General features: G+C 56.6%; 8 protein-coding genes across 12 annotated transcripts; 6 read left to right on the top strand and 2 right to left on the bottom strand.

Annotated features, from left to right (window-relative positions):
* Nucleotides 1-9,897: 9,897 nt before the first annotated feature.
* Nucleotides 9,898-14,279, bottom strand: LOC114064067 (green-sensitive opsin). Of its 2 annotated transcripts, none has more exons than XM_027896766.1 (5): nt 13,838-14,242; nt 11,950-12,118; nt 11,444-11,609; nt 11,102-11,341; nt 9,898-10,051 (listed from the first exon to the last, which is right to left on the bottom strand). In XM_027896766.1, exons 1-5 carry the CDS (start codon nt 14,196-14,198, stop codon nt 9,944-9,946), a joined length of 1,044 nt encoding a protein of 347 aa, XP_027752567.1. In that variant the 5' UTR covers nt 14,199-14,242; the 3' UTR covers nt 9,898-9,943. The 2 variants fall into 2 exon arrangements, with proteins under 2 accessions (XP_027752567.1, XP_027752566.1); XM_027896765.1 differs by lacking the exon at nt 9,898-10,051 and adding an exon at nt 10,703-10,927 and having other exon boundaries at nt 13,838-14,279.
* Nucleotides 14,280-21,122: 6,843 nt separating this feature from the next.
* MLN (motilin) lies at nt 21,123-29,128 on the top strand. The gene is made up of 8 exons (XM_027896825.1): nt 21,123-21,460; nt 22,268-22,437; nt 22,542-22,633; nt 23,599-23,994; nt 25,885-26,010; nt 27,394-27,510; nt 28,125-28,233; nt 28,992-29,128. The coding sequence occupies exons 5-8, from the start codon at nt 25,894-25,896 to the stop codon at nt 28,997-28,999; spliced, it is 351 nt and encodes a 116-aa protein (XP_027752626.1). The 5' UTR covers nt 21,123-21,460; nt 22,268-22,437; nt 22,542-22,633; nt 23,599-23,994; nt 25,885-25,893; the 3' UTR covers nt 29,000-29,128.
* A 3,720-nt stretch (nt 29,129-32,848) lies between these two features.
* On the top strand, nt 32,849-44,572 carry LEMD2 (LEM domain containing 2). 2 transcript variants are annotated; one of them, XM_027896803.1, is made up of 9 exons: nt 32,849-34,330; nt 35,487-35,527; nt 36,440-36,518; nt 37,727-37,803; nt 38,453-38,532; nt 40,774-40,919; nt 41,918-42,019; nt 42,101-42,203; nt 42,516-44,572. In XM_027896803.1, the coding sequence occupies exons 1-9, from the start codon at nt 32,878-32,880 to the stop codon at nt 42,664-42,666; spliced, it is 2,232 nt and encodes a 743-aa protein (XP_027752604.1). In that variant the 5' UTR covers nt 32,849-32,877; the 3' UTR covers nt 42,667-44,572. The 2 variants fall into 2 exon arrangements, with proteins under 2 accessions (XP_027752604.1, XP_027752605.1); XM_027896804.1 differs by having other exon boundaries at nt 32,850-34,330; nt 36,443-36,518.
* A 3,827-nt stretch (nt 44,573-48,399) lies between these two features.
* IP6K3 (inositol hexakisphosphate kinase 3) lies at nt 48,400-56,166 on the top strand. The gene is made up of 5 exons (XM_027896805.1): nt 48,400-48,595; nt 52,181-52,304; nt 53,278-53,450; nt 54,072-54,247; nt 54,699-56,166. Exons 1-5 carry the CDS (start codon nt 48,400-48,402, stop codon nt 55,146-55,148), a joined length of 1,119 nt encoding a protein of 372 aa, XP_027752606.1. The 3' UTR covers nt 55,149-56,166.
* A 1,141-nt stretch (nt 56,167-57,307) lies between these two features.
* LOC114064086 (ubiquinol-cytochrome-c reductase complex assembly factor 2) lies at nt 57,308-60,734 on the top strand. Its single transcript, XM_027896807.1, has 4 exons — nt 57,308-57,475; nt 59,430-59,504; nt 59,781-59,850; nt 60,556-60,734. Exons 1-4 carry the CDS (start codon nt 57,338-57,340, stop codon nt 60,648-60,650), a joined length of 378 nt encoding a protein of 125 aa, XP_027752608.1. The 5' UTR covers nt 57,308-57,337; the 3' UTR covers nt 60,651-60,734.
* Nucleotides 60,735-61,745: 1,011 nt separating this feature from the next.
* ITPR3 (inositol 1,4,5-trisphosphate receptor type 3) lies at nt 61,746-97,688 on the bottom strand. Of its 2 annotated transcripts, XM_027896802.1 has the most exons (58): nt 97,273-97,361; nt 91,647-91,717; nt 88,650-88,771; nt 86,070-86,156; nt 85,822-85,980; nt 85,615-85,713; nt 85,425-85,508; nt 84,140-84,286; nt 83,938-84,033; nt 82,839-82,889; nt 82,165-82,307; nt 81,916-82,015; nt 81,486-81,646; nt 80,689-80,830; nt 80,326-80,487; nt 80,044-80,216; nt 79,715-79,834; nt 79,402-79,584; nt 79,066-79,317; nt 78,670-78,814; nt 78,359-78,506; nt 77,864-78,060; nt 77,635-77,764; nt 77,319-77,376; nt 76,949-77,114; nt 76,643-76,807; nt 76,390-76,458; nt 75,869-75,994; nt 75,599-75,721; nt 75,216-75,416; nt 74,627-74,878; nt 74,416-74,541; nt 73,995-74,120; nt 73,759-73,879; nt 72,859-73,043; nt 72,583-72,731; nt 72,381-72,489; nt 72,155-72,245; nt 71,765-71,934; nt 71,062-71,236; nt 70,805-70,989; nt 70,255-70,455; nt 69,973-70,083; nt 69,493-69,588; nt 69,177-69,278; nt 68,828-68,914; nt 68,140-68,250; nt 67,539-67,731; nt 67,101-67,226; nt 66,427-66,599; nt 66,171-66,335; nt 65,497-65,683; nt 64,985-65,080; nt 64,493-64,617; nt 64,103-64,268; nt 63,492-63,652; nt 62,858-63,019; nt 61,746-62,607 (listed from the first exon to the last, which is right to left on the bottom strand). In XM_027896802.1, the coding sequence occupies exons 1-58, from the start codon at nt 97,359-97,361 to the stop codon at nt 62,539-62,541; spliced, it is 7,989 nt and encodes a 2,662-aa protein (XP_027752603.1). In that variant the 3' UTR covers nt 61,746-62,538. The 2 variants fall into 2 exon arrangements, with proteins under 2 accessions (XP_027752603.1, XP_027752601.1); XM_027896800.1 differs by having other exon boundaries at nt 70,805-71,236; nt 97,273-97,688.
* Nucleotides 97,689-112,839: 15,151 nt separating this feature from the next.
* On the top strand, nt 112,840-132,899 carry BAK1 (BCL2 antagonist/killer 1). 2 transcript variants are annotated; one of them, XR_003572681.1, is made up of 8 exons: nt 112,840-112,934; nt 116,216-116,335; nt 117,092-117,227; nt 117,345-117,488; nt 119,218-119,398; nt 119,513-120,605; nt 122,149-122,153; nt 132,885-132,899. XR_003572681.1 is itself a non-coding variant. In XM_027896778.1 (6 exons), exons 2-6 carry the CDS (start codon nt 116,248-116,250, stop codon nt 119,612-119,614), a joined length of 651 nt encoding a protein of 216 aa, XP_027752579.1. In that variant the 5' UTR covers nt 112,840-112,934; nt 116,216-116,247; the 3' UTR covers nt 119,615-120,841. The 2 variants fall into 2 exon arrangements, 1 of the variants encoding a protein (XP_027752579.1); XM_027896778.1 differs by lacking the exons at nt 122,149-122,153; nt 132,885-132,899 and having other exon boundaries at nt 119,513-120,841.
* Nucleotides 128,798-132,653, top strand: TSPO2 (translocator protein 2). Its single transcript, XM_027896780.1, has 4 exons — nt 128,798-128,846; nt 129,892-130,098; nt 130,380-130,518; nt 131,337-132,653. The coding sequence occupies exons 2-4, from the start codon at nt 129,926-129,928 to the stop codon at nt 131,517-131,519; spliced, it is 495 nt and encodes a 164-aa protein (XP_027752581.1). The 5' UTR covers nt 128,798-128,846; nt 129,892-129,925; the 3' UTR covers nt 131,520-132,653.
* Nucleotides 132,900-134,487: the final 1,588 nt, after the last annotated feature.

The raw sequence follows: 134,487 nt of genomic DNA, 5'->3' as shown, positions 1-134,487 counted from the left end.
ACAGGGGGTCTGTTCATTCCCAAGGGTGTTGGAGCGAGTGCTGGTGCTTTCCAGATGGGCTGGGGCAGGGCTGGGGCAATGGGGTTCCTGTTGCACAAACATGTGAAAGAAGAAAACTGGGCTAAAACAGACAGATTTTTTAAATAGCTTTGGGTGTGCAGCACTTGTGGAAACCTGCTCTGGTTTGGGAACCAACACAGGAGCCGAGGACAGTGAGTCCAGCCCCAGCTCTCCAGCAGGGGAGCTTGCTCTGCATCTCCCTTCATCCAGAAAAACATCCCTAAAATGAGGCTGGAGGAGAGAGAAAGGGAAAACAAGAAAGAGAAGCTCCTGCTTCAAGGCGCCTCTGATTGTTACCAAACTTCTTGCAAACACAGAACAACAAAGAGGTGAAACGTGGAGATAATTAAGGACATAATTGCACACACACAACTGCTTAATTAAGCTTTTCCTCTTTAGACCTGACAGAATCTGCTTACAAGGTGCAAGCACGAGGGGAGGCTGCCCATATGCTGGGCCATCTGCACCGCGGGCGGGAGGCAGCGGAGGAGGAGGAAGAGGAGGAGGAGGAGAAGGCAAGGCCTGCCTGTGAAGAAAGGAGCATCACAATCCTGCTCTGGTCCTGTGCCAGTGGCTGTCCCTTGGTCCCTGCATGTGCCCACCTGGTGTGCACTGTCTGCTTTTTGAGACTGAAAAGCTCAGAGCCCTCCCTGCTCCAGCTCCTCTCCCCTTTCACCCTGCAGCATTCTCCATTCTCCATCGTGGGCTGTGGGGGGAGGACAGTGAGTGAAGATTAAGAAATGAAAGAGAAAGGGAGGGAGACACCTGACCCGAGCTCCTCCTTTCTGAATTCCAATTAAAGCCATAATGCTGTTGGGAACAAGACGTGGAGATTATGAACATGTTATTTATATTGATTCATCCCCCAGCCCTCCAGACTTGTGGAAAATAATTAGGGCTGACATTGCTAATGCTGGAGCCAAGTGTTGGTATCATCTCATGAAAATGGTGAGCCCTGGCTCTGCTGGGCAGACACTGCCTGGGAGCAAATACCTGCAGCTCGTGCCCTGCACGGCTCCCAGAGCTGCTGCAGCTGATGGTGACGCCAGCACGATCTGTGGCCATGGGATAGGAACTCTGGGACCCCCCACTGCCCCCAGCCCCACTCAGCTGCAGGAGCTGGGTGCCCATGGGGCTGCAGGAGCCCCCTGGCCCAGCCCCACATCTCATTCCCCCCCATGTCCCACCCAGCACTGCGCAGCCTGGGCACAGCTCCCCAGGCAGCTCTGCCTTCCCTTTGCCATCTCGTAGTTTGATTGAATTCATTCCTTAACATGGTTTACAGCGAGGCAGGACACGTGTCCCCGGACTCAGGAGGGGAATTATGGCCGAGCCTGGGGCTGGGATACACAGCTCTGGATTCAGCCACGTGCTGTCCCTGGTAGGGGATATTTGCTGCGCTGGAAGTGGCTCCCTGGGGACAGCCCCTCTCCTGCGCTGATGGGGAGGGGCTGAGCTGCACCTGCAGCTTCTCCTGACGGGGAGGATGCCGTCCCTCGAGCTGCTCCAGCGCTCCCAGATAAAACCCTGTCAGCTCTCCCGCTCGGGGACATCCGTTTGTGTCACCATCACTCTCGCTGTGCTGTAACTCAGCCCCTTCGGAGGAGCCACCAGCACGTGCCTTGTCCCTGCGTCTGGGGTGTCACAACTCACTGTCCACCCCATCCTGGGCTGATGACACAGCTGAGAATCCAGCTTTGGGACCGCTGGGATGACCACCCCGTGGAGCAGCACGTGGGAAATGAGGGTTCCAGCCCAGGCTTTGCAAGGCAAAGCTGGTGGGATCAGGGGAGCAATTCAATTAGGCACCCACTCCTGGGGGTGGGTGGGTGGGGGAGAGAGGTTGGGTGAGTTGTGCAGAGACTGAGGGGCTCCTGAGATGCTCCTTTGGGCTCAGGGGGAGATCATGCAGGACCTGTGCAGGTAGACCCCAGTGATTTGGCCCTTGCCCCTCAGTGCCCCCGGGCAGGCCCTGCAGGCAGCGGGGCTGGGTGGGTGTTCCCGGGTCCTGGGCTGTGTTCCCAGAGCTGCCATCCCTCATCCCACCGGGTTAGCTGTGTCCCCCCCACCCCTGCTCTGATTGCTCTGTTTATTGCTGTAAATTATTGAAGGCACAAGGGCTGACTCAGCACCGGAGGCTGCAGGAAATTTTTGCACATCCATCAAAGCGCCCGTCCCGCTCCTGCCTGCGCTCGTCCCCGGCCGTGTCACCTTGTGCTGAGCTCCCCGGGGCTGGCACTGGATGAGGTGGCTGCACCAGGGACTTGCACCTCTCTCTGGGGCTGCCCAAAGCGGGGCAGAGCTTCGTGCCTGGCTCAGCTCTGGCTGTGCTGTGGTTGATGTGGGCTGGGATGATCTGGAGCCATCCTGGGGTGCTGGGGCTGTGCAGGATGAGCTGGGAAGCTGGAGTGGCTGACTGCATGGTGGGGTGTTGCTGCTGGGTGGGGAGAAGGGGTAAAATCCTGAATTATTTGTGCAGGAAGAGGGGGAAGCCTTGACTCGCAAGGGGAGGTCTCTGCTGGTGCGACCCCCTTCCCCAAGGGCTTGATTTTTGGGGGTGCCAAGAGCTCAGGCCATGGTGTGTCAGGATGGGGCTGCCCAGCACCCTTGACGAGAAATGGTTTTCTTGAGCCAGCTGCCAAAAATCCTTCAGTGTCCTGGGGAATGTGCTGGTCCCATCCTGGCAGCCACCTGTGTGTTCTCGCCCTGGAAGTTTTCTTTGTGCGTTTGTTCCACTTTAATTCATTGCTGTGGCGTGGGGACCTGCTAATGAAGGGTTGAAGATGGATTGGGCTGGGCTGTTACACGGGCTCACAGGATGGTTAATTACCCTGGGAAGCTCGAGTGCAATGAATACTTCATAAAGCCAAAGCCAACAGTGAATTATTCATTATCCATTTATCAGGGACAGCTGAGATAAACCCTTTGGGACAGGGACTGAGCGGGGGTTCCTCCTCCCAGCCCTCAGCAGGCTGCTCATCGTTCCCATGGTGTGGGATCCCTGGGGACAGGGTGAGATGGGGGGTTGGAGACAGTGGGAGAGGATGAGCAGGACAGGTTGTCAGGAGCAAAATGCCGTGTGTTCCCTGCAAGGACCAGCGCAGTCCCCCCAGACTCGAGCCCAGGGTGGCAGCTTGGCTGCTGGGGGGGTACCCAGGGTGCAGGAGGGGAGCAGAGGCAGGCACGGAGCCAAGTACCAGGCACAGAGGTGTTTTACCTACACGTGGCTGGTTTGCTTGGCACATCCCACCCAGGGAGAAATTCAGCTCGGTCCTGAGCTCAATTTGCGTTGTGCCCAAGGAGAGAAAGCCGGGGAAGAGGAGGTGCGGGGAAAGGCGGAGCTCGGGGAAAGCCGTGTCTGCAGATACCTGCCCGGGGGTGGCCGGGATGGCTGGAAGGGTCTGAGCAGGGACAGGGCTGTCGCATCCCGGCTGCCGCAAGAAACAGGCTCTGCTGCCACCTACCTCTGCCGGCAGCGCGGGGGGGCTGCGGGGCTGCCCTTCTGCTCGGGGAGTCCCAAAGCATCCCGAGCCGAGGCTGAAACGGGGCTGGGAGCTTGCAGGGGAGCACTCGTGCTTCTCCCTCCAACCTCTGCGGCGGCAGCAGCTCTGCAATGTCCCGGTCCTTCCCCTCCCACGGTCCACGCCATTCCCCTGCTTTCTGTGCTCCATTTGTAGTTCTGTGTTATTCCCCCGAAAACTCTGCTCCTGCTGATGTTCTCTAGACCTTAAAGAATATTTAACCATCTGGTAAATTATTTATCCCTCGGAGGTTTGGTGCGCTCGGGGCAGCTCAGGGGCCTCCTGGAGAATTAACTAGAGCCATAAATCAAAGAGACATTTGAGACATTTCCCATTCCCGGGCTGGTGGTGGCCGGGCCCCGAAATGCCACTCTCAGGGTGGGAGCCACTTGCTGCTGTTACTTGTTTAAGAGCTTGTTAAATGTAGAAGTTAAATAGACCCCAGGAAGCAGATGAGACACACCAATTGCTGGCTAAGGGGGGAACTGGGAGGCTGCCACCCCCTAATACTCCTCTGGAAGGTGTTTTTTTCAGGCTTTGCAAAGCACCACCATCAATCCAAGCACGGGGGCTGTGTCTGGAGCTGTGCCCAGGGCATGGGGACTGGATGAGGCCCTGCTGTGGGTGGCAGAGGGGACACTGGTCCCTTGGGGGGCTGTTGGCAGTGCAAGGGGTGTAAAGGGCTGGTGGCATTTTCCTGCTGTCTCACAGACCAGGTGTGGTGGGGATGGACAAAGGTCTCTGCACCCCATTGGGATGCTCAGGCCCTTTGGAGAGGCTGCCTGTGCTTCCCAGGGCTCTGGTGGCCAAGGGGCAGTGGCACTTTCTTTCCTGGGTGTCCTGACAGCCATGGGAAAGGGTTTGGAAGAAAAGGAGGTACAGGGAGGACAAACCCAGCAAGGTTTTTTTGCCCACAGCTCAGATCCCTGCTGTGTCAGCTTTCCCTCTGCCACCAAACCCTGCTGTTCCCCCTGGACCCTCTTGGTCAGGTTTTAGCGTGCTTTGTCCTTGGAGTAAATCCCAGGCCCATCCCAAGGGACGTGGTGGTGCCTGGGACAAGCCCAGCAGCACTGGGGTCCCTGGGGGTGATGAAAACTTTCCCTCCCCCAGGACCAGGACAGTGTCTGAGGGATAACAATCCCCAGGCCCCTTCCCTAATAAATTAATTCATTTGGCTCTCTGATGATGCAGAGCTGCAGCCAGGCCCCTGAGAGGGGGTTTCCCCTCCTCCCAGGCTGCCCCCAGCCCTGTTCCACCTGCCTGGCTCAGCCCTGCTGGTTTTTCCCCCCAGAAATGAGAATTTTGGTTTATCACGTCTGCCTGGCGGGCAGCAGGAGCTGCCAGCGAGCTGGGGGAAAGCACAAGGTAATAGAGGTATTTATTAAAGCAGGGAGGAAATTTATATGCTATTCCTGTTTCTTCAGCTCTCAGTCATCGCCGAGGGGAGAGGAGGAGTGGGCAGCCTGCGCAGGAAATCGCCACAAGTCTGTTTTCTGCCCATTTGTCAGTCTGATGAACAAGAAAAATACAGGCGGGCTGGGTGAAGGAGAAATGCAGAGTGTGGAGGAGGCTGGTGCTGCTCCAGGGCCAGGAGCATCCCCAGGAGCAGGGGGATCCCCCTGGAGCATGGGGAACCCACCCTGGATCCCCCTGGAGCAGGGGAACCCACCCTGGATCCCCCTGGAGCATGGGGAAGCCACCCTGGATCCCCCTGGAGCTGGGGAAGCCACCCTGGATCCCCCTGGAGCTGGGGGGCTGCTGCCACTGAGGGGCTGGGGGTCCTGAGCCTCCCGTGTTGGTGGCAGTGAACTGTGAATGGGAGGGTGGGGACGAGGGGGGGAGCTGGGACAAAGGGCTGTGGGGAGGAGAAAAGGGGCTCTGGAGGGGCCAGGCTGGAGCAGAGCCCTGGCAGATGGAGGAGGACAATCTCTGTGCCATCACCTCAATGCATCCCCCCCTTGGCCAGGCCCTCCCAGCTGCTGGACTCTCAGGAATGTTTGCCATCTCCCAGAGAAGAGCACTGGGGAGTAAAAGCCCACCTAGTATTAAGTGGTAATAATTCCCTGCTTTATTTGCAGTTATCCTCCTACATGTGAGAGGCTGGGTTTTTGCTGACACTTTCTTGCTGGGAATTGAATGCTGCCTGAATCATCCATCCAGGGCCATTTGTTCATAAAAGTAAGGAATTGCTGTTTGAATCCTTTTATTGCTGCTAACGTGACACAGGCAGGGTGATGGATTCGGGGAGGCTTTGCATGGGCTGGGGATGGCCATGCTGGGAAGTGACACAAATGTGGGAGTCTGTGCATCCCCTGGGGAAGGCAAACAAACTGCCTGGGTCTCCCTGGGCTGCTGGGGTTGAGCACTGTGCCCCTGGCTCTGGGGGGCTGGAATTTTGGCCTCTTCCAAGGTGTAACCTCAGCAGCTTTTCCTGAGGGGCAGCTTCTCCCTGTGGGACCAGGGTCTGTGCATCCCAGAGAGGGACTGGGCTGGAGGGCACAGAGGGAAGGGGAGAGTGTCTAATTTGAATCTTCTTGTTTTCCAGAGCTGCTGGTGTGGCTGGACAAGATGTTTTTCCTTTGGCAGAGACAAAGAGGCAGAGCCAGACCCTCCAGCATCTGGTGCAGCCTCTGCACTGATGGGATAAAAACGTCCTGGGAGAAAGGCCAGGCAGTGCTGTTCCAGCCTGGAGGGATCAGCCCTGGCAGGGTGGGGTGTGAATGGCACAGCACCGGCCTGGGACCCCCCCTTGCACCCCAGCCCACCCCGTTTGGGTGCAGGGTTGGTGCCCCACCCCCTGTTTGGGTGGGGGTCTCGATGTGTGCCCAGTGGCTGAGGGTCAAGGAACAGCCCCTCCCTGAGATCTCCCTCCTCATCCCCACGGATGCTCCAAATCAGGATGTTATTAACTCCAAGCTGCTTTTCCCTGATTGCTGCTTGCACAAACGATAACTGATTTAAAATGAATTGAGCCAATTACTGCAGTTTTCCTGAAACAGATGACGGCAGTGCTGGGGTGAGGAGGAGCGATCCCAGCTGCAGAGAGGAGAGGCAGACACTGAAATGCCCTTTGGGCCCAAATTTCCAGCTGTCTCTGTTTCCTGGTGAAGTCTGGCTGCTTTCCTCAGTTGCATCTGAATTTAGGTGGGAGCAAGCCCAGGCCAGTGGTGCTGCAGCAGGTGATGGCACCTGCTCTGAGGGGGTGATACTGGGATGTATTTGTGGAAAAGTGGAAAGAAATAACTCCAGGATGATTGTTCAAGGATGGGACTCTGGGTTTGGGGATCTCCTGGTTCCTTAGGGACAGAGCAGGTGGGGATTGTCCAAGGGCTCCTGAAGGACAGCTCCTGCCCCAGCTTATTTACCAAATGGATATTTCATAGATAGGCTGGGGCTGGTTGGCTGTGCCCAGATCCAATCTGAAGTTCATCAAATTTTAAACAGCTAGTTGTCACTGGCTGTCTTGCCCTTGCAATATGAAGAGCTTTAGTGAGAAGAAAGCATAATGAAGGTGGATTAAAGCTTAACTGTGTGAAAATTAGTTAAGGAATCTCGAAATCAGGCTCAAAGAATTGTTTAAGTTGGAAATACCCTCTAAGATCATCAAGTCCAACCCTTAATCCAGCACTGCCAGGTCCATCACTAAGCCATGTCCCCAGGTCACTTCAGCCTGCCTGGTTTCAAGCTGCCCACACAGCTGGGCTGGTGCCTGGGCTCTGCCCCACTCAGGGTAGTGGGACCAAGCTCAAGCTCTTCCCTGTACCCATTGTGCCCCCCAGTTTGGCTGCAGTCCCCCAGCCTGGGCTTTCCCTGTGCCAGGCAGGATAATCCCCGTGGATGCAGCCCCTCTGAAAGCCTTGCAAGTTGATATTAGATGAGATGTTGCAAAATCAATTAGTGAGAAACCCTGTGGGCAAAGAGCACAATTGGATCGTTTTATTACGTTGCCATCTGAGCAGTAAAAGTACAGAGACACACATGGCTAAGCCCATCTGAAACACGGGGCCAGGAATCCGGACTCCTGCTGCCTCCTTCTTAATCTCCCATTACGTGATCTATCTTCTGATTGCTTTTGTCAGCTCTCCAAATTTAATAACTGGACAAACCATCTTCTCCAATTGTTCGCATATAAATAAGTGTTGGATCGATGAAGAACATCTTTAAAAGCCCCTGGGATTTGAAAAATGAGGGGAGCAGGGCCTGGGAGGCAGATCCCAGAGAATTATGGCTTTGCACTGCCAAAAAGCAGCGTTGGAAACAAGGATGGGGGGGACAGGAAAGAGAAACCCTGGAATGAGGTGCTGTCTGGGGTGGAAGGGTTGGATCAGCGAGGGCTGAATGAGGTTTTTGGTTGTCTGGTGGCTGCTCCTCCCCTGCCCCCCATGGTTTGGAGAAACCAGTGCTGAGCTTGGGTGCTTTGGGTTTTTGTAGGGATTTGGTTGAGGAGAAGGGAGTGCCATCATCATCCTCAGTGGCTGCTGCAGAGGGGCTGAAGGCAGAGCAGAGCAGTCACTCTCTTAGGACAGGTTTATCTTTCTATTCCCATCCACAGCTCCCACCCCAGACAAAGCAGCTGCTCCTTTGCATCCTGGACAGCTCCAACCTGCCTGCACCTGAGAGCATCAGCATCCCAGAATCACTGAGGCTGGAAAAGACCTCCAGGATCACCAAATCCAGCCTGTGACAGATCCCTACCTTGTCACCCAGGCCAGAGCGCTGAGTGCCACGTCCAGTTGTTCCTTGAACACCTCCAGGTAAGGGGACTCCATCTCCACTCCACCATAACTGGTCCCACTCAGGCCACTGTGCTGTGTGGACAGCACCCACCCTGGGCAGGCTCCTGGCAGCAGGATGGATGCACCACGGAGGCACAGCTGGGATCAGTTCCCGGGGTGTCACAGGTAGTGACACACCTGGTGGGGCAGCAGGGTGGGCAGTGCCAGGGGGATCCTGGCACCACTGCCGGTGTTTGCCACAGCACCACGGGCTGACTCTGCTCCCTGTGCCTCCTGCCTGCAGGAATTTGGCTGCAGAGCCTCAGCCCACACACCCAGGTGGTCCCTGGCTCCCCGGAGCTGCCTGTTAGGGATCACAGGCTGCTGTTCTCCTCCTCCAGGGTCCTGTGGATTCCTCGTGGGTTCTTCCAGCATCACTTGGCAAAATTCAGCAGCCCTTGGCTACAGCTGCAGCATTTGAAATGATCAAACCCAGGGAGGGCTCCACGGCCAGGTCTGTGCTGAGCTCCTGGAACGTGCTGCGCTCGGGAGTCTGCGGGGGGAGATAAGCGGTGCCGGGGGGCTCCTCCACGCACAGCGCCTTCAATCGCTCGCCATAAAACAGCCCTGGTGCCTCTGTCCTCAAAGAGCTGCAGGAAATGGGCTCGGTGCTTTGTAGGGAAGGAAAAGAGGCTCCTGAGACTGGGAGAGTGGCTGTGAATTATTCAGCAGGTGGTGCAGGAGGGGTGTGAGACCCATTCCTGTGCTGACCCAGCAGCGGGGCCTGGCTGGCAGCCCCCAGTTTGGGTGGTGCAGGTCCAGTCCTGCAGGGTGTGGAGGCAGGAGGGTGTCTGGAGAGCCAGGGCTGGGGGCTGCACCCCTTCCCCTCCCCAGGGCTCGGTGCTTTGGTGGTTTTGTATCCCTGTGTTCCCATCGCAGGGACAAGCCTTGGGCTTCCCACTGCTTTTGGTTGCTTTGGATCAAAAAAGGAGGAATGACACCTGAGAGGGGCAGGTGTGAGCTGAGCAGGGAGGGGTGGAGGGCAAGGGCCTGGCAGGGATGGGACTCAGGATTGCTCTCCAGCCGCTCCATAACGAATTCACTGACGCAGGGAACGATTTTTCCCTGACTCTGCCAATTCCGTAACGGCGCTGACTGGAAGGGCCCCGCAGGGAGGGGAACTTGAACTCTGCAAAAAGCTCTTTGCTGAAGTTTTATTTAAGGCTACGTGGGGAAATCTTAAATATTAAAGGATGAAAGCCAGTGGCTGTTGGTGGGCTGGGCAGTGGGGGCTGTGGGGCAGCAGCAGCACCAGCTGTGCCCTGTTCCTGTCTCTTTTTGCCTCCAAACCCCTTTGGTGCTCCAGCTAATGAGGCTGTCACCTTGTGGGGATGGTCTCTGCTCTCCCCTCTGATCTGGGCTGGTCTGACCCACAGATCCCCCTTCCATGGCTTTTGGGACAGCTCTGGGCTTGTGTCCCCACCAGCAGCGTCGCATTTCCCCAGCTGGCCACCAGCATCTTGTCACCACAGCCCAAGAGAAAGGACAAGGACTGAGCGTCTGTGGTTTTCTCTGTGCTGCTTCTGTTTATTTCTGATTTTTTAATCCCTACTTCTTTTCTGTAGAGGTCCTTGTGCTGACACAGTATTATTTATTTATAAAATATGTACAGGAAAGCGCTCGGGTACCAGCCCCACCCTCCAAGGTTGGCCGTGCGTGTCCAGCGGGAGCAGAGGTGGAAGGTGGTTTCTCTGCCTCGGAGTTGGGAGGAGGAGGAGAAAGGGAAGGGCTGAGAAAAGATAGAGACTTCAAAGTGTGTGAGCAAATATTTACAGGTTCCAAGGCAAAAAAAATATATCTACAGCGTTGTCTTGGGGATAGAGGGAGTAGGGCTGGAGGCGAAGCTCGTGGCTCCGTTTGTTCTGCTGATTTATGGGATGGTGGGAATCGATTCCCGGCGGCGGGAGCGCGGCTCTGGCACACCCCGGGCTCGGGCCTGGCCCAGGGGCACCCGGGGCCACCCTGGGCGTGGGGTCCTGCTCCCAGGGGCTTCGGATGGCGCTTTGTCAGAATCCTTTGGTGCTTGCAAATGAGGGCTGGATGCTCCTGGGGCGCTCCCTTGAGCCCAGGGAAGGAGGAGGGTGGGGAGCACATTTCAGGGAGGGAAATGTGGCAGTTTGGGGTTTCTCACTGACCGCTGCTCTTTGAACACGATTTGAACGAAGGAGGGGGGGGCTGGGCTGGGGGCAGGTGGGGACAGTCCCCTAAGGTGACCTGCCCTGGCAGCTGGGGCAGGGCCCTGGGGTCCCCCTGTGACAGTGGGGCGGAGCTCAGAGTGCCCCGTGGGTGCAGGGGGGGGTCTGCACGGGGGTCGCTACGGCAGGACGTGCACAGCCAAATTCTTGTGCAGGGGAGGGGGTCGGGGCACGAGTGGGTGTGTGGCTGTTTGTTTTAGTCCCCGAGCTCGGCAGGTCAAACCCAGTTCAAACTGTCCATGGTCTATGCAGGTGATACTTGGCTGGAGGAGACAGAGGAGACCTCGGTTTTGCTCTGGGATACGGCGGAGGAGGTTTCGTCATCCCCAAAGGGGTTCTTGCCGCAGCAGATCGTGGTGATCATGCAGTTACGGAACTGAGGAGGGGAGAGAAATGAGAACGTGGGACCAAGAGCCTCCCCCTGAACTGGCTGCTGCCCCCAGAGTGAGATTCAACCCCTTCTGGGGAGGAGCAGTGTGACAGGGGTGACCCTAGATGTGCTGGTCAGCCCAGGGCAGAGGCTCACCCTGCGTGCCATGGGGCATCTCACCTGTTTGTTCATGAGGACGTAGATGATGGGGTTGTAAAGGGAGGAGCTCTTGGAGAAGAAAGCAGGCACTGCCATCAGCGTGGCCGTGAATTCCGCTCCCTTGTTGGTGAAGATCCAGAAAGCCACCACAGCGTAGGGTGTCCAGGCCAGCATGAAACCCATCACCATGAGGATCACCATCCGTGTCACCTCCTTCTCTGCCTTCTGGGTCGTGGCTGATTCCTGCTGCTGGGCAGCTGCCTGTGGGCACAGCGGGAGGTGAGGGGCTCCTGCAGCGTTCCAGCCCTGCCCCACCGCCCTCCTCCTGCCGAGCTGGCCCCATCAGTCCCCTCCCAACGTTACCTCTCGGACTTTGCAAACGAGGCGCCCGTAGGAGGCGAAAATGATGATGACGGGGATGAAGAAGTGGACGATGAACATGTAGAGGACGAAGGACTCGTTGTGGAATTCGGGGTTGTGGGTGTAGTAGTCGGGCCCGCAGGAACACTGCATCCCCTCCGGTATGTACCTGTCAGGGAGAAAAGCTGGCATCTGCAGCTGGACCTTCCCTGGGGTAACAGAGGGCTCAGCCTCACACCAGACTCCCTGAGGATGGGGGATGCTGGAAGAGTGGCACGTGTGGGCTGGGTGGGCTCCTCTGTGCCCCGTGCCCAGGCCTTGCTGGCTCTGCAGCCCACGGCTCCTGCAGGGCCGGCACCAGCCGTGCCAGTGTGCTGCCCTTGGGCTCGTTGTGGCACTCCCTGCCTCCCACAGGGAGCGGGATATTTTATTTCCCTCTGCCAGGGCTGGGCACTGCGGATGGAGGGATGCTGAGAGCTGCTGCTGCTGCTGAGCATCCTCCCACTCACCTGGACCAGCCGAAGAGGGGAGGAGCGGCGCAGGAGAGGGCCATTATCCAGGTGAAAGCGATGCCCAGCATGGCGTGGCTGGAGGAGAAGCGGAAGTTGCCCATGGGTTTGCAGATGACGACGTAACGCTCTATGGCCAGGACCACCAGGGACCACAGGGCCACCTCTCCTGCAGGAGGGAGGGGAAGAACTCAGAGCCCCTCCGAGTTTCATCTTCCCCTTGTGGTTGTGGAGAAGAGCAGAGGGAACCAAGGGGCTGGGGATCAGCATGGGATAATCAGCATCCCAACAGGTAACTGGGGATCTCCCGCCCCTAAGTGCAGAGGCTCTGGGAGCTGAGGGGTGTGTGCCCCACAGTGAGACACTGGTGGCAGAGGAGGGATCATCGTGGGGGTTTAATAAATGAAAAATCAAGGGGGTGAGTCCCACCTGGGCATGAGGAAGCACAATTTCCAGTGAGGATGCCAGATGCCTCCAAACCTGTTGATCCCTTTAAATGTGTATTTCCTGAGCCTTCCGCTGGCGCTGCATCAGGGGGAGGGGTGTGGGGGCTGTGTGGGTGGGCATGCATGCACATGTATTTATGAGGGATAATTAAACTTCGGGGGATTGGGAGCATTTAGTGGTGCTGTAAGCCTGCTAATGCCCCCAGCTGTGATAATCTGCTGATAACTACACCCTGTGCTGGGATTCGCTGGAGACCTGCTGCTCGCACGGAGACTGCTTCCCATCCAACTTTCTTCCCTGTGAACAGGAGTCTCCTCCTTCTCCAAGAGATGCAAACACTGGAGAGGCAAATCACGCTGCCCGGGAGCCCCCAGGCTCACTCAGCAGAAATGGTGCAGACCTGTGTGATCATCTGACCCCAAGACTAAACCCTTCCTTGGCTTGGATCGCTGCCTTTGCCTGTCAGAATATCCGTATTTTTTAAGTGTAGGTATTTTCAGATCAGCATCATTGTGGGAAATCGCCCCAGTTTAGAGGGAAGAAAGCAAAATCCTTGTGGTGGTTCAGGATCTCGGTAACAAGGACTGTTTGCTGTTGCAGATCCATCACGAGGTGATGTGTGGGCCTGGCTGGCTGTGTGGGCACCGGGTGCCAAGTGAATTCTCCCTGTTTTCCACAGGGCTTTCTGCAGGGGCGAAGTGTTGGTGGCACTTGTGTCCCTGAGAAATGCCATAAGGAAGCTCCCAAGGGCACCCAAATTTGGTGCAACTAGGACAGAGCTGAGCCCCTGCTGCAGAGCCTGGGAACCACCCTGGGTCCTCCTCCCCCTCCACTGCTGTTCTCTCTGGCTAAGAGCTGCTCTGTCTTCCTTCTGCCTCCAGATGAGCTGTGAGCCCTCTCCATGCCTGTACCTTCTCCATGGGGTTCCCTTCCAGAGGGATATCTCTGCCCGCTCTGAACCCTCCATTTTTGCCGAAAAGGGAAGGCTTTTGGTGAGGAAATAATCATACAATCATTAAGGTTGGAAAAGACCTCTAAGAGGATCAAGTCCAGCCCTGTGCCTGGTCTGAGATGTTTGGCATTGGTTCAGGGATGTGGTGTGGTCATGCCTGGGGGGTCTCTGAGAGCCACCTTGGTGTGAGACCCATCAGTGCACTGACCAGTGTGGCCAGGTGACCCCAGCTTGGATCCTGCAGCCAGCAATCCCTTCCCAGGGTTCCTTTCCTTGCCGCTGCCTGGCTAGTGATGGGGTGGGAGCTTCTTGGGATCAGGGTCAAACATGCATAAACCTGTTTTCCTCCCCCATTTTAGGCGCAGGGAAGCAGTGCCTGCACGGCGAGCTCTGCCCCGCACAGCGATGCGGGACGGCACGATACAGGGCAGGAACTGGGCTCCCAAAGCCCTGAAGGAGCAAGCCCCAGGTCCCCAGCCCAGCCCTTACCTCCCAGCGTGGCGAAGAAGCCCTCCACGGCACAGCCGGTGGGGCCGAAGATGAAGTAGCCGTTCCAGGCGGTGGAGAAGGTGACGGTGAAGCCAAAGCAGGCCATGAAGAGATCAGCCACCGCCAGGTTGACCAGGATGTAGTTGAGCGGCTGCCGGAGCTTCTTGTGTTTGAAGGTGACCAGGAGGGTGAGGAAGTTGATGGGAAAGCCGGTGGAGATGAGGAAGAAGATGTAGACGCACACGACGCGGTATTTCCAGGGCTCGGCCAGGTAGTACTGGGGGTGCTCGAAGGGGCTTCGCACCACCCCCGTCTTGTTGGACATAGGCACGTAAAAATTGACACCCTCCGTCCCGTTCATCCTGCCCACCCCGCGGGAGCTGCTCTCTCTTTGGGGTTTTCTCTAATCAACTTCGCTTCAACCCCAATTAACAAGAAAAAAGGGAAGCCCCACCCCCCCCCAACGCTGAAAGATACCCCAGTAAAGGATCGCCCCCCCAGCCCAAGAAATGAAGGAGTTGGGGCCGGCGGGAGCTGAGGGGACGGGAGGTGGTGGCTGCCCCTGTGCCGTGCCGGGGGCTGGCGCTGCCCACGGGCCAGGGAGGTTTTATACCCTTGGGCCTCCTGGAGGGAGCGCGGGGGGGGCCTGACGAGGGGCTCGGCTAACTTTGTGTGACAAGGGCAACGGGATTGAGAGGGGTTGATGGTTTAAGCACCCTCTAAGCAGCCAGTTGGCCCCAAAACCTGCATTAAAGAGTATTAATTGCCATTAAGTGTTTAATATTGTTTAAGGAGTTGGGGGGAGGAAGGATGGGGTGGGGAGCCCTTGGGAAGAGGAGCAAAGGTGGGAGAAGCGGTGGGGAATTTGGGAGCGGCCATTTTGGGTGACTGATGTGGAAATGGGGCCGTTCTGGAGTCCAAAGTGTATCACAGGCTTTGGGGTGTCCCTGAGTGGCTGAAGGACCCCATGAGAAGATTTGGGGACCGGGGATTGCCCAGTTCTGCCCCACTGGCCTTGAGGAGATCACTGGGGGAAGACTGGATTGAGCTCTGTGGGTCTGAGTCGTTGGCTTAGCTCTGTGTTTTGGGTGCCTGGTTCAGTCTGGGGGCTGCTGATGTGGATACATGTCCCCATCAGTGAGCAAATCCAGGCTCTGCTGGCAGGGCCAGGGGCCACCTCTGTGAGAGGAGATGGGCAAAGGCAGGAGGGGAAACCACTTCCCATCCCAAAGGCTGCAGTCTTGGTAAACGCAGCGTTTTGGGGCAGGTCTTGGTTGTGTTACCCTAAACCACACCCTGGTTGTGCCAGAGGGCAAAGAACTTCGCAATGATGTCCTGAATTCCCTCCAGAGAGGGTGCAGAGAGACCAGCCCAACCTGGGAGAGCAAGTGGGATGGAAAGAAGCTTCTCCCAGTCTCTCAGTGCTGAATATGGAGTGTGGGATCCCCATTCCAGGACACACGAGACTGTGAAACCTTCCCAGTAGGATCAGTGCCAGCTTGGAGCACCAGTGCTCCATCTCATCCAAGCTCTTCCCCACTTCTTCCTTCTGGGTCATGGGTGCTCCTTCTCCAGGGGACCTGCCTAAGGCGCCTTAGGAAGCTCTTCCATTAATCCCTGACATCTGGGGCGTTAACTCCTGATCGGATAACGGGGTAAGCTCTCAGCCTCCTCCTCACCACTGCCCTCCACAAGACACGGTGCGTGGAAAAAGTCCCCGCTGTCCTGCAGGATGAGCGAGGCCCTCCTGCCAGCCTGGAGCCTCTCCGAGCTGGGGCGTGGGAGCGGAAGGCTCAGGAGGGTGGGATGGATGGTGCCCTAATCGCTGATCCGCCTGCAGAGATCCAACAGCAGCACAACTAGGACACGGCCAGAGGAAGTGGGTCACACCAGCCTCAGGTGCCCTGGGACGAGGACTGCCCTTGGGATGGCTGTGCCTCTTGGAACTATCTCACCCCATGTCCTGTGAAACCACCGGTCATGAAACTCCTGGTTTAGGTCTTCCCTGAGGGGGAGAGCTTCTTGTGGAGAAGTCCCATGGCCTTACTGCCCATAAAGCCACTTCATGCCTCTCCTGGCCATAGTCAGGCTTCTGGATGCAAAAAATGGGGCACGTTGTTGCAGAATTAGTTGAATTATCAAAGGAGAACCCAGAAAAGCTAATCCACATAAACAGCTGTGCATCCATCTCAATTCCAGTGTGTCCCTCCCAACTTCCATGGGAGAAAGCAACTCTCTTCAGCTACAATACTTCACTGTGATGGCCCATCTTCAGAAGACTCAGACCTTGCAGTTAGCACCAGGAGCACCTGAAAGCTCTGGTGTTTCTCCAAGGTTTTGCATGTGGACACAAGTATCTCATGGGATTGTTAGTTTTCCCTCCCATCTCTGAGACTTCCTGTCACCTCTGTGTGTGTCCTGACTTTGCCTAAAGAGTTGAGAGTTGTACAAGGAAAGTACAGGTAAGGGGGGCACTGACAGGTCTGGGTGCTGGGGGAAAGGATCAGCAGTACTTTCTGCAGAGGGACTTTTCCTGGCTCCCCAGACCCTCTCCACTCTCCTAAACATGAGGTGTGGTCCAGGTTTGGCTTCATGCATGGTCCCCAGGAACGTTTCACAGAGAGACAACTGCCAACAGACTGTCAGCAAGATCCAGACCAGGATGTCTGCCCTTTTTGGGAGGTGCCGATGGGGCAGGTAAGCCTGAGTCACCCCTGCAGTGCCACCAGGGCTGTCCCTTTGCAGGTGTCCTCGTGGACTCCCCTGTGCCTGAGCCGAGTCCAGGGTGTGGATCAGTGCCCCGAGGTGGGTGGATTTAGAGCTCTCCCCAGGTCAGCGCAGCCGGAGCGATTCCCAAGGCCTCGAATAAACCCAGTGCAGGGAAATGACACCGGCGAGGATGGCTGGTTCCTCGGGACGTGTCCTGAATGCAACCTCGGCTCCTGCTGCATCTGTCACAGAAATGGAAAGCGATGGCTTTAATTTGGTGTCTCTTAGCAGGGAAACTTTACGGGCTGCTCTCGCTCCCGGAGAGCTCTCGGTTGTGTTCTGTGCTGACTCTACGACAAAAAGGCAACAGCAAATTCCAGGCCCTGGCTAATGCAGGAGGAGAGGTTTGCTGCCTTTGTGTTTGTCCTCGAGAAAAGGGTTTTCCTCCCCCTCGCAGGTTTTTCTGCCTTGCCAAGTGCTTTGAGATGAGCTTGTCTCTCATTCGTTGTTTGTTCGCGCGCTGCGTGATGGGGCCCTGAGCTGCTCTGGGCTTTCATGTCCTGTGTAAAGCAAGAGATGATAATTATAATCAAATAACTGACTTCACAGAGCGATACAGTTGGTTGGCAGGGCTCAGTGAAAGGCAGAGCAAAGCCCGGGGGAGGTGGGTTTCTGGAACCCTTTGTGGTGCCCGTCCCTACCCCTGTGCCCAGCTCTGCACCAGGGCTGGGCAAAGGCACGGCAGCCACTTGCCCAAGGGCACGAAGGGAACAACTGGCAGAGCAAGAAGGAGAGAAATGCAAAAGCATAACAAATCAGTCATGAAGCAGAAGCTTGTGCTGAAGTTCTGGTGCTGGGCTGAGGCAGCCCCGTCACCCTTGGCCACGAGCACGGTGCTGCCTGCAAGGCGGTGCTGAGCTGGCCTCTGTGCTGCTGACTGGTTTTGCAACGTGCTGCCCCAAATCTCCCTTCTGGAGGGGCTCTTTCCTCCCCAGTGGGCAGGAGAAGAGGGAGGAAGGTGCCTCGGGTCCCCTGGCTGCCCTGGGAAGACCCTGTTTCCTGGTATCACATTGCAGCCACGCGCGGCCGCTGCGCTGAGCCGCTTACGCCGGACTTGGGAGCTCCCTCGCCAGGAAAGGGGTTAAGGAAAGATAAAGCCAGAGCGTTATAGAGACCATATGGAGGGGAAGAAAACCCTTTATCCTGTAATTGGATTCGCTCTGTGGTGGAGGTGAGGCTGAGTGGAGCTGACAGGCCGTGATGGGCGAGGCGCTGCCAGCCGCCCGTCCAAAGCAGGATGTGTGTGCACAAACTTGTAGATCAATCCATTAGAGTGGATCAAATAGATTTAAACGTGTGGCAGGGAGAAGGAGGACACAGATGTATTTACAATTTGGTTCAGTGGGCCCTCCCTCCCCCATCAGGGATTACCTGGGCCGTGGCAAGGGCTGTGCCCTCTGGTGGATCCATCCAGGACGGGGATCTGGGGGTGCACAGGGACCTGCTTTGTCCTGTGCCCTTGCTGCTGTCCCAAAAAATAAGGGTGCACAGAAGACCGTTTCCTGTCTCCCACCCACAAGGTTTGGGCAGGAGGGACTTCTCCTCCTGTTTTCTTTTTTTCCTACAGGTTCCCCATCACCATCCTGCTCCAGGCTGTGCCCCAGAACAGCCCCACAGGGGTGGATACACTAAGCCAGAAAGCAGCTGGGAAGCGGGCAAAGCTGCACCACGCCAACCTCTTCTCTTGGTATTTGCAAGCAGGCAGGCCCCTGTCAGCTCCCAGGCGCTTCCTCCCTCTGCTGATCCAGGTAATGTCTCTACAAGCACCGTAGGATTTCCTTGGAGACACAGACAGTCTTTGGGCCCCGTCATTTTCCTGCCAAGGAGCTGAGCAATCCCAGCTCAGCTGTGAACCTGCTCTGCTCCGTGTGGTGCTGTCAACACTCCTCCCTCGGTGACAACCCGGGGCTGCAGCAGAGTGGGCAGGTGTGCAAGACAGTCCCCCCAGCCCTGCAGCACCACGGAGGAGCTGCTGGCACTGCCTGGCACAGCCGGCACTGGCACAGCCCGCGCTGGCACAGCCCCTGCCTGCTGGGGGCTGTACAAGGGAGCAAGCTGTGCTCTGACAGGGTGATGGTGAAGATGCCCCAGTGAGATCTTCCCATCTTGCAAACTGGAGTCAGTCCCTCGCTGGACTTTGTTCTGGTTTATGGGCCATCTGAGCCAGACAGGAGTTAACAGGGAGAGCTGGGGGTCAGGGATCTATGTCCAGCTCTTCTCTCCAAGCTTTCCTGTGCCTGACTAGTGGCAGGTGCTTGACTGCAAAGTCAGAGGGCAAAAGGAAGGCTTTTATGCAGTTCCAGAGGGATGGATGTGCCCAGACCCCTCCCCACCCTCATTCTGCAGTGTCCACTGTGCTGCTGTGGCCCAGCCTTCAGCCTGGCTGAGCAGCCAGAAAAGGGGGTTCAGGCACATGGAAACAATCCAGCTCTTTTATTTTTAATTTGTAAATCTCATTTGAAGTGGAACCCTGTTATTCCCGAGGGCCTTGTAGTGGCTGCTCCCAGCCCTCCACAGCGATGCTCTACACACGCTGCTTCGTTTTGTCATAACTGGGTCAATTTATTTCTTTCCTTTCTAATACAAGCTTTTGGTTTTCTCAGTGGAAGCCTGGAGACTGCTGTGACATGGGCAGCTGGGTTATAATCTTTTGGGAAGCAGTACAGAGGAAATTTGGGGGTTGCCTGCTTGTTTTCTCTTTCCAGCAGTGCTGTTCCCTGGTGCCTGGCTGGGCTGGCTCCTCACTCCAGTGTCCCCATGGCACCATAAACAGCCAAACTGGTGTCCCTGCTCCTGGAAAAAACATGACCAGGTGGTAGTTTGGGTGTCCTGGGGAGAATCTCTCCTGTCAGTGCCCTGGTCACACCCCAGTCAGCTGCAGAGCCCCATTCTCTGCCTTCTGCCCCATTCCAAGGCCCCTGCTCCTCTCGCTGGTGGCTGAGGGTGCTGCACCGCAGGTCATCTTGGTCCTCTTCTTGCCGGCCCTGCTTTAAAACCTTTCAGGGATTTGCTCCAGACCAAATGTGTCCGTCCTCTCCCTGTGTCCTTCATCCTGTAATTGGATTCTCTTCTTCCATCCAGCCCAGGCCGGGTTTCTCCCCATCCCTTTATGTAACGGTTCTGGCTCTGGCTGTGCCGCCTGGGGCTTGACCTGCAGCAGCCAATCCCACACGGCTCCAACAACCCTTTTCTTGTGCGGTTCCTGCTCCTCTTTTGCCTCCCCCGTGGGATGTGGGCTCCCTGCAGCCCCTGTGTGGCTCGTGCTGCAGCTCCAGCCCTGCAGGATGGCTCTGAGCACGCGGTGCTGCCGGGGCTCCAGGGAGCAGTAAATGCGAAGGGCCCGTGCAGAGCAGCAGGGCACGGGCAGGATTGTCTGGAAAAATGATGGGTATTTCCATTCCTTCCATTAATATTTACTCTCCTTAATTGCCAATCTTTAGTGTTTAGCTCTCTAAAGCTTTTGTGGTTGAGAGGCTTTCGCTGAGGTTGCTATTCCATGCCTAAGCAAAATATCCACGGATTAAACGGGTATTTTATCAAATGTGAGTCCTCTGCTGGGATCAGATCTGCACAGGCCCCAGTGTCTCTGTGTCACTTTCTGTGGCTGTCAGAGTTTTCCATTTGGTTTTCCTCACCCCACATCCCAGCAGGGATAGAGTTTTGCCCCCCTGTGGGAGCAGGAACATCATCCATCCTCCTCCTGCTGCTGTGACAGCCCGAGCAGCCCCACAAACAGCCACTGAGTGCATTTTGTGGTGCCTTTGTGCGTTGTCCTGCAGTGCTGAACCTGATCCGCTGGTGTTTGATACGGGAACAGCAGGAAGAAAGGAGGGAATGAGAAAATAAAAGGTCAGTGGGTGCCTGGAGTGTGTAAAAGCTGAATTGCTCTTCATCAAATCTAATAAATATTCCCTGTGAGCAGGGCAGGGACCTCTTTTACTGAAATGCTGAGTGATTTCCCTGCCTTTGAGCTCAGCCCAGGACTTGGATTATGGGAGATCTCAGGCTCTCCCACCGCCTGCCCAGAGCCACCAGCACCCCAGAAGGACAGAGGGAGGGCACCCAGTCCCACAGGATAAGCCAGTTAAAGCCCCTCACTGTGCATGAGGCTGCATTTTCTACCATTCCTAAAAATATTCCTGAGCCTTTGAGTGAAAACTCGGTAGCTTGGATTTGAAAACCAAAATGGTAACAGCTGAGCTGCATCCCATCATGTTTTCTCACCTCCTCTCCTTTCTCCCTTCACTTCTTCCAGCACAGGGAGAGGGTGGCAAAGGAGTGACCAAAAATGTAGAAAAATGAAGCAAGGAAACCTTTTTCTCTTGTTTATTTTGTTCCTGGATTGAGAGAATAGGAAGTGTTTACAAGCACAGAAATGTATTTTATTAGAAAAAGGGATTTTTTTCATGCATTTTCTCACTCAGGAATGGCCATGAATTACCCTGAATTACACCAGAGCCATGGGGAGGAATCCGAGTGGGACCAGGCAAGTTTGGGGATGGGAGGGGGAAGACTGGGCCCTTAAAATATTTATGCTGCAAATCAACATGGTTTAAGCCTGTGATTCTGCAAATGTTTATTGAGCATTAGTACTTGGAAAACTGCATTAAGATTTGCCACTGGTGCTTTACTCATTAGGAGCATTCAGAGCCTGTGAAATCTGCAACACATCCATGCAGTGACAGCAGCTGGAGGATGTGCCTGGGCTGGGAAAAGGAGATTTCTGCTCCTGCTTCCCGAGCCCAAACCGAGCCCCTTCCCACGCCGACCTCGCTGTGTGAGAGCAGCCGTTCCATCCAGCAGAGCCTGCACCGGGTTTTGGACTCATCTGCCACCAGGCAAAACCAGTTCCATGTGAGTGAGGTGAGACAGAGATTCCTGTGAGCTCCAGGAAAGGGAACTGGGGCCTGCTGATGTGTTCTTTCCAAGCCTGATGGCTGCTGTGGGTCTGGCAGGGCTGTGGGAGCAACTGGCCCTGCATAAAGCCCAGTCCCCCTTCCCAGCCTGCCAGCTCCATCCAAGCAGCTTGTTGGATACTGGGGGAAGAGGGTGATGTGTCCCATGAGACACATGTGTCTCGGAGCTCTGCTGCTCACCCCCAAGCTGGAAGCTTTGCCCAGAGCAGGAGGGTGTGATTTCAGTGCTCCCCAGTCCCCCCCGTGCTCCCCACCACTGCAGAGGCCTCGGGCTGGAATTTAGAGCCAGACTCAGCCTGGCTCCCATCTCCTGCTTTCTGCAGCCACTTGCCAAACACCCCGAGCCCAGGGCGGCTTGGAGGGGAAAGCACAGGACACGGAGACAAATGCTCGGTGCCTCTGGCACAGGGAGCTCGTTCCTGCCTCGCTTCCCTGACACTGCAGCTGATACACGGCTTAATGGACTGCACTTCCACTGCCAGTTTCCTGGGAAAATTACTCCCAGTTATGCCAAACGTTTAACTTTAGGAACAGGCAGAACTGCACCCAGCCCCATCTCACACATCCCATTTTTGTTGAACTTCTAACCTCTGCTGCGGTTTGGCACCGTAACCCGAGGGGAGTTCTGGGGGCTGCAGGTTGCAAACTGTGCCAGGGCTGCAGCAGGATGGGGTTTTTGCATTATGATGCTGGCAGGGAGATCTCCAGCTGGGATTTTTTATTTTCATTTATCCTCGTTTTGCAGTGACAATGGGAATGTGCCAACAGCTGCGTTCATGGACTGGGCAAACCCAGAGCCAAGAGGGGCCTGTTGCTCCCACCCACCCTGGCGCTTCCACTGCAGACTTGGAGTCAGATCCCTTATTTTCAGCTCCACGATTCCTTCCTTTCTGAGCACTCTTGCATAATTAAGAGGTGAGGCTGGCAGGTAACATGCAGCTAATACAGATATGATTAATTTTCATCTCCCTGTTTGATTTGGAAGGTTGTCCTTCCCGATGCTGAAGACTCCGTCGCAGACGGGTGGAAAGCTGCCAACCAGCCACATCTTGGAGGGGCAAGGGGACAAGACATGGGAAAGTTTAGTGCTCTGGAAAAGTGACCTTTCTTGGTAACTAATTTGTCACTTCCCAGCACCATCTGCTGACTCGTCAGCTGCATCCATCATAACCGTGCAAAAAAGGACTGGAAAAGTCAATTAAAGTGAGAGCCGGTGTCAAATGGGGTTTGTGCAAATTGTTTAGGAAAGGAAAGGGGGAAAACCCCCCGGTGGTGTGTGTAAAGTCCTTTCATCAGCCCACGTGTGGTCCCAGGGACAGAAGCTGTGCTGACGCCTCCGGCAGTGTCACAGCTTGGCCCCGGCGATAAAAGTGCAGGGAATGCCCAGGGATCTGGGAAGCGCCTTAGTGACAGGCACGTGTTTGGCAGGAGGGCTCTGGCCCAAATTGAGTGTTATTGATGGCTGTGGCAGCAGCAGGCCCTGCTGGCCCCGTGGGGTGTCGGTGTGGTATTGACTCTGTGGTGGAGCTGGGTGACAAATGTCATTGCCCGGGCCGGGCCGTTGCTGTTCGGGTATCTCGCACGTGCTGCCGGAGCTCTGCTCTGCCCAGCCAGGCAGGAATGCTGCTGCACTCCCTGCCCTTACACCCCATGGAGCTGTTTGATGCAGGTAGATCTTATTGCCTCCCCTCATTTCCCCCTCCTTGTCTCTTGCCTGGCTCTCTCAGGTTCCTCACGCTCAGCACTGGGATGTGTCTGGCCTGATCTCAAACCCTCCAGCATCAGCTCCTGTCTGACGGTCTCGGGGGAGCCCAGAGCAGTTCTTACACAAGACCCCTCCACTCTCAGCACCTCGACTGTCTGGAGAGGGATGTCAGTGCAGGGCTTGTGTCCCCGAGGGGGACCTGTGTGCCCAGGACTGGGAAATGCTCAGTGAGGATGGGAAAAGGGGCCACAGGAAGACTCAGAGTGGCAACTTTGATATTACAGTGATTTGTCAATTGCAGTGGAAATATAATTGACACAGGTGTCATTTTATTGCTGGTATATTCACATGATGAAAACTTCGTCCTGCAGGGCTCAGGATCTCCAAAGACAAGGCAGGAGAGAGAATTTCTCCATGTCACAGGTGGGGAAGCTGAGGCAGCAGGAGATCTGCCTGAGGGGACTGCCCAGCTGTGGCACCCACCGAGAGCTGCTGCCAGGCTGGAGCCAGAACCTAGGGAGGGAGCAAAGGGGATCTGCCTGGAAACCAGAAACTCCAAAAAATCCAATGCAGATAACAACGTTCCCTGCCTGGGAAGCCTGTTTCCATGCAGGCCAGGAGCTGTCTGGCAGCTGGACAGGTGGGCACCTGCGCAGGTGAGTGACTGCACCTGGATATAAAGGGAGGCAAAGCCAGCAGGAGCACCCAGGAGGGAACAGGAGGGAGAAGAGGTCTGACCTCCAGCATCCCGTGGCTGCACTCCCCAGGTAGGTGCACGGTCCCTGCTGGCACACCTTGGTAGGGTGGGCACTTTGTGGGCACTCAGATGTGCTGGTGCTACTGGCATGTCTTGGCCCCAGCAGAGAGAGCTCTGAGGAGGAGGAGGAGGAGGGAACAAAATCGATGCTGGAACAAAGGGGAAGGTACTTTTGGCTCACCCCCCATCAGGGTAGCATTGACTGCAGCAGCTCCTCCTTGCCATGGGCACCCAGCAGACCCCAAGGCTGCAGAGGCACTGGCAGCCCGGGTGCCCTCCGAGCTGGGGGACCTGCTCTGAGCTCAAGTGACAAAATGAGTCACAGGCAGGTCCTATTGACAGGAGTGACTGGATTTTTTGGGAGCCAGCTCCACAGATAAACATCCTGTCTTGTCACTGTGCTCACACCAGCTGTTCACCCCTCCTGCCCCCAAACTGTCACTTCTCCCAGTTCACAGGGGGATGAGCAGACCTGGCACTGTTGTGCCCAGTCCCACGTGCCTGGGGTACTTTGTTGTGCTGATGCTGAACTTGGGATCCTCCTGCTTTGTGTTTTCCCTTCAGAACTGGGAATTCACTAACAACAAAGTACACTCTGCCTGGAGAGGAGCTGAGTGAGAGATCTCTGGGCTGGGAAACATGTCCTGCCTGCAAAATAAGGGAGGGCCACTCACAAAGGACATTTTTTAACTGAAGAAGTGTGTGTGGGTGTTTCTGTGGGGGAAGAGGGAGCGAATCAGCTCCCAAAGGGATAGTCAAGCAGAGATGAAGGTGGTGACTGGGTTTATTTCTTTGTATACAGCAGTATTTTATTACAGTGATAGAACTAATCAAAAGGCACAAAAGATTGATGCTGTTGAGGTTACATATTGCACTGCAATGGGGAGAGCCTGAGAAATCCTGTCTTGCTCCCTGCAGGAAATGGTGCATCTGGTGAGACACCCTGGGCCATGTCCCAGGGCAGGGGGTGGCTTCGGTGCCCCAGTGTGGGTGGGCAGGGGGAGATGGCCCCAGTGCTGCCCTGAGCAGTGAGGAGAGGATGTGACTGGCAGGTGCTATGGAAAGGGAATATTTATTAACTTCCACTGGCCATCGGTTCAATATCAGCTGATATTTGTGGGAAATCTAATTCAGGAACCAAATTTGACCTAACAATGTCTTTTCAATAATGTCCAAACCAAGAGGTTGCTGAAACTAATTAAGGATCAGGCTCCAATCAGGTGGAGTAGTTAAGCTGTGCGACCAGACTTCATTAAATCTGTCCAGGGAGAGTGTTTTAATATTTAAAGAGAACATTTAATGTTTGTGTAAGTCCTCTCCTGACGTGAAGTCACAGTTAAATCACTTCCGAAGGTGGTTTTTAAAGCTCTTTCTTCCAGGCTTATAGGGAGCCAGGCTGGCAAACAGCTTGGCAAACACCTTTCTCTCTCAGACCCAATGAGGCTTCTTAAAAGATCCAGTCCACCAGGGCTTCCAGGGGTGAGGAACAGCAAAACCAAATTAACAAAACAGCTGTCATGGTTTTTCTCTCTCACAGCATGCTGGTCTCCCGTGCTGGCAGTGGGACTGAGGGGAGTGTTTTGCTCTGGCTGTGTGAGAGTCTTACACCAACAGAGCTGGAGGGCTGTGGATGGAGGGAGGCTGGAGCAGAACTGAAGGGTTGGGCTTGATGTCCCTGGAGATGGTGCTCAAGAACAAACCTGTTTACATAAACAGCTTGGAGAAGAGAATTGTCAGTCAAGACACTTCTATTCTCAGCTCAGGAGCAACTGGAAGAGTAAATATACCTCTGGTTAGCTGGGGCAGCAGTTCGATTGCAGCTGAGTCAAGGCCAAGGGGAGTTGTGGTCCAATGTCCCTGTCCACACTTAGCCTGCTGTCTCCTCTCCTGTGTTGTTCAGGCTCTCAGAATGGTTTCAAGGAAGGTGGTTGCCAGTCTGCTCCTGTTGTACCTGGTGTCTCTGCTGGCTGAACAGGCCGAAGGCTTCATGCCCTTCTTCACCCACAGTGACTTCCAGAAAATGCAGGTAACCCTCCAAAATGTGTTGAACGATCCAGGAAAGGTGTTTCTTCTGCCCTCACCCCCCAGGCTCTGCAGTGCACACTGTGCCACTGCCAGCCCATCACCTGCCCCTCTGTTTAACTGGAGACACTGTGACCCAGCCCATCCCACACTCCTCCCAGAGTTCAGGGCAATGGGGGAGGGCACAGACAATCCTTAAGGTGTGAGACCAGAAAGGAAGAGCCTGGAGTCCTCTCCACGAGGTCTGCCAGACCTGTGTGGGTTATCACCTGCAGCCCATGGGCTCATTTTTCCTTCCTCTGTGCTAGTGGCTGTAATTTCTACGGAGAAGCTGCAGCCTCCCATCACTACAGTGACGGGTCTTTTGTTGTAACAAATAATTAACCATCCTCCGGATGGTTGTCACCTCTGGGACGTGCAGAGAGAACGTTTTTTCTTTTGATGTGAAACTAATACTGTTGAGAAGTGTCAGGCAGGCTGAGAGAACTGCATCTTCTGAAACATAGCCCAAGCGAGCTTCCCCCGCACCGCAGAGCCCATTGGTGTCGGGAGAAATTCCCATTTCCAACACCCATCCACTCACTGGAGGGCAATTCTTCCTGTGGGGAGCACAGTCATCCCTCAGTGTCCTCGGGGAGGATGGTGGGGACCCACACACCAGGCTGACTGTTCATATATCACAGCCCTTGCAGCTCAGTGTCTGCCAGGGACTGAGGGGCTTCTGAACGTATGTGGGTGAAATCTGCCCCCCAAACGCTGCCCCTGCTCCTCTGAGCATGTGTCTGTCACATTCCAAAGCATCTCTGGCTTTTCCCTTTGTGCTGGCAATAAAGGGAGGGTCCTGCAGCCAAGTTTAGCCCCGTGAATGGTTAAGAGCCTGACATCCCAGACCTGCAGGAAGGCTGGTAACACACAGCCCCTGCACAGAGCTCTGCACGTGCCATGAGCCTGGGCAGGGCTCAGTTAAACTGCCTTGCCAGTGCCACAGAGCAGAACCAGGGCCAGGTCTCTGGGCCAGCTCAGTAAGGTCAGTGACCTCAGCTGCCACGTCCTGCTGACGGTGTTACCTTGCACTGATCAACCCTGGCACGTGTGTCCTGTTTACTACAGACCTTCCCCCTCCATCCTGTAACCTGACCTTGCCCCCAGCATGCAGCCTCTGCTGCATGGCAGTGTTTCAGTCCCCAGGGCCACGCTGGGGAGGATTCCACAGTGGCTGCAGGCAGTGCTGACACCTCCTGTGGCCCTGGTTCCGTGCCCAGCACTGAGGATTCCTGGCTGCTGGGCATCACGCTGCTGCTGTGGTGCAGAGTGGGCTTGGGACCCTCAGGACATCATGTCCCAGCATCACTATCTGTGCCATTTGCTCTCTGCTCTGAAGCTGCAGGAAAAGGAGAGGAACAAGGGAGGGCAGAAGAAATCCCTGAGCTCACTGCAGCAGCTGGACGAGGAAGGCTTCCCTGAGCAATCCCCTGTGGGTGTCAGCACGGGCAAGTCCATCCAGGTATGCTGAGCCATCTCACTCTGAGGAGCCCACGAGGACACACAGGGAGCCCAAGAGGTGTCCTCTGCCAGCCCTACCAGGTTGCACCAGAGAAACGGTTTACCTTTATATAATAAAGCCTAATAAACCCTAAATATACCCTATATATGATCTTGGACACTGAGCAGCCAGGTCACCCCTGAGACCCACCTGGCTTCTCCCTTAGGAAAATGGAACCATGAGGTTTGCCTTTGCCATGGCAGGAATTCCCAGCTCTGCCTCAGCTCTGGGGTTAACTTGTCACCTTTTCACCCAGCTCCAGGTGTCACCTCTGATCCCACAGTTCTCTGCACTGGCAAGACCTTACTTATAAACTTGGGCCCATACAGCTGCACTCCCCAAGGTCTGTATACAGAGCAGAAAATGGACAATTTTAGGGATTTAAGTGCCAGGCTAAGCCCTCAAAGACATGTTTGCCTGGTTAACCAAGTCTGAAAATTGTGCTTTTCCACCTGAACACAGGGAACTCTTTGCCTGTCCATGCAGCCACTCCTGCAGGGAGCTTGGCTGTTCCCAACCTGCCTCCCCCTGCTCTCCTCAGCTTTTCCTTCTGATTTCTCTGGCTCTCTCCACAGCAGGCTGTTCCTGTCAGACCTGGGATGTGGCTCACCCCAAGGCAGCTGGAAAAATACCAAGATGCCCTGGAGAAACTGCTGGCAGAGCTGTTACAGGACACCCCAGACGGTACTGTCAGGAGGCTGATTTCTGCCTTGGCAATTCTGCCTTTGCCTCCCCTCACCAGCTCATCAGCACTGAGATATTTATATTCCCCAGAAGGGCTTTTGTGTCGTGTTTGCTCACTTTACAGAGCCCTCAGATCCCAACCACTCCTTTCTGGGAAGGTTATTTCTTCACAAGGTGCTGCTTGTGCCCTAGAGCTGATATTGCCTGTCAGCGGCAGCACAGCCCGTCCCAGCAGCTCTCCTCGGTGCTGTTTGCCACTTCCCTACTCCTCCTCCCAAAAAGTCCTCAGTCTTCAGGGAGCAATTTCCAGGAGAGCTCATAACTCCAGCTGCACCTGCGAGGCAGCTCAGCACCTGCAGCCAGCTCGAACAGCAGCTCCCTGCATGGGGGCGTAACACTAACACTTAATTACACCCGAATTTGCTGCAAATCCTCCTTTTCCTTTGGGCTCGGCGTGTGGGAATTGCAACAAATAAAATATCCAGGGGCAGTCTGCTGTGCAGCTCTTCCTGCCTGCAGATTAAGGGATGGTGGAGTGGATCTCCCCACAGTCACATCCACACCTTGGCCTTGTTTGGGACATTTAAGCCCAGGTAAGAGGATCCTGCTGTCCCAGTGAGGGTTGTTCTGCCTGTGCTGGTTTCAGTTTGCTTTTGAACTTTCACTTTAGGAGCTGAGGAGTGGGAAACAATATAGAAAGCCCTGAAAGACTGAATGACAAATTTAAGGACACTTGTGCTTTTCTCTTTTCTTTTTAGCTGACTGATATCTGCAGAATCAGAAAAGAAAGCGCTGGAGCTGCTAAATCTGAAAGACTCCACTTATGTAAACGAAATCTGTAAGAGATTAACAACAAAATCTGAGGTGAGATAATAAAATGCGCAGCATAATTAAACGGAGGATTTGTGCCTTCAATCCTTCGTGCTTCTCAGCCAGATGGAGATGTGTGGGAAAGGAGAGAGGGAGGGCTCTGGGTTCTAGAGAACATCCCCATCCTGATCTGCAGCTCCTACCTGTGCTCAAACCCCTGACATCCCCCCTGCGATAGGAATCTGAGCAGCACTGTGAGGAATTTGTGTGCCATGGCTGTGCCAGGCGCAGCACATGGGAATGATACAGGGCTCTGCCCTTATTGCTGCCTCTCAAACACACCTGGAGGTGAAATTGTAATTCCACTTGAACATCCTGCTCTCCATTTCCATACCTCTGGCTAATTTTAGAGCTGCTCCTCTATGATGGCAGCAGGAAATCCAACATATGTAAAGTAAGGATGGATGAGATCAATGGTTTGTACGTGCATATATCTAATTCCAGTCCAATTTTACCCTCCCAACCCACCACGAGTTCTGCTCTCGCTGAGCTCATTCCAATAGCTCTGTTTGTGCTGGAACAACACCCCTCGGCGTGTTCTGCCATAACCAGCCCTCGGGAGAGGAGAAATCTCCCAGTGCATAATGGAACATGCACGGCGTGGATTACAGCTCTCATGTTTGATCCAAAGGCACACTCCTTGTCCATGGACTGAGCAGCTCCAGGTGGCTCCTGCTTTTCAGGGTTTGCTGCTGAGACAGGGTGAGCTGTGAAATCACTATAATGACTCTGAGGGGGAGGAAGATGGGAAATAATACATTCCATTAGGCTGGAAGTGAGAGCAGCCTGGGCTATTGGGCTATAGGAGCTCAGTCTGCAGTGCAGTGGTATCCATGGAAGAGCCAGCATGGAAATCACTGGAGGTGCTGCACCACATTTACCCTGGTGTCCAGCAACAGCAGAGACAGACTGTTTGCTTCAGAGGGGACCAGAGAGACCCAAACCTTTACTCCAGGTGTGATTTTACCCTGCCACAGGAAAACAAGGAGAATTTCCCCCTGAGGGGAAAACTGCTCCTAAACCCCCTCTGTAAGCTCTGCTGTGGGTCAGAGCTGTCCCTGCAGTGTGCCCTTTGCCCAGCTCCTCCACTCCCACATCTTCCAGACTGACAGCTCCCCTGTGCCATCCAGGAAGGAAAGTTTTCCAGTGACGGCAGGAAGGAAAGTGAACATGAGCCTCTTGGATTTGCTTCCTGGACCATTTCCCACCAGGGTGATGGTGAGGCTGACGCTGTGGAGATTTCCACAGGGAGATTCACCACTGTGACCCTGCAGGGATCTCTCCCTCTGCTCTTAGACACAGACTGCTGGAAGGACAAGATGGATGGACCCCAACCATCGCCCCAGGCACAACTCCTGTTGTCAGGGGAGCTCTGGTTAAGAAGGAAATGTTCTCCAGGTTGCAGGACAGATGGCTATCCCTGTGCCCTTTGGCAGCAGCAGCACCCAGGCTCACCTGCAGGCAGGTAGGAAGAATTTGCTGCTCCAGAAACCAGAGTTTTGTGGTGGGATAAGCAGCCCAACAGTTGGTGGAAAGAGGAGAGGGAATGGAGTCACCTCTGACTTTCTAATGCAATAAGCAGCTCAGCAGGGCAAGGATGGGGCTCTTGGGTCACACCTGTGCCACTGCTGTGAGTGACAGGGTGATAAATCGGCACAGTTGGCTCCCAAGTGAGACTTGACACTTCCCTAGTGACATATGCGGGACTGTCACCCAAATGCCACGGATGAGGGGGGGACGGCGGGGTTTCAGCAGCCCATCAGTCAGCAGAGGAAGGGTTCAGCTGCTGCCCGTGGGGTTTGGGGTGCAGCCGCTCCCCTCTCCAGGCTGTGTGAACACGGTGCAGATCTATTTCTATCCCTCTGCTCACACCGGTCCTGTCGCGATGCTTCCAGAGGAGGAGCAGACGGTGCCACATGGCTGCTCTTCCCAGTTGGCATCTGAGTCAGTGCCAGCAGGTCTGAGGCAGCTTCTGGGCTCGCAGGGAAGGTGGAGGATGCCCCCTCCTCGCTGTCCCAGCTTCCCAGGATATTTACAGCCAAAAGATTTGAGAGCTGCTCCGGGGGCTGGGAAACTGCCTTTCCACAGCTGAGCATCGCTGAGGCTCCTGGCAGCCCCTGCTGCTCCCGGAGCCGCCAGGATGGGGAGGGGGCTGCAGAAACAGGAAAGCCACTGCCAGCCTCATGGTCGGCACTGTGGGCAGGGGCACAGGAACAAGGATTGCCCATGTGCCCATGGGCTGAGAGGAGGAGCCCTCTCTGCTCCTGCTGCCTTCCCCATGGCAGCCTTCCAGGTACCTTCCAGGGATGCTCCCATGGATGCCAGCACTCGTCTGCATGTCTGGGCAGAGCTTCTCCAAAGCGAGAGCTGTGAGCTCACAGAATCTGTGTAATATTCTAATTCTTTATTTACATTAGACCCCGCTCCACATTATGAGCTGTCAATGGTGCTTTGCTGTTGAGCGCAGGGGAGGCTCAGCTTAGTGTGTTCACACTTCCCAGTAGAGCTGAGTTTGCTCTTTTAATGGGCTCCCTGGCCTCTACTGAGGATATATTTCCTGTTGCCAACCAGATGAACAAATCTCAGCATCTTGTTGCTGCTTTCCTGGATAAAATGGGGAGAGTAAGGCGAACTTTGGAGCCCTGAACAAGGAGGAGGGTCCTGATAGAAGCATTAGCGACAGGATGAAAGGACATGGCCTCAAGCTGTATCAGGAAAGGGTCAGGTTGGACATGAGGAAGAATTTCGTCCTGGAAAGGGATGTCAGGCATTGGAAGGGGCTCCCAGGGAGGTGGTGGAGTCCCCACCCCTGGAGGTGTCCAGGTAATGACTGGACGTGGCACTCAGTGCTCTGGGCTGGGGGACAAGGTGGGGATCAGGCACAGGGTGGACTCAGCGGCCTTGGAGGTCTTTTCCACCCTCAGTGATTCTGGGATTCACGTCAGGAATGCACAGCTCGGCTCTTCCCATCTCATGGTGTGTTCCAGGCCGAGCATCCCCCCGAGCATCCCACTCCCCGTGGGTCCCACTCCCGAGGGACCACAGCCTGTCCCCCACGCTGGTATCACACCTCGATCCCAAAACCAGCGGCACACATCCAGCCGTGCATTCCTCACTGCTTTCTTGTTATTTTTAATTAAATTCCGATATTACACCACAGTATTTCAGCCACTGTCATTACTTTGAGGCGGGAGCAGGGAAAAGCAATTACTGCACATCATTGCCATGCCAAAACAAATTTACAAGCCGGAGCTTGGTTTTGCGGTTTTGTGCTGTGGAGTGTGCGGGGATTCTCCTTGTGGGGAAACATCCCTGGGCTCCGGCCCTGATCCCCCAGAAGGTGCTGCCTGGGCTCCAGCCGCAGTGACCTGCCAGCGCTGAGGGCAATCTGTGTGGGGCTGGGAAAGACATATTTTTGGGGAGAACGGCCCTAAAAGCGTCATAACATCAGTGTGGCTATGTCGGGGTGAGGTGGGAACTGCTCGAGGGGGGACAGCCCATCACTGTCGCGGGCAGTGACACACAGGCCGACCCCAACTCTGAGGCTGCTTCTGCTCCATTTCTCGCCCCTTTTCCCCTGTCCCGAGGGGAGCAGCAGCCCCCGCCGCCCGACCCCTCCGCTCCCTCAGGGAGCGACCTCCCCGACATGGCGCCCGCCCTGCCTCCCTCCTCAGACCTTCCCAAGATGGCGGCGCCGGGGCGCGCAGGGCCCCTCCCAAGATGGCGGCGGCGCTTCCCGCCCGCGGGGCGCTTCCGGCGGGGCCTGGCGCGGCCATGGCGGAGCTGACGGACGCGGAGCTCCGCAGGGAGCTGCTGGCGCTCGGCTACCGCCCGGGGCCCATCACCGCCACCACCCGCAAGGTCTACGTCAAGAAGCTGGGCTGCCTGCGGGCCGAGGTGGCGGCCGCCCGGCGCAGCGGCCGCGCCGCGCCGCCTAGCCCGGGCCGCTCCCCCGCTGGGCCCCCGCAGGCCTCGCCCTCGCGGCAGCGCTCCGGCTTCACCCGGGATAGCGAGGAGGAGGAGGAGGGGGGGGAGGAGGAAGAAGAGGAGGAGGAGGAAGGGGGGCAGGCGCCTGCGTCCCGCTGGGGGACGTCCGGGGAGGGCGGCGGCCAGGCCTGGGGGGATCCACGCGGGTCCCCGCCCGGCAGGGGCGGGGGCGTCAGGGCTGAGAGCGGCCTGTCCCGGGACAGCCTCGGGGGGCTGAGCCCCTCGGAGCGCTGGGGAACGGCTGTGGAGAGAGGGGGGGGCGAGCTGGGGGCGTCCCTGGCCGGGCCCGGGGGGCTGAGCTCCCATTCCCAGTGGGACACGTCCATAGAGAGGAGCGGGGGGCTCGGGGGGGGGTCTCACCCGGCCCTGGACGGGCCCGGGGGGCTCGGCCCCTCGTCCCACTGGGGCACGAACGCAGAGAGGAGCCGGGGGCTCAGCACGGGGCCGGGGGCCACCCTGGATGGGGTGCGGGGCTCCTCGCTGCAGTGGGGCACGTCAGCAGAGAGGAGCGGGGGGCTCAGCACCGGGCTGAGACCCACCCTGGACAGGTTTCGGGGGTCCAGCTCCTCATCCCAGTGGAGCCCGTCAGCAGAAAGGGGCGGGGGGCTCGGCTTCAGGGCTGGCTCGGGGCAGCCCCCGGATGGGGTCGGGGGGCTGAGCTCCACGCCCTACTGGGGCTCCTCGGCTGGCAGGAGCGGGGGGCTCGGCTCCAAACCCCTTCCCAGCGAGGAGAGCGGGGGCCTGAAGTCCAGGAGCCTTTGGGGCACAGCGGGAGCCGGGGGCCAGAGCTCCCGGGATCCCTGGGACACGGCAGGGGAAAGGAAGGGGCTCTCCTCCAACAGCTGGTGGAGGCGGGAAAGTGAGGTGACCCCCAGCACCCAGTGGGGCTCCTCGGCGGCCCCCGGGGGGTTCAGGCAGCTGTTCAGGAGAGGGAAGGAGGACCTGACTTCCAGTGTTGGGAAGGAGGCAGAGAGGGATGCGAGCGCTGGCAGCCGGGGCGGGGGGCTGATCCGGCGCTTCCCGTGGCGGGCATCGAGCGATGGGGGGTACGGAGTGACCCCCCGCACTGCCCTGCTCCGCTCGGCCCCGAGGCAGCAGCCCGAGGGCAAGGGGAAAGGCCTGGAATACTACCTCTCCCAGTTCCTCTGCCTCGCCAGCCTAGTGCTGCTCCTGATTTTTCTGGGCATCCTCGCGGTGAAGATGGTTGGGTCAGGCTGGCTGGACAGGAGAGACGAGAGCTGTACGTGCACGGGTTTAATTCTGATTTAAACTTTATTCCTCACCTTCTTCCTCCTGTGCCTTTATTGCTTCTGTCACCGTCATATTTATCATTCTCATTGCTCTAACCTGACATCTCTGCTTCTGTCCCCGTTTCCATCTCCCCTTGCCCATGGGAAACCTTAGTCATGGAAAGGAAGCTGAGTGGGTGATTTTTCCAAATGAGTTTGGCCTTCAGTTCCTCAGAACCGTGGGGTTTATGGGGAATGCCATTCCTGCTAGGCCAAGGATGGATTTTATGGATTCCTGCTAGGCCAAGGATGGATTTTATGGATTCCTGCTCGGCCAAGGATGGTGAACACAATGTCTCTCTAACACCCACCCGGTGTGTGTTTTTGTGTTCCCTCTGCTGGCTCAGCCCTTCCCGGCCTTCATCCTGGGCAGGGGGTGGAACAGCTGGAAATATGGACATTTCAGGCCTTTGAGCAGAATGTGGAAGGGTTTGGGGGCAGTTGGGAAGGTGCTGGTGCTGTGCCCCTGGGTGTTTGTGCCCCTTGCATGGGCTGGGAAAGCTGCTGTGTTCCCAAAGGCGGGATATAACTGCCCAGTGTCATGGATTTCTGGTGAACCCCTTCCAGCTTTGAGAGGAGTTTGGAGCAAGCAATTCTGCCAGTCCTCAGGCAGTGCAGGGTGCTGGAAGGGTGGGCAGCAGGGACCGAGGGGTGGAGGGAGCAGTTAAGCCATGGCCATAATCTGCAGAGACAACAGCTCCAGCTGAAATAAACCCTGTACCAAAAGCCTTTGCCTCGAGGAGGTTTGATTTCCCTCCCTGGTATTTCAGGCGACCGTGGTGGGCAGCGAGTGGCGTCACTGGGGTGTAAAGATCAGCGTGAAGGAGTGTGAAACATCTCCTCAAACAGGAGCTGTTAAAGCATCCAGCCCCAGTTTTCACTTCCCAGCTGACCAGATTCATCACTTGCACCTTTTTATTTGTTTGTCTCCAGTGCTGCTCCCAAAGCAGCTCCTGAACAGGCTGTTTGCATTGCAAGGTGCTGCCCGAGGGAGATTAACAACAGCAGCATCAGGCTTTAAAGCACAACCTTATTTTAAAAGATAATTACTCTCTTGATCAAAGCTCTTACTTGCAGCCAGCTAACTCACCCTCTTCTCTCTTGTAGTTAATCTCTTGCCTGTGGATTGTGACAAAAGCACGGATGATGTAAGCATTTATTTATTTTATCTTCAGGTCTTGGGGATTCTCACAGAACAGTGATTATTCTATGTAACATCCACCCATAGCAGTGTCACTGTAAAATGATTAGTTCTATCGTTTTACAGAAAACTTGGGACTTGATGAGTTGGAATTAATGGGCCAGATTAAATTAGGAATGTGTATGAGACTCTGAAAGATAAAAATTTAAATTCCCAATTATGTGAATCAATTTCTTTAACAGTTGTACTAGAAGTGATATTGGTTTGCAATAAAGCTGTTTTCAGCTTTAACAGTACAAGATTTAATCCAGCTAATTCCCTGAACTCCACCACGGAGTGTCTGCACAGCCTGGTTCCTCTATCAGGATGGATTACTGGGGAAGCTGTGGCTGCCCCTGGATCCCTGGAGGTGTTCCAGGCCAGGCTGGACGGGACTTGGAGCAACCTGGGCTGGTGGAAGGTGTCCCTGCCTGTGGCAGGGGGTAGAACAAGATGAATTTAATTGTCCCTTCCCACCCAAACCAGTCTGGCATTCTGTGATTAGGAGTGAGAAGGTGTCCTGTTGGATTCTGAGTTGTGGTTGCAGGCTGGGATGTTCTGGGACGGTGGATCCATCCGTGGTGGGTCTGAGGAGGTGGCTGGTGCTGCAGGCTGGGCTGGGGGGGTCGGTGGCACTTTGTAGAATCCCAGAATCCCAGACCTGTTGGGGCTGGAAAGGACCTTAAATCTCCCCCAGTTGCACCCCCTGCTAGGGTCAGAGACTTCCAGAGGACTCCCCGGGTCACCTTTGACTTGAAGTGCCAGTCTTTGCTGGTGGGGCAGGACTGAGCCAGACTCCAGTGCTGCTGTGTTTGGTGTCTGCAGCTGCTCTCACGCTGTCCCATTGCCACTGTTCATGTTTGCTCCTGTCTCTGACCCGCAGTTCTGCCAGGCCAAGCAGAAGGACATGACCAGGGCCGTGCTGCACGAGCTCTACAACTACCTGTCTGTGCAGGCAGGTGAGTGCCAGTCTCTTACAAAACACTCCTGGGCATGCAGGACCTGCCTCTCCCAGCTGCCTGGGGGTTTTTACCCTCACTTTGGAGAGAGTGGTTTATGGAACAGTCAGTTCCCTTTGAAGAGCTCTGAGGAAGTCAGGTAATAGGAAAACAGGAGAAGGTGGGGTTGTTTTTATTCTGATTAGTGCTCGGCTAATGCGCTTGTATCGCTCTGCCCTGCTGAGTGGGCCTTCTTTGCACTTGACACTCTGAGAATTTGAGGTAGAAATAGTCGGTTTTATGATTCTACCAACGTCTTGAAATTGTCTTCAAGGCACTAAGAGCCATTAAGTGTAAGCTGGTGTGTTCTTACAAACAGAGTAAAAGTGGCTTAAGAAATTGTCATTTTCTGCTGAAATGTGGCAGCAGATGTGTGAGTGCCTCTCTCTTCTCTCAGCACAGAGGGTCTCCGAGCTGGGTTCAGTCAGCTCAGTCTCTGCTATATGAGTAAATTCAGCCCTAGAAATCCAGTGTACGAGTGTACAGTGTCTTGTTCAGCAAGATCCATAGCAGTGGTAATCAGGAAGAGTGTTTCAGTTCCATTTTCTGCATTTCAGACCTCAAGGCTAAAGGCTTTGGATGCTGAAGCTGCACATAATTCCTAAATCTTTTCAAACCTGACTTCGGCAGCTGCCGGATTTCCACCAGATTTACTTAGTCTCTCAGCACATTTGTTTAGTCAACTTGGTGAGGCAAGTTTTAGAGGATTTAATTCCTCACCAGCATTTCTGTGCCTGGGTGGAAGGCAGAGCTGTGATTTAGGCTCCTTGGGAGCTCCACTCTGCAGTCCCTGATTCCTGAAGGCAGGAGCCCCTCTGCAGGGCACTGGGGCCCAGACATGGCTCTGTGCTCTGCAGGGGGCAGAAACAGTATTTCCCCCCCCATTCTGTGTTCAGCAGCTCTGAAGTGTGAGGTTTGATTGCCCTTATCCAACAGCAGCTCCGGAGTGTGGTTTGATTGCCCTTATCCAACCTACGTGCAGTGGCTGAGCATTTTATTAATAGTCATAATCTGATCTGCCTGCAGTATAAATCTCACCTTGGAGTCATTTTGCTCAGGGCTGGAGCTGATTGGAAAGGGGAGTGTTTCTTGGTGTACATTCAGAGTGTAGTTCTGAGCCGTTCAAGGGCTTTTTTCCAAACGTTATTTCTATTTGACTTTTTTACCAGGTAATTTTGAATGTGGAAACCCTGAGAATCTAAAAAGCAAATGCATTTGGGTTAGTGAGGCGAAGGACCACGTGATGGTGAGTAGGCTGTGAGCAGCTTTGTTATAACCCAGTGCTTAGTCTCTTATAAGGCAATAAATAATAGACACTAAAGCAATTCACCATCCATTTTACTCCCTCATCCTGGTTTGATTCTTTCCCATATCTCTCCCTTCCCCTTTGGCCAGTCCTGTTCTCAGCAGTTCTTTTGAAAATCATTTTCTCCTCCATCTGTGATTCAGCTCCTGTAAATCTTAACTTAATGGTTTGTTGTTTCACTGGAGTCATCAGTCTTGTGAAACCAGAAATTTCCCTGGATTGAGGGCTGGGCAGAAGAAGGATTTTTCTATACCCCAAAGTGTCAGGAGACAGAGTGCTCTGATCTAGCATTCCATTTCTTTCCTGGTAAACTGTCAGTAAGATTATGTTGTATTTAGTGGTTAGTCTTAACAGTCTGGGATGGTGTTATTTCACAGAGTGCTTCATGCATCATCTACCCAGTCAGGAGACTTTAGTCCAGGCAGACCTTCAGGCTTAGTTCTCCTTCCTTCACTTTGCAGAGTTCTGATAAGAATTAACCTGGGGACAGACCGTATGGAAGGAATTCTCCCACTCCTGTAATGAAATAATGTTGTTCAGTATTTTAAGTGAATGTAGAAGTAATCTTCTTATGGATTCCTTTGCACAGAATGTTACTGGTAGCTCCCCACAGAAGTTTGAAGCTGCCCTGCACTGGATACTGAACAGCAACAAGGATTTGGGAATTTGGTAAGTAGAAGCCCAGTGTGTCAAAGGTACAGCTCTGAGGGTTGGCTGATGTAATTTGACAGGTCTGTGGGCGCCCTTTAGCTTCCAGACCTTGTTAGACTTCAGCAGGTAATCTGGGATTGGCTGTGGCAGTGCTTGCTGGGCAGACTTCCAGAGGAGAAGTACAGCCCTGCAGCAGAATGGCAGCTGAGCTCACTCCAGGAGTCTGATCCCAGCCCTGCTGCAGGACACTGTGTCCAGGGATGCCTTACTGCCTGCAGATGAGATGGGAATGGGAGGCCAGGGCTGCATGTGGCATGAGTGGTTGTGTTGTGCCTCCTGTGAGGTTTGGAAATGGTTGTCCTGTCCATGGTCCTGCACCTGCAGCTCTTCCTAAACTTACCCACGTGGTTACTTTTCCCGGGATAACTTTTCTCCAGCACAAGTTACAGCTGCAGCATTTGTGGAGCTGCATCCTTGGAGCAAAGGGTTCACTGGCCAGCAAAGCCCTCTGTGCAGTGGGTAACGTCACCCACACTTTGGGATCCTCTGGGACAGGTCCCGAGGAGGAGCAGAGGTATCCTGAGTGTCAGTTGTCCCTCTGGCAGAACACCCAGTGCACATTAAATCACAGGATTACTGAGGTTGGAAAAGCCCTCCCAGCCCATGGATCCCCCCTGTGCCCAGCCCAGAGCACTGAGTGCCACGGCCAGGCCTGCCTTGGACACCTCCAGGGCTGGGCACTCGAAACCTCCCTGGGCAGCCCCTGCCAATGCCTGACAGCCCTTTCCATGAGGAAATTCTTCCTGAGTGGATGGTCTGACTGTGGGTGGTGGTTGGTCACTGAGGGGGAGTTTCTCAGCCAGCAGTACTGGGTTTTCAGGGAAAACCCACAACATTCAGTCCATAACCTTAGGAAAGAGTCTGCAGCCACCATTCCCTTCCTCTGGGAAGTGTGGGCCGCCTCCAGTCTGTGCTAACTCCGAAGCCTAACAGTTGTTTGCATTTCCACACTGCTAAATATGTCTGTGATTAACTGAATTGCAGCAGTTGGAGTGATGGGGTTGGTGAGCAAACCTTGTAGGAATTCCCATTGCTCTATTTGCTCTTAAATATTCCTGCAGCTGCTGCTGTGATCCAAGGATCAGACAGCGTCTGCTGCTTTGATTACTGGAGTGTGCAATTCCCAGGATGGGACATGGTTTCCTTAGGGGCAGGTCTGGATTTGTAGGTGGGCTGGGATCCAGAGTTTTCCAATTTATATTTTTATACTTGGGTAGGAGCTGTGGGATACAATATACTCCCACATTTTTATTTCCATAATTAGCAGTTCTGCTGTTCCCCAAATGGATGCGCTTCCCTGGAGCCCGTGTGCCGTGCAGGAGTGTGGAACAGCCCCAAAAATCTGCCCCTGCCATTTTTTGCTACCTGAGATTATTTTTTAGGTGCTAGTCTCAGAGGCGGGACTGAAAATGAGTTTTGCACTGAGTGATTCTGCTGCATGTTTTAAATATTTTCATGGAATTTGGGTTGTAAATAAGACAAGGGGGTGGGAACAACTGTGTGTCTCCAGCTCCTGTAGAATCCAGAATCGAATCCGAGCTGTCAGCAGTTGGTGAGCTGAGCACTAATAAATTGGGAAAACCTCTTTGTCTCATGGGTTGTTCAGTGCAGACAGAATTAGGAGCTTCAATAAAATCCCCTTTGGTCCAGGTCCTTTGGATCTGGTGTCTCTCACCTGGATCCCTCGATGCCTGTGAGTGGCTGTGGAGGGAATGGCAAAGGGAGCTCGGAGCAGGTCGGGGGCTCAGGTGAGCAGCAGTGGCTGCAGGTGGAGGGGGATGGCTGGCAGTGGTGCCCTCCCTGCAGAAGCAGCTGATGCTGTCGCTGTTCCTGCTCGAGCTCCCCGGCCTCCCCCAGCTCTGGGGCAGCGACTCAGGGAGCGTTTCCATCTCTGTGCTGCGAGGTGGGAATCCAATTTCGAGTTTAATCTTGTGCACACTGAGAGGGGCTGTCAGAGAGGCTGTGGCAGGAGACTCCAGCGTGCCAGTGGGAGTTGCAGCCCCGCTGCCTTTCTGAAGCCATATCCATCCCTTGCTAAGCAGCCAGTCCCCAAATGTTCTGGCAGGAGGCTGTCGGATATTTCCTGTGCTGCGCAGGAGGAGTTACTGCATCTGCAGTCTGTTTGTTCTCCCTGCCTTGATTAAAGACTGCAGTTGGAATCTGCTCTCCTCAGTGAGATTCTCTGCCTCTTCCCATCAGGCTGAAAGGCAGGGACCTGTCGGGGCCTGTTTCCAGCGTGGAGGAAGTGTTCTGCCTGGAGTCTGCCCACCCGCAGATGGGGCTCGGCTGCCGCTTCCGCCGGGCCGTCATCACGGCCATCACCAACCTGTTCCTCTTCTTCTGGAGTAAGTTGGGAGCGCTCAGCCTTCCCCTGCCAGCTGCAGGGACGAGCCCCTGTGCACACGCACGTTCTCCAGCCATAGGAAATGACTAACAGAGGTGAAATGAATCTGTTGATGAGTTAATGTCTAATTAACCTTTGTTCTGGCAGCACGGGGAGACCTGCAGCACTGCTCTTGTGCTCTGAGCGCTTAAAACGTGCTTTAAATCAGCCAGCTGATTAGCTCTCTGGGTATTCCTCAAGTACCCATTATTATGGGCTGCAAAATAAGTGTGTTAACTTACCTAGAGGAGTCAGTTTTTCTTTTTTCTTGCTCTAAGCTCCAAAGTCTTCCAGCCTCTTTAATAATGACTTGTAGCATTTCAGGGTTGGAGGTTTTATTGGAATAGTGTGTCATGCCCCAGCTGAGACAGAGGTTTTACCCAGCGAGGTGATAACGAGAGCTGTGTGACTGGAGGAGTTTATAATCCAGCCCGACAGGGAGGGAGGGACAGGGGACAGTTTTGTTTATTGCAGAGGCTGTGGCTGAATTCTACTGGGGGCATTGTCAGTGCTAAACCTTCCATATAGATCTGAATTCTGGGCTGGCACTGAAGCCCCAGGCTTTATTTCCTTATCAAGCAGCTCTCCTTGGAGCAGTGAAGCCTGACAGCCTTCCAAAGTGATCACTGTGGGGGAGGCCTCTGGCAAGGACTCCTCTGGGACAGGAGAACTGTGGCTGTGCTGAGGTTTTTTTTGGAGGGGAGCTCCATGCTGGGGCCTTCCAGCCACCTCATCCCACATCCACATGTGCTCCTGTGCTGCAGGGGGGGGTCAGTACCAAGGGATTTCAGGGTGCAGCTGCACTGGGGTACAGAGTGAATCACTTGGGTTCAGTTCCAGGCAGGCCTGGGTCACAGGGAGTGAAAGCTGCCTCTGGGGAGAGGCAGTGTCAGAACTAAAACCGCTTCCAGCAATACACAACTGTGAGTTACTGAATTCTGTTTGCTTTTATCCTCCTAGGCCTGATCACTCTTTGGGGGATCCTGATCTTCCTCAGGTATCGCTGGCGGAAGATGGAGGAAGAGGAGCAAGCCATGTATGAGATGGTGAAGAAGATCATAGGTAGGAGCTGTGTGAGTTCAAGCAGCCCTGCTCTGCCTCCTGCAGTGTTGAGCTCTCACTGTTCTGTTCTCCTCCCCCCAGCTGTTGTCCAGGACCACTATAAGGAATGGGAACGGAATTTGGAACGTTACCCCTACGTTGGCATCTTCCATGTCCGGGACAGCCTCATCCCTCCTCAGAGCAGGTGAGCTGGATCTGGTCCCTCAGGAGGGCTGGGAGGTGATTCAGCACAGCTCTGAAATGCAGCTGAGTGCTGGGAGCTGCATTGCAGGAGGGGGCTGGAGCCTTTGGGTTGGGAAAGGATTGGACACAACTGGGGCTGTGCCTGAGTGGTGCAGGTCGATAGCACAGTCCCACAGGTGTGTTGTCATTGTTGTGTCCAGCAGCATTTGGGTTTGGTTTGTGTGGACATGGAGCATCAGCTGTTGAACCAATTGTGTTGAAGCTCGAGGCTGTGATTTTAATTTCCTTTTCTTTTTCTTGCTGTTTCTTGCAGAAAAAAAATGAAGCGGGTGTGGGAGAGAGCTGTGGATTTCCTGGCCTCCAACGAGTCCCGCATCCAGACAGAGTCCCACAGGGTGGCAGGGGAGGATATGCTGGTGTGGAGATGGACTCAGCCCTCCTACCTCTCGGACTCGGAGCACTGAGGAGGAGGAGAGGAGCAGCTGTGGACATGGACATGGACATGGACCTCTGCAAGGGGACAGGCCCCTCGCTGGTGGTGGGAGGAGCAGGGCCCGAGGGTTGGGGTTGCACGTATCTGTTTGCTCTTCTTTCTGAAAATCTTCACACACACAAATTCAGGGCAATAATGTTGGCTTGGAAAGAAGATGGGCTTGAGCTGGTGGGAAGCTGGAATTGCACCAAAGTGAGCCTTCCACAGAGACCTGGCTCCCGTGGCAAGCGAGCAACAACTTACAAAGAGTAAAAGCACACCTGCCCTTGAGGGCTGGGGGGGCTCTGCCAGAGCTTGGGGGTGCAAGATTTGACCTCAGTTCTGCAAAGGCCAACTGGTGGCAGTGTCTACCAGGCAGTGTGCCTAAAGATAACATTTCCCATGGAAACATTAGGGTGGCAGTTCAGGTGTGTTTTGTTAGGATCTGTTTTAGTCAGGACAAAGAGTGATGAAAGCACTTGCTGCTTCCCAGCGAGGAAGATGTGTGGCTTCACCCTTCGAAATGGGGGAGAGGACGAATCAAGTGAAGCTGGGCCTGGAGGGAGGGAGGCAGCCTCACGTGCCTTGGTGGTTTGGGCTGGGCTGGGGGGATGGAGAGAGGTTGTGACCCTGTTACACTTTTAAGTCTGCAGTCTGTGTGCTTTATGATTTTAGGGGGGCGGGGGGAATTTGGGTGGAAAAATAAAGGATATAGGAAGCTTCCAAAGGCGCTTTGCTGTGGCTCCAGCCACGGGGATTGGTCTGTGGCTATTAAAGAGCAGCTTTGGGAGGGCTTTGAGGACTGAATGTTCATGTTTGTGCTGGGCAGCTGCAATGTCTGTGCTCGTGCTGGAGCAGGGGTGTGCCAGCACAAGGATTGCAGGTCGCTGTTCCTGCAGCCCCTGCGGGATCCTGGCCCTGCTGTATCGTATCTTGTGTCCGTAATCACTTGGTTACTTCAGCTTCTTTTTCTGTCCAGCAAACGAATGTTTGTGTCCAAGGAAATGGCACCAGTGTGTGGCAGTTTGGGCTCAGCAGAGATGTTGCTGCTCTGCTCTTCCCAGGGCTGTGCAACAGCTCGTGAGGCTGCAGGGACCGAACCCATTCCTGGCATCAGGCAGGAAAACTGCAGAGTGAAGCCAGTGTTGATTTGACCCCTGTGTCCTGTGGATGTTGCTCGTGAGGACATCCCGAGGCTGGATGCACGGAGAGCTCCGGGCTGGCTGGGGCGGCCACTGCAGCCCTGCTCCCTCCTGGGCAGGTGATGCCACGTCCAGGTGAGAGCTCCTTGTGCCAGTCCCTGCTCCCCTGGCAGGGTCTGCAGCTCTCCCCACACCTCCCGTGGTGGGGAGTCTGCCTGGCACCCCCTGGGCTGCTGGGAATGACCTCAGAGACTCCCTATGGATCTCGTGCTGCTGCCCATCCACCAGAATGGGTGCAGGGAGCGGGTTCCTCCAGGAACAAAACACGGGGAAGTCTTTCCCATTAAATGGGGAATGTCCTGTGTGGAGCTGACTGTTACCCCATATTTTTGGTTGTGAAAGTCGGGTGTTTGGGCAGGACACTCGGTAGCTCTCCAGGGGAAGGACCAGCTCCTCCCACTGTAATAAACAGGGAATAAAATGAAAGCAGCCTTGGTTCTACCAGAATGTAAAAGATCATCACTGCTGCCATAGAAATTCTCTCAAACACCGGTGCCTACATTCTTAGACCTTTTTAAACTCTTTGTGGGGCTTGGGTGAGCTTTTTTAACTGTCCAGAAGCGCAGAGTGAGGCATTGCCATCATCCTTTTGTATTAAACCTGGTTTTGTAGGACAAACTTCAATGGCTTGGTGCTGTTTATATGTTCCATTTAGCTCTGTAAATCAATATAAAAAAATAAATTTATTACAAATAATTGTTACCCCGAAATCACAGACTGTTCCAGGTGGTTTTGCTCGGATCAGGTAGATCTGCCCTGGCAAGCTCCATTTCCCAGGAGCTGCCATGGGGATGGCACAGCTTTTACCCAGCTGAGGTTGCTAAGTTACAACTGAAATGTATTCAAGGTTAGGAAATGGTCCTGTTTGGTGGAATTCCACAGGCAATTCCCAACCTCCCCATTTGCAAAGGCCCCGGGGCAGCCCTGGGGCCCCAGGCCAGGGCAGGGGTTTGCTGAAGTCCTCAAGTTCCTGTTGGGGACTGGGGTGGGAGTGGGCACCTTGTGCCAGGCACTGCCCAGGTTGTGTTTGCCTTGTGATCCCCTAAATAACACAAGAGTCCCATCTCCTTGGGGTGCAGGGGCTGGCACGGGCTGGCACAGGCTGGCACAGCATGTCCAGAGCCTGCCCTCGGCACATGCTGCAGAGGCCACCGGGCTGGGGGCACACGCTGTCCTTGTCTGGCTGCAGGAGACAGCCTGGCCCTGGCAGGAAGTTCCCTGGGATTTTTCCATTCCCCACACCGCTCCCACGTCTCTTTTCCCTGCATGAGGCTGTTGGCAGGGCTGGGGCTCTGGATCCTCTCACCTTCTGCCCAGCTTTGGGCAAACCCTGCTCTCTCCCTGGGCATTGCCCCCCTTGCCATAAATACCTTTCTTCATCACAGAGATGGGTGATTTGGTGTCCCACAGCACCCCAGCCCCTCACCACCCCATTCCTGGCTCTCAGTCCCCGTGTCTCTCCTCCTCAGTCTCCCTGGCGTGTTTTCCCACACAGCAGGTGGGTTTGGGAGCTCCGGGAAGCTCCGGATATCCATCCCTTTCCCACCAGCAGCCCCAGCCCACTCTGCAGGGAGGTGGTAAACACGGGGGTGAGGGGAGAGCCGGGCGGTTCAGTGGAAAACAGCCTGGATCAAAGCACCAGTTGTTTTCCTGGAGAGCCGATTGCCCAAGAGGCCGGAGCAGGCGCTTTCTGGAAGGCCGAGCACAGGCGGGTCCCGAGCCCTTGCCCAGGCTGATCCCTGTCCCACGCAGGAGCTTCTCCCGGGAACAGCTCAGCTGTCAGCTGGACATTCCGGGCTCCTGCCAGCGCCGCCGCAGTCGGGCCCTGCCCAACCCTTCCCTCATTCCTTACCCTGGAGACACAGCGAGAGGCAGCGAAAAACCAGCGCCAGCAGCACCCCAAGGTACACCCCGAGTGAGGAGTTCCCACCTGCACACACAGGTGAGAACCAGGGCGGCTGCCGGGGCAGGGGAATAGGGGCAGGGTGAACGTGACTTTGGAGGGTGGGTGGGATTTTATTAGGAAGGCTCCAAGCACAGCCCTGGCTGGTGGGAAGGGACGGGAGCAGCAGGGACATCTGGCCCTGGGGGGCTGCTGTGAACCTCTAGAGCAGCCCAGGGGCTGCAAACATGGTCTGGGGGCTGCAAACATGGCCTGGGGGCTGCAAACATGGGCCTGGGGGCTGCAAACAAACTGTTTCTGAGCTGGGTGATGGCCCCGTGTCCCAGCTCTGGGTGCTGGCCCCGTGTCCCAGCTCTGGGTGGTGGCCCCGTGTCCCAGCTCTGGGTGGTGGCCCCGTGTCCCAGCTCTGGGTGCTGGCCCCGTGTCCCAGCTCTGGTGCTCGGTTCAGGACTGGCTTGGGCTCCAGGGCAGCTCCAGTCCCCAGAGCTGTGGACACAGAGAGCTCAGCCACGTTCTTGCCTTGCCTTTTAATGAAGCACAAAAAGAACCTGCAGCCCCTGCAGTGCTCAAACTTTGCAGAGGAGCTTTGGGATGGGATGGAGTAGGTGCTAATTAAAGATCAGAGAATTTAATCTGCTTGGGGTTTTTTTTGACTGGATTTGGAGTTAGGAATAAATAACCTGTTTAGCTCAGATTCTTTTGATGTGTGGCCTTGAGTGAGAGCAGGGTGTGAGGTGAAGTACCTGGGGAGCAGAAGTGTCCCTGACAGCCCGGGCTGGTACCCAGAGCTCATCCAGTTCCAGCCTCTTCCATGGGCAGGGACACCTTCCATGGACCAGGTTGCTCCGAGCCCCATCTCTTTTCTGGAAAAATATTCTCCCTATTCTCCTTCCCCCATATCTTCTGGCTCTCCTCCACCTGCAGCACCTGGGCTGCTTTTCCTTTCACTCAAGGAAAAATACTGAAGGTTCTGGTTTGCTTGGAGGACACGGATTTATCTGTAATTCTGTGTATTTTTAGTGACGTAAATATCTCCTGGCATTTGTGATACCTTGAGCCAGTGGAAGTGATTTATTTCAAGTGTCTTGTTTCAGGGGAGCTCAGAGCAGCTCAGTGTTTGCAGGAACATTTATCTGCTCCGAATGGATGAGCTGCTTCCGAACAGAAACTCCCTGAAAAGAACCTCCTTCTCCCACTGCAAATCCTGCTCTGAGTTCTGCCTAGGAGGAAACATTCAGAGCTTTATCAAAGTGTGGGTGTTTTTCCCCCATTCCCTTCGGAATGCCAAGGTTGCCAGAGCTGTCAGGGGGTTGTGTCAGCCGAGTTTCAGCCTTGGACCGTCTCTGAAGCAATAAAGGATTTAAGTCATGTTGTCCTCTGCTCCAAAGAGGTGTTATGACAAATCCGCTTGCTTTTGGCTTTTCTGCTTATTTTTAAGGAAGGGAAGAGAGGAAAAAAACCACACAAAACAAACCACAACAAACCTGCAGCTCTCCAGGCAGAAAATCCTCTTTAAAAATTGTCACAACTTAACAAAATGCTAAAATGCTTTTATTAACTCCTGGAAATGCTCCGAAGAGCCTCTTTCTTCCCGGCTGGAAACTGCTTGGCTCGGGCCTGGCTTTGTTCCCCAGGGTAAGGTAATTGTAGAGCAGGAACTCCTCTCCAAAAATGGGAAAAACCCACCTTGGGGGAGATAAAGGAGCTGCTCCTTTAGGAGGTAGGAGTGGTTGTTCTCACCCTCCTCTGCCTTCAGCCCACTCCATCCCAGATCTCCAGGTGGAAAACAAAAGTGGCACCTGCTTGTTTGCTCAGGGGTTAATCACAGCAGGAGGGGAAAGGGAGATTCAGAAAGCAGAGAATCACAGAATAGCCTGAGTTGGAAAGGACTCACAGGGATCATTGAGTCTCACTCCTGAGCTCTGGCTGCTTGCTGTGGGATGGGGAATACTCTGTGTGTCAGTGGATCCAGCTCCTGGGTCAGGTTGTACCTGCTGGCTCTGGGGAAAGGCTGAGCTGCCCTCCTGGTAGAGCCCTGGGAGATGCTGCCCATGATGGGAAGCTCCAGGTCCCTCCAGGAGGTTCCACCATCCCTCTGCTGTTCCCTGTCTCCTGGGTAAGGAGGGGGTGATGGTGCTGCCCTGGTCACATCTGTCCCGTGGGCTTGGCAGAGGTGGCGTTGCTCACCTGGCAACACATCCTGGAGGCTTTCCTGGACAGAAATGGATCTTCCAAAGACATTATTATCCTCTGCACTGGGGTTTTGCTGGCAAAACCAGGATGCAAATCGTCCCATGCTTCTTGATCATTCCCTTCAGCCTCTTTTGCCCCCAACAGATCTAAACTGGGTGCTTTCTGGTCTCTGTGTTCCAGGCTGGGGCTCCCTGCCAGCCCCTGGGCACTGAGATCTCGTGCCTTGGTGCCTGGCTCTGGCTTTGCAGTGGCTTGTCCCTCCTTCTCCCTCTCATCCCCCACTTCCCCCTGTTTTGCAGGTTGCACCGGTGAGAGCCCAGCGTGGGTGACACCCAGGGAGGGTGAGGTCCCACTGCCCAGGCTCGGCCTCCAGCCCTCCTGTGCTGCCCCTCAGGGGGATCGAGCCCCCCCAGTGCCCCCCAGCAGCATGGTGGGCCAGAGCCCCCTGAGCCCCGGCGAGGGCAGGGCCGTGCTCCTGGAGCCCTTCGTGCACCAGGTGGGCGGCCACACGAGCATGCTGCGCTACGACGAGCACACCGTCTGCAAGCCGCTGGTGTCGCAGGAGCTGAGCTTCTACGAGTCCCTGCCCTGGGCCATGAGGCAGTTCACACCCCAGTACAAAGGTAAGGGGGCACACAGACCACCCACCTTCCCAAAAACCAACCCCAGGCGGCTGCCCTGCCGCAGGGGGGACATTCCCAGGGCAGGGAGGAGCCTCCCCCTGCCCCTCTGCTCGGTGTCCCCCTTCAAACACCCCCAGCCCCCAAGTGTCCTGGCCCTGAACCCCTTTCCCAGCCGAATTTCTCAGCTCAGCCACTGAAAAGCAGCACGGGGTGCCTGGCAGGGCAGTACCGGTGCTTTTTAAGGCATCCTCCCTCCCTCTCTTCCTCGCTCCCTCGGTATTTCTGCTTTTACTGCCACACTTGTGCTGCTCATAAAGCTCCTGACCCTGGTTTTTGGGGGAGGCGAGAAGCTCATCTGTCACCTAAAAACTTAAAATATCTTTTGGTCCTTCGGTGTTACAGAAAAGAGCTCAGTCAGCCACAGTTCCAACCCAATCTCTCCCCCCCCAGAAAGTCAAGGGCCCCTGCAGATTTATGGGACGATATTAAAAAAGAGCTGGAGGGAGAAACCAAGTTTGCTCTGAGCAGTTTGCTCTGAGCGGTTTCCTCTGCAGGGCTGGTTTGGTGCTGCAGTGCTGGCCCTGCTTGGTGCTACTGATAAAGCTGTTAAACAGTCCCACTTCACCAGTCCAGGGCTGCCCTGCTTATTAAAACCTTTTTGTCTTTTTCTCTCCTATTTCAAATCCCAGAGAGTTTTGTGATGAAGGGTAATTAAATAGCAATTCTCCTCCAATTTGGCACTGGGCACACATGTTTTCTCACCTCCTGACTGTCCCAGCCCTGCTCACAGGCAGTTAAAGAGGTGGGATGTTTTCCCACGAGGATGATGGGGCTGATGAGCATCAGTGAGAACAATCCTGAGGGTTCCATCACCCCTTCACGTGTCCAAGTGCCTCATCTCTATTCTTAGGCCCAGGAGCATTATGTAATGGTGACATTCTGTGCAATGGTGATCAAATATCACTCCAGTCTCAGCCTGAGCCACTCTCTCTCTTCCTGCTCACCTCACCACGTCAGGCAGGTTGGTGACCTTGGGACTGGCTTCCCCTCCCCATCTCCTTTCAAGCCCTGCCTGCCCCAGCTGAGCTTGTAGGGGGATGCTGGGCTTGTTTTCCAGCCCAGTTCTGCCCAGGCTCCCATTGCACGTGGCAGTCAGTGAATGTTGCTTGTAAATGTAAAAATAAACCCACGAGGGCAGAGCTCCTCAGCAAAACCTCCAGAGGATCCTGGGATGCCACCAGGGTGGTGACAGCACCCATAAATACCCCCTGGCTGCCTCGCTGCTGCTGGCAGGAGGGGACTGGGCTGTCAGGGACACTCAAGGCCAGCACAGATGCACCCAAATGCACCTTTGCTCCCAGAGAGATGTTTTCTTGCTGCAGCAAAGGAGAAGGTCTGGTGCCATGTGTCAGGGAGTTGTTTTACACACAGGGGTCACAGCAGGACATGTGCAAACCCATATGGGATCACGCCAGGAAACAAAAACATTTTCCAGGCTGAGATGTAGCTTTTTGAGGCTCGAATTTTCAACTGGGAGGAGGGAGAGGATCACATTCCCTTCCAATTTAATGCTCCTTCTTGCCTTTGAAAATCTCCCCATTAATTTTCCTATTAATGGCAGATAGTTAACAACTCCTGGTTTCACGCTACATGTAAGTTTTTTGGGCCAGCCTGTCAGCACTATGTAAATGAGCACAGCCCTGCCGAGTGAGGCAGGAACTGGGACAGTTTTTAAGGTTACAGGCTGGGGGAGCACCGACTGCATTCGGAATCCAGGGCTCTGCTCGCCTCACAGTGACTTTTTAAAAATCTAAAGGCTTAGATTGAGGCAAAAGACACACTGGCTTTTTCCTGCCTGCCTCCCCTGAAAATTCAGAGCAGGCACCCGGGCTGGGAGGAGATTTGTTTGCTCTCAGTAACGTGGATTTTTACAAAAGGGACTCAGGGAAAGGATAATGCTGGAGCCTGAGGAAGGCAGAGCTCCCTGTGCTCAGCACCACCACGAGCAAAGGGTTGGGAGAGCTAAAAATACTACCTGCCCCCTAATGAAGGTTTTCAGCCCCCCCATCTCCCTTGGCAGAGCAGCCTGTGTATATTCCTCCCCCATTTCAGTGTAAAATGAGCCCGTTTAATCCAGTCTGTCCCCAGTAATGGTGATTGCACAGCAAGAGGAAAGAGAAATGGTTGTGGTGGCTGAGCAGAGGGTGGGAGGGAGGTGCATCCAAGCACAGCTGCAGGGTTATGGGAGCAGGACCCGGGGAGGGATGGGCACCCCCAGTCTAAAGGGGTGGCTCCAGGGACTTGGGGCTGCTGCAAATCAGGTGGGGAAAACCTCCCTGAGCCAGCAGAGCCCTGCAGGGCAAAGCCTTCTGTCTGTGTTTGCTCTCTATAATCTCACTTTAAATGGGGAGATGGGATTTTGCATATTTATTTGCTTTGGCACCTTTGCTTGGGAGAACAGAGCTCCCTTGTTTGTTAAGCTGCTGAGATGCATCTCCCTGCACGCCCAGCAGACCTGCTGAGGGTGCCCTGGGCCCAGCTGGATTGAACCCAGCTCCAGCAGGGCTCTTTCCAGGGATGGTTCTGCTGCTCCCACAGCCCTCCCTGCCCTCTTTTGGAGCTGGAATCCCCCTGAGCCCCAAAGAGCCGTGCTCTAAACATGCCACTGCTGCCTGTGGAGGCTCAGCCAGCCCTGCCAGAGCTGCAGGAGCAGGATGGTGTTATCAGCCTTTCCCAGAAAGGTCAGGGCTGGCTGGAGTGTGAGCCATGGCCATTCCTGTGCTGTCACTTGAGAGGCAGAGTCAGCCGCCCCTGAGCCAGGGATGGGCTCAGACTGGGCTAAATCCGTGATGGGCTGGCTGGCATTTGAGCCTGTGATTCCTGTCAGAGTCAGGGAAAATTGCAATGCTAAAATTCATAATGATGTTTTAAGCACTTGGGGTGGAAAAAATGCCCCCAGGTCACGGTCATGTTCCCTCCTGTGCACAAACATGGGACGTGTGACAATCCTTCCCCCCGTGGGATGTTTGGGTGCTGATCCTTGACATAACCATGGCAAGGTGTGGGCAGCACTGCCAGCCCATGCCCACATCTCTGCCCTGCTCCTGGGGGCTCTCCAGTTAAGAGAAGCACTTGGCACGCTGAGTGTCTTTGGAAAATTCCTTGTCCCCAACCCTCCCTTTGCTTCCTGCCAAGGAAAAGCATTCCCAACCTTGTCCTGTCTTAAAAAAACCCACCTAAATCCCTTGTGATAAATAAGCTGGGGTCTTGTGGTCCAGAGCTGGGGGCTTTTCTGGGTCACCTGGGGCACAGCAGAGCCTGGAGGGGTGGAGGACAGAGGAATGTGGTGTGGAAGGAGCTGAGCCTTGAAAGGAGGAACACTTGAAACCCCTGAGGCTGTTTTCCAGGGTCTGAGGCTAATGATGTTTATTGGGCCTGAAATCAGAGTGGGATCACTGTGACAGCCACCAAACATGAGGAGGCAGCTGTCCAGCCCTCTCCAGAAGGCTGGTGAGGTGGTGGCCAGGCCTCTGTGACAATCCACGGGTTCACCTCATTCTCGTTTGGTTTCCCCTTTCTGTCCAGGCATTGTTTCAGTGCACCTCAAGAAGGACAGCCTGGGCAACCTGACCCTGCTGGCCAGCCCTGGCACCGAGCACGGGCTCGTCAAGTGGAGCCACACCCAGGTCACCAAGACCTTCAGAGACAGGTGAGGGTCTGCCACGGGTGGGACGCTCCCTGCCAACCTCCACTTTGGCAGGATGGGGTTTGGGATGGGTTGGTGGCCAAGGGGGCAAAAGCAGCACCAGCTGAGGTGGAGAACAGCAGAGCCAGCCCAGCCTGGGGTGCCCATGGTTCTGCTCTTGCCCACTGCGGGGATGGGGTGGATCTGGCTGTGGCTGAGGTGCTGTTGCTCAAATATCTGCCTGGAACACGGCTTTCAGCCCAACTCCTCGGAGAGCAGCGTGCTCCCAGGAGAGCAGCCACTGAGCAGGGAACACCTTCTGCTGGCAGCAGTTGTGCAGCACTCCAGGGGCTTCAGTCCCATCCCATCCCATCCCATCCCATCCCATCCCATCCCATCCCAGGGGAGAGCTCTCACCACGGTGCTTCCAGCACACCACGACTTCTGGGTTTGCAGAGGCTTTCTGCAACACATCCTTCATCCCAAACTGCTTCACAGCTGACCTGGGGCAGCATCACTACCATGGAACTGCTGCCTTTGGAGCAATGGGAGTGATGGGTTTTGGATGAGGGAGACCAAAGAATGACCCCCCAAGGAGAACAAATCTCCTCATTGCTCCCTCCTCCCCTCCTTGGAGCCAGCCCCTCTAAATTGGGACTCATTCCCATTGTTGGACCATTTGCCTGTGCTGTGCCTGTTAGGTGGATAAATAGAGATCCCTGGTCACTGGGACCATGAATGGCTTTTCATGGGAGCCAACACACTTAAGTTATAATGAAAGAAAATATTGGCAGGCAGAAATAGCTGCCTTTCTGAAAATTACTGTTATGGAGTAACAAAAGATCTCTGCAGGTTGGACATGATCAATATGTTTCCTTTGAGAGCCCCTGAAAATTCACCTTATCAAGTTTGAGGCTCCACAAAAAAAAATGAGTGAAGGGAATATTCTCCTCTGGAACTTCTAAACCCAACGTGTTCCTTTGTGCGCTTTGTCCAGCTGCTCGGGGAAGGTGCTATTGAGAACAGACCTTCAGTACCACACAGATTCCCTTTTGGAAGACGCAAATGGAAACCAGCCAGAAAGAAAGAGCTACAACCCCTGGGGACTGCACTGTCACAGGCAGCACCTGAACCGCCTGTCCTCCAAGCACAACGAGAACAAACTTCATCGTATCCTTTCTCCTCCCTCCCCTCCAGCACAGCCCTGGCTGTGATTAACAGCTCAGAATCAATGTGTGGTTTATTGCAGGGGGACACTCTGCACAGACTCGGGGAAAATACAGAATATTCTCTGTTATCTTCTCCCAGTGTTCAAAAAAAAAAAAAAAAAAAAAAAAGAAAACCCAGTTCCCATAAAGAGTTCTCAGCAGAAGTCAAGGATCCCCTTGGCATACATTTAAAAACACAACTATGCAGGAATTAGCAGCTGCCTCGCCTTTTATTTTCCTATTACACTTCATTACCCACCGGTCATGTGAGTAATGGAGTTTAACAACTTCCCCCACCCACCGGAGCGAGCTCGGCACCGAGGGAAGGTGTCGGAGTGACAGCCCTGGGCTACGGTGTCACTGCAGAAAGGAGCTGGTGGGGCTTTAATTGGTAGGACTGTAGTACAGTAAATTAACTGGAATTGGCAGCGAGAGGCCCATAGCAATGACACGGTGGAGAAATTGGCTCAGAAAGTCTCATTACAGTTGTGAGCTGTTATGGGGAGCGTCAGCAGTTGCTTTGATTTAAGGCCTCTTTCAATTAGAATTTGAAAATATTGGGTTTCCCTTAACTCACGCTCAGAGTTTCTGCTGCTGGAGAACGTGGTGTCCAAGTACAGCTATCCCTGCATCCTGGACCTGAAGATGGGCACGCGGCAGCACGGCGATGACGCCTCGGAGGAGAAGAAAGCCCGGCACATCAAGAAGTGCGAGCAGAGCACCTCGGCCTCGCTGGGCGTGCGCATCTGCGGTATGCAGGTAAGGCAGAGCCTCCAGCCCTTCGGTGCCTGCCCCAGACATAGCTTGGAACCAAGCTGGAGCCCTCCAGGGACTCTGCTGGGGGAACTGAAGCGGTTTTATTCTCTTTTCCCCCTGAACACAGTAAGAACTCAGCTCTGTGACCTCTCAGAGAGGGGAGGACGCTTAGGGAAGGGTGTAGAATACAGCACATCGAGGGTAACCCTTTCCCCATAGCAGCACTGCCACCAGTATGAGCAGCTGGAAGCAGTTTACCCCAGCACTCTGCCTGAAGGATGATAATGAGAGTGAGTGATTATAGGCACATACGAGGCAGTGCAAGTGCCAAACCCCGTGTCCCTTTCTGGTCTCTGACACCTTTCTGTGAGCAGAGCTGGGCTTCAGTGACCCCAGGGGGTGCCTTCCAGCTCAGGGCCCTGCCTGACCGGGTGGATTCCCGCTCTCCCCCCAGGTTTACCAGGCAGACACGGGCCATTTCCTGTGCAAAGACAAGTACTACGGCAGGAAGCTCTCCCCGGAGGGGTTCCGGCAAACCCTGCGCCAGTTCCTGTGCTCGGGGAACCAGCTGCGGGCAGACCTGCTGGAGCCCATCGTCCTGCGCCTCAAGGCCCTGCTCTCCGTCATCCGGAAGCAAAGCTCCTACAGGTTCTACTCCAGCTCCCTCCTCATCATTTACGACGGGCAGGAGCCCAAGGAGAGCACAGCGGATCATCACCTTCCCCTCCCGAAAGCGCACGGCGCGAACCCCGCCAGGGTGGACGTGCGGATGATTGACTTCGCCCACACCACCTTCAAAGGCTCCAAAAGCAGCCCCACCCCGCACGACGGGCCGGACCACGGCTATATTTTCGGCCTGGAGAATCTCATCAAAATCCTTCAGAACCTCTCAGAGGGAAAATGAGAATTTCTGTGGGACAGCCCGGATTTCCTAGTGACCGATAGCCCTGCAAACACCCCTGGGGGTCAGCTGTGTGGGACCCCCCGGCTGCTGGACAGCCCCTGCCCAGAGTGGAATGAGCATGGATTGCTCGGGAAGCGCTGAGAACTCTACATGCCATTACTGAACTGAAGCGTGAAAAGCAAAGAGCTGGGAGAATCTGCTCTCCCTGCCATCCATCAGAAGATTTATTTTCCTTTCTGGTTTTACTGCTATCCTTGATTTATTTGTGAGCCAAAGAAAGCATTACTTGGAAGAGTCTTAATGATAAACCAGGACCTGCTCACCCCGACGCTCACGAAGCTGAACGGGCTGGGGGGATTCTGGGTGTGTGGGGCAGGAATGAACAGACTGCAGTGTTCCATCCAGCTCCTGCTCCAGTGGGGGAGAAACCCACCCCCCAACATTCCTGCTGCACGTGCCCAGCACCGTGGGATGGTCGGGGCTCTCCGTGCAGGTGTTCAAACACGCGTACGAGGGGCTGCAGAGCGTCTGTGCAGCTCCAGGAGACCAAGAACTGCCCCTCGCCCAAGGTCTGACATCCCTGCAGGGTTGTAACTGGGCATGGTTAGGAATTTTCTAAGCAAGGGGCTCCATGAGGGTGAAATGCGATGACTCTGTCAGATATCAGTCACAAAAAACATTCACATCAAGGGATTTTTGCTTAAAAAAAAAAGGAAAAAAAGGAAAAAAAGTGTGAGATTGAGTCAGGGACTGGACGTCAAAGGTCACCCAGAAATTCTTTGATACAAATATTGTGTATGTGTGTATGTGTGTGTGTGTTTGAAAGAGAGGATAACAAAGACTCAAAATAATGTTTACAGCTTTTGTGGACAGATTTTATTATTATTATGGAACAAAATACAATTCCTTCCTGCATGATGTGGGAAACCTGAAGGAGAAGTCCTTGCACAAGGAACTGAGCTACAGAACTCCATCACTGGGGAGCGGGGACATAAATAAAATTGTCTGAGTAACTCTCCCTGTTTCCATCTCCTTCCTCTCCTGCAGCACCCTTGAAGTACATTATCCCTTTTGTAGGTGTGTGTTTTTTAAGAGAGCCGTCTCCTAAGGGAGACCCTTCCCTTGGATTTACTGCGGACAGCTGGGGAGCTGCTGCAATTTATAGCTGGAAAATTTAAGACATCTGGCCCAGCTGTGCACTTTACTTGGCTCGAAGTCCGCCAGGGAAGACTGTTGTTCACAGTGTTGCATATTTCTTGACCACAAACTCGATGGTCGGAAAAAAAAAGCCACAAACACCCAATTTCAGCAGTGCTCGAGCCATGGATTATCCTGGCTGCCCTGTGTGCACCGAGGTCTGTGATCAGAGCTTTGCTGAGGGGTTTGTACAGACCCACTGGAGCCTCTTGCTGAGCCTGGCCCTGGATGGGGACACCAGGAGGGGCAGTGGGAAGGGTGGAGAAGGGTCTGAGCACGATGCCAGCCATCAGAGCCCCTCGTCAGCAGCGCATCCCCATGGCTGGGGGGGTTCTGCCTCACCTGCTGGTGCTGCTGGACAGAAAACAGCTGAATAATGAGACAGAAAGCATCGTGCGCCCTCCCTTTTCATCACACCTCATACACCTGCAGGGCTTTGCTGCCCCATCCCAGGGAGTGTCCAAGGCCTCGCTGGATGGGGCAAGATGGGGTAGTGGAAGGTGTCCCTGCCCATGGCAGGGATGAGATGAGCTTTGAGGTCGTTCCCAGCCCAAACCATTCTCAGTCCTGTGAGGAGCAGCTGAGGGAGCTGGGAAGGGGCTGGAGCAGCAGGAGAGCTGAGCCTGGAGCAAAGGAGGCTCAGGGGGGACCTTCTGGCTCTGCAATCCCTGACAGGAGGGGGGAGCCGGGGGGATTTTGGGCTCTGCTCCCAGGGAACAGGGACAGGAGGAGAGGGAGCGGCCTCAGGCTGTGCCAGGGGAAGGTCAGGTTGGACACCAGGAGGAATCTCTCCGAGGACGGAGGGTCAGGCCCTGGCAGGGGCTGCCCGGGGAGGTGTCCCAGGCCCGCGGGGCGCTGGGCTGGGGGTCCCTCACGGGGGTCCCTCAGGGGGGTCCCTCAGGGGGGGTTTCTCCCCCCCCCCCCCCCCGTCATGGCGGGATTCCCGCGCCCCACGTGACGCGGCGGCGCACGTGACGGCGCACGTGACCGGCATGGCGGCCAGCCGGTACCGGCGGTTCCTGCGGCTCTGCGAGGAGTGGCCGGTGGAGGAGACCAAGCGGCAGCGGGACCTGGGCGCGGCCCTGCGGCAGCGTGTGGCACAGGCCTTCCGCGAGGGCGAGAACACCCCGGTGAGCGGGGCCTGGGGGTGGGGGGGAAGGAGTGGGGAAAGGCCGGCGGTCGCGCTCTGAGGGAGGCTTTGGGCACAAACTGCGGGAATTTGGGGCTCACGTGGGGGCTCCCTCCTGAGCTTCGTGGAATCCTGAGCCGGGAGGGAGCCTCGGGGATCGTGGGGTGCATCCAGCTCCTCCAGGGACAGGGCAGGGGTTGTGTGAGCGCTCAGAAGCCTTGGAAACACGGAGCCCGATCAGCCACATCGCCTGTTCCTCCTCAGGGCAGTGGTTTGGACCCAGCACGGTGTGGGCACACTGGGTTTGTACCCAGCACAGTGGTTTGTACCCAGGAGCCCTGGTTTGTACCTAGTTCTTGCACCCTTTGCACCACACCCTTTGCAGGACCCTGTCCCCGTGTCCCGTGGGTACAAAGCGCTGGGAACTGTCAGTGCCCAGCAGGGATCCGGTGAATTGGTGGGATTTCCTTGCCCCCACGCTGCGGGGTGGGCACAGGGTGAGCTGCAGCACAGCCTGACACTGATGGAGTGCAGGGGCTGTACAATTGAATTCCGCCTCCAGCTGTAATTCTGTTGGAGTTTAGGCTTTGCTGCTGAAATAAATTAGGGGATCTGATGCCTGACTTGGCTGCAGACCTCCCCAGGTGTGGAGGTGTTGCTGCAGAATGTAAATGTGCCCTTTCTTAGCATAAAAACGTTGTTCCAGAGATGCGTTTTCGACTTCAAGGGACCATTATAGGCTCATAATCGTGTACTGGTGACCAGAATAGTCTGTAAAAGACATTTCAGGAAGGATTTATTGCTTTTCCATATGCTCAGGACAGCTGGATGTGCTGCACCAGTTGGCTCCAAGATCCCAAAGCTGCCACTCATCCTGGAAATAGGAATTGATGTCTGGTGGCAGTTTGTGTGTAGAGAGGCTGAATTCAGTGAGGGGAATGTGCTGGCAGGAGGAGCTTCTCAGGAGGAGAGGGGAGCTGGAGCCATGAGGGCCTCTTCAGCAATCTAATGTCAGTTTTATTCATGTGCAGTAAGGTTTGCTGGGGGTGGAATGCTCTTAATCACTGTTTCTGCTGTCACTGCTGGAGCCTGAGCCAGGGCTGTTTGGGATGGGGCTGCAGGACACAGGTGAGGATCACCTGCAGTATGATGTGGGCACTCCTGCTGAACAAGGAAAGCTTCTCCTTCCTTCTCCTTCTTTGCATCCCACTCTGTGTGCTGCCCCTGTGCCCATGCCCCAGGAGGAGCCAGGCCTTTTCATCCTGACATGTTTCTGTTGATGTTATTTGTCTTCCCTACCTGTTTCCATCATTCAGGTTTGTTGTCACGGAGCAGCAGTGCAGAGTTCTGGACAAGCTGGCCCCGTTGTAAAACAGGGAAAAAAAAAAACCCGTTGTAAAATAGAAAAGCAGCCATCTACGCTGCTGGGCAGGGGCTGTGCCAGGCAGGTGCATCCCTGTGGGACACCTGGCACAGGCTGGGGATTAGCTGGGTCTGAAATAGAAATCCAGTTACCCTTCACAAGCTGTTCTGTGTCGTTTGTGCTGCTTTCCCTCATCAATTATAGGCTATTTTTAGCCTGCACAGGGAGTTTCTGGCCTCCATCCTGGCACCTTGTCCTGGGTGGGTCCTTACAATGGAACAGGTGACAGAAGTGGCCTCGGAGCAGGGAGGGCCACAGATTTCACAGCACCCCCCACTGATCTGGTGCATTTAGCTGATGCAGAGTTTCAGGTCTGTTCTGGAAATCCCATGTCTGGTTATTCCTGCAGGCCAAGCTGGTGGGAAGTGGAAGGGAAAGGCCTGGAGCAGGACAGCAGGTCTCCAGCATCCAGCAGTGCACTGGAAGTCTCCTGAGCTGCTCCTTCACTGCCTTTTGTCACAGGCCTTGGAAAACAAGGGGGTTTTTGCTGTGGAGGTGTAAAATAACGTGGGTGACGCTTGTGTCCCTGCAGATTGCTGACCCCGAGGCCTGTGACCAAATGTACGAGAGCTTGGTCAGGATCCACACCAACTACTACAAAAACAAGGTGAGCTCTGGCACTGGCCATCACCCCCCTTTTGGGGGGAGTCCTGGAAATGTCCCAGGGACAGATGGGCAGTGGATGCTGCAGTGCCTGGTGCTGGTGGTCACTCAGGGCAGGGCTCTGTGGGGTGGGAACTGGGCAGGAGTTCTTGGCATGGATGAGCAGAATTCCCGGACTGAAAACGAGCTCGGGCTGTGCCAAATGGGGACGTTTGTCCCTCTTTCGTGCACCACAAGTGACATGTTTGTGTCTCTCTCCTTCTCTTGCTCACCTGTGAAGTATCCACGCCTGAAAGACACGACCTTCACCGGGGTGACAGTGGAGGATTGCAGGATGATCCTGGCAACAGGTACTGACTCTGCTTGGTCTGGGAGGGCAGTGCAGGAGGGAGGGAACATTCTGGTCTTTGTGGTGCTCACAGCATCTTTTAAACACCCGGGACTGGAGGGCAGCAGGGGGCTGCCTGCAAGTACAGGGGGGTGTGTGAGGAGGAGTAAGTTCAGAAGTAATTGAGGAGTAATTCAATACAGGAATAATTAATTATTCTACTGGGGTGAAGAGTCGATTGGATTTTGCACTGGCAGGAACAGCAAAGGGTTTCCAAAGGCTCATTGGGGTCAGACAGCAGGAACTGTGTGAAAGCAACACGTTTGCCCTGTCATTCCAACATGGAGCTCGGCTTCTGTTTCACCATCTCCCAGTTCCCTTCGGTGTTCCTTTTGTGTGGGACCTTGGGAGGGAGCCTGGGCAGAAACGCTCTCAGCCACATCCTTTGTGAAGTGCAGAGCTGGAAGCCAGAGCAGTTTTGTTCTGCTCCAGTTCCTAACTTTGATTGCGGTGCGTGGAAACTGCATATCAGTTGTTAGTGATAAGAGACTCCCTGCATTGATTGGAAGGGAGACCAACCTCGCCTCGGGCCTGGAATGGAAATGCATTAAGATGTAAAGTCAGAAAAGGAAAATCTATGGAAGGCAGAGCTGTTTTAAGAGGGGTTTAATTCCTCTGCTTTTCTGCATATCTTCCTCTGTGCCCCCCCATCCTTCTCCCTCTGCAGACATTCTGAAACAGATGGAAGACATGAAAAAAGGGACGTGGAGGAGACTGCGGGAAAAGTTTTCTGCCAAGAAACCCGAAGAGGACTCGAAGTGAGGGCGCAGCTCTCAGCTTCTCCACTGTACATATCCCTGAAGCTCTGTGTGTTGCCATGATGAATAAAACCATTTCTTCCTCTTAGCAACAGCATTTTTGTTCAGCCCTACCCTGTATATCCTTCATGTTTAGTGCCTCTTTTTTTTCTCCTGGAAATCTAGGACAGAGCTTAACTCATCCGTGCTGAAGCCTTGTTGGAGCAGTGTAGGGAGAGAACTTTGTGCTGTCAGACCTGGGCCTTTGTATTACAAAAATGGAACAAGCAGGAGCTGCACAGAGCATTTAAAGCTGTGTCAGCTTTAAATGTGCTTGTGAAGACGAGAGGGCTGATGCGAAAACCTCTCTGTGCTTGTGTTAGTGTGTGTTAGCACAGGGAACGGTGCGAGGCAGGGAGGGAGAACTTTAATCATCACAGTTATTTTCCTTTTGAGAAGATGAGGAGAGGACTGAGGGTGACTTTGCCATGGTGACAGTGGAACACTACAAGAGTTTAATTGAGCTTTCAGTCAAGTGCTGCAGTGCTGCTGGTCGAGCTGGCTCTGTGCAGATTCCCCTCAGTGTGAGGAGGGCTCTGGGTGGGTTATTGCAGAGCTGGGGGGTAAAGGCAGGATTTAATGACATGCTGCTATATAGGGCCATAAACACATCTCAAGTGCTATGCAACTCCACTGTTATGGCCTTTTTTATTCCTTTTTAGAGCTTTTATGGTTGCATCAGTGTCTGTTCTTGGGATTGGGGCTGGGGTTGGCTTGGGAAGGATGAGTGTCTGGAGCAGAGCTGTGCCAGGGCTCCACAGCACCAACAGCTGCTCCTTTTTATGGGTTTCAGCAGCGTTTTCCTGGCCAGCAGTGAAAGAATTTGGAACTGCAGCAGGCTCTAGTCCAAAGCTTCAGGAACCAGGGCTGCTGTTCACGGTGGTTCCTCATGGCAGCATTTGGCATCAGACTGGAGCGTCGTGTGACAGCCAGAGCTGAGAGCAGGGGGTGTGGAGCACCTTGGGTGACAGCCCTTGTTTGGCTTCAGGGCCTGGGGTGGTTCTGTGGTTCTATTTACCAGCCCCCTCACACAGCAAAGGGCACAGGAAGGGAACTTTCCTTACCACGTTTAAGTTTTTATTATAACATGATTTTGTATTTAATTTAGTTAAGGCAATTTACACTTCAGTTCTTAAGTAACAACAGTAACAACTAAAAAAAAAAAGTAAAACACGACACCAGAGATGAAACTAAAACACAGGACACCCCTTCACAGTGAACTCCTGTAAACCTGCAGGCTCCTACTACTGCTGCCCAAAGACTCTTGGTCCACAGAAGGCAAAAGACTAGTTCACACTAGGACAAGCTCAGCTCCTCATCTGGTGAGTTAATTAAATTAAATCCACCTCCTCGAGTTCAGCTCCTCTTTACTGCACCACATGATGAAGAGAATTCTTTAAGTGGAGGGGGATCAGCGTGGAGCAGCCCAGCAGATACCATGGCTGGTTTGCAAAGATCCACAGGGACTAGTGGCACTCGGAATAAGTTAAATATTGCGGCCCTACAGCTACTTCCCCCACACCCGAGGGGATGGAGCGCATGGAGATAAAGATACAACCCTCCACATTTGCAAAATAAAGAGTTGTTGCAATGAGGAATAAAAGTCCTGTATGATTTATCTTCCTACGAGGGCGGTAGAGAAACACCTGGGCCCAGGTGTGGGGAGGAATCCGGCCAGTCCCTGCTCCTGGAATTGTTTACAAGCGCTCTAAGGGAAATGCTGCCTGGGAAGCCCTTGGCATGTGGTCTGTCGTCCCCAGACAGTGACATCCATGCCTGGAACCCAGGGAGAAGCAGCCTCCTTAGCTGGCACACAGGTGCAGTCCCTCGGTGGGTGAAGGTGCCGCTGTGTCTCAGTGGTTCATGGTGTTCTGGACATCCACAAACCCCATCCTCTGCCTGCGCTTCCGCTGCTCCGTCATCTGCAGTGCACACAAGGACACAGGTGAGGCAGGAACCAGGCCCTCCTGCTCTGACACACTCCCTGGGATCTGACTGTGCTGCTTTGAGCCTCTGCCAGAACACCCTGCGAGTGGCACTATCAAAAAACCTGTCCCAGGTGTCCCCAATTCCCCCCAAAAGGAGCTGCGGGAGCCCTTTGCTTGCACTGTCCTTGTGCCTCCCCCTCCCTGCCCTCGGTGTCTGTTCTGGGGAGGACAGGGGTTCCCATACCTGTTCCTTGAGCTCGTTCAGCTGGGAGGTGAGGTGGGACACCAACTTCATCGTGGTGTTCAGTTTGTCCTGCAGATTCCGGATCTCGTTCTGTTCCCCTTCCCCTTCATTGCTGACCAGGGACATGGCTCGCATCCGGGGGAACCAGTCCAGGTTCTTGTTCTAGAAAGGCAGCCATGGAGAGGGGAATTGGAGGTGGGGAGAAGAAGAGGAAGGAGACCTGTGTGGGTCTCACAGGCAGCCCGTGCTTAGGGATTAAAAAATTCCCTTTGCAAACATCTCTGCACATTTCCCACAAACCGGCTATTTCTCGTTTGTTTTGTGCAGCCTTTTGGGCTCAAGTGCAGAAGTTTTTCTTTCCTCAATTCTCTTTCCCTCTCTTGCCTTGAAACCCCCTTGAAGCCACATTCCTTCCTGCCTGGTTCAACCCTTAAACTCACGACCCAAACCATCGGACACTGTTGGTGCTGGCTGGGATGGCAAAGTGGAAATACCCAGCTAAGGACGAACTGAGGCACTTCTGCATGACCAAGTATTTTCCAAAGGGACTTCTGAGAGCTGTTTTTCTCTGGCCAGCCCCTTGCTCTAATACCCCCAGGGCAGGCAGGCTGGGATGGCCCGAGGGGCCCTGTACCTTTATCATCTGTGCCACGTAGCTCTCGGGCCCCGTGTAGTCCGTCTTGTTCTTCACCCGCACCAGCACAATGAAGTACAGGTAGTTCCACATGTTGTGCTCGTATTTAATGTGCTCCTCAAAGGACACGGTCTTGTTGTCAAACTTGTCCCGTTCCAGGCCTGGGAAAGGCAGTGAAGGTTGGAGAAGGGGAGGGGAGAAGGTAAGAATTGAGCAGCAAACGTGTGAAAGGACGTACAGAAAACAGCATCCTCCCCCAGGGGTGTCCTTAAAGTGCTTTTAATAATTAGTTGGCATTTAGCACACAACAAACCTACAAACCAGGGGGAAATCACAGAATAATAGAATGGTTTGGGTTGGAAGGGACCTTAAAAATCACCCAATTCCAGCCCCCTGCCATGGGCAAGGACACCTTCCACTAGACCAGGCTGCTCCAAGTCTTGTCCAACCTGGCCTTAATCACTGTACCCACATGCACTGACCCCTCGCTGAACAGATTTGAGTTTTGCAGTGATAAATAAAAAACAGGAACCAGTTGAAATTCTTTTCCTTCCCCCAGTCTTGGAGGGGAGGAAGAACTTTGGGGCAATTCCTGTGTTCCCAATGCTCACCACAGATGAAACAGGTGGTCTTCAGGATCTCTTCCTTCTTTTGTTTCTCACTCCTCAGATCAGCAAAGGTGTCAATAATGACCCCAAAGATGAGGTTAAGGACGATGATAATGACAATGAAGAAGAAGAGGAGGTCGTAGACAACCCGAGCAGGAAACAGGGACTCCTGTAATGGATGAGAGGGAGAACTGGGAGTCTCGCCCAGCTCTGCTCCAGCCACGCTGCCTCACTGCATGGCCGTGGCTGAGGGGAGCAGAGGGGGGATTGGGAACGGAGGAGAGGAACACGGGGGATGGAGCTGGACGTGTCCCAGGCAGGGAGGGCAGTGGCACAGCAGTGAATGCAGCAGGATTTAGCGGGAGGAAGGGCCCAGGTGCTGCCCCCGCTCACATCCTTGGAGGGTTTCCGCAGGATGTCCCCGACGCCGCCGCCGTTCCGCAGCCCGTGGTTCAGCACGGTGACGATGCACATGAGCAGCGTGTCACAGGCGCGCTCCCACTGCTCGGGCTCAGCTTCTGCAGGGGGAATAAGGGCACAACTCAGGGCACAGACAGGGCTGCAGCACCAGGCCCTCCCGGGGGATGGCTCTGGCTGTGGCGGTGCAGGAGCTGTGATGTCCCAACGTCCCAGCAGCTCCCGCAGCCGCTCCTCGCTGTGCAGGCGTTGGCCGAGTGCTCCTGGAGCTCAGCTTCCTTGATGACTAACTGAATCTACTTCAACATTTTTTATGCCAGGGTCAGTGCAAAATTCACAGGCCTCCTGCCCAGTATGAGCCAGAATATGGGCTGTTTGTTTCTGTCTTGGAAAAGCTGGGATTTTTCTGAGCTGCCTGGCAAACCTGCTCTGCCACAAAGAGTCAGCCTTCCCAAGGAGCTCCCTTACCTTCCAAGGCAGTGGGCGCAGTAGAGCAGCTGACTTTGTCACTGCTGCACGATTCCATGAAGGTCTCCATGTTCCTTTGCATCCCCAAGGGATCATCTGCAAGGAACAGAGACCACAGCCCTGTCAGAGCAGGCACTCGCCTTAGCAAAGCTCCCCAGAACTTCTCCACTGCTTCCAAGGAGATTCCAAACCTCCTGGAAAAAATGTTGCTTCATATTGTCCTAGATTTTTCTAGGCTCTGAATCTTTTCTCAGGGTTCAGTGAGATTCCACAGCGCTGACCCTTCATTTGCAGCTCTGTACCCCCTTCTCTGTCACCACTAACCCCAAACCCTGCTCTCTGCAGCACGAGGTCCCTGTGTCAGCACAGGCAGGTGTCTTCTCTGTGACCCCAAAACCAGTGCTCCCAGTTTCCAAGGCCCTCAAAGAGATGTGTGTTCCTCAGCAGGGAGGGAGCAGGGTCCCAACGTCCCCTGCTCTGCCCTGTCCTGAGCAGGGTGAGGGCTGACCAACCTTTGCTGTCCGGCAGACGATCCACCTCCAGGATGAAATCATCCTTCAGGAACAGGAAGCCCACGATGGAGAAGAGGTAGACGAGGATGAGGGCCAGCAGGGCTGTCAGCAGGATGGAGCGGCCGTTCCGCGTCACGCTTTTGATGACATTAAACAAGGTCTCCTCACGGTAGATCAAGTCAAACAACTGAAAGGACCCAGGAGCAAAGAAATGCTGCAGGGTGCTTTTCCTGATAATGCCTGGCCTATCTATATCCCCTTTTATCCTGAGATCTTGGATCGCTCAGCAGACCTTGACTAACTTTCGCACAAAGCCTTTAAGTTTCCCAGCTTACTGAAGGGAAGCAGAGAAGAATGAAGTGACTTATGCACAGCAGGAGAGCCAAGAATAGGCCACGTTCACCCTGGCTCTGCCCTCGCCAGCTCACGTTGTCTCCCAGCTGACCCAGATAAAGTACACAGCAGAGATTAGAGAGAGAGATACAGCACAGGACCAGGAGAGAGACAGCAATAGATAATGTTGGGAAGCAGAAAGATCAGCCCACGCAAAGATTAGAGCGCAGGGAATTGTTCTCTCTGCTATCAGTCGGCCCCTGGAAGGTGTCACGGGAACCTGTCGGCTCCTAAGGCGGCAGCCAGGCCACCTGTGCCCCAAACACCTGCATTTACTGTACCAGGATGCTGTAGAAGAGCTCGTGCACGAAGAGCCCCAGGACGCTGGTCACGATGTAGCCCACGTGGTACAGGAACTCCACATCCATGATCATGGCCTTGTACCCGCGGATGAAGGTGCCCCGGTTGCCCACGAAGCTCACCACGAACACGATCTTGTTGGTCAGCTGGGAACAGCCAGAGACAGGAGGGAGGGGGGTTTGCTGCGCTCCAGGGAGGTGGAGCAGCCTCGGGTGCCCCAGCACGGGCAGCACTTACGTTGAGGGCTCCCAGGATGTTGAGCGTGAGCCCGATGCCCAGGTAGTAGATGGAGCGCAGGATGAGCGCCACGAGCAGCGGGCGGACGCCGTAGCGCTTGGTGAACAGAGCCATGATGGAGAAGCAGATCAGGATCCAGAAGAGCAGGGAGATCAGCGGGGAATCCAGCACTCCTGGGAAGGGGAGACCCACGGAGATTAAATGGCAGGAGGTGAAATGCAGCTGCCAGTCGGGCACTACTGCTGCCAGGCTGTGCAGGAACACTAATGAGCTCGTTATCAGAGAGAGAGATGGTGCTGGACTGCAAAGACTTGTATTGATTCAGATGGTTCTTACTGATACATTTTCTACCATCTTTTATCCAACATCTCACTGTAGATGATGGAGGCTTTGCCTGACAACAGGAATAAATTCCATCACCGTTTCCCACATTTCACAAAAAGGGAAAGTGCAGCCCGGGGAGAAGAGAGATTTCCCTAAGAAGGAAGCAGTGGGAGGGCTGGAAACTGAAATCCTGACTCAATCCCTTCCTTTGCCCAGCAAGAAAGACTTGGAGCTTTAGGAGCCCAAAGGAGGTCAAGGATAAGGGCAGTACAGTATGGGGAGCAGTTTTCCTTCATATGAGGATCCTCCTCCCTCTGACCCCGAGGAGCAGCAGGTGCTGGGGCACTTACCCATGGAAGTGGCTTCCACGTAGGGGTAGAAGAAAGCAATGATGATGTTGATGAAGACAGCCAGGTTGAAGGAAATGCTTCCCCAGAGCGTCATTCTGCGGGAGAACCAGTACATCAGCGGCATGCCTGGGGGGAGAGGAGGCAGACACACAAAGCTCAGCCAGCCTCGGGTCAGCTGGGGAGACTGGGCCCTCCCAGACCCCCTGTGTCATCCTGGACCCCTGATGGGCTCAACTCAGGGCAGCTGGTGGCCCTGGAGTGACCCAGACTCCCACCCCTTCCCAACGTTCATAAAATACACTGAAAGCATCCCTCCCCATCTGCTGCAACAGGAGTGCACCTTCTGAACGGCTGTGCTCACATTCCTGGGTTTCCCAGCCCTCTGGCCTGCTCTGACACCTTGGGTTCCCCCCCCAGGGAATTCTGCCTCGCTCTTACTGCGCAGCTTCTTCTGCCACTCCATCTCGTTGTGCAGGAAGGACGACTGGTCGAAGAAGTCGCTGACTTTGCTGCCCTGCTCATCCTGCTCCGTGGTGGTGAACAGCCTGTACTTGGTCTCCTTGGTGAGGAACTCACAGATTCCAGGCACCGGGAAGATGATCTGCTCCATGCTCCGGTCCAGGCGCACGATCTGTGGGAAGCAGAGCAGGGAGCCATCAGATCCTGCCCTGCCCTGCTGTAGTTCCCTCCCTCCTAGACCCAGCTGTGCCTTCCCCTCCTGCCTCCCCTCCACAGGGCCCAGACATCACTGGGCACTCGTCTGGAAGCCTCTGAATGGACCCATCTGCAAGGGGATCCATGCCAAGCATGAGGATGGGGCTGCTGGATCAGCTGCATCCCACTGCTGCTGGGAGAGAAGGGAAGGGTCTGGGAGGCAGCTCATCCCTCAGCTCCATGGGCTCTGCTAGTGCTCCTGCCAGCACAGGGATGGGAAGGGGGAAGGCTCCTGGTGCAAAATAACAGGGCATGAGGTGTCTGGAGCCTCGTGGGATTCATGGATCGTGGGCAGGCTGGAAACCCAAGAGCCAAGAGGTCTTGCCTCGATCTGGGACGTGTGTTTCTCATAATATGCCAGCGGATCCTCCTCTTCCTCCTGCACCGGGGCCGTCGACTTCAGCATCTGCGACAGCTGCTTGTTGTTGAGGCTGAGCTGGGGGGGGAGAGGGAGAAGGAGAGAGGGAGGATGAGTGTGGCTGCAGCTGGGAGCCAGGTCCAACTGCTCCGACAACGTGCCTCAACATCTCCCACAGCTGATGAGGCTTCAAGGAAAAGCAAATGAATTAAAGCTTTCTAAAGGGGTGCGAGTGCTCCCTGCCGTGACAGACATTCGATTCCCTGCAATAATTACATCCAAGTGCTGCTAATCCACAAATTACAAGGCAGTGCTCACAAAACCCCAGGGAAATCATATTCCTGCTGAATCTTGTCGGGATCTAAGGTACATGGGCAAGAAACGACAGCAAAAGACTCAGCTCTTCCTTTCTGGAGGGAAGGGGAGAGAGTGGGTAACAGCAGGACCCCCCCAGGGCCCCCAGCCTGTGTCACCCCGTGGCTGAGCCCCACACTGATGTGTCCTTCTCTCTTTAGTCCCCCTGAGGAACATCAAAATCCATCAAATCTTAAACAGCAAAGTCCAGGAGGGCTCAGTAAGGGTGGGAGACTCTTTGCAGCCCCTGGTCAGGGTGGCTCCGAGGGGCTCTGCCTCCACCCCCGAGGCCCCTCCATACCATGGATGAGATGCCCTCCTCCTCTTCCTCCTGGATTCGCTTCACTGGCTTCAGGAGCTGCTGCAGAGACTTGTTGTGTCGGGAAAGCTGGAAGAGCACGTGGATAGTGGCAGTGAGCACAGGCTGCAGGGCAGCCACTGGCAGCCACAGGAGTGGGATAGGGGTGCAGGGGGAGCAGGATGGCTGGAACGGGGGGCTGGCTTTCTACCAGAGCCCAAAGCACACTTGCCAGCCATGCCTCCCTAGGGGGCCAATCTGGTTGGGGCAAATGTACACAAATACAGAGAAAAATGTGCAGTCTGTGAGTAGGAGCCCAGCCTGGCAGGTCCCTGCTCTCACAGCTCCCTACCTGCAGTGCCAGGATATAAATGTTGTGACCAACTTCCCGGGGGGAAACCTCGGCGTTCTCACACTCCTCCTCCTGCAGATAAGCCTTCTTAATCACATCCACCTGCAAGGCAGCAGAGGGGCAGTGAGTCCTCCCCATCTCCCTGCCTCAGCTCCCTCCTCTAGAAAACCCTTGGGCAGGGAAGCTGGAGCAGAAGGACCAAGTGAGATGGTTACTGGATGCAAACCAGAAAATGCAGCAGGAGCTGAGGCATAAGAAGTTCAGCCATGGGCTGGGGTTCGGTGGGGCCAGGCTGGGGCATTCCCAGTTCCCTTACCAGTTCCTGTGGACGGAGGCTGATGAGGATCCGCTCGGCATTTTCGCTGTCGTGCCTGCTCTCCATGAGGGCCAAGAGGAGCTTGGAGGCATTGTCCTGGTGAGGAGAAGCCCTTGCTGAGGGCAGCTGTGCCCTGCCACTGCCCAGGGCTTTGGGGTGGGCAGAACCCCCCTGTGCCCCAGCCAGCTGTGACTCCCCTGTGCCAGAGGCACCTGAGCCTCGTGCAGTGGAGAAGCACCAGCCCTGTCCCACCGAGCCCATGTGTTCCCACACCCGAGGGTCTGACACGTGCAGGGTCCCCTCTACGGGGAGCACCAGAGCCCACAGCACAGCCTGTGACCCTGCCAGTGAGTCCACGCCATGACACGTGCAGTGACACACGTGCAGTGACACATGTGCAGTGACACACACATGCAGTGACACACACACACACACACACACACACGTGTGCCCACCATCCCTGCCCGGGGCTCTGGGTACCTTCAGCTGCAGCACCAGGTCCATGCGGTACTTGCAGAGGGGGCTGATGTCGTTCAGGATGAGGGCTGTGATGATGTCGATCCCGTTGGACTCGTGGGTCACGATGCAGCTCTGGGGGAGCCAGGCAGTGAGTTATTGCACGCACCCTGCCAGTCCTCCCAGCTCCACCCTCCAGCACAGCCCCCCGGTCCAAACCACTGCCCTGCCTGCAGCCCTGACTCTGCCCAGTCACCCCAGGAGCCCCAAAACCCCAAACCTGAGGACCCACAGGAGACCCCCGACCTGGTTCTCGTGGCAGGGCCCCTGGCAGTACTCGGTCAGGGTCTCCAGGGTCTGGGTGATGAGGGCCACGTTGTACTCGTTGATGTAGAGGCCCAGCAGCCCCAAGCCCCCCGTGGTGCTGCCACACATGATGTCCAGGAACTGCAGGGTCTCACACACCAGGTTGTAGTTGGTTTTGTTGTTCTGGCACCGCAGGAAGTTCTGTTGAGCAAAGTCCAGGAGTGAGGCCAAGTGGCCCCACTTGGGGGGCCAGTCCTGATCCCTCTACCAACACCGTTCCAGCTGCACTTTGATGGATATTTGGGCTGGGACTGTCCCTGTAACCTGCAGACCTGGAGAGCAGCCCTCAGTCCCACAGCCAGTCCTGCCATAAACAGCTCCCTCCCCAGCACCAGGCTATCCACAGGGGATGGTGCATTGCAGCTGGGGAAACTGAGGCACAGAGTCACTGCTGCATTGGCTTTTTGGGACCAAACTGGGGCAGAGCCCAGCCTTGCCCCCCCCCAGCCCCGTGGCCTGACCCCCAGAGCCCGAGAGCCCCACGACCAACCTGCAGGTCCCGGTTGTGGTTCTCGCAGAGCAGCTGCAGGAAGCGCAGGATGGGCTCCATGATCAGCACCGTCACCCCCATCTCATTGTTCTGGCCCTGCTCCCCCGTGTCGTGGCCCTTCCGAAACCCCACGGCCACCGGGTACCGCGTGGGGGTGCCGGGCATCAGGAAGGTGTCTCCTCGTCCTGGAGGGAAATCTCCTGGTCGGCATCGGGCTGTCAGAGGGGCCCCCCCTGCCGAGGGGACACTCCCCTTACCTTTGGTGCCAGGGTCTGGCTCGTCCTTGTCCTCACGAGGCTTGTTCCCGATGTCACTCATGTTCACCGACACCGTGGACTTGGTCTCCTGCTGCGCCTTCTTCATCCGGTCGTGCAGAACCTTAAAGAACTTCTCAGACTTCTTGTCGCTCGTCATGAGGTTGTAAAAGGATTTCTGGGAGGAGGGAGGGACAGTCGTTCAGGTCTCCACCACAGGGTCCAAACTGTCCCTGCCCCTCTGAGCTGGCAGCCTCGGCACGCAGGACCTTGCCCGAGAGGACCTGGGTTCTGCCTGGAACCCCACTGGGTTTTTCACCTACTATTTTTGACTTCCCTATGGTAAAGAATTTGGGATAACCCCGGAGTTCCCATCCAGGAGCCACAGCCCTGAGCCATTTTAGGAATACCCGGCAGAGGGCATCAGCATAACTCCAGAAATAACCTGGAACCACCTGCCCCATCCACAGGCTCCATAGATCCAGCCAGAGAGCTGGAAATCTCAAACCATCAGATTTTGGCACAAACACAGGCAACCAAGAGGTACTCTGCTCAAACCCACTGTCCAGGGCTGAGCCCTGCCCCGTGCCCACGCTGTCCCTGTGCTGGAACTGCCACGCTGCCCACACCAAACCCCAGCTGCTGCCCACACCAAACCCCAGCTGCTGCCCACACCAAACCCCAGCTGCACAAGCCCCCTCAGCACCTGGATCTCGGTGTTGCCGCCGTCCAGCAGCCGGATGGCCAGCAGGATGCTCTCCTGGAAGATCTTCTCGTTCTTGGTGTTCATGATGAGGTCAGCCACCAGCTTGGTGGCCCCCTCCCGGTCCAGCCGGCACTGGACAGCGGCGATGGCAGACCAGTCCTGGTCCTGGCCTGTGTGAGAGGACACGAGGGATGTGATGGTGTGGCAGTGCAGGAGAACCAGCACAGCTACACCACTGCTGGACCATCTCCCCAGATCCTTTACTCCCATGGATGTGGGGTCATAGCAACTACCTACAGACCTGACCCCACCATGGATCAGGAGCCAGGGCTTGGATGTGTGTGTGAGCAGCGCAGAGAGGCAGGGAAGGGGCAGGAGAGGGGCACTCACCTCCCCCAGCAGCATCCCCCATCTCCCCTTTGGAGCTGGACCTCTTGTTCTGCAGGTAATTGTTCATGAGTGTTTTCCGCAGCAGGTTGCCCTGCCAAGACAAACACAGGTCACGAGTGTCCTGGGGCAGGGCCAGCACTGGGGCTGAGCACCCCTGGGAGCAGGGGAGGGCTCTGCCAGCCCGGAGAGAGGGGCTGTGGACCTGCCACGAGCCCACAGTGCTCACCCTCTCGCCATACTTGTTCCTCTTCACCAGCATCTGCTGCAGTGTCCTCAGCACCTTGATGCAGAGCTTCTCCTCTGTCTCCATGAGGTCCTTGGTGTGCTGCACCAGCCTGGCACAGCAAAGCCATTGTCACACCACCCTCCGGGCACAACCCACGCAGGATGAAGGTCCCCAGCCCCTCCCAGCACCCCCTGGCCCTCACTTGGACAGGAATCCCCCGCTCTCGCATCGCTGGAACGCCTCCGTCCCCTCCATGAAGAGCAGCTCTGGCCGGTGCAGGACGTCCACCAGCACGGACAGCTCGGCCTCCACCAGCGGCTTGAGGCGATCCTCCAGCGCGGTGATGATGTCCTACAAGCCACAGCATGCACCTTCAGGGCCAGAGCACGTCCAGGAGCCACGGGCATGGCAGAGGGAGCCTGCAATGCCAGCGCCTCCCTGCCACCTGCCCCACGTCACCCCCTCCCCTGCCCTGCACCTGCAGCTTCTCTATGATGTTCTTGTAGTCCCACTGGTTGGGGGTGGTGGAGACGCGGGGGAAGGTGCGTGTGGCTGTCTTGTAGCTGGAGGTGTTCCTCTGCACGGTGCTGGTGGAGCTGCTGTTGAGCAGGGAGCTCACATGGGCGTCCAGGTCCATGGGCAGCGCGATGGAGCGGCTCTTGGCTGTGGGACACCGGGCCAGGGTTGGGGACAGCCCCGACCCAGCTGTGTCCCACCACCCTGCCCGGGATCAGGCACCCCTTCACCAGCATTCACTTCATTTGCAGCAGAGATTTGGGTTAAAGACAAGAATCAACTCCTTTAGGCCAGTGGGGGCTGCAGTGTTTCCACCCATCCCTCCCACTGCAGCACAACATCACCCACAGCCCCCCCAGCCCAGCAGAGGGTGGAAGGAGGCAGCAGCTACACCTTTTGGTTGGGAAAGCCCAGCGTGGAGATGTTGTAAGCACCCTGCCCTGAATTCCAAAGGGAAATCCCCACCCAGTGCCCAACCACCAGCAATCCTTTCCATGGTGACTCAGTGCTTAAAACCCTCATCCTGAGTCAGGCAGCTGCATGCTGAGGGCAAAGCCCTGGCCAGGGAAAACCACCACAAATGTTGGCTTTGTGTCCAGGCAGGGACACACCAGGGAGCTCCCAGCCAAGCCCAGGCTCCAGTTATCCCCACACCACCCTGGTCGTGCTGAGCCGCAGCTCAAGGAAAAGCACACCCTGGAGCTGAACCTCCCTGTTCCCAGCCAGCAGCCCCTCACTGTGGCCTCCTGCCCACCCCTGCAGAGGGATGGTGGCTCCTGCTCCCTGCTGGGGCTCGGGCAGCTCAGGCTGGCCGTGTCCCTTGTCCTGGGGGCACCGGGCAGGGCTGTGGCAGGGCTCTTACCGACCATGGCCAGCGTGCGGATGCAGGACTCCACCGAGCTCTTGTGCTGCTGCTGCAGCCAGGGACACTCCAGCAGCCTCATGGTGGACTGGAGAAGCTGCACCACGATGGTCTGGTGGGTCTGAAGGAGAAAGCAGGCAGGTGTGTGTCAGCACAGGGTGTCCAGATCTCGTTTTGGGGGGCTGGAGCAGCTGTTTTGCTCCCCCAGCCATGCTGCCCGTGCAGTGCCTTGTCACCTGCAGCGAGGTGCTGTTCTCCGAGAAGGGGGAGCTGAAGAACGCATTGATGGTGTCCAGCACCACTGTCAGCACGTACTTCTCCAGCGTGGCGTCTGGCAGGCGCTTCTCTCGCTTCTTGCACATCTGTGAGGGGAGGAGGATGCTGATGGCACACAGGTGAGGGGCTCATGTCTGGCCAGATGCTGCTGGCACACGGTGCTGCCAGGACCGTGCTGAGCTGAAGGACACGGTGGGTGACACAGCTCCTGGGTCCATGACTGAGAGCCCTGACCACTCCCCAGCTCCTGCAGTAGCAGCTACACGAGTCCCCACAGTGCCCATGTCCCACAGGCAGCCCTGAGGGAGCCTTGGGGACACCAGTCTGTCCCCATCCAAGCCACTGCTGCCGTGTCCCTCCCACCCAGCCCTCCCCATGCACCTGGGCCATGTCCAGGGTGAAGTTCTCAAACAGAGTCCAGATGTGGTTGCTGGTGTAGATCTCCTTCATCTCCACCTCCGTGTCCACGTAGCAGTGGTTGACAAAGTTCACGTAGGCCATCTTCACCTGCCAGGAGGGGGCAGGGGCAGGGGCACCGTCAGAAGGCAGTTGGTGCAAAGCCCCCATCCCTCTCCTGGCAGGCTCCCCGTACCTCCGTGATGCAATCCTCGTGTGTCACCACCCGCACCACGTCCTCCAGGGGCAGCAGGGACGTGCACTTGATCTCCGTGTAGACGTTCTTGCCCTCAGCACAGGCAGCCAGCAGGTCCACCAGGGAGATGTGGTACATCAGGGGACTGTTCTCCTCCACCCCATCCCTGGCTGCCGTCATCATCTCCAGGAGGGTGGCCAGGGAAGCCTTGTCGTTGTAGAAAACCACCACGTCGTCCCCGGCGTTGGTGAGCTGCAGGGAAGGGTCAGTGGTCACCACTCTGGAAAAGGAGGGTCAGAAACCTCCAAGGCCAGTGGTGTCCTCTGCAGCAGAGGGACAGTAGAGGTCAGTGAAGGGTGACAGGGACATGTGTCTGCAGGGAAAAACGGGCATTTGCAGTGCAATCAAAAATAACAGCTCGTGGGACTCCAAAACTGCCTCTTGGACCTTGCATTGGGCTCCTGGAGATGTTTCTTACTCCAGGGAGGAGCCAGCGTGGTTGGAAGGCTCTTCCCCAAGGAAGAAGCCAGTGGTGCAGGTTCCAAGAGCGATGCCCTGGTACAGCCCCACTCCCGCCCCTGGTGCTCACCTCGGTCATGATCATGTCCTGGCACTTCTTGACGTACTTGCCCTCGGCCTTGATGATGGTGTGCAGGAAGTCGAGGTACTGGACGTGGCGGCCGTGGGTGGCCACGCAGTGGATGAAGTGCTGGGGCACCGTCTCGTTGATCTCCGAGCAGAGTTGGTAGTTGTTGAGGAAGATGTGCTGCATCGTCTCTGCCTCCAGCAGCTGTGGACCGGGGCACAGAGTGAGGCCTGGGGGCTGCAGGAACAGCATCCCCCTCCTGCCCTGCCCCTTCCTCTCCAGGGTCTCCTCCTGGCTTTCCATCCCTTGCTCTCAGCCCCAGGAGTGGTTCCCAATTCCCTCCCTGTGCTGCTCCCTGTGGCCGCCCCTCGGAGCCCTCTCCTTACCCCTGGGGTCAGGAACAGGTTGAGGTGTTTGTGCAGCAGGGCCTGGTTTTCCTGATTGCCAGCACAAAACTTCTGCAGGAATTGGTGGGTGAACTTCAGGATCTCCATCATCTTGGCATCCCCCTGAGGAAGGAGAAACACCCAGAGCTGGGAAGGATGGAGAGTGGCAGGAGATACTGCCCCACTGCCTGCCCAGCCACCACGCAGGGGGGTCCCTGCATCTCCCCCTTGCCCTGGGCACTCAAGACCAGTCGGTTTCTGCCCACCCACCTTCTCATACGGGATCTGCAGCAGGTCCAGCATCACTTTGTGGGCGTCCATGTTCTTGAGCAGCCGCTGCTGCTTCTTGCGCACCTGCTCCCCGACCCCGCACATCTTATTGAGCCGCTCCAGGATCTGGGGCAGAGGGACCACAGTGGAGAAGAGCTGAGCGTGGGGCCCCTCAGGGTGGCCACCAGCACTGGGGCTTGCTTGCAATCCAGGTGCTTCCTCCACAAATCCCAGTGCTCCCTGGCACCCCCTCACAAATCCTCCCTGCAGCACCACGCAGAGCCCTCGTACCTGTCACCCACCCAGTGCCCTCCCGTCCCCCCAGTGCAAGGCTCACTCACAGCCCTGGGGACCTGATGGTTCCTCCCTGTGTTGAGCTGGCAGGAACAAGCCCTGGCTTGGACTCGTTTCTGCTGAACCCCAGAAGAGCTTGGAAATCACCCCAGGCTTTCATCCCTTCCTGCTGGTGCCCCCCAGTGCCTCTGGGAACAGCCCTGGCGGTGGGGCTTGCTCTCACTCACCCCCTTGACTATCTGGTAGTTCTCGCTGCTCTTCTCTCCCGGAGCAATGACCTCCTCATCGGCAGCGTGCTGCAGGGGACACAACAGCACCAGGGTCCCACTGGGCCTCTCCAAAGCCTGGGGCACAGTGACACCCCGCAGGACCCTCCTGCAGCCTCCTCCTCCAGGGAGAGGGGCACGGCCCATTGAGAGCTGTGAGGGTTGGACCCTCTGCCTCCCACTGCTTTCCCACCCTGCTTCCCAGGGCTCTCACCTCCTTCTTCTCCTTCTTGTTCCCCTCCACTGCGCTGTCCCCTTTGCTGCTGCCCTTCTTGTCCACCCAGAGCTCCGATTTCTCCACCATCGTGCGGAGTTTGTCCAGCTCAGACTTGATCACCTTGTAGTTCTCCACATCCTGGGCTGAGATCAGGAGCTGAACCTGCAGCAACATTCCCAGGGGCTTCCAGTCTGGGGCACAAACCCCACTCCTCTCCTCTCCAGACCTCCTTCTCAAGGAAAGGGCCAGGCCCCACTCCAAATCCTGCACCCACAGCCAAGAGCAGTGTCCCCCCAGGGTCACCTGTTTGAAGGTGTGCAGGACCTCCTGCCTCTGGCTGAAGTGCTTGAAGAGGAGCTGCAGAGAGCCCGAGATGAGCGGGGGGTAGTCGTGCATCGTCAGGTGGATCAGCACCCGCAGGAACATCCTCCCTCCCTCGTCATCCACCTCCAACATGCTGCTCGACTTCCTGAGCCGGGATGGAAGCGCTCGGCGTTACCAGCCCCGCGGGAGCTCCCCTGTGCTCAGTCACCCCCCTGGGCTCATGGCCGTGGCTCCATTAGCCTTTAGAGCCTCCTCTTCCTCATCACCCGCAGCTCCCAGCCTGCAGGATGGACAGGAGGGGAAGAGCCCTCCTGCCTGTGGGATAACCACACCGGGGGCAGGGACTCACCCCACACCGAACATGGCCTCTGCGTGCTCGCCGATCCGGTCCAGGTTCATGGCTGCAGCTGAGGGGAGAGGGAGGGGGTTCAGGGGTGCCCAGCGCCTGCCTGGGAGTTGGAAGGAGCCCACAGGAGCCAGCCCAGCTCCCTGCCCTGAGCATCCACGGCAGACACCTCGTCCCACCTGCACAAACTCCCACCCCACGCTCCCTGCCAGCAGCGGCGAGTGGAGGCTGCTGGAGCTGCCACCTCTGCCATCTGTGTCCTGCCAGCCCGTGGGACTGCTGAGCTGGGGGTGTACCAGGAGCAAAGTGGGAGAGTTACTTGTGGAGTCGAAGGCTGGAGCTGTCCCGTCGGCTGCACTGTCCTGCATGGGGTAAACTTCCACAAACTCCTTCTTGAAGACGGAGAGCAGGTAGGAAATCCTGTAGTCCAGCCGCACGTTCAGGATGAACTGGGAGCAGTGAGGAAGAAGAAAGCAGGAGTGAGTGAGTGCCCTCTTCATGCCAGCTGTCCTTCTGCATCAGAAAATCACAGCCCCACTGGCTCCAACCTGCAAGATCTCCAGGATCTTCAGCTTGGTCTCCATCACCACAATGTTCTCGTTCTCAATGCTCCTCCCTCTGTCCACTTGCTCTGGGGCTGACCCAGCACTGAGGCTTGGGGGGCTGAAGATGGACTGTTTCCTGCTCAGCACCATGGTGGACATCATCTGCCCCACGCCCTGGATCGACCTCCGCACGTTCTTCCCTGCAGAGGCAGCCACAGCAGGCAGAGTTAGTGTGGATGGAGAGGGAGGTGGCAGAGGACCATGGAAGGACCCACTTAGACTGGAAAGTGCAGCAGATTTCATCAGAGAACGAGTAGGAGGGACTGGACATTTCTCTGGCCAAGGGCTCACCACCAGCGCACACCCAGTGCACACCCAGTGCACACCCAGCCACAGCTTCCACGGCAGCAAACCAGTGCCTTGTTTTCTTGCAACCACAACTGGACAGCACTGGGCAGACCATGGAAAACCCCTTCCTGGTTAAGGACAGGGACTCACCCGTCACCTCGTCGTTGTAGACCGCCTGCATCATCAGCTGGGGGTTCTGGACGCAGTCGATGATGCCCAGCAGGGTCCGTGTCAGGCGCAGCAGCTCGCTGAAGCTGTAGAAGCCGAAGTAGATGAGGTTGTGGGCAAGGCTGACGACCTGGGGAAGGACAAGGCAACTCCAGACCTCGCCGTGCTCGGGGCTGGGCAGGAGGATCAAACATGGGGGACAGGGATGCCCAGCAGAGCCTCGCTCGTAGCAGTGACAGTGACACAAACCGTGTCACTCCCTGCCAGCGCCAGGGACACCGCCAGCACCGCACCTCGAAGGTGAGCTTGTTCTTCTCCTCGTTGGCGAAGGGCACGGCCTCGCTCACCACGTTGTTGAGGTAGTCCTCCACGAACTCCATGGTGCTGGCAAACTTGTTCTTCTTGTCATCGCGCGACACATTAAGGTTCGAGTCGTAGCTGCCAGGGGAGACATCGGGGTGAGCTGGGTGGCAGTGAGTCTCGTCCTCCAGGCAGGAGCACTGTCCAGGCAGCTGCTGAGCCATCGTGGCCAGCAGTGATGCCCGTGACAGACTGCCCACTTCCTTCTGAGAGCTGAGACCTACGCAAGTCACCCCACAAAATGCTCCCCTCCCAGTCCCTGCCATGGCATCTGCCACCCCCCCCTCCCACCCCACCCCTCAAAGCCCCCGTGAGCCCCAGAGTCTCACTCTTTGATCGTGATGGCCGTGGGGATCTCGGTCCAGAGCCGTGCAAACTTGACGGGCATCACCAGCTCCTGGGGGTCCCTGTCCACGTGCACGTGCAGCATGAGGTGGCAGAAGGACGCCCGCAGGTCGAAGGGCAGCATCTCATCTGCCATGCAGAGGAAGATCAGGTCCACTCCCAGCTGCTGGGAGATCTCCTTGATGGCCAAATACTGGCGGTCCAGGCACATGCGGGCAAAGAGCTTCAGCTGGTACCTGCCCGGGGATGAGGGGGAGAGGGAGTGAGGCCGTGCAACCCTCACACCCTCACCTGGAGAGAAGGTGCCACGGGATCATCACCTGTAGTAGCTGAGGACATTCTCGTCGTGGGCATTGCCAGCCCGGGCCTCCTGTGCCAGCTGCCGGATGCTTTTCTCGTGGTGGTCGTTGTTCTTGTCCGTCCAGGTGAGCCAGACCTCCTCCTCTGAGTACTCGATGCTCAGGTACTCGTGGGACTGGGACATCTCCTTCACTGGCCTCAGCCTAGGGCAGGAAAGGGATAAATCTGGAGATGCTCCCATGAATGGAGCAGCTGCACCTCCAGGGGTGATGGGGTTTAACCATGGGAGCTGGTGGAGGCAGGACCAGGCACAGACCCCACCGTGGCACTCACTCAGTTTTGATGAGGATGTCGCTGTTCTTGGAGTCCAGGACACACTTGCAGATCAGCTCCTGGGTGACGGGGATGGCGATGTGGTTGGACACGCACAGGTCCGAGAGGTAGTCCAGGAACCTGCCGAGCAGAGGCAGCTCGCTGTCAGAGCGGGTCCTGGGGGTCCCCAGGGACAGACCAGAGGGGCACCCCAAGGGACAGACCAGAGGGACACCCCAAGGGACACCCCAAGGGACAGCCCTGGGGGACACCCCGAGGGACACCCCAAGGGACAGCCCTAGGGGACACCCCGAGGGGCATCCCAAGGGACAGCCCCCCCGGACACGCACCGGGGCTCGCGGTTCTTGCGCACGAGGCTGACGAAGGTCTCCACCTCGGTCTTGGTGATGTGCTTCTCCAGCAGCTTGCGGTTGTTGTGCAGCAGGGCCGTGATGGTGTCCTCGGCCAGGATGTCGTACCCGATCTGGGACTGCATCATCCCGAACTGCTTGGCAATGTGCTCCTGGAGGGGCGGAGAGGTGGTGAGCACGTGTGCCCCTGCCCCACCGAGACCTTGGGAGCCCCCCGGGGTTCTGAAACACGGGGTGGGACGGGGGGTCACCCCCACGCACCTGGTTCTTGCGATAGTCCTCCTGGGAGTGCCGCAGCACGCGGTAGCACAGCCGGAACATGTACTGGTAGGGAGCGTTCTTCTGGTCTGACAGCTCCTCCAGCCTCACCAGGGGCCCTTCCCCGCCCTTGTCCTTGAAGGGGGCTTTCAGGATCCCAAAGATCTGCCCAAAAGCAGAGGTAAGTGCTGTGTCCTGCTCCACCCCTGTGCGTGGCTGGGCAGCAGGTTGGGTGCACCCCTGGGGCATGAGCTGGAGACCAGAGCCTGCTCCATGGGGTTTTCCAGACCTCTGGCCCCCAGCGTGACCCTGGACATTTCCACAGGACCCAGCCTTGCTGGGATGCAGGGCCCCAGGGACACCCACCTGCTTCAGGATGTTCTGCTCCCGCATCAGCTTCTGCCGCTCCCGGTTGGGCTTGGTCACCACGATGTCCAGCACGTTCTGGCCATTGTTGGGGACGTCACTGACGAAGAACACCAAGTCCTCCAACAGCTGGATCACAAACCTGTGAAGGGGCACGGTGCAAGTGGGCTGGGGCTGCTCACCTGGCCAGACTCGGGTCCCTGCAGTGGTGCTGGTGGGTACTGAGGGACCAAAGAGCCCACGTCAGGGCTCAGAAGCCTGCCAGGGAAGCTGCTGCCCAACCCTCTGCTCCCTGATGGAGCTCAACAGCTGGATCTACAGCCCCTATGGTTCCTGTATGTGCCAGGGTAAATGCCAGGGGCTTTGCTCATGGCTCGTGCCAGGGATTTTGCATTAAATGCCTCTGCCCCCTTGGTCACCCCTGAGGGACCTCACGGGGAGGGCTGGCAGGGCGGAAGCGGCTCCCTCTGTCCCACAGGGATCTGTGTTTGCTCAGGAAGCACCAGGAACCCACCCACCTAAAAATAATGCGGTGACTAATGTGGCTGCCCCTATCGTGGGGCCATCTCCCAGCCCCTCGGATATTTTTCCAGCGGCAAAGGAGGGGCCGGAGCGGGGCTGGGCCGTTATCGGGTTTCCTCGCCAGGCTCCTGCGAGAGGCAGGCGTGGATTGGGGTTGTGGGCAGGAAAGCAAGACAGAGCTGGCACCAGGACTGGGCAGGGGCCTCATCCTGCAGAGATGCTGGGGAGCCCTTGGAGGAGCCCAGTCCCAGCTCCCAGGGGAAACAGCCCTTTACCTCCGGTCATTCTGGCTGAGGAAACCTTCGTTCATCTTCTCCACCACGTTGGCCAGCATCGAGCTGGCGTCGTTAGCGAAGTCCAGGTCCCGGATCTCAGACACAGGCACAGAGACGATGGCAAAAGCTTCTTTGTCTTCCTTGGTGGGGCACGTGCCCAGCTGGGAAGCGACAGAGAAGCAGCATCACACACACAGGGCAATGTCGAGCGTGTCCCCACACTGCCACCACCCAGATGACATCAGTGACCCGGTTTGTCCCCATCAGGAGGGCTGGGTGGGCTCTAAGTGACTGAGATGGGCTCCAGGCTGGTGCCCTTGGATCATCCAGGGTGTTTCAGTCCCTGGTAAGGCCTGGGTGCTGGGGGGGCAGGAGCACACTGGGGCACAGGGGATGAATTTGGGCATAGGAGGAGGGAGTGGGGCCACACCATGAGGCGGATGGGTCTCTCCTCGTCGATGTCAATGGGCACGTTGGTGCTCTGGATCCAGGTGTTGGTGCAGAGGTGGCGCAGCCTCACGTAGGAGTTCCTGCAAACAGCACGACGTCCTGGTGAGTGACCCACCCACCCCTTCCCCCAGCACAGCCCCTGGCAGAACAGACTGCCCAAAATTTCACCCCACACCTTGAAGCCTCCCCTCCTCACCCCAGGCCCTCTGTGGGGCTGGTGCTGACGTACCGTGGGACGAAGGAGTCCGTCTTCTGCAGCGTGGTGGGGTCCAGCTCGAAGAGGGAGGCGATGTCGTTGCCGTGGGGCACGGCCACCAGCCGGTACTTGATCTTCTCGCCCGTGTTCCTGCGGCTGGCGCGGCTGCTGCTCCCCTGCACGGGGACGGGGGCTCTGAGCCCGGGGTGGGGCTGAGCCCAGGCTGCCCCCGAGCCCAGAGCCCTGTGCCCGTGGCACTGGGGCACACACTGAGCTTTGCTCGGCCGCGGGGCTGAGCTGGTCACGCACGAGGGGCTGCAGAGCACAAGCGCAGTGGGAGGCACCTGAGCTACGAGGCCCCCCCCTTCTCCAAACCTCACCAACAGCAACCAAAAAAAACCCCCTGAACGTCCAACTATCTCATCTATCAGCACTTCCCCGTGGCCTGGGGAGCCCACATGCACCGGGACCCCTCTGACAGGTTTTGGCAGGGCCCTCTCAGGAGTGGGACACGGGGAACTGCTCTGAGCGTGGGGGTGTGGGAAGCTGTGCTGGCAGCGGGGCAGCCTCGGCTCCAGGCACGGGCACGTCCCCCAGAGGGCTCTGCTTTGGGGCATTTCCCTGCTCTGGGGCACTGGCCAAGAGCCGGCGGGATTGGGGCAGCGGCAGCAGCGGTTCTGCAGCAGCGGGGCTGCAACACAGCTCACCGTGGGCACTGCTTTGGGCTCAGCCACGTCTCCTTTATAACTTGGGTTTTCCTGGAAAGTTAAAGAGGGAGATGAAAGGCAGCTGTCAGTCCTCCCACGAGGTCCCTCCAAACCCCTGAGCATGGGGTGTCATCCCTATTCCTGCCTTCCCTGAACACATCACGGAGAGGAAACCTGCCCAGGTGGGGCTGGAGGACGTGACCTGCACCCAGTGCCCAAGGCTCGGGCCCCGTGAGGGGGACAGGGGGAGCCCCAGGGAGCAGACCCAGGCTCTGCATGGCTGCAAGAACCCTCTGGAGGCTCCAGGTTGAGCTCTCAGTGAGCAACGCTGGCCTTGCCAGCAGCATCAGCCCAGGATAGGGGTCAGTCTGAGATCTTCTCTCTGCAGATGTCAGCCAAGTGTCTTTGGGTTCAAAGCACCCATTTTGGAGCACCAATATTTGCTGTTTTCCATCCCAAAGTGGTGGAAGGGCCCTAGGGGCTGCCCTTGGTGTCTTCTCCAGTTCAGGAGCACTTTGGCACGTGGTGTCCCTGGGATGCCCCTGCTTCCCTGGCAGCAGAGCACAGCCCTTGCTTGTGGCAGCTCATTAGTATCAAATAAACCACATTATCTAAGTGCAGCAACTCCTTTGTGCCTCTATCAGGAGGCCTTGAGCTGCCTTAAATAGGAGTGAAAAAACTTGGCAGATGGTGTTTCCAGACCCAGATTTTGCCCCCACCCTCCCCAGGCAAGGACAGCTGGATGAGTCATCACCAGTTTGTGCCAGTCAGTTCCTTGGAACAGGGTGAGCAACAAAAAGCCCCAACCACCCCCTCCCGGCCCCCTGGGTCAGAAAAGGAGCCAGAAACTGCCATTTTGGCAAGTGAACCCCTTCACTACAAGGTGAAGGGGGAATTTCAGAGGGGAAAGCCAAGCCCCACAACCAGGTGGGTGACAGTGATGTTCATTCACAGCCCTGGTGCCCACATCTCCTGTGAGCAACGAGGAGCCACGGGAGGGCATTGCTGCCCTGCCCAAGGTGGGCACTGCCTTTGCTAGGTGTGGCACAGCCTCTCCAGGGCAGGGCATGCTCCTGCACCCCTCTGCTCACCCCCTTACCTCTGCTGCCAGGTAGTTGCCCGTGGCGAGGTGCTTGAAGCGGTACAAGCCGTTCCAGTGCCCGGCTCCCCCTCGGCACGGGTCGTGGTGGACCACCTGGGAGAGGCAGAGCAGAGCTCAGTCCGTGGGGCTGAGGGACTGGGATGCCCAGGCAGGTACCCCAAAATCCTCCAGACACACTCTGCATCCCCTCCCTGCTCACCTCCACCTCCCACAGGGCGTTGGAGCTGGTGGCCGAGGTGGCTGATTGCCTCAGGGTGGTGCGGAGGAAGACGTGCAGCTTGCCCTTGTACTCATCACAGGTGAGGAACTTCTCCTGCTCGGCGTGGAACAGCCTCACCACGTCCCCCTGGAGCAGGACACGGTGGTGAGACCCAGGCACAAAGAATCACGGAATCATTAAGGTTGGAAAAGATGCCCACAATCAAGTCCAACCTTCATCCGAACACCACCAATGCCAACTGAACCGTGCTGTGAAGTGCCCCATCTGCTCACTTTCTGAACACTTCCAGGGATGCTGACTCCACCACTGCCTGTTCCAATGTTTAACCACTCATGCAGTGAAGAAATTGTTCCATGGCTCTCCTACAAGATGATGTACCTCTTCCTGTGACCCGCCCCTACCCCGCAAAGGGGATGGGAGTCCTCCCGTACATGGTCCAGAGCAGAGCACAGCTCCCAGCTGGGTGGCAGCACTGTGGGACCCTGAGGATGGCAGGGCACTGTCACCTCTTCCCATCTGACCTACCTGAGCTGTGCTAAAACCTGCCTCAGGCAGCACAAACAGTCCCTGGAGCCCAGGGCGGGCACCTTGCACGGGGACAGGGGATGGGACACCCTGCACTGCCATCACTCCTGTTACCCACGCAGCTGACCCCTCTGCTCCCACCCTGAGAGAAATGGATGTGAACCCATCCCTTTACACCCTCAGAGAAGGCAGAGGCTCTGCTCACCAGCCTGTTTAAGGCATTAACACCCCGGGGAGCAGGATGTGGGAAGCTGGGGTAAGCGCAGCCTGGGGATGAAGGTCTGTAAGATCATAACAATCCACATCCATCCAGCTGCTTCCTGGAGGACCTTGGCCCCGAACAATGGCTCGGCAGGGAAAGTTCCTTTCCCAGGCAACAGCCAGCCCTGCTGCAGGGCTGAACAGCTGAGAATTGTCCTCGCAGCGAGAAGCCACTGCTTCACTGCAGCACCGCGTGGGCCTCGGGTTGCCCTCGAGAGCCAATTTAACACACCGAGGCGGAGGGCAATTTAATGCCCTCAGGTACCTGCTGCCATGAGATACTAAAATACTCCCCTCCTGCTTGCTGTTCTGCTCTCCAAGTGATGAATTCTCCCAGAATTACAGTCCTCAAAGGCAGGACCTGCTTTCTGCCCTTGTCACAGAGCCAAATGGCTGTTCACACGTCCTGTCCCCGCAGGGGACCGGGGCTGCATCCCTGGAGCCCGCCAGGCCCGAGCAGCCAAACCTCCTTCCTTACCCCTTTCAGCACTTCCTCCATGTGGTCGCAGAACTGCATGAACAGGTTGATTTTCCAGCTGGTGTTACAATTGACAGAGTTCACCTGAGGAGCAAAAGAGCACGGCCGTGATCCCGGGGACAAGGAAAGAAAGGAAGAAGGAAAAACAACGGGCAAGCCCTGACACCAGCCCTGCCCAGGCCTCCAGTACCTCCTTGCAGCCAGCGTTGTCAGCAAGCTCGTAGTTGCTGGCGTGCAGAGGCTGCCCGGCGTTGACAGGGTTCAGGATGACTTTGTCTCCCACGACTACCTGGGGAGCAGAATGGGAAAGGGGGAGCGAGGATGAGACGGGGCCCCGGGCGGGGAGCCGAGCCCTGGCACGGTGCTCTCTGTACAGTGCCATTTAGGGGCTCCTCACGTTATCCCCGTTGCTCCTCAGCTTCCAGAAGGGCTGGATGAAGAGCCAGGAGCCCTCGTTGCCGGTGGCATCCAGCGTGACCCGCATGGCGTTCTTCTCCAGCAGCGCCGGCAGCCGCTTGTTCACCGTCAGGTACTTGTTGCTCTTCATGTGCAGGAGCTGGAGGAGCAAACGCCGGGTGAGCTGTGGCAGTGCAGCCCCCCGAGGCCTCCCAGAATGATTCCCCCAGCCCTGCCCTGTGCCGGTACCTGGATGACGCTGCCATACTTCACCACGTCCCCGTGCACCTTCTTGTTCTCCGTCTCGTTCTGCTTCTGCTCCATCTGGGCCGCGTGCTGGTCCAAAGGGAGAAGAGCTGAGTGTAGCAGCACCCTCCTCCCTCCCCAGGAGCAAATCCCAGAGCCCCCTCAGCCATGGGAGGATCAGCATCCCTCCAGCCCTCAGAGCGTGTCACCACAGCCCTCCGAGAGCCCAGCCCAGGACCGTGGTGTGGCCCTGAGCAGCCCTGTGAAACCCACTGACAACAGTCCTCGTGGAAACTGAGGACTTCAAAAATGAGGACAGGGACAAAATGGCACCGAAATTCCCCCGAGGCACCAGGTCTCAGGGGGCAGCACTGAACGAGGACTCTCTGCACAGGACAGGGACTGGGGCAATGCACCCACCACGGGGGCTGTGGGGACTGGGGGCTCCTGGCAGCCCCAAAACCAAAGAGCTGGGGCCCTGTGCCAGCGGTGCCAGCGGTGCCAGCGGTGCCAGGCCCAGAGATGGAGCAGGTCCAGACCTGCTGCAGTGGATGCAGCAGGATGAGTCCCCACGAGCGAATTGCTCAGCAGCACTTGCAGCCCCTCTCCAAAACCACAGACATTTTCCATGCGGTGGCTCTGGCAGTGGGAGCAGTGATGTGATGTTGACACAGACGGAGCGAGGCAGGAACTTGCTCCCACAGCAGATCTGGGAATGGTGAGGGTGTGCTGACAGCGCTGGCGCCAGCCTGGGCACAGCCTGGGCAGCACCAGCACAGCGTTCCCCCGCAGCTGGGATGGGAAACAGCGCCGAGGGATGGAGCTGGGAGGGCTCCTGCCCTTCCCCATCCTGCTTTCACCCCCTTTCACTTGAGGGCAGAGGAATTGCGAAACATCTGGACTCGTGGCTTGGCACTGGGAGGATGGGACAGTGGCTCTGTGAGTGGCCAAGCAGGTGAGGGCTCTGAATGTGCCTGGCAGGTGTCCCCACACAGCTCTGGGTGCCAGCCTGGGTAACCCTCCCACCCCACACAGCCACCCAGGGACATGGGCCCTGCAGCGGTGGCTGCTGCCACCAGGAAAACAAACCTGCTGCCAAGAAATCCTGTGCTGATGTGGCTCTGGGAGTTTAACAACAACCCCATGGAGCAACACAGCTCTGGTAGGAGATCCAGCCCCACAGCATGTGCTAAATCTCCATCCAGATCTGAGCAACTCCTTCGCCAACAGCTGTGGGGTGGGAGTGGGAACTGACTGCCCCAAGCATGAGAGTCCACGGGGCTGGTGTTCCCAGCCTGCCCCTGGGATGGGATGGGATGGGATGGGATGGGATGGGATGGGATGGGGTCTGTCCCCATGCCAAAGGATGGGTGTCAGGGATGCACACAAGGGTGGGAGCAGGGAGGATCAGGAGACATCAGCAGAGGGGGAGGAAAACCCCCACAGCCTGCCTGCACTGCCCTGGGCTGCACCTGATTGATCAGCCAGGAAAACACAGAGCCTTAAACCCACCTAAAAACAACAGTGAAGAGCACAGGCTGGGATAGACAACCGTGGGCACTGCCTGGCAGGGCTCGAGACCTGGCTGCTCCTGCCTCAGGGAATCATCTCCACGGGCTGGAGATGTTCTCAGCCTGTTTCTCAGCCTCCTTGACAAAATGCAGGCTGGAGCCTGGTGTCCACTGGGATGGGACAGGGCTGTTGTGGCCACATGGGCAGAGCTGGGCTCAGCTCCCTCTGCCCCAGCTCCTCTCTGGGCACCAACAGAAACACCAGGAGCAGCGGGAAGCAGCGAGGAAATGGCAGAATCTCTTTAAGACAAACCCTAACCAAGGTGCAATCAATCAGGCTCAGAAATGAGCCTCTGGGTCCAGCCGTGGCCAGGGCAGCTGTGACGTTCCAAGCCCCAGTCCAAGGGGGACAGGGAAATGGTGTTTCCATGTGCCAGTGACCACGAGGGGCTGGACATGGCAGGGGGCACCGGCCCTGCCCCAGCACCCCCAAAGCAGGGCAGGACACCCCAGCTGGCACTGCTCAGACCCCCTGCCCACGGCAGACCTGGAGACGCTCTGGTGGAGCTGGGGCTGGGCTGGAGGCCCGATGAGATGATTTAGTGAATCTCTCCTCAGCCTCAGTTTTATGAATCATCCGTGGGGCCTCGCCAGCTGTCTGAGGCCATTGTGCAATGTTTGACATGGGCCCTGGCCAAACCTCGGGGAAGTCAACAGGAGCCTTTCCCTTCCACAGCCCTTTGGAGCACGTCCTGGCCACAGGGCTCCCTCCTGCACGCCCGGGGTGCTGAGAGGGTGCTGGGGGTGCTGAGAGGGTGCTGGGGGTGCTGAGAGGGTGCTGGGGGGTGCAGGGCTGTGCTCACAGAGCTCCTCTGCCCACTCTGCCACAGCTCTTCTGCACAAGGAGCATCAGGAGGTGGGACAACAATGGCTGCTCACGGGGCAAGGAGGGAAAGGCAGGTGGAAATCCCCTCTCATCCCAAAACCAGCATCACCAGAGGTCTGCATGTGATCTCCCACCCAGCCCTCAGGGACTGCCCCTCTGGGCAGGACAGTCCCTCACCCCTCTCACCTGGAGCTTCTGCAGCAGCACCACATCTGCAATCTTGTCCTTGTCCTGCTTGGTCTGCTTGGCCTTCCAGTACTGCTTCTGGGCGGAGTAGCGGTTCATGGGGCACACTTTGAAGAGGCAATCTGGGAGCAGAGGAGGCAGCGTGAGGCTGCAGCAGCCACTGGTGTGTCCCGAGTGGGGTCAATGTCCCCGAGGGACAGGAGCAAGGACCCCTCCAGGACACGGCTCCTGTCCCAGCAGCACCACTGGGAGATGGTCCCCCCCATCCCACCACAACCCCATCTGCTGCCAGGGGGCCGAGGGAGACACGTGGAGGTCACATCCCCGTGTATTGGCCCGAGGGTCAGCTTTAAATCAGGATAAATAATGAGTCCAGGAATTACTCCACTTCTTGGACTCATGATTAGAAGTGTTCCCATCGGAAATGGTTGTGCTATTTGGGAAGGAAAACTTCAGGGGGAGAAGAAGCTCTGATGAAGCCCAGCTGCACCAAAGGAGGAGAGGATCCCGCTGGGAGGGAGGGAGGTCGGGACACGAGCAGCCATCTCCACATCCCTTGTTCCTACGGGACACCCAGAGCCTGCAGAGGCTGTGGATGGACCCTGTGGTGGCCATGCCATTGGGATACACACGTCCATCCCTCCAGAACAGTCTCAGGGAGCTTGGATCACCCGTGCTGGACTCTATGAGCATAATCCCAAAATCTGTGTGTCAGCAGCTGCATTTCAGGTCCTAAAGGATGCACAAGATGCATCCCAGCTCCTCCAAATGCTTCCAGTGACTCCCTGCTCTGCAGATTGTCCCAGTTTGTCTGTTTTTCCCCTCAGATGGGGGGTGGGAAGTGCAGACACCCAGATCCAGGCTTTGGGAACTGAAGCAGGAGAGCAGATGTCCGGAGACAAGGAGGCACTCACATCTCCCAGACCCCTTCCACGGCTGAGGGCTGTACAGGGCGAGGGCAGGAAGGGCTCTGCAGCCTGAATCGCCCTAATTATGCCTGAAATAGCAGCCCAGAACCTTCAGACACAAAAAGAAAATACAAAAGTCCCTTGCATGGCTGGCGGCGGGCCCGAGGCGCTGGCGAGAGCGTATTTATTTACCTGGGAGTGCCGAGCAAACAGCGCCGAGCGCGGTTCTCACCGGCCGGGGCCGCTGGGCCGGGGCCAAGTTTCACATTTCGTTTTACAGGTCTGTTTGCCGGTGGCACAGCCCGTGCCAAGGAGCCCGTGACGCCGCAGCGCGGGAGCTGCCGCGCCTGGCTGCCCGTGCCCACCGCCCCGAGCGGGGCCGCAGCCACCCCGGGGCACCTGCACCCCGGGAATGCTCCACCACCTCGCTAATTAGGCTGCAAGAGGGCCTGGGGGCAACTTGAAACGGGGGGAAGGGGGGGGGAGGGAAAATAATCCAGTAAAGCCACCCGGAGGTGGGTTCAGATCCAAGCCCCGGCTCCATGCACGCCCTGCCCACGGGGCTGCCCCCGGCTCAGTGCTGAGCCTGGTTCTGCCAGGAGGGAAACTGAGGTACAGAGAGGTTTTCACACAAAAAGTCTCCAGCACGGTTTGCTTTGGGAGCCAGAGAGTTTGGCATCTGGGCCAAAGAATCGACAGCTTTCTGCAAGATGGATGGTGGGTGGAAAGCAGGGAAGGCGGGGGAAGCTCCCACGTCAGCACTGCCCTGTGTGAGCAGCTCAGCGGGGGGATGTGGGGCCGACCTGCCCCGGCCCACAAAGGCTGTGGGGGCAAAACCTCCTGCGAGCCCTCAGGGGAACTGGGGACACTGGGGCGAGTGGCACGGCCGAGGGTCCCCCTGCCCCTTGTCTGGGAGCCACCCGACGCTGGCTCAGCGCGGGGTGGAAGCACTGGATTTGCTTTTCCTTTCATGCCTGAACTGGGCTGGGAAGAGCCTCGGAGGGGGGAGAAACCACAGAAAGAAAGCAAATAACTGAGAGGTGTGGAGCGTCTCTCGAGGGCAGGGCTGCAGGAACAGCTCCCGGCTGGGTTCTGGCATTTCCAAAGAACCTTTCGGGCCTGACCTCGGGAGAAGGGTCCGGTTTTCCCAGCGGGATGCCCCGGTGCGACCTGCATCCCGCTCAGCACGGCGCAGGATAGGGCAGGGTCCGGCCACAGGATATGGGGACGGCAGCAGCACATGAAAATCCTGCCCAGGCCCCGCTGCTGCCGCAGGCAAGAGCCACAGCCCTTGTTTCCACGGCTGGCGGCGATGGCTATCGAGCAGGCAGAGCGAGACCCTTCCGGCCATTAACGCGAGCAGCTGGATATCCTGATAGGGTTTGCAGGGAGCGGGGCTGAGCCTCGACCAAACCCGTGCCTGCAAAAGAAATTCAACACCCGCCCTTGGCCAGGCAGGGGATGGAGTGGCTGCTGGGACAAGGCAGCTCCCAGCTCTTCCCATCCAGCCCCAGGTGAGAGTCTGCTGATGCCCAGGAAATGGGATGGCTCCCTGGGCTGTCCAGGGCTGTGGGATGCTGGGAGCTGCTGGATGGGTTGTTAATCAGCCCCATGTAAAAATCAGTGGCAACAGCTCCTGTGGAGAGCCAGGCCACTGCTTGGTAGGACCCCTGAGGGGGAGGATGCCCAGGGGTAAAAGCATCCCACTGCAGGATGCACCCGAAAAAAGTTGGGGGCACAATGCAGAGAGGGGAACTGATATTTAAATAGCTTTTTCTAAAATAGGACGTGAAATGACAGCAGCTGGGATGAAAGGGATGGCTGCTCTAAACCAACCCCAAATCCAACAGCACAGTCACAGGTCTGGGGAGATTTCACAGCTCTCTGTACACTCCTTGGCTATAAACTCCAGGCACTCAAACTCAACTGGGACACGGCCCTTTCCCTGAGATCAGAGCATCCCCAGCACGTGGGGCAGGCACAAGCCAGCACTTCCCAGACCCCCAGACCCTAACCCTGGCATGGGTGCTCAGGGTCACCATCACCTCCAAGGCCATTCAGAGCAGAGATGGAGCTGCCCCAGGCTCACCTCGAAACTTCTTGGGGGGGTTGTCCAGGTCCCCAGCAGCCGGTTCCACCACGCACCGATCGTCCACCAGCCTGCACCAGAAAGAAAGGGGGAGCAGGGTCAGGAACAGGGGGATGATAATGGGGAGTGGCTGTGCCTGAAACCACCATCACCTAGCCACAGCAACAGCACCCAAATCTGTGTCTCCCATTTCCCACCCATTTGCACTCCATAAATCTTTCACACACCAGCACTTGGCTGCTGGAGCCACTCCGGGGTGTCTGTTCTGTACAGAGTGCCCCTCGTTTTCCATCCCACCCTTCGGGGCACACCAGGCTGATACAGATCACAGTAAAAACCACAATGGTTCGTGTCAGCCACTCCAGGCCCTTTGCTCAGTGGCCTGTGCCGAGGCTCTGCCTTGCCCAGCTCCAGCTCCTGGCTGAGCCCGGTGCCCCCCAGGCATAGTGTGTTGGCTGCTGTTATTGCCCTGGTAATCCAGCAAAAATGTGATGAGTTCAACTTCCATTCACAGGTTCTCCCTCTCCAGCTGGGAACTCGCCCCACTGGGACACGGTGGGTGCAGGTGCTGTGGAGGGAGGATGGAGGTGGCAGGGGCCCCCCAAACCCAGTTATTAATTATTATCTGATCAGAGCTGCAGGCTCTGCCCATCAGATCAGGGCTCTGTGTCTCCTCCCTGCCCACCTCTTCGCTTTCCCAGCGTTCAGCAAAATCCCACAGGCTTGGCCTTGGGTGCTGGGGACCAATTTTGGGATGGAGGGGACGTTGCTTTTCAGAGTGACCAAGAACAGCAAAGCACGACCCAACACCAGGATCTGCCCAGAGCCCAAGGGCCGAGCATCACCCGAAGGGCTGCTGGTGCTGGGACACCCAGAGCTCTCTGTGTGAAGCTCCCAAGGGAACTGGGTGCTCCAGCAGGACAGGCTGTACCCGCTCGCCCGCTTTCCCAGCCCCGGGAAGCGAAGCAGCAGGAGGAATCTGCTCCTGCCTGGGAGAGGAGCGGGGAGCGTGTCCCCACCTGCGGAGGCCGAAGCCAGGCAGGGGCTGAGTGTGCAAGAGGATACAGGAACTGTCCCAAAGGGACAATCCATCACAGGGCAGCTGGGTCAGGGACAGGAACAGCCTGGAGAAGGGAGGGGCAGCAAAGGCACAGCAGAGCCCACATTGCCCCCTCAGCCCCGAGGGATTCTCACTGTCCCCAACAAACCCAGCACCCCAAACAGCGTGGAGATGAACGCACTGCTCTGCAAAGGGCTAAAAACAAGGCAGATGTCCTGCCTGCAGATCCAGCTCCCTCCCTCAGCCCAGCCACTCTCCCCCCTGAGGAGGGGGAAATTCCTTTCCATAGCTCCACACAGAGGAATTTGGCCTCGGTGCTGATGGATTGGGACCCAGGGACCCCGGCAGTGCTGTGTCCTTGGCAGTGGAGGTGCGGGCTGGCACCGTGCTCCGACACCCAGCACCGCTCCTGCCCCGCCTGCTCCTCACAGCTCCCCAGGGCTCAGGAGATCAGCCTTAGTTTTCAAACAAAGAGAGAAAAGCAATTTATCTAATGCTTCTGGTGGCAGCAGAAGCTTAAAAATAATTAGCAAAGACCTGGAAGATTGGAAAAAACCCAAGCCCACGAGGTTTCAAACATGGTGAGCTGTGGCCAGACAGAGCTGCCTTGGCTCTGCAAACCTCCCTGTCGGCAGCGAGGGGGTTTTGGGTTCCCAACCAGGCTCTGCCCAAACACAACACCTTTTCCATGGGTCATGACAGCAGGGAAGTAGTTAGGCATATTCCCTGCATGGCATGGAGCCCTGGGAGGGCAGGGAAAGAGGGAGATAGGAAAAACAGAGGCAGCTGTGAGCAGAGGCTGCATCATATGCAAAGCCCCCCACCTGGAAGTGAAGACCACTGAGAGCTGAGCACCCAGCAACCCACAGCTTGGGCTCAGGGAGCGAAGCCCTGAACCCTGGCATGTGCCCACAGCTCCCACCAGTGCCCACAGAGGCAGAAGGTTCAATTCATCTCTGCACTTTAAAATCCAAAAATCCTCCCCTGTCACAGCTGGAGGCCTCCCAGGAGGCTCATTTTCAGTGCTGGCTGTGCCACAGTGCTCACCTGCCTTCCCCGTGCCCAGCATCACTGCTCCACCAGGCAGGATTAGAGACAGTGACCTGCCAGCCTGGAAGTCTTAATTAGTTAATAATCTCAAGGCAGTTTCAGCATCTTTAATCCTAGGATTACACTCTCTGCAGGAATGCAAAGTGTTCTTTTTATTAAACTGATACTCTGGGCTAACATTCCTCAGTTAAAAATTGCTGAAAAGAAAGGATTCTGACAGGGTGGACATGAGTCACCTGGGAGGCGGCTGGAGCCAGGACACGCTCCCACCAGTGAAATAACCGGCATTCCCGCAGCAGGATGGGCCATGGAAGCTCCCTCTGCCATCAGAGCATGGGGGCTGTGTGGGAGCTGGGCACGGGAGGGCACTCACTGCCCAGGGGTTGAGGAGAAAAGGGGCTGTTGGTGTCCAAGGACCGCGAAGAGGATCCTGTGCAGGGCAGGAACATCACACTTTGCCTTCCCAAATTACCCCAGGGAGCAGGAGGGGCCAGACCCTGCACTGGTGAGCCCCTCAAGGCACGGGTGAGCATCTGGCCAGCTTGAAGCCCTGGAGTCCTCACCAGTTCCAGAGGGGCTTTCTGGTGCTCCCAAACTCTGAGCACAAAGTGATTCCCTGGCCCGGGGCCAGCGTGCTTGGCCTCGTGTGAGGCAGAGCCTTCCCCGAGGTCAGGGGAGCAGCAGCTCATCCAGTGCTGCCAAAATCCACCACTGTCAGACCCCCTGAGCTCCCCAGGGACAGGGCCCAGCTGGGGCTGACGTGGAGCTGCTGCTCCTGCAGGGGAACCCGGAGGAGGAGGAGAGCTCCTTGTCGGGTATGGGGCCAGGTCAGCCCAGCTGGCATCCTCGGGGTGCAGGGTGGGCACCAAGCCCCCAGGGAGGAATAAGAACAAAGTGAGTGAGCACAGGGCAGCCACAAAAATGCAGCTTTTCCCCGCTGTCCCTGTGCTGGGAGGACTCAAACTACTCCTCCTCCTCCCTGCAGAGACGGGTTCGTCCTGACCCGGCAGAGCCGGAGTTACCCTTTAACCAGCTGCATCTCCCTGAGCTGCTCCACCCTGAAATCCACCTGCAACCACATGTACAGCTACCAAAGGTGTTATTTCGCCTGAAACAGCCCCTCACCATCCAGGTGGGTTTGCCGCCGGTCCCTCCCCACGTGAGCCCTCGCTGCCAGTCCCGAGCCCCCAGCGGGTCCTGGGAGCCCCCAGGGATGGGGCAGCGAACAAAATCCTCCTGGGCAACTTCCCATGTTCCCAAAACCACTTCAGGCCTCTCCAATACACCCATGCTGTCCCCCCAGCTCTCCCAAGGGACCGTGTCCCTCCCAGGGTGCTGTGACCAGCAGCATGGCCACCCTTAGCCCAGTTCTCTGTGCCCACGGGACCCCTGAGGTGATCTCCTCCTTTGGGCTGATTGACACTGGAGCTGCTTTGGGTATCTTGGCTCAGCGTTCCCACCTAGCCCAGCACTGGGGGTCCCCACCCCTCCCAGGATGCTTTTCCTGCTCAGGAACAAACATCCACTGCAGAGAGGGGGTCTGGGGGAGGGTTGGTGCCAGTGCCCTTCAGGGGGCTCAGTCAGGGGCTGCAGGGCTCCCCCACCCCAGAAACAGCACACTGGTGTCCATCCCTTAACGTGACACCGTGAGCAGCACCTGGAGACACCATCACCCCACACAAACAGATTCCACTGCAGACCCCCCTGATCCCACAGCCAAAGCCAGTCCCTCCACAAGGAAGGATGTCAGGCCAGCGTGGGCTGGCAGAGCTGTTTGCCTTGCAAATGAGCTAAATGAGGTCCCTGTGGCAGGAGGGCCAGGAGAAGCACTCTCAGTGAGTCACCCCGCCCCTTATCACAGGAGTGATTTAAGGTGTGGTTGGGTCTCCCCAGTACAAGGGAAAACTTGGAGATGTGGAAAGAACCCAGAGAAAGCAGAACCCTGGGAAAGTGGGGCTGCCCAGCAGAAGCCATGCTGGGGGCTGGGAGAAGAGGCTCCCCAAACAAGTCCTGCCTTTCAGGTGCTTCTAAGGAAGTCCAGAAAAACACTTGGCTGAAAGGGGGATGTGAGGGCCGGAGCTGCAAGGGGATCAGAGCCACAGAGTCCACACACCTCTACCTGAGCTCCTGCTGAGCCACTGGGACACGCTGTGGGAGCCAACAACCAGCGCTGGGTCCCAACAGAGGGGAACCCTTTCCCAGAGGCTGGAGGGGTGCTCAGCACGGAGGCTGCAGCCCTGCCCTGGGCTGGCTCTGGCACTGCAGGGCAGCACGAGGAGCCCCCTCCCAAAAAGGCCGTGGGGATGTGCCCCACTGGCACAGACAGGCTGCACCTGCAGGACCTGCTGCCCGACACCACAGAGCTGCCAGCATGGACACCCTGGGCAGGTGTGCCCCCCACTGCCCCCCATTCCTGGGCAGCCTGGTGGAGGGAGCCTCGGTGGGCACAGACACAGAGGCCGCACGTGCCCAGCGGTGGGTGAGAGAACACGTGTGGGCGAAGGTATGTGCGAATAGAGAGGCATGTGGGAGCAAGTGCATTCACCACAGATTATAGAGCCGGGCAGCTCCTGCCCCAGGAATCCCATCCAAGTCAGCATTCCTGCCTGAGCTCAGCCTCTCCTCCACGCAGCGTGGGGCAGCTCGCTGGCACTGCCCCACGTCCCCCCGCCCGAGGCAGCGGACACGGTTTGGGATCCTGCCTCGAGGGCAGGAAAAACCCACCCGTGTCCCAGGGCAGCCCTGGCAGAGCCCTCCCCAGCGAGGGGGCACGGCCTGTCCCCACAGCCAGCAGCAACAGGCCCGTGCATGGAGGGGCACGAAGGTCCTGGCCTGGCTCTGCTCCAGCAGCACTGCTGGCTTGTATGGACACAGGAGGGACGAGGGACAGGTCCCCGAGGTCTCCACTGTGTCACCCCACGCTGGGCAGTGAGATCCCTTTGCCAGTGCTGCCATGTCCAGGGAGCTGGCTCAGCCCAGAGCTGGCAGCGCCCTGGTGCCCCAGCCCCAAGCAGCACTCGGTGACCCTGGAGCGATGCCACTGATCACCGGGTATGTGGGACCCCGAGGGGAGACACGAGAGCCACCACTGCCTGGCCAGGGGCTGGCAGCCTCCAGCCACGCTGGACAGGGCTGGGAGCACAGAATGGCCCGTGCCCAGGAGGGATCCTGGCTGCACCAGCCATCCCACTCACACATCCCCTTCCTCACCCCATCGACCCCTCACGCTGCTGAAGCTCATTTCATCCCCCCAGCCCCTAATGGGCAGGGAACGGCTTCTGGCCATAGGGAGGGTGGGCTGGGGGTCCTTCCAGGGCTGCATCCTGCCCCTGACAGCGGCCGGAGCCGGGAGCGAATCCAGAACACCCTGTCCCCCTCCCCACCATCTCTCCCAACTCCTGCTGCAGCACCCGGAGCTTCCCGGCCCCTTTTCCCACCGTGCTCCGGCTCAGCCCCTTCGTCCCGTCCCGTCCATCCCGGGGACCCCGTCAACGCCCACGGGAGCCCCTCACTCACCCCAGGGTGCTGATGAAGCCATTGACGGAGCCCTCGGCGTACAGGGAGACGATGTCCCCGATGTGCAGGAAACTCGACATCTCATTCATGGTTACCCCGACCCGGCGCGGCGCCGCTTCCTCCCGCAGTCACCTTCCCGGGCCGAAATCCAGCATGGGCGAGGGGACCCGGGGGGGTCCCTGCTCCGGGGGGTCCCTGCTCCGCGGTGGGGGTGATCCCAGCCCGGCTCCTGCCGCCGGCAGCACCGGGAGCGGGACGGGAGCGGAGCCCCACGCACAACTTTTACATGTGCTGGGCAGGAAGGGAGCCAGGGAGAGGAGGAGGAGGAAGGGGAGGAGGAGGAGGGGGCGGGGGGATGAAGCTCAGTTAGGGGTCCGCATGGGCTCTGTCCGTCTGTCCGTGCCCCGTCCCGCACAGCTGCGCTACCTGCGGCCAATGGAGCGGGATCAGGAAGTCCCGCCGGCAGCCCCGTGCGGGGAGGGGACCCGGGGCCGCCCGGGACGGGGGGGGCAAGGGGAGGCCCCACCCCCGCACCCGCCTCCCGTCGGGGGGGGGCCGGGGGGTGCGGGGGCTGCACGCCCCGCTGCCCGCGGGGGGCTCCGGGGCCGGGGGAGCAGCCACCGCCCACCCACGGGGGTCCCCCGGCTCGGTCACCGACCCACGAACCCCGGGACGGACCCCCATGACCGCCCCCTCGGGGTGCTCAGCCCCTGCACCCCGGGACGGAGCCCCCCAGCTCGGGGATCTTGCCGTCCCGCCGGGGCTGCGCCGCTTGGAACGACAGCGGGCGCTTTCTGGGGAGCGCTGGGGGTCGCGGGGTGCCCCCCAAACCGACGTGGAGCGGTGGGCACAGCCACCCCCACACCCATCGGCAAAAGCGAGCGGCCACTGCCCCGGGCCCCTCTCCCGCCACCCCCGGTCCTGCTCTGGCCCTTCGCTCCATCCTCCTCCTCCTCCTCCCTGGGCAGCAGGAGCGCAGCGGCAGCCGCAGCTCCCCATCCCTGTCCCCATCCCTGTCCCTGTCCCTGTCCCTGTCCCCATCCCTGTCCCTGTCCCTGTCCCCATCCCTGTCCCTGCCCCTGTCCCCATCCCTGTCCCTGTCCATCCCTGTCCCCATCCCTGTCCCCATCCCCATCCCTGTCCCTGTCCCTTTGCCCAGCGCGTTCCCAGCCCGGGGCCGGCTCAGGATCCTGCACCGCCCGGGGCCGGGAGAGCCCCAGGTGAGGACAAAGCGGGTCTCGCTGGATTTTTCTGCCCCAGGCGAGCACTTGCGGCTTCCTGAAGCCCAGGCGCCTCCTGCGAGCTCTCGGCTCCCAGCAGGGCCAGTTCACACCTGCTTTGCCTCTCACCGTCCCCTCCTGAGCTCACCTGCTCCAGGCACGGGCTGTGCCCCTGCATCCCTACACCGACTGACACCACAGCCCTGCCCAGCACCTCAAAATGCCACCCCCAACCCACCCATTACCACCTGGGCAGGAAGGAGACCCCTCACCCTTCCAGAGCCCACCCCGTCCCTGCAGCCTGGAAGGAGCTTGTCCTTAGCCAAGCTGTCACTGCCAGGCTGGGCCAGCACTCCAGGCTCCCAGTGTACCACTGGTGGGAAAGGACCACGTCCTCAGAGCATCTTCTGGACAGCACAGGCGACCTAGTTCCTCACTTTAATTAAAACTTGCCTGCTGTAAAAACAATATCGGAAGGGAAAAAAAAAAAAAAAAAGCCATGAAGCTTTTCTCATTTATCTCCCTCCTGTCCTCTTTTCTCGCAAACAAACACGGGTTTTCGGGAATATAAACCTTGCCCTAAATAGTGATTTTTTTTTTTTTTTTTTCCACTAGGAAACGGACAGGTCCCCTGGCAGAACAAAGGGAAAAAAATTAGTGCAATTCCTCTGGGGGGAGATGCGAATTCAGGTCCATCAGGATTAGCTGCGTTTTCAGCACAGGACAAATTTAGAAGCCTTTATCTCAGGGCAACAGAGGGGGAAAAGAGAAGATCATGAGAAAAAAAAAAAACCCAACTTGCTGCTGTTAGAAGCAAATGAAGGTTTCACAACAGCAGCTCAAGGAAAGCCCCAAGGAACCAAAGACCAAAACTTCATGCCCAGATCAGCTGCTTTGATCCCAGACATGGGCGGTGCCGAGGGCACCTCACCCTGCCCATGGCTGTGCCATGCCAGTCCCACCAGCCACAGCTCGGCGAGAAAAATCCTCAAAAAATCCTCCCAGTGTCCAGCTCGTGCTGTGGGGTGAATGTTCCAGCTCAGCTGAGGGTGGGGAACACAAAATGTTTCAGGGGTGCCCCCCTTTGCCCACCCTGCACCCTGGGGATGGTGACACTACATCTCCAGATCCTCCCTGGATGGACCTGGGGTGGATAAAACCCTCCCCAGCCCTCAGCCCTGGGTCACGACAGCTCTGTCCCTGTGGTGGGCACAAATAGGGCCCCCCAGCACCTGCCCCCAGGGTTTGCCCACGCACAGGGAGCAGCATGGGCAGGTCACCTCAAGGAAAGAAAAAAGGGCATTTCCCCTGTGGCTCAGTCGCTCTCAGCCGCCCTCAGTGTAGCTGTGGCCCACCCTGTGTGTCCCCACTGTGCACGGGGTCCCTTGGCTGCTCCCCACCTCCAGAGACACTCTGTGCATGGGCTCAGCCCCCAAAATAGCCCCCCAAAATTGGGAGCTGCAAACAGCCTGCAGTGCTCGGGTGAGTGCGAGCCCTGGCCTTGGGGGAGCTCGTGGCACATCACAGGGGGGCCACCTCACTGTGCCAGTGCTCGACCCCAGGCCCTGGGGAGACACAAGAGTTAAAAATAGGAGCATTTCCTTCCTTACCCCCTACTTTAAGCCACGTGACACAGAAAAATTGGGAGTTTCTGCCTCCTGGAGAGGAAGCAGCTGCGGGGAGGCAGCCGGTGAGTCAGGCCGGCAGCACTCATCCCTATCCCTAAGGCACAGCCTCCATCCCTGGCAGCGCTGGAGCCACATTCCTTTCACATGCTGAAATTGCTCCTTTGCAGGCAACTGTTGAAGCTGCAGGGCCCCCTCCCTCCCCCAGGCCCCCGCCCTGCCCACAGGATGCTCCTCTGGCCAAGCTCCCCTTACCTGCCCGCCCTGCCCACCAGGAGCTGGCAGCCAGCACTCCTGCTGTGGGGTGGTGGTGGCTTCCCAGCCACACCACAGCCCTCCAGCAGGTCAGTGGGATCGTAGCCCCTCTGGGGCTGGACAGGAGCCCACCTGGAGCTCAAGTTTGCGCAGATGCTTTGGGAGCAGATCTACGCCAGACGGAGGGGACGGGGAGCGGCTGTGCTGGCTGGGGGTAGGTGGGCTGTGGTGTCCCAGCAGAGTCCCAGTGCCCTGCCAGAGCCCTCTCTGGCTTTTGCATCCCAAACCAAGGCTGGGAACTGAAGGGTGAAGCCACTTGGAAGAAGAAAGAGAGGACTAACTGTAGCTGCCTTTGTCTGAGGAGGAGGAAGAGAGACACTCAGTCCCTTGTGCTGAGCAGAGCAGGGAGCAAGGCAGCTCTGCTGAGGGTCACACAGAGGAGGGGGATTCTTTGGCCAGGGGGAGAGTTTTCCCCCTTGTCCTGCTGGCTCTGGGTGCTCCCTGCCCCTGCTGCTGCCCACAGACCCAGCACAAAGGCTGCCTGGGCTCTGTGTGGAGCCTTTCATGCTGCTGCCTGGTCCTCCCACCCCAGAGAGCAGCAGTGTTGGGGCAGGACCGATCCCAAGCTACAGCTGCCAAAAAAAGGGTTATTTCAACCCTGTTTCTCCTTCTGAGCGAGGATTTCAGAGCCCAGAGCAGCTACCAATGAGCAGAATCGCTCCTTTGGTGCAGGGGGTGCTACACACATCTGCAGCAACGAGGGTTAGACCCCAAATGTGCTTTTCTTGAGCTGCAAACCCAAACCTCCCCCAGCAGCCGTTTGAAAGGCACCCCAAGGTCTGTGGGGGCAGGGCTGAGCCCCCTCGGGTGACTTCATTAACGGCAGAGACAGGAGCAGTTCCCTCCTGCCTGTCCCATCTGCGCCTCCGCCCGCGCCCGGCGCCTCCGACTGTGGCTGTGCCAACGCTCTCCCGGGAGCAGCCACCGTCCCCCGAAATAGCTCTCAGACTGGATGACTTTGGCCCACATCTCAAAGGTATTGAGGCTCGGGGTTACCTCGGAGCACCGGAGCCTCCGTCCCCACGGGGGTGACAGGAGGTGGCCGGGGAAGGGGACAGTGCTGGGGCACACGTGGTCCTGCCCGGCCCGACCTCTCCACGCGCGGGGCGATGCCCACACGGGTCTCACCCTGGCCAGAGAGAGGAGGATGCCAGAGGAAAATAGGACAAAACAGAGCAGTTCCTCCAGCTCCCACACCTGCTTCTCGCCCACGCTTCATCCAAGCCCAGGGTGGGTTCATTCTGCTCCCAGGGTGAGCAGCAGGAGCTGAGCAGAGGGGAAGGTCCCCCCTGTTCCCACTCTCCCTGCTGGGAAGGGTTAAACGACGCTCACGTCCAAGACACTTTGTACTTGGAGTTAAAAATACAGCCAATGCCCCGGTGGCTCAGCGCCCTGCAAGGCGCAGGTATATTTCCACACTCGAGCCAATAACCTTCCCCGAGGGAAATTTAGGCTTTTTATGATTAAAAGGGGAAAAAATAATAGTGGGGAATTAAATATAGTACAGAGCGAGAGAACAATTAGCAGTTGCCGTTAGCGACACCGGGCCAAGTTTGGGACAAACGCCGTGGCTGTCTGGAGAGCAGCAGGGCTGGGGACAGCCACTGGGTGACATGGGACAGGGATAGGGACAGGGACAGCCACTGGGTGACATGGGACAGGGTTAGGGACAGCCACTGGGTGACACGGGACAGGGAGGGATGCTCTGTCCTTGGCAGATGGCCCTCGGCAGCCTGGACCTGGCACGACCCAGAGCCAGAGCAGCCTGCCGGGCCTGGCCACGCCTCGTGGGCAGGAGTTTTTTCTACCTCTGCTTTATCAAAAGCAAATGGAAGTGTTTGCACAGGCTTGTAACTTCCCTAATAAGCAAACACGGGTTAATTGAGAGGTGGAGCAGGGGCTGGGGCTGCCAGCTGTACCCTCACCCTGGGCCAGGATGGCAGCTGGTGGCAGAACAGATGCGGGAAGAGCCCCATTCCTCATTTCCCATCCCTTCTGTGCAAGAGGTTTTGCATTGCCCAGCCCTCCTGGCTCACCAGCCACTCCCTGCCCTGCCCCTCACCTGTCACCTGCGTGCAGCCACCCTGCAAGCTCCTCCACAGCTGTGCAACTGTTTTGCTCCAAATCAGCTGATTTTTGCCACTACAGTCACGCCCAAGCGGGACCATCACTAACGCCTTTGCTGGCTCATCCCCAAAGGGCACACACAATTTATATCCCAGGAAAAACTTCCCCTTACTCCCCCAAGCCCTTCCTCACATCAGGGCAGGGCCCAGACCAGGCTATCGATGTTGGACAGGGCTTGGAGCAACCTGCTTTAGCAGAAGGTGTCCCTGCCTAAGGCTGGAACTGGATGAGCTTTAAGCTCCTTTCCAACCCAACCCAGTCTGTGATTTCTCTGACTGATGGGCAGATTTTCCAGAGCAGCCTCCAGCTCCAGAGTGACCCGAGCACGGCTGGAATCAGATCACACCGAGCGTCTCGGCCCCTGAAGCTCCAGAGGAGCCAGCGGCACAGCCTGTGCTCTCAACAGCTCTTTGGAGATGGATTGCCTCTCCAAGCAGCGTTTCCTCTGCTCCCAAGTGGGCCAGGCAGGCCCTCTCTCCTGGCCCGTGCTCAGCACACGGCCGTGAATGAGCAGCACATCTTATCAGAGCGCGGCCGGGAAACGCTCTGCGGCCACAGCCCGGGCTGGGCACGGCGCCCACTGAGCACTGCCCGCACCAGGGCAGGCTCTGCTCCATCCCCTGCCCCCAGCAGGGCTCTGGGGACGCTCTGCCAGGCTGATTACAAACAGGGGACACAGCTGCCCCCTGTTCCAGCTCCTCTTGGGGGTGGTCAGGTCTGAAGGGCGCAGGGTCACACGGGAATGTCACAAAGAGAAGGGGCAGAGGAGCTGGGTCCAACTGCAGCCCTGTCCTGGCTCCATTTTTCCCTGTAAAGTTCCCCATAAAATGGCTGAGCTGCAGTTCCTCCCTCCTCCCCAGCTTTTTGAGGTAAGTTAGTGCCAATCAACCTAATTACAGCCTTCACTGAGCAAACCACACGCCTTCCTGCTGATTGATGGGCTGGGTAACCCTGTGGCCCGGGGCCAGGACCAGCTGCCTCCCAGGCTGGGCCAGGCCACCGCCTCTGCCACCCCAGTCACGCCCCAGGGGATGGGGACAGGCAGATGCTGCTCCCTCGCAGTGTGGGGCACAGGACTGGGCAGACTCTCCCCCCAGCAGTGCCAGGGGCTCCCCCAGTGTGGAATGGAAGGAAATGGCTGCTGGGGTGCAGCACAAGGGCTCCTGCTCTGAGGTCAGAGGAGATGCTCAGGCTGATGCTGCTCACCCTATGGGAGGGCATCCCCTGCCCTGCTGTACCCCCATCCCAGCAAGGCAAGTGAGGGCTGTCCCAGGCACCTGGTGCAGCCTAGAATCATGGAATGGGTTGGATTGGAAGGGACTTTAAAGCCCTCCCAGTCCCATCCCCTGCCACAGGCAGGGACACCTTGACAAGGCCCATCCAACCTGGCCTTGGACACTTCCAGGGATGGGGCAGCCACAGTTTCTCTGCCCATCCTGTGCCAGGGCCTCCCCACCCTCACAGGGAGGAATTTCTTCCATATTATTCCTTCTGTGTATATATTTTCTGTCATCTCAGACTGGGGACAAGGGACGGTGCAGAGTAAACCCCAGAGGTGCCATCTGCCAGCCAAAGACCCCTTACCCATGAGCACTCCCACTGCTGGACTCACCAGGGTCAGGCTCCATCGGCCCCAGAGCTGCAGGGAGGAAACCACCCCTGGGAAATGACCATTCCCAGCTGACTCCCTCACTCTCAAACCTCCATCCACCACTGCAATTAAGGGGCCAGGATGGATTTACCTGCCTGCCCACACCTGGGTGATGCTGGACCAAAGATCTGGGCTCTCGGTTTCTTCCCGGTTGAACTTTGCTGAGGAATGACGGGGTGTGAGGGGACAGTCCCTCATGGGACACGTTTCCACCCTCCTGATGATGGGTGTCCCTCCCAGGTGAGGGGCATCGTCCCATCCCTTCACGCAGGAGGGTGAAGAGGGGCTGGATGTGAAGCCCAGCAGCGGTGAACAAACCCCTGAGCGGGTCCCAAACCTGCCAGGGAGGAAACAGCCCCGGCAGCCCCGGGAGGATGGGCAATATCCAGCCTGGGATCTGATTTCAAGGGACCGGCCACGTCCAGTTCTGAGAACAACGGGCTGGGTGTGCTGGAGGGAGCGCCGGGCTCGGGGAGGGCAGGAGGAAGCTGCTGCCCCTGCTCCCAGCCCAGCCCTGTGCTCTGCTCCTCTCCAGCCCAGCAGGATCGGGGCCGGCCAGCACCTCCTCGGGATGAGTCACCCCCTGTGCCAGGGCGGATCTTGGGCAGCTTCACCGGCCCAGAGAAACGCACTGAACAAAGACCCAAAATCCCTGCTTGTTGTGGAGGGAAGAGTTAGTCATGTTTGTGCTCCGTGCTGCTGAGTCACCCGGAGCCCCGGGATAAGGGACAGAGAGGGTGGGAGCCGCTGTTTACTGACTTGACATGGAAATCAGGCGGGAGGTGGTGACGGTGCCATAAACCAGGACAGTCACAGGCCGGGAGGGAAGAGCCAGAGCTGGGCAGAGTTTACAGCTGGGAAAGAAAAAGGCAACCACAGAAGTGTTTTATTTGTAGGGCCAGAGCTGGCTTTAAAAATGATAGGTAACGTTATGTTGTATTTTATACGCCACCACCAGAGCCCAAAGCTGTTTTCTGTGCTGCAGCAGAGGCAGCTGCATGGATGCAGCAGCTGTGGATGCATCATCCCTGGAAGTGTTCCAGGCCAGGTTGGATGGACCTTAAAGCCCATCCAGTTCCACCCCCTGCCATGGGCAGGGATGCCTTCCACCAGACCAGTTTGCTCCAACCTGGCCTTGAACACTTCCAGGGATGAAATAGGTGTGTGGGTGTAGCCCACATCCACAAAGGGTTTCAAATCATTCCCAAAAGTAAAGCAGGAACGATGTGTGCCTGGAAAAGCAGCCCTTGTTCCCCCTGCAGAACCGCTCAGCCCGTGGCAGCAGAATTTCCTACCCATGGCTCCCGGGCCGCCTGTGCCAGAGCTTGAATCATTTCTCTCTGCCATGCAGAAGTCAGAGGATTTCCTTGAAAATAAAGTCTTTGTTTGGCAAATATTTCTGCCGTCTGGTGCGGGGCTGTGAGTGCCCTTTGCTGGCTCAGTGACAATCCCTCCCTCAGCCAGAGGCACAGAGGAGCAATCCTGGGGGCAGAGGGGGTACCCCACAGCCCCAGGGTGGTGCCAGGGGCACAGAGGGGCCCCTGTGCCCTGCCCAAGCTGCCAGGGCAGGGAGGAACTGCCGCCTGTGTCAGAGAAGAGCTTTGCTGTGTCAGAAATACCAGGCTACATCCTTAGCGGTTTCAAATGTGGGGCACGGCCCGTGGAGCTGTTCTGTGCTTTTGGAGCACCTGGAACGACGGGATCTGAAGCTGGAGGCGATCGCCTGGAGCCTCCCAGCCCCATCATCATACAAATGGGTCATAATAAAAAATAAATTAGTGTGAGTCCACCGAAAGCAGCAGAGCTCTATCGCTTTCACAGGCTGAGGATCCCCATGAATATTTCATTTAAAATATTCTATTCTGTTGGCTCGGATCGCTGGAATATCCGAGTGGCTCACATTTGTAATGCAACTTTACAACAGCTTCGTGAGCCCTGGAAATCTCAGCCTGGACATTATTCCAGGCCCCAGCCATCTATTTCCCTCTGTGTTGGTGCAGGGTCGTGCAGAGAGGAGGCCACGAGCGGGGCTTTGTGGCACTGCTGAAGGTGCAGAGCGAGCAGGACAAGCCCCTGTGTCTCAGGACAAGGCTGCAACCAAGAGCAGGATGATGGAAATGGCACTGAGCTCCCAGGGCTGGAACAGTCCCACCAGCCCATCCATCTCTGCAGCTGGAAGAGCCAGAACAGCCCAGAGCACTCCAGCTCTGGATCCTCGTTTTCCATCAGTGCAGGGGAAGCCAGCGAGGTTGGCAGAGGCTTTTCAGCTCACACGATTTGTGAGCAGCTTCCCCTGCTCTCCAACCACGTTGGTGTTTGTAAACAACCTTAAAATACTGCGAGCAGGATGTGGGAGCACCACGTGAACCTTGTCAGGGTGACAAAGTGCTCTCAGAGGGCAGAGCAGCTCCCCGAGCCCATCCCTGCCAGCCTGACCTGGCATTGCCAAGGCCAGCCCAGGGCAGTGTCTCCATATCCCACAGGGCCAAGGACTGTGGTGACCAGGGATGCTGTGGAAACGACTGGCTGCCCCTGCCAGACCCCGTTTAGCAGGGGACAGCAGCTGCTTCCCTCAGAGATGCACATAACCCTGAAAGGAGCTGCCCTGCAGTGACTCAGCCGAGGCAAACCCTTCCTCCTGACACCTCCGTGGTGTTTGACACTTGCCCTGGCAGAGGTTGAGTGCTAATAATACCCACATTTTATATAGCCCTTTTCTTCGGGAAATCTCGGGCGGTTTTGCACAGAAGTTCAGTCTATTTGGAGCTCAAGGCTTCTAAGGATGTGTCAAGGACGCAGTTCTGTTACCCAGGAAGGCATCATGGGCAGGGTCTATTGCCAGGGCAGCTCTGATTAGTAAGACAGTAACGATGCCCGTGTTACTTTGCCATTGCTGAGGCCCAAAATAAACACCCCGGAGATGGTCAGGGACTGCTTCTCTCTCACAGCCCCGGTTTCAGGTCTGGCAGCAGAGTTTAGGTGCTCCATCCCCATCTTGTGATGTGCCCCAGAGATGGGCAGGAGCACGAGGTGGCTGTGAGAACATCCCACGCTGTGCCAGGAGCCCCATCCGCTCAGGGCAGAGCTCAGAGCAGGTGCCCGACCCTGGAGAGTGTGGGGAGGGACCCAGCGAGGCCTCAGGACCGCTGTGACCCAGCCCTGAGGAGCACAGAGGGGAGCCTGGGAGTGCTGCAGCCTGCAGTGCCGGCTTTGTCCCGGGCAGGTCAGCTGGGTGTGTGCTTCCTGGCATACAATTCCCAGATTAGCAGGGCCGGGCTGCCAGCAGCTCCTCCGGCCGGGACACGCGGGGCTGGGAAGCACTGAGGGCTCAGCACTCCAGAGCCTGGGGTGCCCAGCACAGGCAGGGCTGAGGGTGCAGGATTGGGGCCCCTCTTCCCTGCACCCGATGGAAAATGAAGGGGCACTTCACTGTTTGGATTGGAAAGGACCTTAACAATCATCTCACTGCACCCCCTGCCACGGGCAGGGACACCTTCCACTGGCCCAGGGTGCTCCAAGCCCTGTCCAGCCTGGCCTTGGACACTTCCAGGGATGGGGCAGCCACAGCTTCTCCAGCCCATGATGGCAGAACTCCAACCCCTCTCCAATACCTCTATCAGGGGTTGGCTTTAGCCCCTGGGGACGGAGATCACCCCCAGCCAAACTGATCCCAGCAGTCCTTTTATGTGTGGGAGACAGAGGCAGAGGCCTCTTCTTACCCAGAAATTAATAAATAAAATCCTTAAAAGCCACAGAGAATAAATAATGAAAAAGCTGGAGGGTGGAAGGGTTGGGAAAGGAGGAAAAGTAATTCAGCGCAGAACAGTTTAATAAGGGAAAGTGAATAATCAGAGGGAGAAGTGAGAACATTTTAGTCACACTAAATGCTTAATCTAAGAAAAAAAAACTAGTAAAAAATTCAAACCAAAGCCAGGCCGTGGCAGTCGGGCGGGTGAGGCTGAAGGGTCCTTCCCGAGGAACAGGAAAGGGGAAAGCGAAAAGGAAAACGTGGTATGTTCATTAAGCAGATGGAAAAGGAGAGGAAAGAGCTGGAGCTGAGGGGCCGTTCGGCCGGTGCCGGGATGGGGAGGGAGGCAGCGGCGCTGATCTCTCTGAGCTCCGCAGGGGCTGCCGGTGTGTGCTGGTCCCTGGGGAGGAGCTGGACCTGGGGAGGGAAGGATGCACCTCAGGGACCCAAGTGGCGGGCACAGAGTGGCACCACCACCACTCCCCCCGGCCCTGCTGCCCATTCCCACTCTGACAGGGCTCCCGGGGCTGCCCCGGGCCCCAAACCGGGCCCTGCAGAGGGCAGGGGGCTCCGGGCACCTCTGCCCCCACGGCTGGGGAGCTGGACCCGCGTCCCCAGGGCACAAGCAGAGGTGCAGAGCAGGGCTGAGCTGACACCCCGCAGCTGCTGGAGCCCCGCTGGCCTCCAGCCCCCTGCGCTGCCCCAGAGAAGCTGGACACCAGCAATTCCCAGGGGCTGCGGCTTCGGGAGCCGCGCCAGGAACGTCCCTGCCTTTATCTGCCGTGGAGCTGCGCTTATGAATCGGCATCTGTTCCCAGACACCCCTCGGGGGCTGAAAGGAGCTTCTGTGTGGCTCCCGGAGCTCACGGCAGAGGGTTCACAGGGAGAAGCATCTCCTGGAACTCCGGCCGCGTTCCAAAGCGCTCCGAGCCTGCCCTGCCCACGCTCCGCGGAGCCGAGCACGGAGGAAGAACAAGTCGGTGAAACGCCCGGCTGAGACAAAACCCGCCCCCACGCTCCGCTTCCCGGCGGGACTGGGGAGCTTCCACCCCCGGATGCAGCTCCTGAGGACACGCCAGCACATCTGGCCCTGCGGGAGGGGGAAGCCGGGATGCTGAGGTGACCCCCCCATCCCTGCGCACGGGCCCGGCGGGCAGGGAGGGCACAGAACCCCCTCCCCACCTCCAGACGTGCTCTTCCTGTGCAGGGAGCGAAGGAAGTCGCTTTTCCTCTCTCCCGGGCTGTCCCTGTCTTTGGGAGGTGTGTGCTGGCTGCCCCGGGCACTGAGGGCAGCTGAAGCAAGAGCCGGGCTCGGAAAGTCCCCACGGGGACAGAGGGTTTCCATTGCCAGTGGTCTGATACTGCCCAAAGCCCTTGCCAGTCCAGATTTGAGAGGCATTTAGGATTCTGGCACTGCCCCGTGAGGTGCTTCAGAGGGAAGGAGCTGGTATGGAACCTCTCACAGGAAAGGGGAAACTGAGGCAGGGAGTGCAGAGCCAGCCTTCTCACAGGGGAGACTCAAAACTGGGCTTATTTCATAAATAACCCCACCTGGAATGCGCTGGGTTTGTCTGCAGAAGGCACCAGATTTTCTAAAGTGTTGCCCGCCCACCATCGGCACTGGCCGGGGTGCCAAAGCTGCAGGCTGACAGAAAACCCCGTTGGTCTGTGCTGGGATGTCCCTTGCAGCACCGCTCCGTGCTGTCCCCCTGTCCCCGCAGCCGGACCCAGCGCTCTCCGCGTCCCCAGCGGGCTTGGCCCGGCTCGGCTCAGCTCGGTTGGAAGTCGGACAGTGCCACCTGGTGCTCCGAGGAGATTTAGAATCACAGAATCCTCCTATGGTTTGGGTTGGGAGGGTCCTTAAAGCTCATCTCGTTCCACCCCCTGCTCTGGGCAGGGGCACCTTCCACTAGCCCAGGATGCTCCAACCTGGCCTGGGACACTTCCAGGGCTGGGGCAGCCACAGCTTCTCTGGGCAACCTGTGCCAGGGCCTGCCCACCCTCCCAGACAAGAATTCCTTCCCTGTGTCACACCTAACCCTGCCCTCTGGCAGTTCAAACCTGCCCTTTCCGTTCATTTCCCTGCCCAGCAGGTTCCCACAGCTCTGCCAAGGGGGGTTCTGCTCCCACCTGAGCAGGAGGGAGGGGAGGATCTCACCTCTCAGCCAGCACCACATCAGAGGGCTCTGCAGGTGTATCAGCAGCCACACTCAGAAGAGACTCCTCTTCCCTTTCCATCTCACTTTCCAGAGCATGAGGCTGCAGTGGGGAAAACCAGGAAAAAGCTGCTGTCAGTGCTGACGAAGTGTCTCTCCAACAGCTCGATTCTGAGGTAACTGATTCCAGCAGCTGAGCTTGGAAAAATCTCTACCTCTCCCCTCATCCCTGCTGTGCCAATTTATCACCCAGAGATCTCAGAGCGCTTCGTGCAGCTGAGCAGACATCTGGCATGGATGGGAAACTGAGGCCAGCTGTGCCAGTGCTACCCACTGCTGACCAGCAGCACCCCATGGCCTGCTCAACATGGGGGGGGTTTACCCTAACAAAAAAAATCATGTAAAAGTGCTATGACATCATGACTGGTTAAATCCAAGATTCTCTCACCCTTCCTGTTCTCTCCCTGTGCCTGGCACAGACCACAGCTCTCCTCCCCCAGGAAGGGTGTTATCACCTCAGCCCCTCACTCCTGCTGGCACCAGAGGAGGCTCACATAGCACAGCCCCCTTTTCCTGTCCCCTTTTCCAGCAGCAGCACAGATTTAACACCAACCATTGGTGAAACTACCTTCTAAAATGCCATGAGAATCCCGAGGCTCCATCTCCACAGCTGCTGTGCATCTCTTATTTCCACCAGCAAATAAATTTCTTTACTTCCACCAGCAAAGGGAGCTGCTGAAAGGAGGAGCTGGTGAGAGCTGGGAACATTTCACACTGGCATCAGTGATCACAAAGCCAGGGCAGCAGAGCCAGCTGGGAATTGCTGCCTCCACGTCCCAAAGCCTCTGCAGTGGCACGACAGGCTGGCTGCACACAGGATTTACACCACTGCTCAAGCCATCTTCCCACCAGCATTTCTCGAGGTCCATGCTGGCCATTCCCATAACAGAGATTTATTCCTTTCAAAATAATTTCCCTTTATCCCTGATATCCCCCCTGCCCCCCAACCCTCTCCAGTGCTGTCTGGGGACAAGAACTCCCCACAAACTCAGTCCCCACAGCTCAGTCCCCACAAGCTCCTTGTGCTTTTGCTGTAGACACAGATTTGTCCAACAATCCTGCACAGCTTCTTTTCCACATCTTTTACTGCTCAGTGTGAGCAGCAGGAGCCCTGTTACAGCAGGAGCCCTGTTACAGCCACTATTGGAGCATTTCTGCTTCCTAATAGGAAATTTCTGTGTTGGTGCACCACAAAAAAAGTCTCCAGTGGCAGAGGTGGTTCACATCAAGGGACTTGGGGATTGCTGTTGGCTGCCCAGCACCACTTTCCCAGCTGGTTTTCCACAGCCAGACCGCAGAGGTGTTGTGCAACGTGTCCGAGGTGGAAGGGAAGTGGTTTGCCAAAAGGAAAGGTTTTAGAGGAGATTCACAATTGCATAAGTTCTCACCAGAGCTGCCACCTAATGAGGTAATTCTGGGGGCTGCTAAATCTGAAATGGTGGTGGGGCTCAGGAACGGCCTGGATTGAGGTGGGTGTGGTGGGGAGGAGCCCAGGACTCATTCTGCAGCAGTAGAACAGCTTAAACCTGGCCACACATCAAACCAGATGTGCACAGGAACAACCACCACCAGCACACATCAGTCACCCAGAGTCAGGGGTATCAGACCCAAACAGCCACATCTGCCTCTGAAACATCCACCGCTCGATGCAGGACTGAGGTTGGTGATGGGAGTTTGACCCCCACCAGGACCAGGAGCTTCCCAGTGGGTGCCCATGGGAGGAAGGCAGACCCCTTGGTACCCGGCTGGTGGGGATGGTCCCCCACAGCTGATCCCTCCCCTCCCTCTGCTCTGTCGTTGTTTTACCTCCCTGAAACCCATCTCTGGCCAGGGCATCTCTCTCCCAGCCCCTGTTCCCAGAGCCACTGTGGGTGTCCTTTGCACTGTGTCAGTGCAGCCACCACCCTGGTGCAGGGAACGTCCCACAGGGCACACACTGAGCTCCTCTGTGTGATAATCAGCAGTCAGGCATCTGTAGTGGCCCCCAACCTCTGCTTATCTGGCACTTTCCAGCCCCAGCAGTGCCCCTGGCAGTGTCCCAAGGAGCAAGGAGAGGAAAAGCAGCTGGGACAGATCACTGAACCCTCAGCACTGCAATCTCTCTCTCCTAAAATCACACCCCCTCTTTCCAGCTGCTGGGATTTTTCAGTGGATTTCAAATTTCTGAAGGCACTTGGTGTGAACCATCTCTGCCACTGGTGGCATTTTTACGGTGGATCAACACAAGTTTCCTCCTGAACCCCAGAAATGCTCCAGCAGGGACTGTAACGGGGCTCCTCGGGGAACCTGGCAGAGGGCAAACCTTAAGGTGCAGCCTTAAGGAAAAGGTCAGAAAACCACTGGAGAGCCCGGAGAGACGCCGAAGGCTCCCGGGGCAGCACGACAAGCAGAGCGCCGGAGTGGGACGGGGTGTGCGGTGCCATCCCCGCAGCGCAGGGCAGGGCAGCCCCCCAGCCCCGCAGCTCCCTGAGCGGTGTCTCAGCTCCCCCCGAGCCCCCCGAGGAGCCCCCTCGGTGCTCGGCGCTGCCCCGCGCCGGGGTTGGTGCCTCTAGAGGGAGCTGAGCCGGAGCCGCCCGTGTCTATGGTCCGGGGCCGGGTTTCTACTTGTGATTTTTTTTTTTTTTTCCTCTTCTTCTTTCCCTCCTCCTCCCCGGCCCCGCTCGCTTCCTTTCCCCGCGCCGCGCTCCGGGCAGGAGGCAGGAAGGGAGGCAGGGGGATGGAGCGGCTCCCGGCCGGGATGCGGTAGCGCCCCGGGACACGGTGAGTCTCGGGGGAACCCCCTCGCCCCCTCCCCAGCCTCCCCCAGGGTGGGTTATCTCTGTTCTCCGGGCCCGGCTGGCATGGGCAGGGATGCACCGGCAGCCGCAGGGGTTCCGCGGGGGATTCCGGGGGGCGGGAGGGGTGACAGAGCCGGGGGTCGCATCCCGCACGGCCCGGGACGAGGATGAAGGGCGGGTGGTACCTCGGCAGCCGCGGCTGTGCGGACAAACGGCCGGGCCGGGGCTGGAGGTCCCGCCGCGGGCGGATGGCTGCCCTACAGAGAGAGTTTCTGCTTTTTTAACCGTATTTTCCCCAGATGTTTTTTTTTTTTTTCCCGCCTTGCGAGGCCGCGGCGGTGACAGCCACGCCCGACATCCCTGTGCGCGGCATCCCCGCGTGGGGCCGAGGGGACAGCGGGGACATCGGTGGGGACATCGGTGGGGACATCGGTGGGGACATCGGTGGGGACAGCTGTGCCCCGCCGAGGAGGGGGTGACCGTCCCGCCACGCCGCCACCTCGAACACGGCACGTGTGGCTGTGCTGTCCCCGCGGCTGCGTCTGCTGGGGTCGTCTGCCCTCCCTGGGACCACCAAAACGGGCAGACTCTCCTGTTTGCTGCGCCAGGACAGGCCTGGCTCGTGCTGGCCGCGCAGGGGTGGCAGCGGGCACGGAGTCTGAGGGGTCTCTGTGCCAGGGAGGGGTCTCTGTGCCAGGGAGGGGTCTCTGTGCCAGGGAGGGGTCGCTGCCCCGCACACTGTGCTGGGATCTCTCCCATGGCCCAGGCCCAGAGCCGCGGGAGGTCCCAGAGGATGCTCCGTGCATTTCCTGGAACAGGATCTTCAGACCACGTCAGGGGGTGACTTCAGAGCCCCCTGTCTGGGCTTGGCCACAGGGGTTGTGCTCCCTCTCTGGGCTGATCCCACCATCTTCCCTGCACCCAGGGCCCGGGAACTTTCCTTTGGAGGAAAGTTGGGTGAAGTGGTGGGTGTGCTGTAAAGACTCACAGGAAATGTGTCAGAGGCCTTAAAGAAGAGGAGATGAGGGTGAAATGAGAAACAGTTGGAGGCAAAGGTCTTTGTTTAATTGGGGAAGGCTCGTTCTTTGCATGGCGTGTGCTCTTTAATAAAGATAAGAGCCCTGTGCCACCTTGGAGGTGTAGCTAAACCCACACCTCAGGTGCTGGCTGCTGCTTTGAGCACTTTGCAGCCTCCTACAAGACCAAAACACCTTGCAGAGTGGATCAGACCTGCTCTCAGTGACCTGCAGCTTCCCCATAACCCTCCCTTGAGCCCTGTCTCCAGTCCTGGAGAGTTTTCATTTTCTGGAGCCTTGTGCTGTCTCTCAGCCTGTGGGTGTCATTTCCTGCTTCACACCCTCCCCTCTTCTCCTGCAGGGGGGTGTTCTCAGAACAGAGGGGGCACGGGGCTCATCAAGGGGGTTGGGGAGCAGGAGGAGCAGCAGCACTCTGGATCCTGGAGGGGATGGTCTGAGACACTTTGACCCAGCAGAGATGGGCAGTGAGCTGTGCTGGGTGTTCACAGGTTTGCAGCAGCGGGAGTTTGGGGCGGGCAGTGGTTGGGGACTGACACACTGCCGGTCCCAGGCGTGTGTGAGCACAGGGCTGCACAGGGTTGTGTCACAAGAGAAGAGAAGAGAAGAGAGCGCTGCAAGAACCCAGGAGGAAACCGAAAACGAAAGTTCTCCCAGGGTTCAAAGGGTTGGCCAAATGCAAGCTTGAAAATCATGAGTCATCTGCGTCTGGGTCTGGGCTCCTCCACGGCCGGCCCCTCATGTGAGCAGGGCTGCAGCAAAAAGCCTCTGTCACTTGTGGTGAGGGCTGGATCCATGTCAGGCACAGCCCACTGTCCCTACAGACCGAGCTGTGGAAGCTCCCGAGGCAGCTGAGCTCGCTGGATGCACCCACACCCTCCCCAGCATCCCGTCCCGCCTGGGCCGTGGCACTGTGGGGTAACAGTGGAAATTCCCACCCTTGCTGGGCCCACAGAGGGACTGGGGGGGCAGTGGGGGAAGCACCAGAGGCTTCCTCAGGAGGAGGGGATGGGCACGTGCATCCCCTCCAGGCACTCCCGGCGCTCTCTGCATCATCCCAGAGCAGGGAGTCCTGTGAGTCTGTGATTCCAAGAGCAAGGAGAGAGGCAGCTCTGGAGCCTGGGTCTCTGCTGATAGTGGGAGCCAGCTCTCTCCAAAGATCTACTCTTATTCTCAGCTGATGATCCCCATCATTTTTTCATCATTTTTTCATCCATCCTTGGATGGGGGTGTTTGAGCTTGGGGAGGAAAAGGGAAATCCTGTCCTGTGCTCAGAAGCATGTAGGAAAAAACACCATGCCTGTCGTGTGTCACCACGGCTCAGGCTCCTGAGCAGCTCTGTGATTCCAGCCCCCATCCCACTGGGGTGCAGGCTGTACTTCCCATTGCTGCTGACAATCTCCATTTCTTTTTTCTTCTGAGCAATCTTCAGTGTGAGGTTGTGAGCTTGACCCACGTGTTGCACTTCCAACACTGATGTAGGTGGTTATTTATCCATAACCAGCTCTTTCTTTATTTAAATTTCTGGGTGTCAATGTCATGAATTTTATCTTATTCATGAGTTCAGAGCTGCTGCAAATCAGGAGACCCACCAGTTCAGCCCTGCAGAAGTCTGGCCTGGGAGCGTGTACTGGCACGTCAGACTGCAGGCAAGGAGCTGCTGTGATCCCTGTTAATCCTGGCAGGAACTGTGTGGCCTCTCTCCCTTCTCTGCAAACCCTGGGGCTAAGGGTGAAGGAGCTGCCATAAGCCCTGAGCTGCAGGTCTGGGTTCAGGATTCCTGTGAGCTTCAGGGGCAGGATGAGCCATGTGTTTGTTTCTCACTGAATTTATTTCAGCCCCGGGTGAGGCCCTGCAGGTGCACTGTGGTCTGGGCTGAGGAAGTGTGTGGTGCTGCAGTCATTTCAGGGCAGAAAGAGCTGCTGCAGCCCAAGCCACTTGCAGAGAGGGAAGGAACCTGTTCCCAGCAAACCCAGGAGGAAGTGCAGTAGTGAGTTGTCTTTTTTTGGCAAATGACATCAGAGTCTCGAAGAGGAGAAATCCAGTGCAGTCAAAGGACTAAGCAGAATTCTTTTGTAGTCAGAACAAGGAATGAGCGTGCCAGGTAGGGAGGAAACAGGTTGCTGGCAGAGATAACACCAGCAGCGTTCCTGCTGCTCCGAGCGCCAAGGACCAGCAGCGCTCCTGCTGAGTGCCAGGTCACTCACCAGCTCCCACCATCGTGTTCCAGGTGAAGCTGACATTCCCAAGCATCCCTCTGCAATGGCCTCAGGGAATGATGGTGACCCACCACGGGCCCACAGGCGCCAGGGGAGCGACAGGCGCAGGTTGTCACAGGAGCTCAACCCAGGTAAGGAGCTGTGAGGTGTTCAGGGGAGGAAGCACTTTAAACCCTTTATTTATTTGTTTTATTCCCTGCTGGGTTGCTTTGCTAAGATGGGAGTTCTTGTTTGCTTGCAGGCACTTACTGGCCATCCTGGCATCCTTCTGCCTCCCAAAACTCGGGAATCTGGAGGATCCCAGAGGGATCCTGCATGCCTCTGAGGCAGAAGCCTTGTGGGCTCCAGTGGAAGCAGGAATCTGTAGCTCTCACCAGCACGTGCCGTGGAATTGTGGGGTGGAAGGAGGCTTTTGTCACAGGGGTTGAGCCTGGATTTCATTTGGGGTTTTGTTTGCTTATCTTTGGATGCAGAAGACATTTATCTGCTTGGGTGTGATTGTGAGCCCTTGTCTGTTCTCCTGACCTTGTGTTACTAAAAATAGCACCTGGGGTAATTAAACCAGGGATTTTTGGAGCACCAATTTCCTCTTCTGTCTGGCCGTGTGTTTGCCCTCCTCTCCCTGAAACTCTGAGTCAGCCGCTTTCGTTTTCTCAGGGGAGCCTTTCCGGGCTCCTCCGGTTCCCAGAAGGTGAGATTTGTTTGCCACCAAATAAACCCGTTTCTGCAAAACAAAAACCAACCCCCTGAAAACACAGCGACAGGGTTTGTCACTTCCCTTCCCCTCTATTGACCCAGCCTGGACTCGGTGTAACCTGAGCACCCCCTCTGGGGCCCAGAGACGGTTTCCCCCTTCTCCCTTGACTTTTCTCCCCCTGTGTCTCTAGAAGCCCGAGTGGCAGCAGAGGCAGAGGAGGTGTTCCGGAGCTACGCCTTCTACCGCTACCGGCAGGAGAGGGAGGAGAGAGGGGCGGAGGTGCCCACGGACCCCGAGATCGAGCAAATCCAGCAGGACCTGGAGAGGTAAATGTCTGGTACCAACCCTGTGCACGTCCCTCGGCCCACCCCGTGTCAGACCCCGTGTCAGACCCCCCCTTCAGTCCTGCTGAGCCGCCCTGACTGCCCTCCCTCCCTCCACAGCACCGGGAGCCAGGTGGGGCAGCGCTTGGCCATCATCGGCGATGACATCTACAGGCGCTACGACGCCGAGTTCCGCACCATGCTGGACACCCTGCAGCCCACTGCAGCCAATGCCTACGAGCACTTCACCAAGATAGCCTCCAGGTAGGGCCCTTGGCAGGCTGGGAGCCTTCTCCTGGGGCAGAGCAGGGAAGGGGACGTCACACAGGTGCAGTGCTGTAGGTTAAACCCTCTCCCCCTCTCTGGCTCTGCCCCAGCACACAGAGTGTGTCCCAGCACACAGGGACTGTCCCAGCACACAGAGTGTGTCCCAGCACACAGAGTGTGTCCCAGCACACAAGGAGTGTCCCAGCACACAGGGACTGTCCCAGCACACAGAGTGTGTCCCAGCACACAGAGTGTGTCCCAGCACACAAGGAGTGTCCCAGCACACAGGGACTGTCCCAGCACACAGAGTGTGTCCCAGCACACAGGGACTGTCCCAGCACACAGAGTGTGTCCCAGCACACAGAGTGTGTCCCAGCACACAGGGACTGTCCCAGCACACAGGCTCTGTCCCAGCACACAGGCTCTGTCCACTCAAGCTTCACCCGCTGTCCCTGGGCCGAGCTCCCCGTGAGCTCACCCTGACTGTTTCTGTGTTTCCTGCCTGTCTGCTCCTCCTCCTGTGCCTTGCTAGGACAGTCTTCCCCTGACAGGCATCTCTGTCCTTGCAGGAGCTGACTGGGGTCAGAAAGTCTTGGGGATGTAGCCAAGTGAATGTCCTTCAGGGGCACAGCCAGCCCTGGGCCCAGGCAGAGCTGCTGCTGGTCCTGCTGCTGCTTGCCCCAGGCTGGCACATCCCGAGGAGTCTGGCTGTCAGAGGCACAAATGCAGCCCCAGGATGTGGTACAGCTTTGTTTGAGGTGGCATCCAGGGGTTCAGTGCTCACCCTGCCTGGCTGCAGGGACACCAGGACACTCTGTACGTTCAGGGGTTTGCCCAGGGTCGTGCAGAAGGCAGAGGCAGGAGGGTTCTCTGGGTTCCCATGGCTCCTCTGAGCACCCCTGGTTCTGCACAGCCCTGTCCCTGCACCCTCCTCTCGGTGTTTGTGTCTAACTGCTTCTCTTCTGTCCTTTTCCTGCTCCCCTGTCCGGGAAGCCGTGCTGGCTGAGGCAGTAACACACTCAGGTAAATTAACCCCTGTCCCTCTCCCTGTGCTCCTGTTCTCTGCTCCCTCCAGGGCTCTAACTCCCCTCTCCCTCCATACCTCTGCCAAGGCTCTGCAGGGAGCAGTGCAGGCACCACCAGCACAGGGCAGCAGATTGAAACACAGGGTCTCAGTCTACTCTCTTTTTTATTTTTTTATTCCCTTTTTTCCCTTCTCGCTTGCTTTGCTGGAAAGCCGGAAAAACCCCTTCAAAAACTGGTCTAGATAAATCAGTGCCAAACCTGCCCTCAGCAGCCAAACCCTGGACACATTTGGGGGCCTCTTCCAGCCACAAAATCACCATGTCTGTGTGGCTGGGATGAGCCTCAAGGACTGGTGCAGCATCCCCAGCCCTGCAGCCACAGAACCAGAGAACTGTTTGGGTTGGAAAAGCCTTCTGAGATCATCAAGTCCAGCTATTCCCCCAGCACTGCCAAAACCACCACTAAACCGTGTCCACAAGCGCCACATCCACCTGGCTTTTAAATCTGTCCGGGGATGGTGACTGGACAACCCTTTCAGTGAAAAAAATGCTCCCTAATATCCAACCTAACATCCAACCCAAACCTCGCCCGGTGCCACTCCGGGGCCGTTCCCTCCCGAGACCCCTCGGGCCGGGCGGCTCCGGGAGGCCGAGCCGGGAGCTCCGGATGGGGACTCAGCGGGGACTCTGCTCCGTTCCAGCCTGTTCGAGAGCGGCATCAACTGGGGCCGTGTGATTGCACTGCTGAGCTTCGGCTACCGCATGGCCATGCACGTCTTCCAGCACGGCCTGCCCGGCTTCCTGCGCCGCATCGCCCGCTACGTGGTGGAGTTCATGGTGCAGCACCGCATCGCCCGCTGGATCGCCCAGCAGGGAGGATGGGTGAGCGGGGACAGGGGCTGCCGGGGGGCTGGGGGGGCTGGGGGTCCCTGGGGGCTCAGGCAGCACAGCAGCCCGGCTCCAGCAGGACTGACCCCGGTGTCTGCTCCCTGCCAGGTGGCTGCGCTGGACCTGGACAATGTTTACATGAAGTACATGCTGGTGGTGGCCCTGATCGTGGTGGGGCACTTGGTGCTACGACGCTTCTTCAGGCCCTGAGGGGGGCAAAGGGCTGGGGGGTCCGGCCGAGCTCTCTCTCAGTTCTCTGCTCTGTGTTGACGTCTCCCAGGAGAGGGGGATTCAAGGAGCCCCTGAGAGAGAGCGGGGCTTGGACCCCCTCCCACCACAGGGCCTGGGGTCTCTGCATCCCCAGGAGCCACAGACAGAAGGAGGGGATGGGGGGGCTCCACTTTGTTGTCTTTTTGATGTCTCAGCGCTGAGGATGGGCCTGACTGTGGTGGGACATTGCTGGGACCCCCTCAGGAGGAACAGAGGTGTGATGGTAATGCCTCTGTGTGTGTGTGTAGGGTCCTGTGCACCCCTGGGGCAGGTGCAGAGCCCCCCTTTGCTGACAGCCCCAGCCTGGCCCCTCCCTGTGTTTGAGCCCTGGGCTTACAGCTGTTGTCTGTAAGCCCATGTGAGGCTGCTTCACCTTCCCTCTGCTCCTGAGCCCAGTACTTGAGCCTTCTCCAGCTTTTTATCAGACATCCCGATTCCTTTTTATAGGAACACTCCTCCTGCCCCTCCTCTGGCAGGAGTTCCTTGCCCCAGCCTGGGCCTGGACCCCTCAGCTCCCCAGGGCTCATGGGGTGCAGGGCTGGGGTGCAGCCCCCACAGCTCCCACGAGCTCAGGGGCTCTGTGCCAGCTCACCTGGGAAGCACCAGCAGGTTCCCCGACACTAAAAACCTGTGAGTGCTCTGTGGTGGGGACAGGAGGGATTTCCCTGCCCACCCACCAGTTCTGCTGGGGATCCACTCAGCAGGTGCTGGCAAAGGAGCAGCCCAGTAGTGACCTGTTGTCCTCCCTGGCTGTCAGTGGGGGGCCCTGAGGCTGCATCCCATCCCTGGCTGCCCCCAGGGCAGACTTGACCTCCTTCTGTTCCTGGTGATGCTTGAGTGGGATTTTTGGGGGAGGGAGGGAAGCTCCACTCTCCCATCCCCAAAGCTTCCTGACTATTGCAAATCAGGGAGTTTAAGCTGGTTACTCCATGTCCTGCCTGAGCTCAGAGGCAGCTCCCTCCTGCCCCTGACAGCTCCCTCCTCTCCCCTCAAAGCTGCCCAGGCTTAGCAGGACCAGCCTTCATTTTTTAACACTCACATCCCTCCTGTTCCTGCCTCTTTTTAACCGAATAGCAAACTTTTTAACCTGTTTCCATATCAAGGTCCTTCTGAGCTTATCATTTTGCTCCTATTCCTCCAGTATCCCTGTCCCTGCTGGAATGCTCTGGACTGTGCTTACTAGAAAGGCATTAAAATATTTCCTCTGTTCTTGCTCTCCCTCTGTTTGGATGCCTGCCCTGCCCTGTGCAGGGCAGCACAGCTCTCCCATGGCCTGTCAGTGCTGACTGAGCAGCCCAGCCTGGCTCACCAGGGCTCCCCAGCCTCATCTGTCCCCTTGCAAGTGCATTTCTCTGCATTTATCCACACACAACTTCAATTCCCATCGTGCCACCCCTTCTCCCAGCTTGACATTTCCGCAAGTTCCAGAGGATCTGCAGTTCCCACCCTGCTCCTCACCTCCTTTCTGGGTGCAAACACCACCAGATGGAGCCTTTTTGCCACGATCAAAATGAACTACTAATCGTTATTTCCCTTTTCTCCTAATCAGCCACTCTGCTGGCAAATCATCATCCTCCAGGCTGGTTCTCTGCTTGGGTTGTGTCTCCAGAAGGACTTTTTGGAAGTCCTTGAAAAAAAACGCAGCACATCAGTCTTTATTCACTACTTCAGACGCACTCCTGGAACTCTAACAGACTGGGGAGAGCTTTTGCTGCTCATAATTTATTCTCATTTCCCAGATAAAGTGTTTCCCATTGCAAACCAAATGCAGCTGTATGGCCAGCAGGCTTCAAGTAAAGAATATTTTTCGTATTTATGGTAGAGGATTGAGCCTTAGTGAAGCCTGGGATACCAGGACAGAGAAGAGAACTTTTAACTCGGTGCTGTGCAAAGGAAAGTTCCCATTTCACGCGTTTTCTCAGGGGATTTGCAGGGAGGATTGTCTCAGGACCTCAGTGCATCACCTCCCTCTGCTCTCACCTCTCCCAGCCCTGGTAACTAGTGGAAAAAATCCTGAACTGGGACTGTGTGCTTGGTGCTGTGTCCTGTCACTGCATGGCCACAGCCCCAGGTGCTCCTGGTGCCTCTCTGCCAAAGGAAGAGTCTCATTTACTGAGCCTTTTTTAATCTCACCATCTCCCAACTCCTTCCTTCTGGATGGAGGAATCTGCCCAAGCTGCTGGGCAGAACCTCCTCTCCCTCCAGCCCTTCCCCACCCCTGCAGGTTTTACACCAGTGTTTGAAATTGTCCCTGTCAGCTCTGGTTCCTCCTCACCCTGTTCCCAGTGTCCCCACAGCTCCTTCCCCAGCCCTGCAGGAGGACCCAGCTCTGTCCCAGCACTGCAGGAGGGGACAGGCTGTGTGACAGCAAAGGACACTTGGCTCTGGAGGGGAGGGACAGGTACATGCACCTTTTTCCAGGGGGAGAGGAGGGGCAGGCAGGTTTTCCCAGTAGCAGCAGGGAGCTGGGGAAGGAGCTGTCTGCAGGTCACCTCAAAGGGCATCAAAGGGGCTGTGGGGGACACGGTGGGTTGCTTTTATCTGAAAAACAAAACGTTTCTCTCACAAATACTCTGCATTTTAAATTATATAATGTATATATGTCAAAATAAAAATGGTACCTTGAGTGCAAACTCATCTCCTGGCCGTGTGGAGGGTTTTCTTGCAGAAGTTTCCAGTTGCTGTGCTCCCTGCTCCGGGGGGGCTCCTGGGGGATGATGGTTTAGCAGCTCTGCCTGGGCTGGCACAGCTGGGACCGTGTCCCTTGTCACTGAGTCCCCCCAGACACTCCCCAGCTCTGCCCATCACCCCGAGCTGCACCCACTGCTGCTGCCTCCCCCCTGCAGCACCACAGCCCGAGTTTGGGGCTGGGGGACCCTCCCAGTGCAGCCCAGAGTGCTGGTGACTGGTTGTGGTGGGAGGCACGGAGCCAGGGCACGGGAGGGGGTGTCCATCCACCCTGGTGAATGTGAAGGATCCTTCCAGAGCCTTCCCCTTCCCACTTTCAGTATGGATCTGCTCTGGTAGATGGAGAGCAGGGCAGTGTTTGGGGTGGCTGTGTGTGTCCAGCAGGGCAGGGACAGCCCCAGGCCATCCCCCCACGGTCCCCACACTGTGTGTGTCCAGCAGGGCAGGGACAGCCCCAGGCCATCCCCCCGGGGTCCCTGGGGTTGGGTTTCTGACTGTCCCTCAGGTAAAACAAGACAGGGAAGGATGCCTGCCCCGATGGGGCCGGACGGTGCCACAGGGTCTGAGCCCAGGCCATGCCCCTTCTCTGCACAATTAATCCTGGGGAATGTGTTTGGAGCCCTGGAAGCAGGGGAGATGGATGCTCTGGATATAAATTGCTGCAGGAGGAGCGTGGGCTCAGTGTTTCCACACAATCCACCGGTGGCAGATTAAGCACTGGAATCTAAATAAATATTTACCCCAGTCCCTGGCCTCCAAAAATAGCCACATGTCACCACTGCCAGTTGGTCCTTTGGGATCTCTGCAGGGGGATTCCAGCAAGGGGGGAGTATCCCCAGCACCCCCCCCCTGCCCAGCCCTGCTCAGCCCCCCACTGACCCCAGGCTGGGGCTGTCCTGCTGCCTCTGGGCAAGCAAAGGGTGAACTTTAAGGACAGAGAAATGGCCCTAATTAAAGAGCCAGCTGCTCCCCTAATCCACTTTGTGTCCTGCCCCAAACCCAGATCAAGCTCCTAATTAAACTACCAAAAAAATAATTAAGGCCACAATATTTTTGCACTATATGCCTTTGGCCATTCAAATGGAATTGGCCCTAAACCAGAATCCAAGATCTGGTGGCAATTTAGATCTAGAGCTGGTATTTGAGTCAAGTGTCTTATCTCCAGAACTGGGTCAAACTCCAAAACACGTGAGTTTTGTGGAAATAAAGTTTTTTTCTAGATGATATCCAGGACGTGAAGTGAATGAGAGTGGGCAGGAGCTGGGAAAACACACTCATTTTTATCACCCTCATTTTTTAATCAGATCTCCTCCCCTGCCAGGCAGGTTTCCCTCATTTGGCACGTGCCTGGCACTGCCACTGCCATGGCAGGATCTGCTCCCTCCCCAGGGTTTGTTCCCATCCATTCATCCATCTCACACATCATTTCTGTCCCTGATATCTGGGAATCCACCTGGGACCTGCTGCCCTGGCACCAGCCCCTCCAGCAGCAGCAGGGCCTTTGGAGCAGCCTCTGAGAACGGATTCCAGCGAGCCCCTCCCTGAGCCAGGGCGTTTTTCCATCCTGGGACTTGGCAGCCAGAGAGGCAGAGTATTCTGCAAGTTATTCCTCATTCCCAGATCATCCTGACTTTCCCTCAGCAAATCCATGGATCACAGTGGTCTGGGCAAATTCAGGAGGAGAAAAAACCCTGGAGGTTCATCTGTCCCGGGAGAGGAGCCAGTCCCAGCAGCCAGCACTGCTCCGACACGGGGCTGTTGTGCCACGTGTGGAGCTGGGCTCTGCTCTGCTCTGCCCTGCTGGCAGCGTGCAGGGAGCCAGGCTGGAGCCTGTCCAGCTGTGCAGAGCTCTGGCACAGCAGTTCCATGTCTGCATGCACCATTTTACACACCTGTCTCCGGGGAATCCTCGGGAACTCAATGCCCTTGGATGGATCAGCTGGAAAGGCAAATCCTCTGCTATCAAAGTGAGTCCTGATTCAGCACAAAGAAAGCAAGAAATCCAGTTTTCCACTTACACCAGCCCTTGAAAAGAGACCAAACCATAACGCTGCCCTTACACAAGTCACATTCCTAATCCAGAACTCCCTCTCCAAAATAATCCTCCCATTTGCTCAGGCCGTGTCCCTGCCCATCAACTGTCCCACAGGAATAGCTGAGGAAGGGCCCTGGCATTTACCCTGTGCTCGTGGGGGGGGGTCACACCCGGGCTGGGGTGGGGTTGTTCTGCACTCCCCCTGCAGAGCCTGGAGCAAAGCTTGGGAAGCTGACCCGGGATGAGCCTGCCCAGCTCCACGGACTCCAGCCCATGGATCCATCCCTGTGCCCCAGCCCCACCTTGTCCCCCAGCCCAGAGCACTGAGTGCCACATCCAGTCCTTCCTGGGACACCTCCAGGGGTGGGGACTCCAAACCTCCCTGGGCAGCCCCTGCCAATGCCTGACAGCCCTTTCCAGGAAGAAATTCCTCCTGGTGTCCAACCTGACCCTCCCTGGCACAGCCTGAGGAGGGGCACAAATAAATGAAAAACCCCAAACCCATTTATAATATCTTCCAATGTTGTGGTTTTTCTTCCTTTAAGAAGCCCTGGGTTTTCTGCAGAATCTTTACCTCAATTTCCCTTTGCCAGAATTCCCTCCGGTCCCAGCGTTCTTTCACCTTTTCACTTTCCATTTCTGCTAAGACTGAAGAAACACACAACCCCCCATAGTTTTTCTCCCAAGAAAACCTTCTCCCAGCATTGTTTTGATGCATTTTGACAGTTTCACGGTTCTTGGCATAAATATTTAGACCAAAAAGAAGCAGCCAGGAAGGAAATTTACTCTCCCAGTAAAGTGGGCATTTCCTTTAAAAGAACAACAAAAATATTTTAAGTTTCTCAGCCAATCTAATCTTGGGATGAACTGAAATGCAGGTTTAGGGTAGTGTTCCCCTTTTCCTACAGCTGCAGAAAACCCAACTCTGGGTCCTGAGGTTTTCTGCTGCTTTTTAAGACCCCAGGGAGGGATGTGCTGCCCCTCAGCTTCTGGTTCTTCTCACTGAGTACCCAGGAAAGCCCTGTCCCCAGTATTTCATCCCTGGTGGACAGCACACCCTCCCTCCAAAGCATTTCCTGGCTGGAAATGCGTCCTGGTGTAATTTAGGGCACACCAGCACATGAAAGTGAACTTGATTTAAGCGAGTGCATCACTTGAAACTGCAATAGCTTTTCTCAATTAACTCTGCGTGTAGGAAAGACCTTGAAACGCAGCTCAAACTGCTCTATTAAGGCCCCATAAAGTCCTCTGTGAACACTATTTATTCTGGCTCCCTTCAAACCCGCTCCCCAGTCTGACACTGAGACTGGGGCTGTGGAGCTGCAGAGCTGAGCAGTGAGAACAGATCCTGCTCGACAGGCCCCTCCGGGGACTGGCACCGTTTCTGTGGCTTTTTATCCCAAGGAAGGGCTCTGAGACAGCCAGCCAGCCCTGGGCAGTGCCCAGCATCCCATGGCCAGGGCACCAGGGTCCTGGGCTCCCCTGATTCGGCTGCTCCAGGTCACCACCAGCGCTCCCAGCACTCCAGCAAACGGGTGTTGCTGGTCATGGGAGCGGAAAGAAAAATATTTCATGCCACATTAGTGCTGGGCTGGGCCTGTGCGTGGGGTTACTTAATTAAAGAGGCTCAGCTAGAGAGTGGTAATTTGTTAAGCTGCAGAAGTTAATTGCTTGCAGTGCTGTGCCTGGCCTGCACTCAGCTCCTCCTGGCAGCAGGGAGGGTGATGAGCTGTGGCCGTTAGAATTTACCCTTTTGGCCACAGAGGTGCAACCTCTGGGGCCAGATAAGAGCGAGCCCGTGCCCCGACGTTATCACACGTGGCAGCTCCACACACAGCCCCTGCCAGCCCCTGCAGCCAGCAGGCACTGCCGGGAGAAGCCCAAAGACCCAAATTCTCCCTCAAACTCAGCCTGAGCTCTCGGCTCCCAGCTGGCCACGAGCAGCCCTGTGGGAGGCAGAGCCCTGGCTGAGGGAGCTGCGGGAACTGGAGCCTTCCTGTGGCAGAAAGGCAATCCACACGGAGGTTTTGGCTCCTGCACTGGCCAGCCCAGATCCACCTCAGCCCACACAGAAAAAAACCCAGCTGACCTACCAGGAGTTCCTGTATCATTTCATACCATCCAGAATGCTTCTTTCAACATCACTGCAAACTTTTAAAGAATATTTAAAAAAAAAAAAATTAAAATAAAAGTAAGGTGGTGGGGTTTTTTGGGGGGGAGGGTGTTAAATAGCCTTTCACTCAGTAAAATGCAGTGTTTGATGCTGCAGTGCCAGGCTGGCAGGTCTGAGGGGCTCAGAGGGCAGTGGTTCCTGTCAGGTCCCTCCCCGGCCCACGTCGTGTCCTTGGTGGCAGCCGGGTGAGCTCCAGCTCCCAACCCTGTCCTGGCAGCCGAACCAGGACGCCTTTATTGCCGATGTAAATCAGGGAAGCTCCGCCGGCTTCCAGGAGCTCTGCAGATTTATGCCAGGAGCTGACCCGGCATCTCTATTTTCAAATCTAGGGCAGATTGAAATATGCTGGTTTTCAATAATATATTCAGGTTAACAGGGCTTTTATATTTGAGCAATTAATCTTGCATGGGCCGAGGAGCTCTCGGGACAACGTGCGGAGGTTGCTAAGAAGAGAAAACAAACAGCGTTGTGTAACCCAGCCCTGCCGTGTCCCCACACCCGGCAGAGACCCCAGGGCACGGCAGGGAGGGGGGTGAGCTGTGAGGCAGCGCTACCTCAGCCTGCACTGCTGGGGAATGCTTCAAACCAGAGACAGCGAGACATAAATCCAAGGAAAGCCAGCACTGGAAGAGTGGCAGGGGGTGGAACTGGGTGATCCTTCCAGCCCAAACCATTCCATGATTCTATGACTCACCGATCCCTTCCTTTGCTCTAAAGCTCCAGTTAGACCAATACACGGCTTTTAGTCCTGAAATTGCCTCTGCTGTTTTCTCCCTCTTCCCATTTGCTATTCCCCCATCAAGCAGCAGCATTCCCAGCATCCCAGAATTACCAGATCCTTGTGATTTGACCCTTAGTTTCTCATTCTTCCAGCACATTAGACTCTAAACCGGCCTGGACACACAACTGCTGTCTGCCAAGCCAACCAGCAATCATGGGTTTGGGCTCACGCCCAGGGGAAGAAATATTACCAGCTACAAATTGTTGAATTTTGTGCTTTTTGACAGAGTTGCCAGAGGGTGGGGGGGGGGCAGCGTGTGCTGAGCTCTGCAGCAGAGCAGTGTCTGACTCCAGTGGAAACCATTCGGGCACTTATAGTCACTGCATCATTCCATGACACACATTTCCAATCACAAATAGCAACAGACTCTGGAAGAATATGCAGGTGGCTGTGGCGTGATTAATGAGTGCTGCATCTGTCACTGGAGTGGTAATTACCCTGCCCAAACCCAGCCCTGCAATGGCAGGGCAGGATTTATTCCAGCTGAAAATCTGGCTCTTTACATAGTTCTTTTCCTTGCTTTCTCCTCCCACGAAAAATAATTTCCTTGTGAGCCCAATAAAAGAGAAGCTTTCCCTGGTTCATGTTATAGCAGCAACATCCCATCCCGTGAGGAGCCAGCCCTGCTGCCTCTGGCCATGAAATCCAGGTAATGACCCAGAACTGCACTGAATTAGTGTTTCATTTCCCAGCCCTTGCCGACAGCTCCCTAATGGAAATTGATTTCTAGCTTTTTTCTTTTCCATTTAACATGCTTGTGCAACATCTTTATTTTAGATTCCAGGGAATTTTAGCCAAAGGGCCAGTGCACAGGTGGCCCCTGAAAGCACCTGGTGAATCAGTGCTGTGTTAACCAAGGTCTGGCGGTCCAGGGTGGCTGGGACACCCCAGGAGTGTGGCAGGGACCCCTGTACAGGGACACCCCACACGTGCAGCAGCTCCTGCCCTGCGCCCACACCACTCTCTGGGGTGGGTTCTCAGGTGGGGTAAGTCAGCAGGTGTGAATCCAGGTAACAGGCCCAGCATTCCCAGCTCCACAGGTCCCATCCCTCCTGCACACCCTCCTGTACAATCACCTCACCCCCCCTTTGCACCTCACACACTTTCTTTTGTACTTTCACACCCCCAGACAGATTAAAGGTGCCCCACCATCTCCTCCAGGTCCTCCAGCCAAGCCAAGGGCCTGGGATGTGCCATCCCTGTGGGGTCAGGCCCAGCCCCAGCCCTGCCCTTGCTCGGTGTCTCAACCGCCCCAAATCCGCGGGAATTCCACCCGCTCTGGGCTCCCCGGTGTAATCTGACCCAGCCCCAGCACACACACACACACACACCCCCTGATCTCTGCTATTTGGGTAAAACTCAGCTGCCAGTTCCTTCACTTGGGGCAGCACCAGCAGCGGGGCCGGGGCTGGTCCTGGATGTCCAACCCCTTCCCTGGGCCAGGCAGAGCCAGGCAGTGACACACGGAGAGGCTCTACAGCTCCTGCACCTCCAGGTACAACAGCTGGGAGGGGACGTAAGGGTTTACAACAGTGGTGGGTCATCTGCAACCCTCCTTGACCTCCAGAGCCTGGAAGGTTTGGGTGGATGCTACAAAGGACTTGGGAAAAATCCACTTTTCTCATTTTCCGTTTCTGCAGCCTATGGAGGAACCAGAGCCCAGCGGTGCTGGTTCACACTTTAAAGCAGAACTAAATGATAATTTTTCTCAGTTTTCACTTATCTCCTGGTTCTGTAGGTACTTTTATAGCCCTATAAATTGTCTGGTAAAGGAATTGTTGGTTAGAGATGGTGTTTGGGGTGTTTGTTCCTTAGTGAGGGGTGAATTGGTTCATACTGTTCCTAAACATGTTGTAGCGTGATGATAATAACAACAATTAGCTCAGGGTACAGCAGAGTGTTAATTGTGAGCTGAAATCCCAAACAGAGCTGTCTGTGCAGGTCAGTTCTCTCCTCTGCAGTGCCCAGGGATCCAGGACTTTTCCCTGGCTGAGGGAATTCTCTGTGCCTGCTCTTCTCCTCTTGCATTGCTAAACCCCAAACCTTCCCAGGTGCATTTTGTACTTGTGCTGACAGCACAAACCTGCTGTGCTCCTGGTGAATCCTACATGTTATCCCTGATGAATGCTAATTTGAGTTTAATTCCTTAATGGATCCGGAGGGAAGGTGAATATTGAGAGCAAAGGAAGGAGGACTGAAGAGTGGCAGGTTCAGAGCTCTGTGGAGATCAAAGGCAGGGGAAGGTATGGGACAGAGAAGGAATGCTGGATGTATTCTTGTGTTATCCTGTCTTTTGAAGCAGCATTGTGTAATTATTAAAACAAATTTCCCTTCCTTTTATACAAGAGGAAAGCCGTGAGCAAATTAAGAAACTACCCTTGTGGCTCAACTCACCTGCTTGCAGAGGGCCAGCAGCAGAGCTGAACACAACATTTAATACTTCCCCTCTGCCCTAGAGACTGAACTGGAATATGGACAATCACAGGATAAAAGTAAGGAAAAATGGCATTTAAAAGTGATACTCTGTTTTTAACTTACAGCAGGCAAAAGGTGACTTGGAGTCTCTGAGGAAGGATGTGGGCTTACACTGTTGGGTTCACTGTCCTGCCCCACGTCGGGGGTTTCCTTGGCTGGTTCCTTAATCGAAAGGAAATACCTGCCTGGTACGAGAAGCTGAAAAAACCTTCCTGGTGTCCATCCCGCAAAATGTTCCCTGTTGCCTGGACAGTCCTGTACACGGGCATGGGGTAAGTTCTGTGGCTGCTGCCCCGTCCTGGCACACCCTGGGCAGCCCTCCCAGGCCCTGCCATGGAAAAACCTTGCCCCGAGATCCAACCTGACCCTGCCCTGCCACAGCTCCAGCCATTCCCTGGGTGCTGTCCCTGCTCACAGAGCACAGCTCAGGGCCTGACGTGGATGCAAACACGGCTGTCCTGTCAATCCCTGCTGGGAAACACTCCTACACAGAGACTTTGTCTCCCTTGGGAATCTACTCGCTGCAAACACTAACCCGTGTCCCTCTCCACAGCTACGCCTCCTACTTGGTGTGGAGTGACCTGGGCGGCTGCAGCAGCAAAGCCATCGTCCCCCTGGGGCTCTATGGGGCTCAGCTGGCCCTGAACTGGGCCTGGCCCCCCTTCTTCTTCGGTGCCCAGAACCTGAACATGGTAACGGCCCCATCCCCATCCCCTGCCAGGGCTCCTCTGCTGGGCTGCTGCCCATGGGTTTGGGGAGGCTGGGGGTTTCCTAACACTGTGTAACTGCACAGAGCTGCAGGAAGAGCCTTTGCTCAGACACAGCTCCCGCTGCTGCTGGTCCCAGACAATGGTATCAGTGCCCCCACCCTCACCCTGCTCCTGCCCTGCGATAGCCGGGGTGGGCAGAGCTGGGCGGGAGATCAGCCGGGGCTGCACCTCCCAGTTAAGGGTCCAGGGGCAGAGATAAGTCCTTTGGGGGGTCACACCCTGTGCCACAACACCATCCTTGGGGGGAGCAGCTGTGAGGGGCTTATCAAGCACACACAGTGCAGAGCATGGAGCTCAGGCACTGCCGGCACTGCCTCGGGTGCCAAGGCCTGGAGGTGATGGAAGCACACACAGGGATTTATGTTTCCACTTGATTTTGTCACTCTGGGGGTGAAAGGTACAGTTAGAAAGTTTGTTCAGTGACCATGGCCATGGTATGCCCATGAGCATGTTCTCTGTTATCAGCAGAAGGGGACACTGATCACCATAAACAGGGGGCTAAACTGTGGAATTCGATAATGAGCAAAGAAATGAACATTAATTAGTCTTGGCTCCTGGTGTGACACATTCAGGTCTCACTCAGGACCAGGCTCTCGGGCTTCAGGATCACTCCAAGTGACTCCTCAGTGCCAAACACGCCCCCACTGCTGTTCCCCCTCTCCACCTGTTCTGGGATGGTTTCTACTCATGCTGGGAGGTTTATCCTCATGCCTGGAGTCACTGTGTTGTCTCTGCTGCAGGCCCTGATTGACATCCTGTGCCTGGACGGGCTGGCCATCGGCACGCTGTGCTCCTGGTACCGCATCAACAAGGTGGCAGCACTGCTGCTGGTGCCGTACCTGGGCTGGCTGGCCATGGCCACCTGCCTCACCATCCGCATCTGGAGGGACAACCCCGAGCACAAGGCAGGGAAGAGTGAATAAATGAAGGCATTTTGTGCAGCTAAACTATGCTGATGGGAACCAAGATCTAATAACTTGGGGGGTCCATTTTGGGACATGTGTCCTGCTCCTCCTCCCACCTCCACTGTGGCTGTGTAAAGGTCTGCACCCACGGGCTCCTCTAAAGAAACTGGGCATCCTTAACCCAGGAGCTGTTTTCTCCAGCACTGCTGAGGTCTGGGGGCTACAGCTGTACCCTGCCCTTAATGCCATCAGATCAAATTCCACCAGCCAAATTGGGATCTTGTGATCCAGCGTAATTCAGGGCAGCAGCCCCAGAGCCCCTCGACACTGCCACCACCCCCGGGAGCAGAGCTTGGTCACACACGAGGTAAATCCCATCTCCTCTCCTGGGACCAAACAAAAATGCCCTTCACTCGTGCACACCCATTTTTATGAACTTCCTTGATTTTCTGCTGTTTGTGCTGTTGCTTCACGTTCATGTATCACCTGGTTTGGGCTTTATACCTTTAACTTTTTATCTGACAGCTGCCAAGCGAGCAGGGATCTTTCTTGTTCTGCTGGTGCAAGGAGACGGGGCTCTGACTTTTATCTGGGGAGTATCACACTCCTTCAGCTCATGCTCCAAGATAAAGCAGCAATGATTAGAATGCAAATGCTTCTCCCCAGAGGAAATTCCTCTCTTCCACCTCTGTGTGCCATTCCTCACCAGAACAGAAAAACTAACATCAGTGCCTTTGAAAAAATACTTAATTTTTTTAAGTACAGAGACACAAGAGTCTGTCAAATTCAGGAACTTGCTCCCACTGCCTCGATGGCTGTAACTACATAATTGGCAAAGAGTCTGTTGGGTGCAGTGCAAGTGTCTCATTCCAGAGTCTTTCTACTCCTGAATATTATTAATCAGGGAAGGTTAAAACACAAGGATTTCCAGAGCAATGGGACCACGCCAGGACAGAGTCAGGCACAAGGGGTGCACGGACTCGCCCCTGTCCATCCCTTATCCTGGCCCTTGACAGACCTGAACCTGAGCTCTTGTTATCTGCAGAGAGTATTTACTATTATTTTTGATTGCTAAAAGCACCATGTGTAAAGAGAAGGGGCACGAGGATCTTCCTGGCAGCTGCCTGTAGATTGGGGTGCGTGGGGGGACCTGAAGGGTGGGGGGTGGAAGGGCTTAGCTGGGGCTGTAACATAAATTGTATTTGCTTTTAATAAAACCAAGCCACTACTTTTTGGAGAATAAATCAATGCAGTTGTGTTATTTTGATCCCATTCCTTAGTTTTCCCTTCCTGCCTTTACCCAGGGCTGCTGCAAGCACATGGCTGTGATCTCCTCAGTAAAAGCTGCACCAGAACAGGCCGTGGCCCAGCTGAGGTTGTGAGCAGGGGCAGGACCCTAAAGCACAAGCAGTGCCAGCAGGACTGGGGAGATCAAAAGCTACTGAAGAAAAAGGAAAGAAAAAAGAAATCCTATGTATTTCAGGGCTTATTTACAGCATCTGTGTCTTGCAGAGAGTCCCGTGGCAAAGGACAGGCAAACAGAGGTGATTTCTCCCCCAGAGGGAGCCGCTGTCTGGCTGCAGGTTCCATTCCTGGAGTTAAGGCTGATTTAAGGGCGCTCTGCCCGCCCCTGCCCAGGGAACACAGCACAGCCAGAGGAACAGGGATGAGCAGGGCCATCTAGTGAGGCCGGGAGGGATTAAACCAGCCTTTATCTGCTTTGGGAAAGGGAAGAGAATTATTTAAATCACATTTAAATTGGTGACTCTAGATCTGGCTCAGACCTGTAACATTTTAATAACATTTCCACTTAAATGGAACTTAGATGGACTCATATTTGATCAGCTTTCATAAATTAATCCTAGTTCCCCTTCTTCCCATGTTTTTCTGCAGGTAACGGAAAACTGGAACTAAGATTAATGGATATTCCCCATGTTTCTCCTCCCCACTTTCCCAGCTGCTGGGACTGGCTGACTTACTCTTGTTTTCATTCCAGTTCCTCCTCCCATCCCACCTGTAAGTGCAGCAGGAGCCTCTCTTTGCCTCTTGCCTTTTCCTGAAGGCACCAAAAATAGCAAATGCTCCTCCACGTGATATCCAGAAGAGCTTGAAATCAATTGGCAAAATTAAATTCAGTGAAACACCCTCTCGTATTAATATTTAGAGCATCGTTTGGTGTGTTTGCTGTTTAAACAGATACGCTAAACCCCTTTGCATAAAACTAACTTTAACGGCATTTCAAAGTCACCTGGAGAATTTCTTACCCAGACTGTGCAGAGCAGACCCAACCCAGCCCCTGCCTTGGAGGGCCTCGAGGGGCCCTGCTGTCACAGGATCATGGAATGCTTTGGGCTGGAAGGGGCCTTGAAGGCCATCCAGTCCCACCCCCTGCCGTGGGCAGGGACACCTTCCACCAGAGCAGGCTGCTCCAAGCCCTGTCCAAGTCTGTGTTAGTCCAGCCCCCCAGATTAGCTGATGGAATGCATGAAGGAACGTGTCAGGGTCTCCGTGACTCCCAGGTGGGTCAGATAAAGGCCACAGAGGCCACAGGACAAAGGACAGCTCTCCTGGAGTCACGGCATCTGGAGCCAAGAGCCACCTCTCAGGTCACCTTGTCTGGTGATGACCCTCCCGTCAAACTCCAGCCACTTCGGACCCTCCCCACAAACTTCAGCCACACTTCAGCCACTGATGGTTACACTCGATCTCAGTGATCACCTCCCTGGCTGCTGCATCCGCCAGACTGTGCATAAACAACACCTTCCTGCCTCTCAGCCCAGCCTCATTTCCCAAGCCCTGTCTCATTCAATAATTCACCAGCTGTTCCAGAAAACACTCTGGTTGCAGCAGGACGGGACTTTAATTGATTTGCTGATGTCTGGAGCCGTGTTAAAACATCCAGTCGATGCCAGCGAGGGTTTGCTGCCTTGTGCAGGTGAAGCAGTGCCCTCCGCTGGCCCTCCCTCCTCGCGGGTGCTGCAGGACA

The sequence above is a fragment of the Empidonax traillii genome, unplaced genomic scaffold (genome assembly GCF_003031625.1).
Source record: "Empidonax traillii isolate 1590-97213 ecotype Southwest subspecies unplaced genomic scaffold, ASM303162v1 scaffold516:size646513, whole genome shotgun sequence".
Classification (NCBI taxonomy): Eukaryota; Metazoa; Chordata; class Aves; order Passeriformes; family Tyrannidae; genus Empidonax; species Empidonax traillii.
The sequence above is the reverse complement of the archived record's forward strand: the minus strand, read 5'-3'. Positions and strand labels throughout refer to the sequence as shown.

Excerpts from the sequence above, each read along its gene's own strand:
- LOC114064067 (XM_027896765.1), bottom strand. The coding sequence starts at position 14,198 with ATGAACGGGACGGAGGGTGTCAATTTTTACGTGCCTATGTCCAACAAG. Across the intron at positions 11,610-11,949 it reads CCCCTCTTCGGCTGGTCCAG|GTACATACCGGAGGGGATGC; the intron begins GTGAGTGGGAGG and ends TCTCCCTGACAG. Across the intron at positions 11,342-11,443 it reads TCGTTTGCAAAGTCCGAGAG|GCAGCTGCCCAGCAGCAGGA; the intron begins GTAACGTTGGGA and ends CTGTGCCCACAG.
- MLN (XM_027896825.1), top strand. The coding sequence starts at position 25,894 with ATGGTTTCAAGGAAGGTGGTTGCCAGTCTGCTCCTGTTGTACCTGGTG. Across the intron at positions 26,011-27,393 it reads GTGACTTCCAGAAAATGCAG|GAAAAGGAGAGGAACAAGGG; the intron begins GTAACCCTCCAA and ends CTGAAGCTGCAG. Across the intron at positions 27,511-28,124 it reads GCACGGGCAAGTCCATCCAG|CAGGCTGTTCCTGTCAGACC; the intron begins GTATGCTGAGCC and ends CTCTCTCCACAG.
- LEMD2 (XM_027896803.1), top strand. The coding sequence starts at position 32,878 with ATGGCGGAGCTGACGGACGCGGAGCTCCGCAGGGAGCTGCTGGCGCTC. Across the intron at positions 36,519-37,726 it reads CTACCTGTCTGTGCAGGCAG|GTAATTTTGAATGTGGAAAC; the intron begins GTGAGTGCCAGT and ends CTTTTTTACCAG. Across the intron at positions 37,804-38,452 it reads AGGCGAAGGACCACGTGATG|AATGTTACTGGTAGCTCCCC; the intron begins GTGAGTAGGCTG and ends TCCTTTGCACAG.
- IP6K3 (XM_027896805.1), top strand. The coding sequence starts at position 48,400 with ATGGTGGGCCAGAGCCCCCTGAGCCCCGGCGAGGGCAGGGCCGTGCTC. Across the intron at positions 48,596-52,180 it reads GTTCACACCCCAGTACAAAG|GCATTGTTTCAGTGCACCTC; the intron begins GTAAGGGGGCAC and ends CTTTCTGTCCAG. Across the intron at positions 54,248-54,698 it reads TGCGCATCTGCGGTATGCAG|GTTTACCAGGCAGACACGGG; the intron begins GTAAGGCAGAGC and ends CTCTCCCCCCAG.
- LOC114064086 (XM_027896807.1), top strand. The coding sequence starts at position 57,338 with ATGGCGGCCAGCCGGTACCGGCGGTTCCTGCGGCTCTGCGAGGAGTGG. Across the intron at positions 59,505-59,780 it reads CCAACTACTACAAAAACAAG|TATCCACGCCTGAAAGACAC; the intron begins GTGAGCTCTGGC and ends TCACCTGTGAAG. Across the intron at positions 59,851-60,555 it reads CAGGATGATCCTGGCAACAG|ACATTCTGAAACAGATGGAA; the intron begins GTACTGACTCTG and ends CTCCCTCTGCAG.
- ITPR3 (XM_027896800.1), bottom strand. The coding sequence starts at position 97,361 with ATGAATGAGATGTCGAGTTTCCTGCACATCGGGGACATCGTCTCCCTG. Across the intron at positions 80,217-80,325 it reads AGGACTATCGCAAGAACCAG|GAGCACATTGCCAAGCAGTT; the intron begins GTGCGTGGGGGT and ends CCGCCCCTCCAG. Across the intron at positions 66,336-66,426 it reads ACATCCTGGGAGCCCTCAAC|CTGACCAACAAGATCGTGTT; the intron begins GTAAGTGCTGCC and ends GGCTGTTCCCAG.
- BAK1 (XM_027896778.1), top strand. The coding sequence starts at position 116,248 with ATGGCCTCAGGGAATGATGGTGACCCACCACGGGCCCACAGGCGCCAG. Across the intron at positions 116,336-117,091 it reads GTCACAGGAGCTCAACCCAG|AAGCCCGAGTGGCAGCAGAG; the intron begins GTAAGGAGCTGT and ends CTGTGTCTCTAG. Across the intron at positions 117,489-119,217 it reads TTCACCAAGATAGCCTCCAG|CCTGTTCGAGAGCGGCATCA; the intron begins GTAGGGCCCTTG and ends GCTCCGTTCCAG.
- TSPO2 (XM_027896780.1), top strand. The coding sequence starts at position 129,926 with ATGTGGGCTTACACTGTTGGGTTCACTGTCCTGCCCCACGTCGGGGGT. Across the intron at positions 130,099-130,379 it reads GTCCTGTACACGGGCATGGG|CTACGCCTCCTACTTGGTGT; the intron begins GTAAGTTCTGTG and ends CCCTCTCCACAG. Across the intron at positions 130,519-131,336 it reads GTGCCCAGAACCTGAACATG|GCCCTGATTGACATCCTGTG; the intron begins GTAACGGCCCCA and ends TCTCTGCTGCAG.